We start from the raw sequence: 119,333 nt of genomic DNA, 5'->3' as shown, positions 1-119,333 counted from the left end.
GCAATATGTATGTACCTCTAATTCAGGGAAGAATTCAGACATCAATGAAAATCGTGTTTTCCTGATGTCAAAAAACTATTAATTTGTATAAACTCTGCTGTGGTTTTGCACCCTGAACTGGATGACAAAGCCACTCTGTTATCCCTCACAATATGAATAAATCTTTGCTCACAATAAAGTTTCTCCCCAGAGCAATAAAAGGCAGTACCTGTGTGGTGTGTGTGGCGGCAGGCGGGAGGTACCAGGGCTGGAGGTCCGGTGATCCTGGCGGTGCTGCTGGGACCCGGCTGCTGCGGTGCCATGGGTGAGCAGGGCTGGCTCACAGGGGACAGGGACAGGCGCTGCTGGACACGGGTCCTGTCTCTCTCTGCACGAACAGCCGCCGGGTGCGGAGCGGGCAGCGGTGTTCCCAGGAGTCCTCCTGAGGAGCTCACACCATGCTGTGACTGACACGAGGGCACCCATGGGCCCCACATGGCAGCAGTGTCCTTACTCACCCTGAAGGGTGGCAGCTCCTGCCAGCCTGGCCCTGTCCATGGCACCAAGCACAGAAACAGACCCATGGGGCCCCCAGAAGCCACTGTCCATAACCTGCTTCCCAACGATGCCTCATGACCCAACCACCCGTATCAGCATAAAAAAATCGAGGCTTTTAGTGGCGATTTTCTCCTCTACAGAAACATTCCTTAAACAAATGCAGGGGGCTGCACTCAGCCATAACGATGACTCTGAAAAGACAAAGGAAATCTCCCTTCCTTTGCTGAACAGTGAAGTCCTCTCCTGAATTGCTTTCAGGTGCTCCAACCAGAAATGGAGAGTTAATCCAGCTAGCTCCAGACAGAGCTCCCTTTGCACAAGTGCACACACTAAGGAGCTGTTGGGAACCTGCTTCCACCTCCCTTTCCCGTGGAGGATCCTGTCCCAGGAGCGGGTGCTCAGTGCACTGGGGGTCACCGCTGGCAGCGCTCTGAGCCGGCGGTGCCCCTCACCAGGGGCTGTGTGTGCCGCTGCCCCGGCCGGGGGGCACACGGCTCCTGCGCAGCTCAGGGCGCGGCACGGCCTGGCACTGCCACTGGGACACAGAGGGACACAGCCCCCAGCCAAGGGGCTGCAGCAGCTCTGGCAGAGCCAGCCCAGCACAGGGCAGGAACGTGGGCCCATGGCACCCCCAGCCCTGCACCTGTGGCAGCAGGCACAAAAATGGCATTACAAATCATTTACTGAACTAAATGACACGTGGACTAGTTTATACTCGCCCAGAATGGATTGTGTTGGAAAGGAACTTAAAGCTCATCTCATTCCACCTTCCACTATCCCCCGGTTGCTCCAAGCCCCATCCAGCCTGGCCTTGGAACCTTCCAGGGATCCAGGGGCAGGCACAGCTTCTCTGGGTACCCTGTGCCAGAGCCTCCCCACCCTCACAGCCAAGAATTTCCTCTCAGTATCCCCTTTAATTATACCGTCCTTCATCTTTAGAAGGGTGCCTAACATTTTTATCAATATTTGTATAGGTATTATCTTATTCCTATGCCTCTTATTATGCTCTCTGTAACTACAGAAAATATATTAGGGATCTCGTGTTCTATATATTCTACAGTATTTCAAATTATATATCTAGTATTTGATGTTATGTGTGTCTGTATATTTCTATTAGCTAGAGTATATGTTAGAGATATTAAATACACATAGATACAATATGTATATATTACATTAAGGAAAAGATATGCAATCTGTGATCTATAATCTAGGTATAAAACAAAGTATTTAATGTGACATGCATTATATATTATATCATATAGGCACTATATATTTTATCTTATTAATACCTGGTTTTGAATACCAAATATTGACTGTAAAGGTAATAATTTTATCCAAGAATTGGTTATAGGTTAAATAAATATAACATATTATCTTTACATTATACTTGTAGGCACACATCCCTGGTATATATTTTACCCATATGTACGTATCATGACATAAACTGTAACATTACCTTGCTAACTGTAACACTCTGTGCATTCATATGCAGTATACTTTTATTTTAAATGTATATAAGAAAATTATATAAATCATACCAGCAATGTCTCAATTCCGTATAAAATGATATAATGAACATGTAATATCTGGCACATACACAGTGTGCACCTGGAATATTCTGTGCACTCTACAGATACAATTGACAGTATTTCAGACCATGGGTGACGTGTGTGCACAGTGGATATGCCAGGTGTGCACACATATGAGCACCTACGCTCTGCCCTCCACAGCACACAGATCCTGGCTGCAGAGCTGACAAAACCTCCTGTCACACAGGAATGTTCCATTACATCAACGCTGGTAATGTATCAGTAATTATATATAATGCACAGATTATATTATATACTGTAGATAATATATTTCATATGCATTGTCTAAGTGGCAATATATAACAGACATATATTAGTACTTATTGTATAATATAATATGCTTTGATATAATACATATATTATACACTACCTACGTATTCTGAAGTCTACTCATATAGATCAGCTATATAGAATATAATGCTATAAAAAGAATGCATTTTTTACATTTATTTTATCACAGAATCCTAGAATAGTTTGGGTTGGAAGGGAACAGTAAAGCTCATCCCATTCCAACCCCCTGCCATGGGCAGGGACACCTTCCATTATCTCAGGCTGCTCCAAGCCCCGTCCAACCTGGCCTTGGACACTTCCAGAGATCCAGGGGAAAATGCAAAATATAGTTTACTGTATGTAAAAAATTCTGATTTTATTTTGTGTGTGTTTAACTAAACCAAGACCTCCTAACTCAGACACCCCCAACTGTAACATCATTTTCCTCAAATTTGTCATTGCACTGGTGTTGCACTACAGGCAATTTCCCTCTAAAAAACTGTAAAATTAGCCAATAAAAACACCATGGTCCCATACCCTAAGAAAGCAGAACCCGTTTTAACCTGCAGCTGAGCCATGCTCCTTCTCTCCCCAGGCAGAGCCTTTGCTCTGGTGAAATCCTCCCCATCCCTCACCTTCTCCATTCCCTAAGAAAGGCTGAGAAGCCTCAGCAGAGCACAAGAACCAGGCAGGAACAGGCTGGGCTGTGCATGCCCTCGCCTTCAGAGCTGCGAGGGGGCTTTATTAGAGCTTACAAAGAGTGCTTCTGTTCTAAGAGGAATAGGTCTTTAAGTGCACCTGGCTGCTGCAAATGCTGTCCCAATTACCGTGCAGGGAGGATGTGCTCCTAGGAGGGTCCCTGTGCCGGTGTGGGATTCCAGCTCTGCCCAGCTCTGGCCCCTGGCTGCCTGCTGAGGAGAAAACAGCACAGTCAGAGTAGCACTGGGGCGGCCCAGCGCCTGGATCCAATGGCACAGACTAGAACCAAGCCTGGCAGTGTCTGGTGTGGAACTGGTACCACAGGACAGCCCGTGCTTGGCATGTCCCACCTCAATGATTAATGCATCAAATGTTGCCAGAGGCAGCCTTTGTTAAGTGGACTGTAAATGACATTTTATTAAAACCATTTATAGCCCCGATGAGGCTTCTTACCTGCGAAAGGATCTGAGGTGTTTAATGGCACGTGCAGGATGGTATGTGCACACCCAGATCCTTCACCAAGGGGAGCTGCCTGAGTGCTTCAGGGACCTGCTGCTCCACCCAACCTAGAACACCACAACCCAGCACTCCTGACCCTGCAGGCCCCAGAGAAATACCTGTGAGTCCATGAGCCATTTCCCAGCTCATCAACAGCAATGCCTCTTTTTAAACAGGCTTGTGTTCTGTGAGGAAGAATCTGAAATCCAAGGCAAAAGCCTGTCATAGTCATCGTCCTGTTTCCAGGCTTGGCCCAATCCCATGGATACCTCCTAGCTGCCCACCCCAGAAACAGACCAGGAGGTGCTGAGCAGGGCCCCCCAAAACCTTGAGCTGTGGCCAGCCGTTTCCCAGTGAGCCCATCCAGCAAGGCAGCTGACAGCTGCCTTACTGCACTGATGGCTGCAAGGGACTGTGGTGTTGGTACCAAAACTTGTGAAAACCTTCCCTGGGGACAAGCAGCCTCCAGAGAGTCTTCTGTGGGCAGGAGCAGCTTGCCCCAGCTCCAGACCAGCTCTTAGGCCACGGGGCAGGGATGGTGTCCCTGCTGCATTTCTCAGGACCCTGAAGGTTCCTCTATCTAATCTCCCAGCAACTTTCCCTGTGCTCACAACTCTCGGTCCCAGACCACGCATTTGGCTCTCGGTGTGCTCAGATAGGAAGTAGGCTCTGGCACAGCAAACCCCTCTGCCCAAATACATGGAGCGTGAGCAACCTCTGCACCAGCTACCTCCACTGTGTCACGTCTGGGGCAGGATCTGTGTTCTCCACAGTGCCCAAACCTGTTCCGGATGGATGCACCGAGAGCCAGCAGCAGCTGATTTGTTAGCTGACATCAGGAGGCTTTGGGTGCTGCCAGCTGGCCAGGACGTAGCACCCACCAGGCAACACCTGCATTCCCAGGGCTGCCACTGAGAGCACTCCGGGTTCAGCTGTGCTGATCGGCCCCGGAACAGCCACTGAGCTACACGTGGGCTGGCACTTTACAGATACAGAGCAGGAGACCGAACCCAGCAGAGACCCAGCGCTGGGGGCCTGGGCGGTAGGACAGTGCCAGGAACTGGTGAGGGGCAGTTTTCATCCCCAAAATACTGTCCAAAGGATGCTGGTGTAAATGGGTGGCTTTGTGACCTGTCAGGCAATGCTCTTCACTGCCAGGTGGCAAGAGATGCAAAAGCATTGGGGGTGATGCTAATGGCTCCCTGCAAAACCCCTCGGGCAGTCGGGGCTCACCCTCACAAGGAACCTCTCCAGAAATCCCTCGGGCAGTTGGGGCTCACCCTCACAAGGAACCTCTCCAGAAATCCCTCGGGCAGTCGGGGCTCACCCTCACAAGGAACCTCTCCAGAAATCCCTCGGGCAGTTGGGGCTCACCCTCACAAGGAACCTCTCCAGAAATCCCTCGGGCAGTCGGGGCTCACCCTCACAAGGGCCCTGCTGTGCAGGCCAGGGGAGAAAGGCAGCAGACACACAAGGCACAGCAGCTCTGCCCAGCTGCTGCAGCCCAGGGATGCCAAAAGAAAATTATGCCCCTTTGACAGGATGTTTGTGAAACAGAGCCATTTCCAGCGTACTCCACTGCCACCTCTCCTTACTCCTCCCAACACAGGTCTCCACTAATCACCCTTTCTACTCAGCAGATGGAATACATCCATGCTGATGGTTACCCAGACAGTTAAAAAAAAAAACTGGGGAATTCTGGCCCTCAGCAATTCCAACTGATTCTTAGCAAGACAGACATGGATTTACTTGACTATTAGGAAAGGGACAGCATGTGAAGCTGTTGTTTTGTTTTGTGGCCTATTAGCCACAGGCTTTGAGCATGGATTTCAGCAGGGACACGTCTGGGACAGTATAGATGGAGCCATTAGGCTTCTCTGGAGTATGTGCCGGGCATTGCTCTGGAAATGGTGGCCAGAGAGGATGGCCACATGTGTTGGCAAAGTCCCCTCTGGGAGCAGAGAGCCCGCTCCATGGACAGCTGCGACACCGTCTGTGACAGCCCCAGATCTGGGGCTTTCCAAGGCCAAGGAAGCCAGGAAAGGCAAAACTGCACCTCTTGCCAGGCAGGGTTTGCTGCCTGTGTCTCTCGGGCTATGCTCTTTTGCAGTGCATTGATTTACAGCTAAAATCACAGCTTTGCCTAGGCCTGAAGTCAGCCCTGGCACTACCAAGTTGGTTTCCTAGGAATCAAGAGAGCAAGACCATACCCACGCATTGGTAGTGTTCAACCTGACTGAACAAGGGGAAAAAAAAAACAAAAACAAAAAAAACAAACAAATCTTTCTCTAGAAAGATGCGCCTTATCTACAAGCTTTGCTTTATCATAAAATACTCAGCCAGTTCCTAGGAAACTACCCTCCAGGAAGCTCCACCACCTGCCTTTCCCACAGTGAATCAGGCTTAGGAGCCTTTAGGTGAGAAGATGGCAGAAACAAGCTGGAAATCTCTTCCAGAGAGCCAAAGCCTCAAACGCATTGCTACCCCAAGACATTGCTATGCCCACACCAAGCCCTTGCAGCCCCTGGCCCTTCATACACCAGTTTGGGAGCAGGGATATGCTCTTGGAGCTGCCAAGCAGATTTGCATGCCATGAAGTTGGCTCCATACCTGCTCCTGCTGGCAAAGGGGGAGATTGTACAGGTGCGTACAACACCTGTCTGTGAGACAGGTTTCACAAACCCAGCACACACCTCCCCCATTTACACAGATTTTTACAACAGTTCCGACCAATCCCGTCAGATTCCCACGTACAAACACAAGCCCTGGAGACTGACCTATCTACATAGATATGTATATATCTATAGATACAGTTATTGAAGAATGCTGCAGAAACCCCACTTCAGGGCACAAGGAGCAGACAGGAGCTGGCTCCAGCCCTGCCAGGAAGCTGCAAAACACCCGGCCTTCCTTGCGTCAGGTACCACTACTCACAGCCAAAGCAGGATGCCGCTGCTCTACCGAGCCCCCAGACCCCACGCCTCACATGCAGCAGCCACCCAGCAAACAGCACAGTCCTCCCAGGCGGGGATTTCTACAAGTTCTCCACTTACAGTGCTGCCTTCTCCTCGAGCTTCCCCTGCAACACCTTGCAGGGAAGGGCCCCGGCAGCTCTCCCCAGCAGCAGAGCACAAGGCAGGCTGTGCCCGGTGTCGGCTGGGCTCCAGCCCACGGCCAGGGTACCCCTCTGCTCAGGGGGCAGCCTTCCCCTGGAGCAGCCACGCCGCATCCCGCTCTTCTCCTCCCCTTAATTCCTTTTTAATTAATCTCATCAAACGGCGCAGAGCAGGCTGGTGCCTATGGAGGCACCCTGCCAGCTGCAGTGCGGAGCCGGGTGCCAACCCCCCCCCCCCGCCAGCCCCCAAGGCCAGCCCGGCAGGGAGAAGAAGCAGGAGGGCTGGGGGCACGCTTGAATTTGAAAATACTTTATTTGAATAGTAAATAATTATACAGTTGAAACAGTTCTATCGAAGCACTCTATAAATAGCTAACAGTTAAGAAAATAATGTGTGTAGAAAAAGAGATTGCATCTAAAAGTAAGAGCTGTTGGTTGCACGGGATAAAATGGTTAAGATCATGTGTTATTCTAGGTATAAAAGTTAAAACCTTTTTAGCAGATCCCTTAAGAAAAAAAGATCTTCTAAAACGCACAGTGAAATGGCAGGCGGGGAGACAAAAAAAGCACATTAGAATATCTGCAATCAAATAATATCAATCTTCATAATTAATATAAATAAATAACGAATAAATAACATAATTACTCAAAACAACATATACAGATAGACAACTCATGAACTACCTTAGTAAGGGCAAAACGAACAGAAACAGAAAGTTGGCATGTCACAGTTAAGGCAGTTTCTACAGCATTTTCTGGAGACCATCAACAGCAGAGTCAAGGCATTTGTGGCTACACTAAAGGAAACGCTTGTTTCTCTCGAGCAGTTTGATCTGTTCACATCGATAAAAACCAGAGCAAAGGAACAAAATGTTTAAAAAATTAAAAAATAAAAAAAAAAGATAAAAGAAGAGAGAGACCCCGGGAAGGTAAGTGTAAAGCCAGATTCCAGCAGGTCACAAGCCGTATTAAAGCTAATCGTGTGGCGGCCCCGGGGGAGCAGCGCGGGGCGGCGGGGAAGGCACGGGCGGCTCAGCAGGCGGGGCGCAGCGGCACCTGGAGCAGGATGACCTGCCGGTTCTCCGAGGGGTGGCACTTGTTGATGTGCCGGGTGAGGCCGGGAGAGCTGTAGAAGGTGGCCGGGCAGTACTTGCAGGGGAAGACCTGGGCGGCGTGCAGAAGGCGCAGGTGCCGCTCCTGGCTGCTCTTGCTGGGGAAGGTCTCCCCGCAGACGGGGCAGAGGCGGCACTCGGCGGCAGGCAGCTCCTCGGTGCTGGGCTCCGGGGCCGGTGCGGGTGCCGGGGCTGGCGTGGGTGCGGGTGCGGCATGCCCCAGCAGGTGCTTGCGCAGGTAGGCTTGCCGGCGGAACCGCTTGGCGCAGCGGGGACACTCGAAGAGCCCCTCCTCGGAGCCCGCCTCCGAGGCTCCGCCAGGGCTCGGCGTGTCCCGGTCGCTGCCGCTGCCGCCGCTCGCCTCCTTCGGCGTCTCCTCCGTCGGGGCCGGGCTCGGGCCCGCGGCCGGTGCTCGGCCCGCCTCGGGGCCGCTCTTGGTGGCGGGCGGACGCGGTTTGTGCCAGCGGCGGTGGGAGGCGAGGTTGGCGGGGCAGGAGAAGACCTTGTCGCACTCGGGGCAGCGGTACTCCACCCGGACGATGCGGGAGCAGCGGTGCTGAGCCAGCGCGAAGGGGTCCCCGTACTCCTCCTTGCAGAGCTGGCAGATGAACTCGCCGAGCGGACGGGCGCAGCCGCTCCGCGCCTTGGCCGGCGCCTCTACCGGGCCCTCCTTGATGCGCAGCCCCAGCACGGGCGAGGTGGTCACTTCGTCCTCGAAGGTCAGCTTGCGGATCGCCTTCGTCTTCTTGCCCGACGAAGCCTTCTGCCGCCCGGGTTCGGACGCGCCCGGCGGGCGCTTGGCGGGCAGCGGGCGGCCCGAAGCGGGCGGCGCGGGAGGCACGGGGGCTCCACCGGGGCCGGGGTGGGCGGCGGGCGGTTCGGCGTGGCCAGCAGCGGCCCATAGCTTGAGGTCAGCCGGGGCGAAGAGGATCGGGTCCATGGTGCCGGGCACGGCCGGTGCGGGGAAGGACTCGGCCGAGACGGGAGAGCCCAGGCTGAAGCCGCGCTCCAGGTACTTGTCCCTGCTGACGGGCCGCGTGGGGCTGTACAGCGCCTGCACGGCGGCATCGGGGGTCCCGAACGGCACCGGCGGCGGCGAGTCCCGCGGCGGGGGCGGCGGCGCGGCGGGGCAGGTAGGCGGCGGGGCGGCGCCGGCGGGGAGCGGCGGGCCGGCGGCGGCCTCGCGGCAGCAGCGCGGCCGGTACGACACAGGGGTGGGCCGCCGGCTGCGCTTCACCAGGAAGCCCCGGGGCATCTTCGCGCCGGCTCCGGGCCGGCGGCGGCCGCGGCAGAGGCTCCTCGCTCTGCCCGCGGCGCGGCCGCCGCCGCCTTTAAGCGGGCCGGGGCCATTGTTCGGGCCGGCGGCGGCGGGACGGGCCAATCAGCGGCGGCGGCGGCGGCGCGGCCGCACCTGAGCCCGGACCGGCACACGCCCGGCCCCGCCCCCGCCCGCCCCGCGCCGCCCGCCCGGCACGCGCGGCCTTTGTGTGCCGCCCCCCGCTCGGCGGCGGGGCCGGCACCGAGCGCTGTTCTCAGGCCGGCCGCGGCCGCGCCGCCGGGGAGCTCGGTACGGAGCACCGTCCGCTCTGGGCGGGCGGACTGCGCGTGCGGAGGCGGCCGGCACCGGGGTGCCGGGAGAGGGGGAGCTCGTCGCAGGTGGCGGCACAGAGGGGAGCGGGGCTGCCCGCCGGCGGCAGCAGGTGGCCAACGACGGGTCAGCCCGAGCGGGAGGAATATCGAACGGGTCATCGGGGCCCGGCCGAGGCCGGCAACCCCTGCGAACGGAACAACTCCGCGCTGCTGCGGGGCCGGGGCAGGCGGAGCCACAGCCCCGGCGCGGTGCTAACGGAACCTGTTACTCTAACCCTAACGGCTACGGCCCGATTCCCGGAACAGGCAGGGACGGCGACGATAACCCTCGGTTTCAGAGCCCGAAACGCTGCGCGGCGGGGGACGGGCAGAGGGTCCCCGTTCCCCGCGCTCCCGCACCGCCGTGGACGCGGCAGGTGCGGGCCGACGGGGAGAGCCGCGGCCCCGCTCCCGCAGCCCTTTGTCCGCGGCGGCGCGCGGGGCCGCCCGCAGGTGGCGGGACCGGGGGCGCGTGCGGGCGGCGCCCTCCCCGCCCCCCGCCGGGCCCTTTGTGGGGGGCGCGGGGCACGCGGGCGGCACGCGAGCGAGCGGCCCCCCCGCACGCGCCTTTGTGCGCGCCATTAGCATAAAGCTGCGCGACCCTCGGCACAAAGGGCGGCGGGCGGGGGGCCCCGCTCCCCCGGACACCCCCCCGCCAGGCCGGCCCGGGCGGCGGGGGGGGGTCGGGGGGCCGCCCCGCCCGCCCGGTGGGACAGGCGTGCGGCGGGGCGGGGCGGGCGGCCCGCGGCGCATTAGCATACAGCTGCGGGCACGCGCCGCGGCCCCCCCGCCGCGGCTGCGCACCGAGACCCCCAGTCACTGCCGGGGCTGCACACCGAGACCTCCAGTCACTGCCAGGTTTCACACCGAGACCCCCAGTCACTGCCGGGGCTGCACACCGAGACCTCCAGTCACTGCCAGGTTTCACACCGAGACCCCCAGTCACTGCCGGGGCTGCACACCGAGACCTCCAGTCACTGCCAGGTTTCACACCGAGACCCCCAGTCACTGCCGGGGCTGCACACCGAGACCTCCAGTCACTGCCAGGTTTCACACCGAGACCCCCAGTCACTGCCGGGGCTGCACACCGAGACCTCCAGTCACTGCCAGGTTTCACACCGAGACCCCCAGTCACTGCCGGGGCTGCGCACCCAGACCCCCAATCACTGCCAGGTTTCACACCGAGACCCCCAGTCACTGACGGGGCTGCACACCCAGACCCCAGTCACTGCCAGGTTTCACACCCAGACCCCAGTCACTGCCGGGGCTGCACGCCCAGAACCCAAATCACTGCCGGGGCTGCACATCGAGACCCCCAGTCATTGCCAGGTTTCACACCGAGACCCCCAATCACTGCCGGGGCTGCACATCGAGACCCCCCAGTCACTGCCAGGTTTCACACCCAGACCCCCAGTCACTGCCGGGGCTGCACATCGAGACGCCCACCACTGATCACTGCCGGGGCTGCACACTGAGATCCCCCCCTCAGGGCTGCACGGCCCCAGACCCCGTTGCCGTGTCTGTCTCACCTGCAGCCGGCGGTCTGTAGGGGTCGGTCTCAGCGTACATGGGCAGCTGGGCGCGGTGGTGGCGCAGGTAGCGCAGCACGGGCTCCCAAAGCGACGGCGGGCCGGGTTTGCGCTCCGGGCGCTGCTCGGTGGCCGGGGACTGGCCGGGCACCTGCGGGACAGAACTGTCAGACGCACACAGCACGGGACTCGGGGCACACCCCGCAGACACGGAGAGCCCAGCAGGGCCCCAAAACGCCCTGAAAAGGTGTCGGGGCTGGGACCCGGGGGGCAGTGCGTCACGGAGGGGGGCTCACACTGGTGGCACCGAGTGCACCCTGGGGCCGGTGGTGCTCGACTGCTTGTTCACCTCTCCCTCACAAGCGAGCGGCCACAGGTGCAAGGGTCGTGCGGAACAAACCCGTGTGGAACCCCCGGCTGTCCCCACACGGCCTGTCGGGGGGGGGGGGGGGGGGGGGGGGGGGGGTTTGCCAGAGGAATTCCGCACTTCGCCCCCCTCCGTGTCCTATATTTACTGTGGCTTTGAACCGAGTCTCGGCACAGCCCAGCTGCAGCCGGAGCACCAGGCCATTATTCCTGCCGGACGACAAGTTCTGTTCCGGAAGGTCTGGCGCGGCACGTGTGCCCCCGGCGTGCGGCAGCATCCAGCAGCTGATGGAGGTGCAGCCCCCAGCCCTGCCATCTGCATGTTTGCACAAACACATGGCTGCGATCCCCGAGGGGTAAACACACCCCATGCTGCCAGGGCAGCCTCGGGTGACAATTTCAACACAGGCTAAACGCAGGGCCCCTGTCCCCAGAACAGAACTGGCTTTTCTGTGCACTTAGCACTTCTATTAGCAAACATTTCTGTAAATATTACCCCTATTTCAGGACACTGATTGCCACTTTCTCTGGAAACCAACCAGAAATAAGCCCAAAGCTCTTAAACATCTTTCCCTCATTTCTACACTTAATTAGTGATTTTTCTGCATGCTGAAACGAGCTAGAATATGAGCAACAGGAGGCAAAGATAGTAGGTCTCACACTTCACATAGAAATACAACTAGTCCTGAGGCACTAAAGAGATATTCCATGAGCACATGGTACCTACTCTGGATCTGGCAATGTGCCCAGAAGGAACACCCAGTGAAAACATAAATGGTGACATTTAGTAAATATAGTTAAAATCACTTTTAGTGAATACAGTTAAAATCAGGCGGGGGGGGGAACACCCCAAAATGCCAAATCTTCAGTGAGATGTAGATACCATCACTTATGCCCATTGAAGCAATCCTGACTCACACAGAACTGTTTCCAGTCCATGCAGGGAGACTCTCTGTGTCAGGACTGCTGCCACAAAGACAGGGTAAGGCAAGTGAGTCCTTCATTTGTAGGGCACAAATTTCTTTCTCTCTCAAGTTGTGCACACTTGCAGCGTAAGAAATACATTTGAATGATGGCAAGAAAAACACATCAGGCCCCTCATTCTGCACAGAATTTAATTTTGCAGTCTTTTATAGAGGTCTTCCAAGAGAACCCAAATTAAACTGCACCAAGGCCCTTTCCGAGTCAGGACAACAGGAGGCAAATTGTTCTGAGCCCTTCGGGGAGGAGGCAGGTCTGAGCACATGTGGCTGCAGCTGGGACATGGCAGCACTGGGTCCTGGAGATGGGTGGGTCATGGACACCACAACCTCCCTTCCTCCTGCCACTCTGCCTCCGTTTACACCCAATTCTGTTCATTTCCCACACAGCTAAAATCTCTGTAAGCACATGTTTAAAGCCCAGTGCCACTATCTGGAGTGGATGGGGTTAAAGAAAGGCAGAAGCACTGTGAGCAGAGGCAGGGTGAACTGGTCTCAGCTAGTGGGTTGGAAGCATCGAGATCCGACCACAAACTCTGACTGGGATCAGCCAGAGGTTTCTCAGGAGGTGGGGAAGGCAGCTCTGGGGGCTGCTGGACACCTGCTGTTGTTATTCACTCTCCCCACAGAGCACAGTGACTTTGGATTTTGGGCAGGCACTTTGAGGCTGCTGATGCTTTACGCCTCTGTCTATGGTGCTAGCGCCAAAGCTGCAAACAGCATTAGCAAACATTTCAATTTCACCCTTATTCAGGAAATCCACTTATCACTGAAAAAGCCAGTTGCTTTCACCCTTTGGACTACAAAAGCCATTTTCCGTGGGTTAAGTGTTGAAAAACCTATCCACAGGCTCAGCTGAGACAGGTGTAGGATGGCCCATAGCATGTTCCTATTAGGGAACAATCCTAAACTCAAGGGGATACTTGGACAAGCCAGGCTCCAGATTCCACTGGGCACTTGTACTAAACTGCAGCTATAATGCAAAAATGCAGCGAAGGACAACAAAGCGAGTTCAAGTTGTACAGGCAGATTTGAGAATATGCCCAAACAAGAAAACTGAACACTGTGCTGTGCTCAGGCTTCCCCAAAGAGAGAGGCAAACAGAAACATATAGCTTCAGGATAAAGATGGGAGAAGAAACCGAAGTGAACAACACTAACAAATTACCTAAATAATAAAATGCACTCACCAGTTGTTTTTCTTACCTGTTCTGACATCAGGGTTTGGCGCAGTTCCTTCTGCAGATCAATAAACCGATCGTGATAGATGGCCATGGACCAAGGTTCCCTGAAGTAGCTGGGTAAAAAAGAAGAAATTTAGTTATCTTGTGAACCTCTCATTAACCACTAATAAAGTATTTACCTGCTTTTTTGCCTTTATAAATTACAGTTCTGGACCCATCATGATCGTTTGTTCATAAAATGCCTCCTTGTAACAGCGTGGTCAATCAATTCTTTTAATGGATGTTCCTGATGTACAGCCAGCTTCAGTAATTACATTTAAAGTGGCTTAATTCAGAGCTGTGGCAAGACCCAGTGAAGAATCCTGATTTTATCAGAATTTAAAAGCCTGAAGACCTGTAAAGAACGGTGTCTCCATTATCTGTCCTCATTTGAGAAAAGCAGATTGCAGGATTAACTGAACTGCTGCATAAACAAATTAAATTTGTGTAGACAATGACACAAATGTTGTTCATCATTAAGGTTTCTGGATTAAAAAAAGCCAGAAAAACAGGCCACCACAGCGCTGCAATATGTTCCTTGCACTAGTGTGATGACGCTAAATTGAACTGACTCTAGGAGGAAGCTCTTGTAACTTTTTCTTTCAGTGACAGCATTCACAGCAGCATTCTTCCATGAAAAAGGAGGAAAAGGATGGAGAGGACTGCTCCCTACAGCACCTCATGGCTGTAAATATAACCGGGGCCAGCCAGATGACAAAGCTGTGATTTACTTCTCTTTATAATGGAAGATAATTTTTACAGCTCGGGTGAGATGCTCCAAGTGTAATTCTTGTTAATGCTTGCCACAGTCAGGAGGTGTCCCGTGCTTATCCCCATAATGACCGAGCAGATGTCGTCAGCAGGCTCACCCGGGAGCTTGGGACAGGGGGGCATTTGTGTGGCTGCCACCAGCACTCACGCCTTGGGAATGGCAGCAGGACCCTGGCACTGCCCTCAGGAGCACAGGAATCTTCTCACCTGGTTCAGCCGTGTGGCCTTTACGTGAGCACCTGCATAAGGCAACTTAAACACGCTACACAGATTTAACAATCCTGAGATACCCATCCACAGAAAACTAATGTGCTGTTTCCTCTCTGCAGATTTTACTTCCTCCATGAGAACGGCAGCATTTCCCCCCTCTTGCTCTGAAACACACCTCAGCTCTCCCTCACACCCATTAAAATGCTCTGTGCACCTGGCACAGCTTGGCTGGATGTCCATGTGCTTGACCCCTCTCTGCGCTAGTACCCCCACTGCCCTCTGTGTGCCAGGCCGGCTGGGGCTGCCTCTCAGAATCTGCACGGTCTCCAGCACAGCAGGACTCTCTTCCATAGACCTTTCCACAGTATAAATATTTATGGACACCATTCCAAGCACCAGATCCTTGCTGAAGCAAGTGCTGCCCAGCCCAGGAGTTACCGGGACTGACACTTGCCTGCTCATTTGGACATGCAGGTTAGAAAGGATGAGCTCAGCTTTAAGGATCCTTGTTTCAGTAACTGCACAGCCCAAAGATGTGCAGGGAGCTGGAGAAAAACACAATATTGCACAATATTTAAAAGCCCTTCAATTTCAGAAGAAAAACCCTACCCAACACAAACCTTTGATACAAACAACACAAACACTGTTGATAATAAACAGCAAAGAGAGAAAGGAAGGTGCTACACAAGAATACACTAAGGTAATTAAGGAGTCTGTTTTTACAGGTATGTTGTGGTAAAAGGCACGTTCCACTGGCCAAATGTTTTGTCTTCAAACTGGCATCTTAATTTTGACTATATAACCCTGAGCAGATGATTTCCTCTCTCAACTGATATGTAACCTTCCAAACTGCCTTACCTCAGTTTAGGGGCTCACCTGCCTCACTGAGGTGTTGCACTTAATGCTCTTTTTAAGTGTTTCAGGGGTGCTATATATTCCTGGTATTGTTACCAGCTCCATCTATTACCACAACTTTAACTTGTTAACTTGTTTTTAATTTGTCAATATCCACAGATTTGGAGCTCAAAACCTAAAATGTGACACCCAGTTTGGAATCTTTAATACAAATAAAACGCCAGTTTTTGGGGAGCAGAGAATGTCTTGTCCATATTTTCTAGACAGCCAGCCGGAAGGAGCTCCCAGTAACCTACATTTACTCCCAGACTTCCTTCCCTTCACCTAAAGAACACCAAGGGCCATTGGGAGATTCAGCTCACACAAACAATTCACTTTCTTTGCCAGCTCTGTACTTTCATCTATTTATCTTTTCAGTTTGAATCACCTTTCTCAGGGGGAACATGTGGGTTTTGACAGAACAGCTCTACATATGGTTGCTAAAGGGATGCTTAATGATGAAAAACCCGTTTGAAACCAACAAGTTGACTTTCTGAGGCTCATTCTGAATTTTATTACCACTTCAGCAGCAGTCCCTCAGGGCAAGCCGTGGAAGGCTTCAAAGTATAAAGCTCTTCAGCGTAGGAGATGGAGCTGGCACGCTCCCAACAGGGGCTCAGCAGCTCCTCCGCTATCACGAGAACGGCATCTGCCACATGTGTCTGCACCATTTAGCCTTTCAGAACCTGCCCGAGTGCTCAGGCTAAATCTGTACAAGATGAGAGTGTCTGCCAGGAGCAGAACGGATGTGCAAACTTGGTCACTGGCTAGCGGGGATCCCTGCTGGAAGCCTTTGTGGCGGCAGCAGCCATGGAGGGAAGCATTTGTGATGGGTGGGATGGAATGGGCTCCTGCAGAAGAAAATGAACATCATCCTTGGCGTTGCTAAGGAGCTGGTCTCACCTTTCAGAGACAAACATTTCAAGTCTGTTCTGCCTCATTTGTGAGGCGTAGCCTACATTAGATGAGAGGTGAGGAGGAAGGAAATATTTAGTGGTGTCCTGTACAGAAGGCACAGAATCCTTCCCTTTGCAAGAGATATAAATAAAATGGACAGAGCTGAGCACTGCTAGCAAGCAAAAATTAAGTGTACACATGGCTGTCCATCTGACAGCTGCTTAGATTTATTCTTCATGTCATTTGCAGGAATACACCACGTTTGGAAAAGAAGCCTCTGCCCCTGTGGAAGATGGTTCTGTGTCCTGGCACCAAGGACCCAACAGTGACCTGCCATCTGAGTCAGGTCTGGTGGCACAGGGTATAGCACTGGCAGCAAGGTGTGAAGCCAGAAAATCTCAAAAACTGAATGAAAAACCTTCAAAATAAGACTCTTGTTTTGTACAAGGATGAAACAAAAAGCAAGTCATAAAGATAAAATAAGAGATGAATAATTTCAGCTCTGTGGTATATCCCCTACCTGCAGGTGAGTTTGTCCATGCCAAATGTCCCGTGCTCTGGCCCAGGGTCTAGTTCCAGGGATCAATCCCTGACACCCGAGCTACGCCTGTGCTCCGGTGCCTCCTTGCTGCAAGGAGGCTGGGATGAGGAGGGGATTTTTCACTGCTCAAAGGGCAGGTGGCACCTTGTGATGATGCCCTTGAAAAACCCCTCTGCAGACTGGCATGTCAGTGGCTACAGGTTTGGAAGATGATGCGTCTGTGGCTGTTCTGTGCTACTCAGAACTTGCATGGAAACAACCCAAATTCGACTCCTCGCATCCCTCCTACCCCTGCTCTTCCACCAACACACACACACTCGAGGGAAGTTCAGAAACACTGACAGCCCATGTGGGTTGAATCTGCAGCTCTCAGTAAATGTCTCTAAGCAATCCTGAATACAGATCTCTTGAAGTCTCACTTGTTTCTTCCCAAAGCCATCCCGAGGCACCTGCTCACTGCCCTCTGCACCATTAAGCCTGGTGGCCCTCTAGTGCCTCTGAGCACCAGCACTGAGAGCACACACAGAGCAGCACCATGGCTTTCAGTAAACAATACAAGCAGAGTCACCGATCAACTTCATCTCCTGGTAATCTCTAAGGACTGGAGAGTCTCCTTTCCTTTCTGTACCTTCCCAACAACATGTACAACATGGGGAATTTTTGAGATAGACCTTCACTTTCCTACGTTGAAATTTATTTTCTAAGAAGAAATGTAATGCTTGAAATGCAAAATTCTCCAGTCTGTACCACCTTCATGTGGAAGATACTCTGTCCCTTCCCAAATCCTCAGAGCTCAGGACATACAAAGTCATTCTCCAGCACATGTGGGTGACTCTGGTGGACTGTGGAAGTTGAGTCTCTCGGTGGTGCCTTTGGCACACGATGGCCAAAGCCCCCCAGTGCAGGGATGCTTCTGCTGAGAGCCCAGCCAGGCAGAGAGAGGCTGCTGCTCACACATCCCAGGAACCACCCCAGGAGAACAAGCACAGAGGGGATGGAAGCCATTCAGCGGACACGGGCTCAGGTGGAACAGAATTATGCCAGGAATGCCTACACAGAGCAGGGACTTCCACTTCTTAGGAGTGGGAAGAGTAAAGTACTGTGGAGGGATGGGATGCAATTGAGATGCAATGCAATTTCAATTTTCAGGCCAAACTGACAATACTTCCCAACCACAGCTTTCAGCTGAACAAAAGTCTATTCTCCAACACAAGCACACAAGATGGAGCAGCCCATCTTGCCAGGAAAATACAACATGTTGCTTTGAGAACAATATATGCACGTCTTTGAGACTCTTAATTACAAAGATATGGTAATACCAGCACAAAAGGTACAAAATATTTCCTGATATACCTTGGCTAACTGGACCAGGAATCATAGTATGCTAATTTAAAAACAATATAAATAAATGCTCCACAGAGCATTTTCTGCATTCATCTGACCAATAATTTCAAGAGACAGCTTGTTTACATAGGTAAAAAGCAAGACCAATTTGTGTAAAATCCCCTAGAGCACCACCTGAGAGCATTGTTCTTCAGCACAAAGGACATAACATATTCCCTGACCTGCCATTTCTTAACATTCACCTACAACAGCTGAACAGCAAATGTGAACCAACAACCTGTTTGTAGCAAGAAGGGTCTTACTTCCTTGCTCTGCAGTTCTGCTCCCCGAACACCTGCTTGTCCAGGCGCCTGAATATCTCCTGTTAAATTCAGTGATCCAGGACTTCGTTGCTGCTTTGACCTGGCAATGAGTGAAACCAACAGCCTTATGGACAACAAATCTTTTTGTGAACAGGTTCACAGAGTAACAACAGTGCTCACCAATTCACAGGCTGACATTTCTTCTGTCCCTTTTGAGAAGCAAATCCTGATAAGGAAGCCTGTGCTTTTTTTACCTCTTCTCACAGAACCTGCAATGTCCTGTCTTTGGAAGACGATGGTTTAAAACTCATGGTTTACAATCCCCTTTTAAAGATAGCTGCAACGGCAAACCAGAGCAAAGGACAACCGCTCTTGCAATTCCTGTTCTGGAAAAATGGCCACCAACTCCAGACCTCACTGAGGGTGATACTGCTCCTGCTGCAGGGACCTGCTGACGTCAGGGGGTGACACTGCACCACTTGCCAGCATCCTCCCCTCGAATACGCTGGTGATCCATCATGACTGATAAATCAGCTCCGTTTGCTGCAGTTTTAATATCCTGGAAATGTTACAGCACTGTACCCAGAGGCACCATCAGAAAGCAGATCCTGGTATTGAGATAAGACAGCCCTTTCCTGTTCTCCTAAGTGTCTTCAGGAGAGACTCTGTTATTTCAGCACTGGCATTTGGTAAAGTTTAGACACCTTAGTAGATCGTGGCAGTTGTGGTGTACTGACTCCCACTGAACTGCTCTCTGAACTTTCTAACCTCTGTGCTCTTTAAAACTGACAGAGAAGCACTGTTGTCTGTGCTCTCTCTATGACCATTTTGTGGCTGACCCTGAAATCAGGCTTACTGCATTTTCTTCACACAGTACTATTTCACACATAATGTATTACGGAAAATGATTTAAAGGACATTAAACTCGAGGCACAAAATCATCAAACAGGCTGTGTGCAAGGGTATGAATGCTTTTCTGCAATTGTTTATGGATTCAGAGCTCAATCATTCATAATGGTTTGCATAATTACTAATATGAATCAGCAAGGTTCGGCTGCAAATTAATGTGGTATGGTTCAGCTGATGAGCTTTAACTTACTAATTTGAACGTGGGGTTTCTTAGTAACATGGCTCTTCACTGGCAAGTTAGCTGCTCCTTTAAAACTCCATTACTAACTGGAAGTCTCCAGCCATTTGTATTGATTTGCTCTTAGAGCAGCTGTACCAGTGCACCGCGGGGTTAGCGGTTAATTCCGGGAGCGAAAACGCCGTTAGTGCTTTGATATCCCTTCAACGTGTTCCTCCTTCCTTACCCTCTCTCTTCAGCAAAAGCACACCCATTTCCCTCTAATTAGACTGCAGAATGTACAGAGCAGCACTAGTCCCTCTCAGTTATGCTCACTACCTGCTACAGTTCCTTTCTGATCTTTTTTAACCCTGCAGAAAAAAAACGTCTCGATGAACAAAAGCCTAAGGTGGAATCCCTCATATGGAATCCCAGTGTGCTAATGGTGTGGGATCCAGCAGATTCCAGAAAGCAGCAGGGCATTCTAGTGTTTCTCTTAACAAACAACCACTCTTAATTTCAGAAAGCCTGGGTTAAAACCAGCTTTTTATGTATCATGCATTTCATCTTTAAATAATCACTGATTATCGAGCCTGTAAGTAATGATGTTCTCTCTACCTTTTAACAATAAAGCTGAAAACATCAGTGTTGTTCTTTTTCTTAATGCATTTGTTATATTGTGAGCTGTATTAGCGCTGAGTCAATAAACAGTCCAGTGTGGTGTTTCTGTTTAACAGTCTCACTGAATGACACTGCTTAAGAGATCACCTTCAGCCTCATGTTAACAGCACCAGGATGTGGGAATTGAACTTCGGTGGAAAAAGATAAATGGTTACTTCAAAATAAATGAATGCTGTTTATGCATCTCAAAGCACTTCTGAGCATTTAGCTTGGATAGCCAATATGAAAATGCAATGTGAAAATAAGAGACAGGGTTTGAAGAGAGCAGCCAAGGAAACATCCGGATCTGTTATCCATGTTTACAGTTTCTGGGTGGATTTTCCAAAGCCTTTCAGGGAAAGGGAGCATGACTCCCTTCAAATATTCCTGCTGCATGTTTGGCAACCTCATGTTCTACAGCCTGTCAGTAGCCTGATGCACTTGAAACTGTGCCACTTTTTGTGACTGTCCTCAGGGTGCCCAGATTCTGGATGGCAGCACGCAGGCCTGCCAAGAACCACCTGGGATGGATCTCCACAGATCCATGCATAGATTGCCTGTTCCCTTCCTTAGTGAAAACTGAATCCTACCTGCATTCTGGCAGTGGGAAAAAAACATTCCTTTGTGACTACAGCTCACCTAAATCCCCTGTGCTTGTTGTCCCATGCACAAGTACTGCCATAAAACCCTCTCTCCCAGCTCCTTCTTGCCAAAGAGCCCTGGTCACGTCTTCTGGGGGCTTCTCCCCCCTCATGGTGCCCAAGAACCCTGTGCAGAGCAAGCAAATTGTCCAGTTTGACGACTCCTTAAAATGCTGGAAACAAAGCTATTGAAAAAAAAAAAAATAAAGTGGTTTTGAGCTCTGCCTGGATGACCACGCCTGTGAGGTTTCTCTGCTCATGCCTCACTAAAACATGGGCTGCCTTGGTGCACTGCTCCCCAGGCCTGAGCCTGTGCCCCTGCCCTGTGCTGCCCTCACCTCACTGCCACTGTTAGTGCCACATGACTGAGACACAACCAGCATCTTCTGCAGGTCCTGCCTGACAACAAGTTCATTAACACACAATTACAAAATCCCAAGTAATAGCCACTCACACCTCATTTGCGAAATAAGCTCCTTAAGTATTTTAGAAACTATTGGGTAGATTTTTATGCATTTATGTTAGATTTGATTATCATTAATGCCAAATGAAGCTCACATGAAGCACTTCTATGTCATATTAAAGGTGTGATGCCAGTGAGCATCCGTTTGGTTGCCAAGTATCAGGAGACCACTCTAATTATCTGTTTTGTACTTAAGATGCAGCAGAGGGAGATTCCACTGCTCCATGGACATGTTCCATAACTTGGCAACTGCCTTGCAGCTGCCTTCAGCTCAGGAAAACACAAAAGGGGGTCACTGGCTGGTTGCATTCCTCCTCTGCGAAGCAGTGTGGAGGACTGATGACCAGTAAATCTATAAACTTGAAAAGAAAAAAGCTTCAGACATCTCTCCCCACCCCTCTCTTCTACCTGCTGCTAGGGCAATAATAATGGAAATAATCTGAAGGCCTTCCAGCAAGTGAGGGGAGGCAGGAACATGGCATACAGCATGGGATCCCTTTCAGGGCACACCACTGGAATTTGCTTTCTTTTTCCTTCAAGAGAACACTCCCCTCAAGAAAGAGCCTTGCTCTTGGGGACTCAGATTCTAGCTGACTTTTTGAGATGAAGCCTGATGGGAAATGAATAAAAATTGCAGAAACTCCTCCCTGAAGTGGATTCCAAATCCAGTGAGTAATGCCAATCAACTCAAAGCTGATGAGACTTTGGTTCCTACGTTTTTTCCTGCCCTGGCATAGAAGAACTGCACTGTCAGGCCCCTCTGCTCAGGAATGCACTGGCTGCACGCCCAGGTGCAAGAAGAGCACCCACTGCATGGCATGAGGCAACTGGGAGGGAGAGGGAGGGAGGGCAATGTGTGCCCACTGCTTCACCTCCTCCAAGAGCCCACGTACTGAGGCAGAGCAGAGACCAAGCTTTCCTTTGGTTGTGGGTCAAGTCCTGCAGCCTGTAATCCTGCTGAACTCATACCCAAATCAATGAACTTTTCTCCAGACAAAAGGAAATGCTGTTTCTCTCATTATTCTCATTAGCTGTGGCTCCAGCAAGGGGTGACTTTGTCAAGTTTGCTGGATCTCAGGGGCCTGTTGTTAAAGCTAATTTGAGAATGGAACTGGCACATTCTGGCCAGGAAATCCGGTACCATGGGGTTAACTTTCAGCTCTTACACCAAACGCAAATCAGTGAGGAAATTCACTGCTAGGTGCAGTCTCTAATTATTTAAAAGATAATTTGCATGCTACACAGAAATAAATTAGCTCCCAGGTGACAGCTGTTCCACTGTGTCCATTCCTGGAACGAGATGCCATGCTGGGAAATCTAAATGCAGACCAAAAGATTAAATCACTGCACTTTCTTGCCTCATAGGAAGGCTCTTCCCAAAAGAGAGGCTTAAAGAAGAGAGGAGGGGAACAGATGTTTCAAACCGTCAAGTTTACAAACTTAACTAGCACACAGCATTTTCACAGTCTACATTTTCTTCTCACTAAGGGTACTTCAAATCTTGCCAGTGGATGCAAGTGTAACATGTACTAGTTTAAAAGGAAGGTTCTGAAAGCCAAAGAGAGGAACTCAGTCCTAGCATCAGGTTTGTGTTCATGTGGGATCCTTACAGACCACGTGAACAAGGCCCAAAACAGTTGCTCTTTTATCACACACACAGAAATCAGTGAATGCATTTTCCTATTCTGCACCAAAAGCTAAAAAGGCACCACTGTTTCTCTACATAAAAGCCTCAGGATAACTCACAAGAGATGCCAAATCATTTTTCAGTATAATGGTTTTCTAACAAACAGTCTTCTCGTGCCTTGATTTTAACAGTGCCTGTTGCACACCTGCACACACATGTATGCACCTTTTATGTGACACTGTACTGTGGGGATGTTGATGTGTTGCACATGTGATATATTATGAGAGCACATTACACTGCCAGACTTCCTCCTTTGCTCTCTGCCCTCCTGAAAGCAGCAAATTCCTGTGCCAGCTTGTGTGCCAGGACTGCTCCGTGGGGATGCCGGGCAATTTACCTGTTACACCTGCTGGAGAATGCTCCCTCCTCACAGGATGGACACGTGCAACAGGAAAACCAAGCTGGGATGAGTGGGAGTGTGTGTGCGTGTAAGTTCCACAAGAACCACACGAGCAAGGATTAAAGAGCAGCATATGTTCACTGCTGCAGAGCAACATATGGGATTTCATTCATATGACCAAAGAGCAAGTAGAGAAGGAACAAACCTAGCTAAAGATAAGGTAGAAAGAAAACTGAAAATGACTGGAGGCAATAAAACAACCAGATAAGAAAAACCTGGCAACTGTAATTCAGGAATTCTGCCACAGGCTAATGAGAGGTGAGATAAAATAATGAGGCAAAAGGTCCCAAACAACATCACTGTCTAACGGCTGTAAAAGATAAGTCCAAAATTAGTTCATCATCACTAATGAAGGAGAGCTGAAGGGATGTGAATGAGGCCCTGATACATGGTGTTCCTCTGTGCAGCACACCAGTGATCCCCTGGTCAAGGTTAGGAAAATACTGCTACTTGTGCTGCAGGCTGAAATCCCAAAGCAGGACAATTTATTCTTCCAGATGTTGCTGCTGGTGTGGAACTTGCTGGTGCACCTAACAAGTGGCCCTGACCACACCTCAGCATGGTTCACAGAAAAGGTGAGCTCACAATGTGTGTGCACACTGTAATGCCCCAAAAGGAACTGATGGTACCTTACCAAAACCTAAGGAGTTCTTTCGGTGCTCCAAATGTACAACCAGCACAAGCCACGACAAGGACAGGAATCACCTGCCTTTAAGAGATGTCTTGGCCCATCTCTCATGCACTTGTGTCACCCTCCCTCAGCTCCTCCTTAACACTCACTGACAGTGTGAACTTGACTTCTGCTGTGCCCCATTCCTCTCTTGTGAAACAGTGCCAACGTTTGCTATAAATCATAATCAAGCCCTATGGCAGCAATCATTCACAAGCATCTTCTGGACCACAGTACACCCTTCACAGCAAGCTTTTACAAACTGCTACCTAAATAACAGTGTTTAATCTGAAAATTTTGCTACCATTTGTGCCTCTCTTTTAATCACTTGTAAATAGAACAAAATCAAACCTGGAAATGTTTCAGGCACCACTATCAGCTTTGTATCACAATAGAAATGGATCATTTGTTCCTGAGCCTGGCTTTCTGTCTCTACCCAGCTGACTTCAGGCAGTACTTCACTACTCTATCAGTGACAGTTTGTGTTGCAAAGCACCATTTGTGAGGGATTCCTTCAAATGAAAACCAAAAGCAGTGAAACATTCTCTCAGAGGATATGGCACATGACTAGAACTAACCAGGCTCTTCAGTCCCTCTCACCAGATAAAAACAGGCAAGCAGTTAAGCATGACTATCACTGTTAGTTAAAATCTCTCTACAAACCCTCAGCTTAAAATGTTGATTCAAAGCAACAAAAAAGGACTTGTTTAAAAGCGACTTTTGAACACGAGTCTTCAGTAATAAAGGATTACCCAGGTTCAGCTTAATGATTAACCTACTGAACACTCTAAACAAAAGTGATAAAGATGCTGAAATGCTCATTCAGATGAAAGATAGTCAAGTAAAACATTGCTCCTCCTCTAAGCAAATCTCAGACACAGAGCTCTTCCCAGGGAGGTCTTCAGGACTTGCATTTTTACTGACAATTTTATTAGATAATGGAAAATACTTTAAAATCTTTTTTTCTACCTTCTGTTCCAAGGGAAAACAGCCAAAAGACAAAGCATAATAAGACTAACCTTACATGCTGCCAGAAGGTAGATTCTGTGCACAACAAAGGGCTCCTCTCACCTGTAGAGGTCTGTGAGCTGCCCGGCCCTCCAGCGGTAGAACAGGTCATTGAGCAGGCGCTCGTGCTGTCCGTACAAGCACATGTAGTTGGACACAGGGATGGGCTCCTTGCAAAAGCAGGTGATGCTGTCCACCATGTTGTATCTGCTGAAGTGCATCCTGAAGTAATTCCCGTGAGCAGCCTCCCCGGTCACAATCTCCGTCCCCTGGATCAGAAAGCACAGGGAAGCTGTGGAGAAGGAACAACGCCTGACCTGGCACATGGGGTCAGCGAGGGCTTCCAGCCCCTAGCTCTCACTGCTTCACACCCACAACCCCTCTGCTGAAATCCAGAGACACAGCAGGCCATGGGCACGTTGCTGTGGCTTGGATACAGATTTTCTGTGTGCTTTGGGTAGGTTACTGTCCACCCCACTGTGCACACCAGCCGGGTGCCACTGCAGACACCTGAGGGAACCCCGGCCCTCCGGCTGCGCTGGAAGCGTGACATTGGATCCACGGGGACCTGTGACCTCCTGGAGCAGCAGCTGGAATCAGAAGGGATGCCCTGGGGCATCCCAAACAACACTGGAGAGCTCTGTTTGGGGAGCTCAATTGAACTCTGTTCAGCCTCCTTTATGACACAGAGCACACACCTGGCATATCACATTTGCTGTCAATAAAAGAACATCAGTGTTGGATATTCATGCTCAAACTGTAGCGTTTAGCTGCAGCTACTTAAATCAATCACTTAGACAAAAATGTAAAAATTTGCTTCAAATCTCTCATTGCATTGGGATGATCAGATAGCTTGAAGCTATTTTTTCCAGCTGTATTCCTGTCACAGTTTTTTACACTTCAACAACCTGTTGCTAGGCTACAGGAACCTTTAGTGTTTCCACATCTAAGCTAGTACCTTTCACTAGCTTCTCTTCTTTCTTAGAAAATTCTTTAGGATTTACACGAAGTTTCTGGAGTGGCTTTAAAAAATATGGCCCCTTTTCAGGTAATCAGCAGGTAATCAGAGTGGCAGCAAAAGAATTCCGATTATATTCTAGCAAACTGGAGTAACCAAACCAACTCCTCTCTCTGGTAGTCCTTTCTGCTCTCCACTACATGCTGCTCTGGATGGTTCATCCTGGATCTGAAAAGCAAGGTGAGCCACACTTTGATTCCTCTCCCTAAACCATTTTCTTTTTCAAAGGCTCACTTGTTTCATTGCCGTTCAGGTTTTAAAATCAACACTGAAGTAGCTTTTAAAGAGCTGCTTTTTAAATCAACTGCAAAAATGGGCTTGATGCAGAAATTCCCAAGGAAAAAGGGACAATCTCTGTGAAAGAGGATCTTGCCTAGGTGGAAAGTCATCTCTGGCTTTAAAAGACATTAATCTAGTCCTTTTCTTGCCTCAAGTCAGGTTCTCCAGTAAGAAAGACACCTCCTTGTTTGTATCCTGGAGACATGGAGCCCAGAATGGGGAGTGCTTCCCCATGCCCTGTTCCAAGACAACTCTCACAGCTGCAGGACTTGCTATTTCCTAGCAGCACAGAGCATCTCATCCACGATACTTCCTGCTCTTTTAAAAATCTGTTGAATTTCCCTGCCAGACTGGCATCATCTGTATGCACTCACAGCACCATACTGCAGGGAGCAGAGAGGCTCATCACAAAGACTGAAAGCATGAAATCCTGCTGATACTGTCCTGTGTCCTCTGCATGGAAACCAGGCATCTTTGGAGAAAGCCAAATACCAGGAAGAATGGAAATGAACACCCAAGAGGTTTGGCTGGTTTTGTGACTGCTCCTGGTTCTCTCTCCAGCTGTACCTGGTGTGTACAGTGCCTCCACACCCAGATGCCCTAAACAGGAACATCCTTTCAAACAAACAGGGGGGACAAAACAAGAAGGGTTCCATTATTTAACTTACAAGATCGCATGGGTCACGTTCTACATCCAAGGGCATGGGGATTCCAGGCTTGGAAATGTGCAAGTAGTTATAACCTCCAGGAAGAACACCAGCTGCCATAAATGAAAACACAAGATTTATTAAGTCATTAACAATGAAGAAAATAATGCATTTGTTTGTCCTTCTTCTGCCATCATCTTTTTCCAGTACATAGGGAGCCTTGAGTGCTGTACTGCCATGAGGTGGCACCTGAAGTGAGATGGGCCTGCCTGTACTAGAGAAGAGCAGAAACACCCAAGAGGGGCCAGAAGCGTGACAGAAATCCAGCTGGACATACCCTGAACTTTGCACTTTCTGTACACAGGGATGAGTCTGTCTGAGCCTTCTGGTGGCTCAGAACTGGGCTGAGGGGTTGGATCAAAGAGACTCAGCATGGAAGCAGCAAGCTCAAAGCCAATCTCCTTGGAGTTGAAGTTGCTGTGTGTCACATCATCCCTGAAGTATCTCCTGGAGAACTTTGTCAGAGGACCTGCAGCCCTGATGCTGGTGTCATTGGTGTGGAATCTGGCATCAATCACAACTCTTCCGTCAAAAACAAGGCACGCATCACTGATGGCCTTAAAGGTTTCATAATCCAGTGTCCTGTAGGCAAAGCTAAAAAATGCCTAAAAAGAGATGCAAATAAGTGAAGATAATTGTATATTACTTACTGGCTGATTTCGTAAATCAAACCCCAGACTTTATTCTGAATGTTATTTTTAAAAACGAGAATGTGAAATACAGTGTCATTTTAGCAACACTGTCACAGTAGAGAGATCCCTCTCATCCAGCATTACAACTACCAAAGATAAAACTAGGACAGCAGAAAGGAGAATTACTAAAGTAGACTCATCTGTTTCTGGTTATTAGATAGTTTAAAAATGGCAACATTTGCCACATCAAACAGCCTGAGTGTCTCTGCATACTTTCTGTGTTAGTCCAATCATGGAACATTGACCTGAACCTTCTGTGAAGTTTGTTTTCTTTCAAATGCTCGAGCCAACTTGAAACCTCAAGGAACAGAAAAACACAACGTATTTGGAAATTAGCAGGATAATTGTGCATTACAAGTGTTTTCCCAAATGTTGAGCCTGTTTACCAACACAGTTACTTTGGCTAACTGGCACAGAGACAGTCAATGAAATGGAAATATCAGAAATTAAACTTGTTCAGGGGAAATGTCCTCCTCATTCCAGCTGTAGCAATGGAATGTCAGTCAGCAGAAGTTGCAGAGGCCGAGGACCCCAAATCCATAAATTCCTGCTCTGAGTCTCAAAGGAAAAGTCCAGTGATAACACTCAGTGATTTGTCTTCTCTGTGCATGGGCACAGTCCCTCTCCTGGGGCACAAGGAAGCAGAGCTCCTGTCCCCCACAGAAGCTGGGCCAGCATGACCAGCACTACAAAGCAGGTGGTGCTGGGAGCAGGCAGCAGATTCAGGAGAAGCAACAACCACGAGCAGCACCCTTGAAGCTTTCTCTGGCAAAGGACAAACTGAGAGCTGGAAGAACACAGTCCCCGAATGAGTGCAAGACAAGAGTGCCCACTGGACTTGAGAAAGGAATAAGAATGACACGGCTGAAAGATGGTTTGAACAAGAGCACAGTCTGCAAAGGGCCAGGACTGACTGTCTCATCGCTCTGAGAGTTTGTGAAGCCCCAGAGCCCCCACAAACAGCTTTTCCCACCAGCACTGCCCTCAGCTTTTAAAACCATCAGACAACAAGTTGCTGCCCCTCCAGCAAGCAATACTCCTTTATAGGCTGAGGAAAGGGTGGAAGGATCTCAGATGAGCACATTTTCCCTTGCTGCCTTCAGTCCTGAACAGCCCAAGACTTAATTGTGCCAGGACACAGCAGCATCTGTAATCTGTCCTTCCCTTAGTGCCAGCTCAGGACAAATCTGTGACCAGGGTAAAGGTGTTAGCCAGTTGTACCCCCAAAGAGCTTTCTAGGGGCCGAAGGGCAAGTATCAGAGACTCGACTGGCTGAAAGAAGAGGCACGGAGAGCTGGAAATGTTAGCAGCACTGGCATAAGCAGAGATGCAGCAGTGGAGGAGCCAGAGCCCTTGGGCTTGTTCACAGATAAACTAAGTCATGAACTACGCACAGCTAAGGGAATTTTGGCCAGCTCAGAGAGCCAAAAATCAAGGAAGCTCTGCCCATGAGGGCAAGAGGACCACACAGCCCCACAGGCCACTGGCTGACAGGCAGGACAGTGTCACCAGAGGGGAGGGGACGGCTGCAACCTCCAGGCGGGAGCCATCTGTCAGCCCGGGCAGGAGGGAGGGAGGGAGGGAGGCTGCTGCTTTAGGGAAAGAAGAGATTTTCTCCTGTTGTTTTTATCCTGCAGGACTCAACAAATTAAGTCCCCAAGAACTGCCAATCAACAGTTGATACTGGCTGAAATCCCAAAAGGCCCAGAGCTGCTGCAGAGACTGTTCCTGCAGAGCCTGGTCTCTCATGAGTGCAGCTGCCTTCCTGGTGGAGCTGCTCTCCAGAGCCCACTCCTCTGAGTTCAGCCTCCCAGGCGGCTGGAGGCAGATACAGGAGCCCTGTGCAGCAGCTGAACTGGTTTTGGAGAGTACAAAGCCCTTGACATCACAAATAATTGCGGGTCTTTCATCTTAGAGGCTGTGAAAGAGCCTCCCTCCTTCCACAGGGAAGGATCATGGATGGAGGAAGCACGAGCATGGGGCAAGAATAGGCAGGAGAAAGAAAGCCCAAGGCAAGAGCATCTGAAGGAACAGTACAGGCTACACAGATAGAGTGGTGGGGAGAAGGGGGGGTGGGCTGAAGGGGAGCTGGTCAGTGGATACCAAGTTGCAAAAACAAGAACCACATTGAGATCCTTGTGGAAGGATAAAAACAGAGAGATTTCAAGGAAAAAGGAGAGAACTTAAAAAGCCGCATACAAGGAGAAAGTGGGAGGAACATCACTTCTGATATGGAAACCAAAGTCATGCTATTGAGAACAGTGCTGTGTGAGGTCGTCACCCCCATCATGAAGCCCTGTGTGAAAGAGAAAAGGGCCACAGAGCAGAGGGGCCAGCAGGGACCCCGACACATGGGGAGCTCTCTGGAAGAGGCACAGGGCTCACCCTCCCCACAGCTGACCCCCCCAGCTGCACAGAGGAGGGCACATACAGTGAGGAACGCAGTGGGACTTGGTGGCTCCCTACAGATACTGGTTTTGGAGGGACTCACTCCTGTGGATTACCCCAATAAAGGAAAACAGAACTATGCTGACCCTTAGGAAAGGCTAGAACCTGCCCCCATTCTCAGAGCAGAGCCACAGCTGTGAACATGCCTAGAGCTTCCATGAGATATTGGTACTGGAAACGAAAAAAAATTGCAATCCTTGATGCAGAGGGAAATAAAACATGTTTTCCTTAAGTTACATACTATCCCAGTGGCTGTGGCTTCTACTACGACAATCAAATGCACATAACTATAGACAGGAGTAAGTGCACATTTAAATAAGAAAAGGATTTCTGGAAGTACTTTGAAAATGAATTAAGAGTATTTGTCACTCAACAGTGAACAATTACTTGCGTGTCAGGCGACTTAAATACATTTTAATCCAAATCAGTCAGGGCATTAACAATAGATTTATTCGGATTTTTTAGAAACAGTCGCTGAGACTAAGAAGTGAATGTTCGATCTCCCAGGGACAACGAGGAAAGAAGGGGCCGGTAAACGTGACGGGCTTTTTACCCGCGAGGGGGCAGGTAAGCGGGATGGTTTTTGCGGAGCAGGGAGCGTGTACTCACGGAGCACTGCAGCCGGAGCGGCTCTGCGGCACCGGTGAAGGCAGCCCAGGTGATGCGGCCGTGCTCGTCCCGGCCCCACCGTGCCAGGACGCGCTCCGGGTGCACGGCCGCGCCCGCCTCTGCCAGCGCCTCCCGCACCCTGCGCTGCACCGCGGCGTCCCCGAGGCAGGCACCGGCAGAGCTGAGCGGAGCCTGCACCAGATGGATGCGGGAACCATCAATCCCGAGGGATAAGAGGGCTTCTACCGTGGTGTAAATGTCAATTGTATTCCCGTAGACAATGGCGTTCCCTAAGAGGGGAAAAAAAAGGGGGGGGGAAAAGATTTCTAAGACGTACAATGAAAACCTTATTAGTATAACTCAGATGATAATAACATGGAATTGCTCTCTTTGACCCTCTTATTTCTCTGATGCTATGAAGCAAACAATGTTACCTAGCAACAGCAGCTAAGATAATTTAGTGAAGAATCTGTACAAAACATCCCACAAAGTACGCAAGTACTTCACACAGAAGTATGATATTTCATCCTGACCCCATAATTTAAAATTATTCTGATTGAAAAGCCTCTAGGGGTAAATCAATCAATCAATCACCATTTTTATCTTGTTCTCCCCTCTCTCCATAATTTTGCTCATTCAAAGGACTGATGGAGGGGGGAGTGGACGGAATCAAATTCAATACACCATGCAGAAAACCCTCACAATCCATGGAAAGGTCAAGTTATAGAAAACAAGCCCTTGTGCCACATGGAGGTCACCAGTGCTGCCTCTCCCTTCTGCCAAAGCCTGATCTCCAGAGAATGGGGATGGCCCTGCAGAGGTCCCTGTCCCTGGTGGTGGGAAGAGCTCGGCACCACTCTGAAGGCAGCTGCACATGGCACAACACCAGCCCAGAGCCACTTCTGTCCCTGCTCACTGCTGGGAGCTCGCTCCATCGCTCCATCCATCCGCTGTGACAGCAGCGTGTGGGAACTGCTGCTCCTTCTGCAGAGCGTCAGCACCAGCACACAAACCACTCCTGAATCCAGCTCCATCCTCCTCTGCAGGGCAAAGGGAGCTCAGACCTGATCCACCCCTCCAGAGCTGCAGGGCAGGGCCCTGCTCATTCTCCTGAACTTCTCCTGTGCCACTTCAAACAGCACAGTCAGACCTGAGCAGGAACACAAGGAGGGGAGTGTCTGTTCTGTGTGAGTACAACAGGACCCTCCAGCCTAAGGGCTAAAGCCTTCCTGGCAATAAGAGAGGCAGAGCTGGGAGGCAGCAGAGCAGCTGTGTGTTTTATCTCAGGATGGTTTCATATAGAACACACCAACAATCCTCTGAGCAGGACTTCAACGTGCTCCTCTCCCCCCCATTCCCTCTGCCCCGCTGCTTGGAACAGGAAGCATTTGTCTGCTCTGTGATCCACCAAGCCTTTGAGCAGCCCCGGCAAAAGGGCACAGCTTGTAGGGAACTCCTCTGTGGGGCTAAGGAGTCTCAGCAAAGGGCCAGAGCTCAGCCCTGCCCTGCCAGCTCTCTGTGCCACAGCCAGCAGGGTTCAGACGAGGCAGAACACCTCCACCTGCCTGCCCATGCCCACATCAGCTCCCGTGGTTCAGATCTGACCCGTGAGCACAAGGATGCCTCAAAAGCACCTTCCCATGGCTCGTGTTCCTCACCTGGGCAGTGCTGGGCAATTCATCTCAGTGTGGCATTTCCTTCTTGTCACAAGTGGCAGCAGCCCCTAGGCCCTGAATTGTATTATTTCATGGGCTAAACTAATCTCACTGGACCATGTTTTACTGCATGAGATGCAGGGCAATACTAAACTGAGCATGCACACTGCCCCAGCTCCCAAGAGTATTAATGATAAAAATGTTAACAGATGTTCTACTATTCCCCTTTGACTACACAGTTATTTTATTTGTCCCTATCAGGTTGGCTACTTGTGGCTGCCAAAGAAACATCTCTCTTCATAGCTGCCAGAGAAAAGACCTGCCCCATGAGTACACTGCACATCAATGACACAAAACATGTTTTTACTGTTTGCAGCAATGAGCCAAGGGACGGAACCGTTTTACCTGCAAATGCATCAGTTGCAGTTTTACCTGTAAATGCATAAGAACAAAGAGACCTTACTACTTTCCTAAATATCACAGAGAATACAGGAATGCTCCAGTGTGTCCATCACTGACCCAACTTCCCAAGCCAGAAGAATCTGTCCCCTAGCTTGTGTCTGCCACGACACCTGTATGCAGCTGCACTGGGCTAAGGAGAGTGCCAAAAGAGAAGACAGATGTAAGCCTAATTGTTTTTTCCCTGCTGCAGCAGGGCATAATGTAAGAAGTATTACAATCTCCTGTTAAAGAGCAGCTTTGCTATACTGATTTTTATTAACACCATGTGCTGACAGTGCAGGCCAGGACGTGCTGGGCAGGTGCTGACAGCCTCATGCTACATTTACACATTTTCAATTTGCAAGGAGTGAAACGAATGAGGAGTGAAGAGGATGCCATGGCTGTGGCTGGAAAAGGAGGATGAGGAGGGCTTCCCTGAGGCACAGCCAAGCAAAGCTCCATTTTGACTGCAGGGCAAGGCTGGGCTGAGACCCTTCACCCTCAGGCAGCAAAGGACCCTCAGAGAGAAGCTCAGCTCCTGCATTAGACACTGGCATTTGGGGATGGACAAGATCAGATCAGAGTCCTACATTTCTCAAGGAAAATTAAAATTCTGTTTTATATGGTAATATTAAATACAACTGCATTAGATCAGGGAAAGCAATGCTCCTTTACTGACCTCTTGTAAATCAACAATTTACTGCTTCTGCTTATTACAATATTAGTGGCTTTTTAGATGACAGTGCTAGTAGTCTAGGAACTGCAGATATTCATTATGGACTGAAATTATGTCCACTGAACAGAGAGCAGTTCCTCAGGATGCTTTTATTATTTAACTACATGAAAATGTATGTATCTGTGAGTAAACATAATAACCTTCTACAGAAAAAACAGCCATAAATAAAGATCATTACAGTAGTTTTATCGTTTATTACCTGAATGTCAGCGTCCTGTTGCAGAGCAGACTCATTAATTTTCCACAAGTAGAAGCACAAGATTTCAATGACCCTAATGTGACCTGAATCTTTGCAGTTTGCAAAAGCTAAAGGAGAAATCCGGTATGAGCTAAAGCATTGGTGGCTCCACTCAGTGATTCATGCAGTAGAATTTTAATGCAAGAGTATTCCTACAAACACGCTTTTAATAAGGCAGTAAACTATGCTTAGGTGAAGAAAAAAAAATAATTGCTCCATTTTGGGCCATTAAAGCAGTTTTGTTCCTTACTTTACTTCCATCCTACTTTTATTTTCATGGAAAGTGCAGAGCTAATAGGAGATGAATTTCAATTAGTCCCAATTACAGCTGTAATAGGTTCCATGCATTAGGTGGCTGGGTTTCATCAGTGAAGCCACAGTGGCAGCCGTGGGGCCATGCTTGCCCTGCTCCCAGCCCCTCAGCAGCAGCAAGGCCTCCCAGAACCCTGGCACAAGTGTCAAGACTGAAAGAATGATGTTTGTAAGAAACACAACTGGAAAAAGAAGCAGGGTGAGGAAGAAGAGAAACTGAGATCAGCGGAGGAAGTCCTCTCCAGCTGGCACTCCGCACAGCAGTAGAGAATGTGATGGGAAGGGCAAGGAGAGGGAACTGAAGCCAGAGCAGGGGGAAAGGGCAAGGTGTCACATCTCTCCTAGACCACATCTCCACAAGTCCCTTCAGACCAGCCTCATGAGTGCTGCGAATTTCCCTTCCTTCTCTACGCATGAAGCCAGGCCAGGGCCTCATTAAGAGATGCAAAGCCAGCAGCAATAACAAAGTGAAGTTGAACACCCATGACTTCAGCACTGCTGCTGGAGAAGGTGCACTCGTGCCAAGGCAAATGAGACACCGTGGTTATGCCCTTTGCTGCAGAGTGACTGATCCTCCCTGGCACATCCCTGCGCAGGGGCACCGCAGCACATTCCCAGGACCGGGCACACGGGTAGTCCCATAAAGGACTAGCAGCAGCAAACAGGGGAAGCTAATACCTCATCTGTCCGTGCAAACCCAGCTGCTGTACCAGCTGGAGGACAGGTAGGGCCGTGTGGGCAGGGCTGGTACCAGCTGGAGGACAGGCGGAACAAGACGGCTCCAGAGGCCAGGAAGCTGGCTGAGAAACACTGCCATGTTTATGGACCCCTATGCTGATCACAGCAAGACCTGAGGGATGATAAAGGAATTTCCAATGTTTTTAGAACTTCCCTAAAGGACTGCCAAGCAGGTGTGAACCTTGCACCATACCAAATCACTGCCAATTCTCATTACACTCCACAAGGTAGGTAAAACACATCTTCAGGAAAGTCCTGCTCTTGCACTCTGCCAACAGGAACTCCCCCCGCCACACACACACACACACACACTAAGACAGCTTTCCTGCTCTGAACTGTCCTGACTTAGAGGCAGCAGGAACTGACATTTCATGAAACAATTGACCCTTTGGTCTCTGTTTCTCTAGTTCAAAGCTGACTCAGAAAGCTGGATGGTCCCAGGTATCTCCCACAGCGCACACACAGTGGATGAATTAGTGAACAGACAAACAGAGCACACATGACAAGGTCAAGGAAATGCAGGGATGGTGCACATTGGCATAAATGTCAGATTTTAAGGGTTAAAAAGCACCAGGAGTTTGCAGCTCTATGTGAAAATCTAACTGATGCAACTGAATACAATGCTGACAGACACATCCTAATTTAGACTTATTTTCTTTGTGCTATGCCACAAATCTAGATATTTTTCTATATAGTAGAAAACCACATCCACTAATTAAATTATTATTTCATTGGCTAATTAACAACTCTGGACAGATTTGCATTTGGGACTCATTTGTATATAATAACTGTAGATAATTAATCTATCTCAAACCTTTCTTTCCCAGCTAAATATGCTGGGTATCAAAAATAACAAAAAATTGTAAATTAATCTAGAAAACAAAGCATAGCAGATGAAAGACTTTGTCAGAATTCACAAGGCACCAATTATAGGAGGGAATAGAGGAAATAATAAGCCTGGGAGCCATCTCTGTGAGTGGGTGTGCTAACGAAGCACCTTACCTGTGGAGTTGCCAAGGTTCTCCTCCAGCCAGCGTGCTGCCTCCAAGCAGTCCTGAGCATCATTGAGAGTGAAGTGATTGGGAGGGACTGTCCCCAGGTATCTCTGTGGCCACTGACTCGTGATTTCGCTTCCGGCAGGAGCCATGGCCTGGAGACACGAGTGGGTGAGTGGATGCATGGCACAGACCTTGGAGATGTTAAATCACAACGACACTCTCACTCTGGCAACCCAAGGGCTGCTGCTCTGGCACATCCCAGCCTTTTATTACACTCAGCAGCAGCAAACACTCCCAAGGCCAGAGGGAACACGGACCCCACCGACCTGAGCGTCCACACGTGTGCAGGTGTTCCCTGCGAAGGGATGTGGGTGACCACTCCAAACAGCGCTGCCAGTGCAAGTGGAGGCACATGGCAAATGCCTAGATCTGCACAGCAAACAGCAGAAATGTCCCAACACACAGCAAGGGCTCTCAGCAGCTCTCTGAATAACAGATCACCTGAAATGAATGGCCCTTGGAAAGTCTTTGTGAAGCCAGACTGCCTCCACCTTTTGCCAGCAAAAATCAACCTTCTACAACGACAGATTTTGTCCCAGAGAAAGGGATCACAACCTGCCTGATGGTTCAAATTTGAAGATTCACTAACATGTTCAACTGTGTAATGCTGCTTTACAACAACAAACTCGGTCTGAGCTGTACGAAGGAAAAAGGGAATCTTGTCTCTGACCTCCTCAGCACCACCAAGCCACATACTGAACCATGCTCTCACTGCCAGCTGGATCAGCTGAAATACTGCTGGATCATATAAAACAAGGCACGACACCGCAAGATCTTACTCAGCAAGTAAATCTCTAAATCATAACATAAAACGTTTTGCTAAGCATTAATTTGACTGCTTACCAAACAAGGAACAATTTATAAAAAGGGTGGACCAGAGCTCCATGTAATAAAACAGAAGCAACTAATTTCTTCTTATCCTTTTGTATTTGAAATTGAGAAGCTTGAAAGTGAGAACAGATGATGATGGGATTTCTTCTCAAAGGCAGATAAAAACTACCTTTTTCCTTGCTGTCCTTATCTTTCTCCCCCACTGCCGTTACTTCCCATAAATTATTTTGCAAGTCAGAGTTACCTCCAAACACCTTTTCCCAGGAGCACTGTTCCAGCCCACACTTTAGTTTTTGTTCCATCCCTGCTGAGCAGTGCCCATGGGCTGCTGTTTAAGCATGGCTCTGCTCTGAGACGGGATCCCAGACTGCAGAGCAAGGTGCACACAGGCAGCCAGACACTGCTGTGGGACAAGGCACAGCACTGCAAAGCTGCAGACATTGCTCACATCTATCTCCTGATTTTAAAGGCAAAATGCCTTGCTCACAACTCCTACCCCAAACCACCCATGTAAGGCAAAGCCCTGCAGCAAGGGGGCTGGACCAAGCTGCCCATTTGGTTAGGTGACCTGATGGCCTCATAGGGATACAGGAGCCAGAACAGAAGCCACCCTGCCCAGGGAGTCTGAGTGGAAGCTGGCCCTGTAGGGCTGGAGCTCAGTTTGACTCCACATCTTACATGCAGCTAAGGGTCTGCTTCAATCTCACTGGAAACTCAGCTGCGTGCTACAACACCAAGCAGCACCACGGACGTGCCTAGGCACGGTCATCACATGAGATGAATAATTAATTTGATAAGGAACTCTCTCTGTTTCCAAAACTAGGTCAAATGGTGTTAGACCAGCTGGAGTTAAGTCTCCTGTGGCTGGGACCACATGTCAGTTGAGCCTGCTCCTTAGCAGGTGTAATAGTCGTGGTGGCAAAAACACAGGCAGCTTTGCCTCCTGCCCAAGTTAACCTGCTGGTGGGAAACTCTGCCTGACCCTCCTCTCCTCCAGCTTTGGCAGCAGCACCAACACGGCCCAACCTGCTGCACTCCAGGACTGCAAACTGCTGCTGCTGCTTCCCTGGCTGAGGCTGCTCTGCCTAACCTCAGGAACAGCCTTCACTGTAGGAAACCTGGGAACACTGTGCTGGCTCTCCCTGCACACAGCTCACCTGGTAGCTCTGTCCCATGCACAGAACCAGGTAGTCGTACGGCACTTCCCTCTCCTTGGAAACAACAACGTATTTGGCACTGCGGTTTATGCCTGTCATCTTACCAACCACGACGTTAACCCATGAACAAAGTGACATCTGTGCATAATCTTCATCGTTAAAACAGTGGCTGCAAAGAAAGAATATCTGTAAGTGACATTTCGGCAGCTGACAGCAGGCATTAATTAGACATCTGGTGAGCTCGGCCCAGGCCCCCAGTGGTCCCGCCTGTTCCCTTGCTGGGAGTTGACTGCAGCCCAAGGTGAAAGATGAGGCTTTAGGTAATACTCAGTTACAAACTGACAACTTTCTGCTGAAACCAAACAAGCTCTCCCAGCGCTGGGCCTTACAATCATGTAATTCAAGAACAAAGTCAAATTTACGCTTTAGTTTGCTTTTCCTTCGCAGGCTGATGTGAGATAGAAGCTTTTGAATCTACAAAGAAAATAATTCAACAGTCCAATCTTTTCTCCAAGACTTCCTTATTCAGCTTTTCCCCAGCTTTCCTTCCTTTTCGATTCAGCTTCACCAGTCATAGCTAAGGTGAGACAAACACAGGAAATTCACCCTACCATTTTAGCACCAGTACTCCAAAAAGGTTTAAAATAAATAGAAATCTAGGAAAACAGTTGTCAGAGCTAGAAGTAAAAGGCAGAGATGTCAAGTCTCCTATTGGTGGCCCTTTTCCAAAAGAACTTTTCACAATACAAGAATGACAAATACCAAAAGCACACTAAACTGGTCCTGAGCTGTTCAGCGCTCCAGGATGTTCAGGGTGTGCATGGAGCACCCATCACAAGCAGCATGCTCTGACAGTGTCAATTCCATATCACTACCCTAAAATCACGTGTTGGCTTTGACAGTCTCAGGCAAGGTTTGCTTTTCTCAGGTTTTAGGGGTGTTACAACCTGCTCCAAGCAAAAAGCATCAGATATCCCTACATGTGAGAGAAGTAATAAAGATGTAGAAGCTGCTATTTTAAAAGCCAATTTTAAAGCAAAACCCAAATGGAACAAAACCGCTTTTTAATGCCTCAGTAATGAAAATTACAATTATTTCCAAAGGTCTTTTAAGGCTCAGAGCCTGCCCATACCAAGTATGTCCAACCAAGTAAATACCAGGACACTTACTCATTACTGCATTTGTACCACCCTCCCCATTTAATAATAGCCTTCTACAAAGACAAATTTCTGAAGACATGCAACAGACACATCACTATAAAACGTGAGGAGAACCAGAGAGAGAACATTCCCAGCTAGGTCTATTGTGACCCCTGAACCTGGCAATGGCCCACCATAGAAATGCACAAGAGGCTGCTGGCCATTGTGCAGATCCAGTTGGGCTCAACTCCATCCCTCCCCAATCCTGAAAACCTGCACCAAGCAAAGCCTGTCCAGTCAGATTCTTTCAGTAGAACTGGACAAACCCGTTAATAGCTTTGTAGAGCAATGAACTCACAGGATCTAGTGAAAAAGAACGCAAAAGGTTTAAAACAAGCAAAAAAAAACCCAAATAGCTGGTGTCACACAGGTGTCTGGTTTGTGAGACCAAAGCAGCTCAGCAAGAAGAAACACTGAACAAACTACATGGAAGAAGCTGAGTCTCACCCCAGCCAGGGCCTCAGGAGGGGAATGGCCAGTACAGGGACCCTGGGCTTCACCCAGGCTGCCAGCTCAAGTCACCACAGAAAATACATTCCACCTACCAAACTAAGCTCACGGCCACTTAGAGGCCCCAAACCATGGCTTTCTATGTATACTTAGCGATGAAAAATATTCCACTTTCTCCCACAGGCCTCAAAGTGATGAAACAGAAGGGGCTGGCCCCATGCTCAAGCATTTGATGCTTTTCTGTGGCACCGGCAGCTACAGCAGGGAGTGCAGGTGGAACCAGCACTGACAGCTGCTGCTCTGCCCTTAATACCAGGACACATATCCCAACACAGAGCTCCATGTTAATCACTGCTACCAAACTCCCAAAACTGGCATTCAGGATGCCACAGGAACAAACACAGTTGATTTTACAATCTAGGGTATTGCCAGGCTTCCTGCAATGCTCTGCATCTTTTGTACTCACAGATACCAGAGGAAAATAAATAAGGGAAGAAAAACACTGACAATTCTAAGATGTAATAATGCAGGAATCTATAAATAAAATGGACATTAAGGCAGAAGAAGGTTTTCAAAAGCACCTCTATAATTGTGGTGCACAGCTCCCAACAGACTGACACTCCAAAATCACAGGGATGCTTTCAGAAATCACACCCTGCAGAGTTCAATTTTCACTCTTAATCTGCTTTCAGATTTTAACAGCTAAATCTGGTGAGGCAGCTCTGAACTGCAACTTTCTGTCAGGAAGGATACTTTATTAGTACAACTCTTTTCTACAGTGAGCTTCAGAAAAAGACTGCATGTATTTGTGTGAGAACGTAATTCCTTCATTTACTAGACTTGCACTTTAACACACCCCTTTCTACAGCACAAAAAGTAACACAGGCAACTAGTTATACAAAATTATTTGTCAGGGCAAAATTCCAAAGGTGATCAGATGGTTTTAAACAGGTTCCCAGTACACTATTTTCACATCTTTGTAAAGATTTCATTTGTAAGATTCAGCAAGCAGACATGGAGGTGTTTTGTAATTTAAAGGGCAGCCCTTTAGTGCACTGAAGCTCACTGAAGAAAAGATTTGGTAAAATACAATGTCAAGGAGTCATGTGCCAAATCTAAATACTTTACTGTAAATTCATTCCCCAACTACTCAGAATAACTGATTCATTTTAATCCTATGCTTCTCAATGCTCAAAACAATCATGTTCAGGTCCACAGTGATGATTTATTCCAAAATAAAACCCCAAAACACTGTATTTAAATGAGAATGACATATTGTGAATTTTAGAGAGTTAAGATTTTCATCTGACCAAATGGAAGCTATCATATTCATAATGACAGTCCCTAGACAAGGCTCTTCCACCGTTTCCCTTCAGCTGCACAGAGCCCTGGCCTGGGACAAGGGACAGACTGCCACAGCCCAGGGACTGGCACTCACAGCCCACGAGCAGCAGAACTGACACACAACAGTTCTGTCAAACTCATCAACAGCAACAACTGCCCCTGTACCCAGCAAAATCCTCACTGCCACTGCTGGGCTCTGCATCCACCACACACTGCTCTAAGTCAGCCCCTGTTGCATTACCCATATTAATTCCTGCACATTCTTTAGTTCAGCATTATTTAGAACAAAACTCATGGAAGCTAAAAACCAAACAAGATTTAAAAAGCGAGCATACATCTTGTGTCATTTGTCTTCAGCCTGGAAATTCAAACAACCTAAAAATCCTCAGAAAGCAGAGCCCACTGTCCAGGTACAACACAGTGGATTGCCATCCTGAAGTTACGGCTTTGGCACTATTTCCCAACTCACAGTTCTATCCAACTCCTCTTGTAGGTGAGTGCATTCTGGATAGACAGACTGAGCTATTTTGGGGCTCTCTACGGATGTATCTAAAATTTAGGACAAGTTCACAAGAATTATCAAGTGTTATGTTTTCTGCAGGAGCTATGGAAGTGTTTAGATGAGAAGTCAAACCTGTTAATTAAAAATCTTCTATACTTGGAGCTCTGAGGGTCTTTTCCTGGAAGTCCATGAGTGGAAATCAAGGTCAGGTTGTTGAATTTCAGACGGGGCCTGTGGAAAGAAAAACAAACAGATGCAGTTGGAAGAAATTTGGAGGGCACATCAAAGGAACAGCATAGTTCAGAATTCCATGTTCAGGAGGATACAGAAAGCAATTCCTTTACACAGGGAGGCAGTGTCTCTGGATACAAAGAGAAGAACAATTTCTACCGCAGTTTCAGTCATGCTGGGGCAAGGAGGGGGACAAGACTGACACTATGTTGAACTAAATGTGAACTGACATTTGAAAACAAATAAATATTATGAGTGATTAAGCCTTCTAATCTTCAAGGCTTTCTGTAAGTTAAGAATGGACTGATGCAAATGGTACAAAGGAATCAGAATGTTTTTTATCAACCAATGTTAATTTGTTATTCACACATTTAAAAAATATATTCAAACAAAGTTAAAGGTCATACTTAAACCAAGGAATTTCAAGGTTATGGCTGCCCCTCTCAAAATGCATATTAATAGTTTAATTCTGGATTATGGATTATCTGTGGTAAATCTCCATGCATACTCAGGCCAAGCACAAAGTAATAAATAACCTTAATGTAACAGAGTGCATATATTTATTCAGATTATGGGCCTGATTCTCATTTAAATTAAGGTCACTCTGCAGAGGTGGATGTAAATAGAATTTGCTTTTCATTTATGGCCACCTTATGCTGCCTGAGTGATACAAAATGGTCTTCACGTAAATGAGAGCGAGCCTGATGCACGAAGCTGAAGGCAGGGTGTAAGAGTGATGCCATCTGCACACGGGGAGCAAACAACAACTACAGGAACTTCACACACCGACAGAGCACGGCTCCTTGCCCTTTATTTACATGCGATTAATTACATAAACACCCGACATATCCTCCCATCCTCACAGCAAGATTTCCTTTCAGGGTGGAGCTGAAGGCATCTGTACATGCTGCGTGGCATCTTGCCAACAGGTGCCAAATCCAGGGGCTACGGTAACATTATGTTTAAATATTTAATATGTAATTTAATAATATTTAGGATGGAAACATTGTGAGCCCGCATCAGAAACATGGCAGAATCAAGGCTCCAGGCACCATTAATGTGCCTCTTTTGCATGACTGCACGATGATGCCCTTTATTGATCTGGCCACATAGCATTTTCCTCTGCAGATGCTCTACCTCTATTGAGTCCACACGCAGGCATCCAGGATTTCCCCAGTCATATGGTTCTTGTTCCCTTCTTCCCCACTGAGAGGGAGGCTTCAATCAGACCTTTCAGTCAGTACCATTTAGTAACTAATGACTTACTTCTACCTCAGCGCTCCCATGGCATCCCCATATGCCCCAAACATTAATTCATGTTTCTCACTCATTCATCTCGTAGGCATCAAAATGTTGATTAGCATCTCTTGGATGCAGCGAGATGAAACAAGTGGTACCTTTGATTTCCCCTTTACTCTGAGGAAAAGCCAGGCAGGCAGCGAGGTTGCTGGCAGCTCCCCAAGGGCAGGGTGGTGCAGGGGCAGAGCTGCAGAGACACAGCTCCAGGCACAGCTCCACAAAAACACCGCAACAGCCCTGCTTACACACACAGGCAGCCCCCTGCTGCTGCTAAGTGACAGAATTTGGTCAGTGTTTCAGCACAGGCTGGTGGTATTTGTACAAATCACCAGAATATTTAAATAAATAACAAATGTATCTTGTGTTACAAAAGCCTGGCTGCAGAAGCCTAGCTGGCGGGGTAACCCCAGGATTTAAAAGACATTCACACACACAGGCACTTAAAGACAAGCCTGAGCACTCGAGGGGAGCTGTGCTCCTGCCAGCACAGGTGGGGGCATTTTGAGCTTTATTATTTCTAGGCTAACAAAAGGATGGCTCCTTTACTACAGCTTTAATTCCTTACTGGTGCCTAAAAACTCTTAACGGAAGAACAACCAAGGCCCTGGACGCAGGCAGTGGTGTCAGAATAGGGACTGACAGAGATGCTGCTAATAAATATAACAGTGCCTGACACGAAACAGGGCAAAGCAGAGGTTCCCATCTGGTGAAAAAGTCTTCAAGTTCAGAGCCCTGAACCAGTGCAACGTTAAACAAGTGCACCTGCATTTCAGAAGCAAATAATTCCAGCAGGGATTCATGTTGCTGTGGATACAGAGGGAAGAACAGCTCAAAGATACTGGTAAAGCAGGGAGGGATTAGAGTATCTAGGGAAATAAGTAAAAGGTGTTGGGTTTCAGTGCACAGCTCTAGAGGATGGCTACAAAGAAAGTCTGAACACCCTTGTCCTCAAAGTAAAACAGGGTTACCAACTCACTGAGCACAATGAAAAGGTGCTCACTGAGCACAATGAAAAGCACAAAAGAAAAGTTTTAGTACAGTTTTTACATAGATCCTGGTGTTTGTGACTCTGTTAGAGTATTCCTTGTGTATTTCGCTGGATTTTTCTGCCTGATGTCTTGCTACCTTTTTTTTCCCCTTCTGCGTGTGGCATAATGATGGAAGCTTAGATGGTGGAAACTGCCTGAACAAATAATTTAATTAATTGCTTTCATTAAACCCCTCATTATCACAAGTCAAATCACTTCTGCTGCAAAAAACAAAGTGCAGCAAAGTAGCCTCTATGAACCCGAGCATTTCAATTTATTTGAAATCCTACCTTTTCAAAGATTATTTTCCCAGCCATCAATAAAAACCAAAACAAAGGAGTGACAGAAGATAATGCTTTATCTGCCTCCCAAAACTGGTAACTCTGTGGACTGTACTCCTGCGTACATCATCTTTAAACAATAATATCTGAAATTATAACCTATCCAAAAGCAAAGTCTTAATGACATTGGATCCTCAGCCTCACTGCAGCATAACCTTTATAAAAATGGTATCTCTGAAAATAGTAAAAAAAAAAAACAACAAAAAAAACAAACAAACAAACAAACAAAAAAAACCCACCAATTTCAGTGTTGAATAGCAAGATGTGAAAGTCTTGCATTCAACAAAACTTTGAAATCAGGAAGATCGCTGTCCTGAAAGAAAAAAAGGAACACTAGGATTTTTGCAGGGAGGAAGGAGCCCAGAAGCAGGGATGATAAGAGTCTCAACAGGCCATAACCTGTGTTCAAGGCACAGGAGCTCAGCATGTCCAGGTGTCACTCTGTCTGTACAAGGCAGATGGAGACAGTTCTCCTTTTGCCTGCAAATCTAACAATTCATCCAAAGCAGGATTTTTTTTTTTTTCAGGAAACATTTCAAGAACACAGCAATCAGGACTTGACTTGGACAAGAGATTTCTCCAAAAGGAAAAGGAATTCTAACAGATTTCCCAGCTCTACACCAAACTCCAGCTAGAAATGTCCAGCTTAACAAAGGCTGCCCATACAAATAACTGGAAAGAAACCCCACTCACCCAAGTTGTCCCTCCAGGATAAACGTGCTACCCAGCACTACAGCCTTGCTTGGAGCCCCTTTCCAAGCAATGTGTTCCCACTCTCTCTCCCCACTGAATTCCTATGCCAGCCCCAGTGTTTTCCTTTCCCTCTGCTGCCTCTGCCTCCCCACACAGCTGTACTGGGCTGCAGCTGCAGCAGCAGGGTTTGTTGTTTGTACCAACACCTACCAAAAGCACCTCTTCTCCAGAACCTTCTTCAGGGACATCAATTACAGCCCCTGGAGTAGGATTCCAGATTCACTGCTGACCAACAGATGTCCATCTCCAAGTTATCCCTCTACAATTACCAGTAAACAAAGATTAGCCAGTTCTCCCTTGGATCAACCTAAGGAAAAAGGGTTAAGACTGTGAATAAATTTGCTCAACAAAAGAAGGGATAACTGCACAGTGTTTACCGGGACACTTGTCAATGCAAGGGTCAAGGAGGGGCTTTCCATTACAACCTGGCCCATGATAACTCTTCCTCTCTCAGCAAAATATTTCATCATGCCCCAGTTGCTTCCTCCTGGCATTAAAATAACAGGGTCCCTTCAAAAACTCCTATTTTGATGAAACAGTGTTTTGTATATTTTTTTCCCCAGAAACTTCCTCCCAGATTTATTGGTAATTTTATCAGATGCTGTCATCCTAAGAAGAGCAACCTCTAAGTCCAGGCCATGAAAGCCATCACTGTCACCACTTTGGACAACTTAGCAAGAATCCATTAGAGAGCTAAAGAACATTTCCTTCACCCTTTGACTAGCACCCTACAAGGATGTGGGGAGTGTTTCTTTCTCCAGCAATGGTAGCTGGGTTCTCACCAAACTTTGAATTTGATGGTCTACTGCTGAGTAATAATTACATCAGTGAGTTATCAACATTATTCTCATATGAAATCCAAACACAGCTACTAGAACGAAAATTAACTTTATCCCTGCTAAACCCAGGGTAATCCTGTCTCAGAAGCTCTTCTTCTTCAGTTAAATTTGGATTCTCCTGCTAGGTTATATGAACTACTCCTCTCACTCTTACCCCTTCAAATGGTTAGTCCTAGATTTCCTTCTCAGCAATTATTTTACTGTGGTTATATTGCTTGCCTCATCCTCTGTGCTGATCCTTTTCCTAGACTATATGATCAAGCACACCAGAAGTTCTGACTGTGTTGCCTTCCAGTCCCTTTACTAATTTCTATTTTTTAGGTGGCTTTACATCAGTCCACAAGCTTGATTTCTCACTGAACATTACCAAACATGTCTTTTTCCAGTTTCTTCTTTTGAACACCCATCCACCTTACAACTCATTACTCTGAAACACCTCAGCCCCCTCCTGTGGCTTCAATGCTTATGTCCCTTCCAGTCACCTCTCACTTCCCAGCAACTGGTTTTGCTTACAAAAACTAGAGCATCCACTCAAGAGCATTTCCACAACCTAGGTTACTAAAATCCACATGGCAAAGTTCCTGCAGTATGAATTGCTCCATAACAGAGCAGGGAAATCTAAAGAGGACTTTTCCATGTCCACTCAAAACACACAGCTAAATCAAACCCATCCCTACCCTTCCACAGCTACAGCATTCACAAGGGCAGCTCTGCCATCCAAAATCTAAGTTAGCTTTGAGTCTGACCTAATCAAAGCACCATCTGACCATGGCTTCAGCGAGACCACTTCCTTCCTAAAATTCCAATTTCCATTCCACAAGTGTTATGGAATTATATTTCCTTCAAAAATGGCAATTCTTTTTGCAGACAGAAAATGAGGGCTATCTGATGATGGCCTTGGTAGTTAAGTCTCTTGCTGTTTAATCACCCTGCAGATTCCAAACCACAGATGAGAAACATCAACACCATTTTCCACAAATAAAGGTACCATAAATGGGGCAGTAAAACTAAAGTGTGGTAGAAACTTCACCGCTTCGCCCGCTGCTGTCTGAGTGCTACAGTAACACAGAGTGCAGAATCCAGCCTGCTCATAGGACATTCTCAATGTTATTGGCCAATTACCCATGTTTAAACTAAGGTGGTGGGGTTTTTATGGCTGTATACTAGACTGCAATTTTCCAAACTATTGCAGAGGAGGTAAGTATCCTGACTCTATGATGTAGCCTGGTGCAAGCCTGGCAATGCTGCCTTCAGAGGGACACGTTCCCAGATGCCACCAGGCAGACCACCTTTAAACCTGGAAGGCTTGAGGTTTAACCCCTTGTACTCCTCCTGCCAGCAGAACACAAAACTCATCAAAGTTGCACATTCTGATTCCCCCCCCCCCCCCAGTGCCAGGTCCTCACAACATGCGGCTGGCAGCTCTGCAAGGACAGGGACTGAGCTGGGCCAAAACCCCTCATCTCAAACATCATCCTTCAGTTAGTGACCTTCACATGCCAGCACCCTCACTCGGGCCATCAGAGCACACACACAAACAGGAATCAAATCCACAGTAATCACTGGTGGGAAGAAACACAGCTTAGCCAGACAAGTCATTTTTTCTCCACTGCAGCAACCTGCACAGTCTGCTGTGCTTCCAAGCCAACCCTCAGGCAGCCTCAGACTGCTCTGGAGGGCTCAGCACTGCACCTCCTCCACAGCTCTGGGAACAAACTTCAAACCAAGCAACGTATGAACAGAAGAGAAAGTGGTACCATCTCTTCCATGGCTTCAGCAGAGAGCTGGAGAGCCTCGGTGCAGTGCTCGCACTGAGAATGCTGCTGTGTTTGAACTGCATTGATCAGAGGTACCAGGTTACCAGGCTCAGAGCTGTGTATGTCCTGCTGAGTCACCAGGAGGGGATGATGGATGCAGCCCAGCATTCTATAAAAACCCTTGTGACTCACTCCAATTCCGAGCAGGCTTTTTATGAGAAAACTGCTATTTCCAAGATCAGCTTTAACACTCACCAGAAAGTATTCAAATACAAAAAGTAACAAGAGAAAATCTACGAATACTTACAAATTTCAAGTGTGAAATAAGAGTTTGGGCTCGGAGAAGTGTTTGCATACGTTCAAAGGGCAAGTATTTCAGGTTGAAATAATCTTATTTAAAACTGCGGACTCAAAAGCAGGACTGTAGCTATAAAATAAGGCCATATTGATGCTAATAGAGTCTCATTCTCTGGCAGAGGCTGTCAGGAAGGCTGATGCTGACCCACATCCTCTCCCCTGTTTGTGCCTGGTATCAGTCCCTGCCGGAGCTCGTTGTGATGCCAACTGTGCAACACGGCCAGCTCTGACCCACGGGATTTATCTCTGTCACAGCCTGAGCTCCACTCACCACAAGCCATGGAAGGCAACAAGGACTGAGGGATGGAGGCTGGTGACACTGAGCACACGGCCTGGGCTTGCCTGGCTCTGAAGGGAAGGCACAGGGAAGCACACGTGTGTCAGCTCATGTGGCAAAGACAAATAGGACAAAACAATGGGCATCACTAACCCATTCATTGCATGTTAGCTCTGTGATCAGCAAGTAAGCACTAACTATTTAATTAGTCAACTAATTAGTGACAGGCAACATGGAAGGCTTCAGATGTTCCCAGACAAATGCAAAGATAAAAAGCCTAATTAACCAGCAAGCATTATGCTAACTACAGCCAAACAGGCCAGATGTGCAGGATATTGTGTGCCCCTTGCTGTGCTGCCAGATAACGGGCTCACAGGGACCCTGTTCAAACCCTGCCACCTCGGAGCTGATCCTGGCTACCCTGAGCCACTCCTCAGGACCCTGTTCAAACCCTGCCACCTCGGAGCTGATCCTGGCTACCCTGAGCCACTCCTCAGGACCCTGTTCAAACCCTGCCACCTCGGAGCTGATCCTGGGCAACTGCAGCTCCCAGTGGGAGACACCATCCTGCAGCAAACAACACAGTCTTATTGTGCTGGATTCCAATTCTACTCTAAATAAAAACTCAGGGCTTTGACAAAAATGTACTTTAATCAAACTGGTTTTTAAATGCAATAATTACTTTAATGCACCCACAGGGAGAAGGAAATAGATTTCATAACAATCTCACATTAAAATACTGTGATTTTAGGCACCATTCAGTTATCATATATCATGTTATGTACATTCCAACATCCTCAGAGAATAAGTCATTGTTTACATCAGGGTTTGGATTAAGGAGGTTTTCAAAACCATGGACTGAAAACAGTTTTCCCTATAATAAAATACCAGTAGTGATTTCCACAGCTATATACAAAGAGGAGGACAAAAGCCAATAGGTTCCCTGCACTGGAACCAGTGACAAGACACTGCTGGGAGTAAGCTCCACAATCCTTAAACCAAGCTTCCATCCCTGCTACCTGGGTTTGCATTCTGCTCCCGGAACAGCCCCTAGGATTAAGTGGAAACACTGGGGTTTGTAATCCCATGTCATTCTGGTCTAACCCTGCTGCCCTGACCATCCCTTTGAAACTAGCAAAGGCATGTAGAAAAAAAAAAAAAAAATCTAAAACCAACCATCACACCTGCACCCCGGAGCCACTGTCACACCAACAGCAGGCAGGCACCAGGCTCTGCCCCTGCAGCGCTGCTGCCTCCACTGGTTACCCGGCCCTGCAGGAAAAAAAACAAAACATCCCTGTGCATCCTCGAGAAAAGCAGCTCTACAGCTGGAAACAGATACCTGCACACACTGCCCGAGCAGCATGGAAAAGCCTAAAGCTCCTTTAGGGTTAGGGTGGGTGAGCAGTGCTCCAGCAGCACTGTGCCCCAGAAGGTGCTGCCTGCCATGGGCCAGCAGGGCTCATTCTCAGGCCGTTTCTCTGCTTAATGAAAAATGTATTTCTTCAGTCTCAAAGAAGTTGGAAACACTTGCAAGATCGTGTTCTAATAATTGCCATATCAGTAAGTGAATTACATTTGTGTGTTTCTATGGTGACTGGTAATGTAAAATAATTAAGTATGAAGAATAATGATGAGAAAACTACTTCCTCTTTTTAAGGATTAGGACTCACAAATTGATTCAATCCAGCTATTTTTAGTGCATGTAACCTTTGCAGAGAATATGAGAAAATTATGAGTAAATTAAACTAAATTGTTTTAAAAGGCCCTCACATTGATCAGGAGGCTATTTGCTGCTGATGTGAAAATTAAAAACTAATCTTTCCCAAATTTATACCTCTATTAATATAAATTCTGTGAAACTGCACTAAGTGCTGCCTGCTGGCTCTGCAGCTCTCCGAGCAGCACCCCGTGTCTGAGGCTGGGTGCCAAGACAAGCTCAAGGAGGATGTCTCCTGTAGCAACCCTGACAGGGTTTAGTTCAAACTCAAGCCCTGGCTGCAAAGGCTCGGCCGAGGGAGTTCCAAGGGCAGCACCTGCAAAGGCTGCTCACTGCAGACAGCCTCAGCTGGAACACCTGGAGCACAAACACCCTTAGGCTTCCCTACAGTGCCCTGTAATGAAATGGCAGCGACAAACAGCACAGGGTGAGCAACAAGAAATGGGTTAGCAGCTCTAAAGGAGAGGTTTAACTGAATCTGGGTGGAACTGAAAGCCAAAAGGTATTGAAAAGAAGAGGGGAAGAGGAAACTATTTACCCTGAGATGGGATGCTTTTACAGGTTAGTCAAGAACTAAGAGAAGGGCAAGAAACAGAAATGTTCTTCTGCACTGCTCCAGCAATACAACAACTATAAAGCACTCCAACTTATTCTTCTCTTGATGTATTGAAAATATCATTTGTGATGTTATCAATGGTTGTTATGGAAATAGAAATTCCTGGCTTAACGGAAAAAAGAAAAAAAAGACAGAATTTTCTATTCTCCGCTCACCATAAAAGCACCAGACTCTCTCAGTTCTTGTTGCATCTTGTTTTAAGAATCATCTTCAGAGTTTGAATTGTATATTAATTTCTGTAAGTCTTTCGTGACATTTCTAGTGCGTGTGATTAAACTCTACATCCTCACAGTGTGACTCCCCAGTGAACCCCTGGGAAGTACAACAGTGAGACATCAGAGAGAGCACTCTGTCCTCATGCTGGGGAGGCTGCTCAACAGCAGAACTCATCCACAGGTTTCCCTGCCTCAGACTTGGGGAAGGGGGGATTCAGACAGGTTTGAGATCCCACCAGGGATCCCACCAGGCTTTAAAGGCCAATACTGCTTGGGAGCACATGCCAAGGGGCATTGACTACACCTCCCCCCACAGGATGGAGGTTTAAGAACAATGGCCAAAGCAACTTCAGGTATTTTCAATTCTCATTTTCAGTCTGCCTTCGCCTTAAGGATCCACGTGCAACTGGGAGTTGCTTGGAATCCTGTGAGCCCCAAGCATCCAGCATCCATCCTTCCATCCACAGGTGCTCAGACACTGAACATCCAGTACACTGAGACAGACTAAAGGAATGCTTTAAATGCAAGAAACAACCCCCTTCAAACAAAAGGGAGCACATGCTTTTCAGAAAAGGAAATAAAATTAAAAACTTACCAAAAAATCAACGTTTCCAGAAAAGAGATTCCAACGTCAGATGCACCAACCACCACAATTCTAGTGTTGATACACACTTTTGATTCCAGAACCAGCTTTCTATTTATGTGGTTCAAAGAATATTTCAGCTGTCAAAAAAACATGTAAGACACAGAGATGCATTTAGAAAATAGTCAAAGCCTGCTAGGAATCATTAAACTCTCAGCGATGCATTACCCTTGCATTCACACAAAACTGCTTCTGGCTCACTGACATGACTAATACCATTTTTCTGTGCATGGCACCAGGTAAATGGTACTAAAATATGTGGAATATGTGCATGTTTAATAGGTCACAGAAAATTACAACAGCTGAACGTTGTGGCTTCTCCTGAGCAAGATGCTCTGGAATCCTTGCAGGAGAGGACAAAACACTGCCTCTGCTTATCACTCACTGCCATTTATCAAACACCTCAAGAATTAGTATTTCCATATTGCTAAGGCCATTTTTATACCTCCTAGAGCAGCTTTTACTCTTGCTGGTTCATTTACGGAAATAGTTTTACCTGTAAATAATTAGGAACTTCTATTTTGAGTGGGTTTGTGTGTTTAATTGAAAAGTCCCTTTCCAAAATTATCCTTCTCTTTTCTTAAATGTAGAGTAGCTACCTGGAAAGCCAGGCTGCCACATGAGTAAAAGGGTACCTCAACACCACTTGGACCACTACTGCACTCACAAATCTTACTGCCATGTTGGTAGTTACTAATTTCAGCTTCCACACCACTTCATGCACATTCTGGCTAGGGGAATAATCTCCACGTGGGGTTTTTTTTTCATGTGTCTCCAGGTCTCACTACCTAACAGAGACTCAAGACAAACACGCAGCTAAGAGACAAGAGACACTACTAACTACTGTTAGATTTTTTTTCCCCCACCTTGACTATATTTAGCGCTCAAATTTCTGACAAAAGACAAGAAAATACTTTATTGCCAAGTACAATACACTGAATTTTTCCTACTGCCCTGGGTTGCCTACATTCTCATGTCACAGAATGGGTAACTGCAGGTTCATAACTGCACTGGGAAGACCAATACAAAATGGAGCCACTTTTGTTATTTGTCAGACACTTCCCCTATAAATTCCTGCTGTGGCACTTAGGAAGGAAGCAATCTAAGGCTTCTAACAGGTTTTCCTCTACTACAAATAGGAGACAGCACTAATAAAATTAAGTCCTCTAAATTCCTCCTCTGGAAGTACATTAGAAATATATTCTCTATATACCAGCTGACAGAGTAACTCAATAGATGAAGAGTAAGTACTTTCTTTGAAAGCTGTGGTAATTACATGGGCCTTCTCAATTAAGTACATGGCACATTGAGATCCCCAAGAGATCTTTTATGCCATGTGTTTGCACCGGTGGAGCTCCACAGCTGAGGTTTCAGCACAGCCCCACCACACTGTGGAACTCACTAGAGTGCTGTCCAGTCCCTTAAGGAAGCATTATGGATCAATTCCCTGCCCAATGGCATGACTACACAGCAAGTCATTCAGAATGCAGCAAAATTAAATGTCACCTTTGGTCAGGCAACGTTATTTTTTACTGCCAGATAAATGTTCTTTGAACTGCAGTTCACCACAGTGCAACGATGACATCCAGTGGTGAGCCAGATTCATCTCAGAGACTGGACTGCCCTGGGAGAATTCCAAAAGGTATCTCAAAAAGTGTGCCAGCCCAGGGTGGCTGCTTACCAGAGGTCAGCTGCGGGGCAACCAGCACATGCCCACAGTGAAGAATGCCTGGGCAAAGGACAGAACCGCCTGCTGCAAACCAGGGTTATGCAGGACACTGGCAAGTGCCTACAGAGAGCCTCCATAATCCCATTCAAAGCCAGTGCTCCTGAAATGCTTGAACACTCCTTACACAAGGATCTGCCAGCAAAAAGGGTTTTAACCATAAATTAAATCATACAGACTACATCTGCAACACTTCCACATTTCAGAAACTGACAAAGCCCTTTGTGTTTCCTTGAGAGTGTACATCTTTAGAGGAGATTTTAGGAAACGAGAAGAACCAGTGCCAAGTATTACGGACACCCCGCACTCCTTCAACTCAAACTCTGACTGCATTTCCTACAACACCCTAAATGGTTATGCCCCAGCCACAGGAGCTGATGCTCAGCCCATGCTGACACGTGTGGTGCTCTCCCAGTCCCACAGCAAGGCAAGGAGGACTCTGCACTCTCACCTTGGCACTCACATTCCTGGGATTGGCAGACAGCAATTCTGACAGGCTGGGTTTTGCTGCACACACAGACTTGTAACTTCCTACAAAAGCAATGACTTCTGGAGAAAAAATGATGAATTGATGTTTGTGTTGAAATCTAGTTCTTAATAAATTAATAAAATGGTAAAAAACATGATAACAAACTACTTGTAATGTACCTAATCAATGAAAACAGGCAGGAATGCCAGCAGCAAACAGCAGAAACCTAGAAGGCCTCAAGGCAATGCCAAGCTCAAACACCTCCTGCTGCTGTGCTGGTGGTTTATCTTAATGCACTGCAGCAATTAAAGTGGGAATACAATTTCCCTGGGAAGAGTTGTGTCTAATTTATGAAATGGCTTCTGTATCAGTGACACAAAGGCAACCTATGAGCAGAATATAACCCGTTTTGTTCCCCACACAATGGCCCCAGCACCAACAGCTGGCATGCTCTAGAAATCACCTTTCTACAGTTAAGTACACTAAAGGGCCCCAGGGAGTGAGGAATTAGGTGGATTGGTCCCAAAATACCACCTATTTTAACAAAACGTCAGGACAAACCACTACCTGTGTTCCCCAGAGGCACAATCAGACATCATAATTGATAGGTCAATAGCAAACTAGCACATTTATTTCGTATCCAATCTATTAAATAAACCAGCAATCATTAACTAATGCAAGGTAAAAAAGCATCATCTGCCACTGGTAGATGCATGCAAGGCAGACGTAAGCCTGGAAAGGAGGATTTTGTTTGGTTATCACGTGATTATCTGGGATACTGGCACCCCTTCTTCCCATGCCGGTCCTGTCTGGGGACAGAGGGAGAGCGGAGCTGGCAGGGGCGGCCACAGGCAGTGGTGGCCCTTTGGCATCCATCCTGCACATGGACAGGCAGTGCCACCACTCTGAGCCATCAAACCAGACCTGGCTAAAACGCTGCTGCAGCCCCCAGCCACAGACCACGCACACCCTGCATGGAACCACGGCTCTCACTCCTCATTTCACAGCACAACATGGGCCAGAGCAGCATCAACCTATGGCATCCACAGTTCACATATCCTTCTACCCCAAGCAACCAATGGAAAAAGAGTCATTAAATATTGATTAGGTTTCAGCAAACACACTTTTCTTTGCACTTTGCAACCATGTACAGCTTCACATCCAGCTTTCCTGTTTGCTTTGCACATGCCTTGGGAATGGACTCATGGTACATTGACCCACGACTTTAAATTATGTGTTGATGGTACAAACTCACATCCAGAATATTTTGAGGTTCCTTATAGTTCAGTTTTTCAACACTGGACCCTGGCTATAGCGGTAGGTTTTCTACACATATTTATAATAATTATTCTACAATAGGTCAGGGTTTATAGCAAACATTAGCTTCATTGTAACACCAAAAACGTAAAAACAAAAATTTGGACCAAGTACTTCAGCCCTGACAGGAAAAAAACAGCACTGTGTTCTGAACTGGGCACCGATAAGTCTACCCCAGCAACACTCAGTGGTGTGTCAGAGCTGCTGCAGTCCTCTCTGGGACTCCTCATATAAGGGCTCCCTAACGCTGCAGAATTTGCAGCATCACAGCATCTTTTAGCTTGGAAAAGACCTCTAAGGCCATCAAGTCTGACCGTTAAACTTAAACTTGACTTGATCAGACCCTGAGGACTTGGGCCTTGCCCAGCTAAAGGCACTCAAGTGCTGGCTGCAGCCCAAGGACCTTGCAGTGGTCCCCGTTCAGAAGGGCTGCTGAGAGCACTGCATGGCAAACACAGGGCAGCCTCGTTTGTTACCTTCTTGGTGTGTCTTTACTGGTCCCTCACTACTACGTGGAGGGCCCCCCCAGCCCTGGCATGTGGGATTCTACATCTGCCTGAAATGCTTTTTACTTCAACATTTGTTACTGAGAAGCCCCAGTGGCAGTTACTGCTCAAGAGGACCCACACGATCTGAGTTGTTACTGCAAAAGCCATCAGAAGCAGTGAGAGCAATTAGCAGACCTGTTATAGGAGAGAAGGAGTGCTGAGCTCAGCGACATTGGCAGGCAAACAAGAAGGTGAGCAAACAGAGCTATTTTAATTTCAAGCTCCATTTGAACCACAAGTTAAAAAAAGAAACATCAATGTTTACCAAGGCAATATGAACAAAACTGATTGGAAAATGCATGCTTTTTCAGCTTGCATTAGGAATTGTTTTCTAAATACTAGCTACATTCCAAAAAGCCTCATTAGAAATCTCTGCAAACATGTTTTCAAAAGCTGTTTCCAAGCATTAACAGATTTATACAAACACCAGAAACAGAAGGAAAAGAAAGCAGAAAAAGAAACAGTGATGAAGAGTGCAGCCTTAATTGTTCTGTCTTTGTCAAAGAACCCCTCTTTGGGAGCTGTCTTGGACAGATAATACCTCGCCTTTACAGAATATTTTCACCCACAGATCCCCAAGGCCTTCATGAATCAAGTCAGTATTACTACACCGTTATTATGCCTATGTGGGTGAATGCTGATCTTCAGCTTCTGGAAGAAGCCACCTCTATATCCATAAGCAATAGTCTGCTGGTGCCTATGGCTCCATACGGGACCAGGGATTTCCTGCTTAACTCCAACCAGCAGCAGAAGAGAACAGAGCACGGACCCATCTATTTGATTTCCTCACAGAACCACTGTTACCATGGTAAAAAGCTGTTCTTTTTCCCTCTGAGCACTAACATTTGGATCCCTAGCCCAGAAAGGGCTAGGCAGTTCACACTCCTGTAAGGACCTGACGATTGCTTGCTGCTCTGCTTCAAAAGCCAAAGAACCAAACTCAGGATGGTGCCACTTTTAGAGAGCTCAGTTCTCCCCCGTTTATCTGGGAAGAAAGGGAAGGACAGGAAGGCACAGGAACTCAATCAAAGCAGTCAAGCTGGCAAGGGGGTAAAGCACATGGCTGGCTCTAGTCCTCTGGCAGCAGTCATTGCTTCCCAAGTCATCTGTCTACAGCTTATTCTGCAAGGCGGGAGGAAAAAGAGAAGCAAATCCAAACTTGGGCTTCAGCCAAGGACTGACCCATAAGCTCCACAACCCTCTGAAAGAGGAGCATGCCTGGCAGTCCCTGGGGAAAGGAGCCCCACGGGAGGCCCTGGGCTAAGCATAGGAGCAGCAGCCAAAGGACAGCTCACAGCGGTCTGGGCACACTGAGCCAGCCTGCAGAGGCAGCTGCCCACACACACACACACACATTTGCACACACAAACACGCTCACCAGCGACAGAGCTAAACCAAAGCCAGAGCAGGCACAGGCACCTCACATACAGACTCAGGGCAACAACACAGGCAGCAGCTCATATATACTGAATTCACTGAAAAAATCTTAAGAGTTATAAAGCTAAAAGCTTGAAAAAATACAGTAAGAATCATAATGTTTCATACTGAAAATAATGAACACAAGGTAACAAATAATAGTCCAGGATGTGAGGGTCGATTGACTTGTAGGGTGAGACAATCATGTTTTAGAGAAAGAAGACATAGTTCTCCATTTTACAATGGCAAACGCTACCTTCCTGTGGCAAAAATATGTTTCCTCCTTACAAGCTGGAATTATCAAACAAACAGCTTTGAAAAAGCCTTAAGCCAAGTCTGACCTGTTTGTAAGCAGAAGTGCCTATTTCAGTCTACTGCAAATGTCATTAACACCTGTACAGCACTGACACCACGCTTTCAAAACAAAGATAGGTCATCTTACTTTTAATTTCACACATGCACATAGTGGTAAACATTCCTGTTAATGATGCCATCTGGTGCCTCCCACAACGCTGTGACACTCAGCCTTCCAAACAAAATGTAATGGCAGCACTGCACAAACCCCACTGACATTTACAGTGAGGAAATTTGTTATCAGCCTCACTTCGGAACGCCTGTTTGTGTGCCTACTGGTGCAATAAAACCATCACCTTCACCAGCCAAGGGGAAGAACAATAAATAATGGATTTTCATCCATGCACATACTACAAAAGCATTAAAAATTCATTACTCGAGCACATGAGCATCTTAAGCAACAGTTACGCTTTAAAAATTAATACTACTCCCCTGGTTAACTGAAGATGATCCACATCAAGCCTTTGCTTGCAACCCCACTGTCCACACACACTGTAGCATGAAGGAACACTGCCGTTCTAACTCTGAGCTTTGATATTTAAAATGCAGGGAATTCTCTTGCCATTCCTCCTTAGGCTCTCTGCTATATTTGCTCTTTATCTTACTGGAGGCCACATGATGAAAATAAACCCCAAACCCTGAAAAACCTTCCATATCCTAGCCATATTCAGTACATTCCAGTGCTTCAACTGCACACAAATAGAACTGAAACTGCCAGAATAAACCTTTAATTGCTACAAGTATTCTACCAAACCAGCACACTCTTAGCTCCAGGGCAGACAGGGAGAGGGTAAAGCAGCAGTGAGCTCTTCCCCTGAGTTACTTCAGGCACTGCTGTCCAAGAAGCACCTCCAGGAGCAGAGCTGGCTGTCCCTGCAGTCGTGCCTGCACACCAGGACAGAGAATGGCCAGTGCCCAGGAGGGGGACACACTCCAAAGCAGAGGCTCTGCTGCTTCACAGCACTTGTGCCTCTCCCTCTCCACCTTCTTGACATTTGACAAACCACACAGTTGGCACTCTCAGCTGCAGTCAGAAGCAAAGAGCTTTGTTTGTTCAGAACAAATTGTTCTGTGGCAGCCTCTGCGAGCAGCGTCTCCCCCATGTTTTAAATTTTGATTTTAAGTCCCCATTTTTATTACCTTTGAACTACAACTGAGCTAAAATTTTCAAGCTATACACTTTGGACTGGCTGGGACCAGACAGCAAGGTGCTGTTAACAGTGAATCAGTTCTGAGTCCTTTCTGCTCCTCTGCCTGCACAGGTCAAGGTAAAGGCTTGTGCTCAGTCTGGGTACCAGTGAAAAGTTCAGACAGCTGGTAATGAACTGGACTAAACACTAGAAACTAGAAGCCACAGAGAGTGAGTAAAGAAAGAGCCCAGGAGTTTGTTGGAGGGGACACCAGCATCAAGGGATGAGTTTTCTATACAAACACTCATACAGATCAGTTTAATTTCTGTTTTTTTAAGCAAGCTTCCCCACAAGATAAAGTTTGTCAAATTAAAAAATGTTTTAGATCATATTTTTCTGGTTTTACCTGACAACTAATTTCTCCTTTCCACAAAACATGGTAAATACATACTCTTAAAGTCCTGCAATTTTGTAATGGACATAAAAAGCTCACAGAATAGAGAATCATCCAGGATGGCTCCTACATTCACAAGTCATTTGAGTATGTAGTTGTGAACATACACTGCAACGGAACAAGTTCTTACATCAATCTGAAAGCAAGGATGCATTTTCGTCTCATGTTCTTGTTTTAATTACTATTTTAAACTACTCTCAGTCCATTTACTCATAGCATTTAGCATAAGCATGATAATGGAATCAGACAAACACACAAAAATACCTCCACATTGCACTGGAAACTGTTGAGTTTGCAGTCCTTTAGCCTCCATTTTCTACTTGAACTTCACACAAAACTAACTAAATTTATACAACACTTCATGGGCTTCTGCAACTGTTCTGTCTTTTTTATGAGCTGGAGCAGAAAAAAACAATTCTAAATTGTGCAATAAAGCCTGACAGATTGAATGCAACCATGAAATAAAAATATAAAAAACCAAATAGCATGAATAATAATAAAAGGGCAAAACCAAGGAAATAATTCAACAGATGTGTGACATTTTTGTTCTTCATTGTGGATCAGTTATTCTTGTTAATTATATCACCTATTCTTCCCTTACATTGATAATTACATGAAGCAGATGGAGAACAGAATGCTCCCAGATGGTGAGAAAGCAAACAAGTTTATAAATTGTTTATTTATGAAGAAATAATTAAAAATTATTTCATTATCTATAGCTTTCTACTCCACCAATAATGACATGCACCGTGAAGGCCAGCAGCACTTGGTAAGATATTCAGGATTCTGTTGTAACCGACTGTTTTTCATGTAACATGACTGCAGTGACTGACAGACCAAAATAATAATCTAATCTGTTTTAACGCTGAGGGAATTAAGAGTTTGGATCTTTGGATCTCATGCCAGTTGGCGCTTCAGCACCGGCTGCCGATCCAGAATACAAAAATTAGAGCTCTCCTTTTGCTTTGGCACAGCTGTACAAAGTGTTTGATCTCATGAGCAGCCAGAAGCTCTGTCAGGTCTGTGCCTTGAACCCCAGCATAACAGACGTGTGGCGAGTGCAATTCTGAGCCAAGATGTTGCACCTCTGCCACATTTGCTGCTCAACAGGTATCCCAAAGTCTGGACACCTCAGGACCAGATGCAAATTAGCAACTGTGTCATTCCAGAGGGCTGCAGTGGGACACTGGATGGGAGGCAAGCTTAACACCTCCTGCTTTGCGCCTTCTCAGTCCAGTCTTACCCAATTTACCCAAATCGTTTCATCAGAGCAATGGGAGACAGAGTGTGGTAGGAACAGACATACAAAATCAGCACCAAATTGTATTTCCAATCTTAATGCATAAGAAGTAGTAAGGAAGAATTTACAGCCCTTCAGGAAATTGAGCCAATGCTGGGGGGGGGGGGGGTGGTGGTGACAGGGTTTCTGAGGCAAAGATGAAGCAGCACAGAGCTGTGGTTTAAGAGAACAAGTGAAAAAACATGTGATATCCTTAAAACCTATGGCTAAGTGTGCACGAAAAGGATGGCAAATATGGGAGGAGCAGGGAGAGCTCCTAAGGGTATTTCAGTATTTCTCTCTAGTCATAGCCATTTTTAGCAATAAGTCACAACACACACCAAAAGCCTGTCTCAAACCAGAAACAAGACCAAACCAGGGGAAATGTCACAAGGGCCTGGAGAACTGCAGGTCAATGGGCACACATGTAACAGTTGGGTGTGGGGTTATAGGCAAAGTTCCAGGAGCTGAGGAGTACCTTTCTCCAGCTGACATCTAACTCAGCCAGAGAGCCCCCAGAGGAAGGACCTATGCTTCTTTTAAAACCACGAGACACAGTCACACTCCCTGCACAAAACAGGAGGAACAAAGTCAGGAATCCATGAGAGGGCTAAACATGGCACTTCCCCCTTGGTGACTTTTCCAGACACCACAGAAGCATAGAGGGAGTTAAGAGAGAGACAAGAACAACTTTCCACACATTGTGCTCATCTGTCTGAAACAACTGATCCAGACCTGCAGGAAAAGCACCTCTCCAGCACAGACAAGAATCCATCTGGACTGACAGTGCTCGGGAATTAGCTGAGAGCAAAGCTTCTGTGGTTTAGATTGCTGGCTTCTCTTCTGGCTTTGGAATTGGAAGAAAGCAGGAGGAAAATGCACGTGCATGCCCTGGGTCTGTATCTGTGAGTGAATTCCCTTTGTGCCCTGAGCAGTCTGGAATGTACTGGGGAGACACAGACTGAGGGAGCCCCAGGGCTCCTACCCACACTCACTGACAGCCCCAGAAATCCACACACAAACCAGAAGCTGTGCTGTGCCCCCCACATAGAACAGCTGAGCTGCTCAGCCCCACACTTACTGGGGAAAAAAGGCACTCTGCAGCTAGAAAAGGAGAGCAAGAGCTCGAGAAGGGCTGGAACAAGAGGAAGGCAGCTGAGAAAAGCAATAGATGAGAGGCAGATGTTGATTTGTTGATTACTAGATATCAAGGGGCATCTTGTGAGTATCAAAGCAAGAATATCACCACAATTATCTCCATTACAAGCAACAGATACTCAAGCAATCAATTAGGGCAGGCAATCAATGAAAATTTTGCATTTCTGAAATCAACTTTTATTTACAATCCTCATCTTGTAGTTCATGTGACAAATCCTGCCACTACCGCAGAGCACTCTAAAGCCACAATCACAGTGATAATCTGCCCTCAGCTCATGGGAACAAAGCAGGCACAGTTTCACCTCTGGAGGAGCTGCTTTCTAATTGGAGAGGGCAAAGCACCCTCGGTTTAAACCAGCATGCTAAGCTGGGATAGAGACGGGATCAAGAAATGAGGAGTGGTCTCAAATGCTTGGAATTACTCATCTTGTTTAAAACTGCTAAAAGACAACAGGAGACATTTTCTCCTTACTCCTGTGCGGGTGCTGGCCTCAGACATCTTCCCACTAATTCCCACTCCAGACTCTTGGTCTGCCTTTCACCTCTGTCCCTCTCTTCTCCACACTATCCTCACAACATTGTTCTCCCAGTCTTTCTTCCCTCACTTCCCAGCCCATTAGCATCTTGTACAACCAAAATGTATTTCACCTTGATTCACTGTATTTTATAAGGTGACTCTTCTCAGCCTTTCCATTCTGCAGAGCTAGCACATTTTTCTCCTTGGTGGGATAGGTCATTCTCTGCCTCACAGATTGCACCTTACTGTTTACAGTACGTCTGAGAAGCCTTCTAATCACTACCAAAAGGCAGAGAGATAATACTGAAAACGGAAACTTGGTTATATTAATTTATAAAATACACCTCTGTTTATGTGTAAATTCACTGTGGGATTTGGCAGGGTAGTGCAAGATGACCGATGGGAATCAATCTTCTTTTACGAGGCATCTGACCAGGGAGAGAGCATGTGCCTTGTGCCTTCTGCAACCCAAGGTCTAAAAGCAGCACCACCTCCTCACTCAGGAGCATGCTCAGCTCCCCGTGGCTCAGCTCCCTGCTCCTTATGTTACACAGCTTCCCAAAGTGTGGTGGCCAAAGGGCGTTTCATTCACTCGACACAAGCGTCAATTTAGCTTTACATGGTTTCAAGTTCTTGGTATTTCACAGAAGCCAGCAGCAGCAGACTACCTTTATCCTCAAGTTACCATGCAGCACTTAGCCCCAGACGTCCATTCTGATAGAGCACAGTCTGTCAAAAATCTATAATTCATGAAGAGGCAGATGCGTGGATACTTACACAGTGGCTGGCCTTGAGTTGGGGTTTTTCCAGTACAACTTCTTAGCAAAAATTTGACACATTCTATTAAACAGAAATTTGATTCTGAGATTTCCACCCATTATGCCACACTACCTACAGAGAAGCTCAGAAAACCTCAGGAAGAACATGAGCAGACAAATGATTTGCAAATCTTTCAAACACAGGAAGTCCGTGATTTTCCAGCTTCAATAAAAACGCCAAGATGAGCTCTTTTAGGAAGAGAGCAATCCCTTTAAAGACTAAGAAGCAGCTCAAAGAAAAGCACCAGAGTTCATTCTGCAGGGAAGAGAAAGGCAGGGATGTGCATGTGGAGGGAAGGTTGTTGAACAAAGCTGAACCCAGAACAGCCTCAGCCATGTTCTGGATATCGCTTTGCCAGCTGCTGCCTAATTAAGAGTTTTAGGTGCCAAAACCTACCGACTAACTGAGAAAAGGACAGCACTAAAAATATTATATGGAGGCCTATCTCAGCCAACTGGAAGTTAGTAGACAGACATAAAGCTCCCTAATTATGTTGCTCAATAAAATAACAACTACCTACTGAGAGAATCCATCACTAATGGTGTTTTTCCTAATATTTCAGCTTCACTAGTTACTCTTTTGAGGAATCACCTTCATGTCAAATTTTAGTTATTTCAAAAATGTAAGAGAATGGGGTTTAAGTTATTTTAAAAATGAAATTTCAAGAGACTTTTCATTTAGAACCCCCAGGCTGCACTAGTTCTTTGCAAGTAAAACCATTTGCCAGTGAAAACAATTTCCTTTGCTCTTTAGTCACTTGGTATTTTAAGAGTCTCTTGTGCATGGAAGAAACCCAGCTTTGGGATTGAAAAATCAAATGTACTTAAGCAATCTCTACAGAAAGTGATGTGCTGGTGACTCTGCCTTTTTTCTGCTTGTGGAGCATGACACCTAAACACAGCTGGCAGGAGCAAGGGCTCAGCAGCAGGCAGAGCACTGGGAAGGGAAGGGAAGGGAAGGGAAGGGAAGGGAAGGGAAGGGAAGGGAAGGGAAGGGAAGGGAAGGGAAGGGAAGGGAAGGGAAGGGAAGGGAAGGGAAGGGAAGGGAAGGGAAGGGAAGGGAAGGGAAGGGAAGGGAAGGGAAGGGAAGGGAAGGGAAGGGAAGGGAAGGGAAGGGAAGGGAAGGGAAGGGAAGGGAAGGGAAGGGAAGGGAAGGGAAGGGAAGGGAAGGGAAGGGAAGGGAAGGGAAGGGAAGGGAAGGGAAGGGAAGGGAAGGGCCGCACGGCTGCTGTAATTAAGGAGCAGCCCGTGAGCACCAGGAGGGTAATGCCAGCCCATCTGCCAGGCCCTGCACGAGCTGGCACCGTGCCTCCCGCCTGCTGCCGCTGCCGTCACCCACCTGATCCTTGGAGACTTGCTCCGACGGAGCGTTCACGCCAAGCTCTCGCAGAGGATAGACAATCTGTCGTCTCGGCCGCACGGGAGCCATGTAATGAAGGGCAGATGTCAGGGAATGGGCACAGGGACGCTGGAACTGAAAGACAGCAATCCATATTTCAGCAGAGAGAATGTCAGAGCAGTGCATCGCAGATGTCTGCTGCATGGCTTCGCAAACACACAATTCTTAGCTCTGTTGGCTAAATCCGAGACAAAAATCAGCAAATAAACAAACATACTCAGAGCAGAGGCATGAATTGCAGATAATTCCTGACACTAATGAAGATAATTATGAGAGTAATTACATTACTATCTCTGTGGGAATGACAGATAAACAAGTGGTTTGGTTTATGGGATTTTTCAGCACAAGTATTTTCCCCAGGAGGATATTTTTCTCCATAGTGATCATGAATCAGCTTGATTTGACCTCATTAAGTTGTGTTATCTGCTCACTGCTAACCTTTGCTCGCCTGGCAAGGAATGGAGATGAATTTATACAGAAATTCTATACCGACTGAAAATGTCTGGTTCATCCAAGTGATAAATGTTAATAAACTGGCAGAAATTTGAAATGAACAAAACCCTAAAGTTCATCTAAACAGCCTGGATCATTAGAAATAGCTGGATCTGTCTATTACAGCATGACTGGCTCTGGCATAACTTACAACATGAAAAGGAAGAGGAGAATTACAGGAAATACAGAATGAACATTCATGCAAACTAAATTACACTCCAGTGCCATCCCATGCACAAATATTAAAAACTTGAAGTTACTATGTTGAGAACTAAGTAAAATATCACACTCACACTGATTAGATAATGATATTAGATGAGCTAAAGTAACTTAGAGTAACTCTGTAGCCTGGTAGCCCGGAAACAGTCAGAACTGGAATCACTGGTACAATTTAGCTTCTCTTCCACCCAGTGCCATTAAACTGCACTTTTGTGAGTGTCTCTTCAGAACCTGAGAACTTAATGCTACACAGGAACATTGGTTCCTCACAGGAACACTTAAGAGCTCCACAAAAGTGCACAGGAAAACACATCCTTCTGCAAACGTACCCAAGGCTAACCTGTCAAGAGCACACACACAAAAGCTAGTGGTGGTTTCAAAAATACCCAAGTCACCAAGGACAGAACCCATCTCAGTCACCATCTAAACACCAGGTACCCAGTCCAGGCAGCCAGGCAGCAGCCAGAGCTGGAGGTCAGTCTCCAGGGGAAGATTCCATCTGTCTGGAGACAGGCAGGTACGACCGACGGATGAACTGCCCTCGGGATGCACTGTACGTTTCCATCAGTGGTGCCAGAAGCCTGGGTGATGGCCCAGGACAGACAGCAGCTTCAGATAGCTACACACGCTTGCAAATTTTACATTGTGTTCCCTTTTCTGACATGAGACTGACGACAAAACATACGCGTGAGCGTTTCTGAATTACGTGCCGCTCGGAAATGGATTTTCTCCATTGGAAGCTCAGTTCTTAGAGCTCTCCTGTGACACTTGCAGAAACACAAGTCCCCCTCCAAAAGCCAATGAGGTTGCCAAGTTCCACTTTTGGTGAAACAGTCTAGAGTACCTGAATCCCTTGGCAAGAGTTTTTATAAGCCACCTGGATGCGTTTAAGACGATGCCCTTGCATTTACTCAGGCTACATTACCCTTGTGCTGGGCAGCAAGCCAAGGCCAAGGCCATTTCCACTCTCTGCCCCGCGCCACACTTCCTTGAGGACACCATGGATCAGTCCTGCTACGCAAGAGCTGTGTCCATGGGTCCAGAATATGTCAGGCAGGAAGAAAAGGAAGTACAGTTTGCTGCAGATTGACAAGAAAATCCCTGGTTGCAGTCATTCATGGAAGCAAAGAAAAAAATAAAGTGAAAAAATGTGGCAATATTTAACACAAGAAATACCAATTACTTTGTCCTTACCTTGCCCTCCACATATTCTGGATAAATAGGGTAGTAAAGAGAGGATTTGTGACCCAAGCGAAGAATCTCTTTTAGAAAATATTTTGTATAGTGGTGAAATACAGGATTCAAGACAAAGTGGCAAAGATGTCCATGTTCCTCTTGCTGGTGGTGATTAAAATGAATGAAGTCCTCAATGTTGTAATGTGATCGAATATACTCAATATCCTGGAAAATCAGCAATTTGTGAGTCAGCAGTGATCAGCAGCTACCTTGCCAGGATTTTAGCAAATATCAACCAGGGAGTCACCTTCTATCGATCAAGAAACCACATTTGAGCACTGAAATCAAGTGTCTTTGAGAACTGTCCTCAATGGAAGCACACTGACTGAAGAGATTTTCCTCAAAAATCTTTTCATTGTATCATTGTTTCATTGTATCCTTGCAGATTGCCCTTATTTACAAGGAATGCACACCTGACCCTTTCCCCACAATGCCTGATACAGGTTAACAGACATCCTAGGAAGAGAAAAACCCTCCACCTCTTTTTCTGCAGTCAAGGCACAGAAGCCTAGGCTGTCCCTCTCAGCAAACTCCAGCTGAAAAAGGGAATTCCACAGAGCAGAGCACAGCTGTTTAAGAAATGCCCTCTGACAGTTCTTCCCTGTTGAAGTGATAAGTTGATCTTTTTACACATTTATTCACACAGTCTATCCTCTTAGCTCTAATATAATCAAGATAATTACTCTCAGAAACAGGAACGACTGCTCTATTGTAAAAATTAAGCATTGGAACTCCTGAATAACCTAAAATCCACCTTTTCAGTCCTAGCAGAATGTCAAGAGAATGTTTACTTTTCAATAATAACGTGCAATGTCTTTCTTTACTCCGTCAGAGAACAGGCTTTTGTTTTCAAGTGCATGATTCACAATCACTTAGACTCTACTGTTGGAGGGAAAAAAGTTATGAAAGCAAATCTAAAAGAAGAATTAGTGCTCCTTGCAGGATTGGCAGCAAAGCTGCTTACTGACTTGGGAAGTAGAAGGGAAAGAGGTGATTAAACACCTATTTAGAGGCAGAATGGCTTTGTGCTAAAGCACCAAAAAAAGCACAGGAGGAAAACATTCAGGACATAGCAGCAGCAGCAGCTTCTTGAAAGTAACAGGATCATTTATTTCCATCTGTGGGTCAATCATTATCTATGAGCAGAAAAATAATACAGTGGGCATAGGCTAGAGAGCAAGGGAGCTTCTACAAGCAGCACTTCTACAGACACTTGGTTAGGCACACGTACAGTGCCAAACACAAAACTCATGGAACACAAACTGAATTTACCCTTTCATCCCTAGTGACAGCAACACCAACGATTTGATCCAACACTTCTGCTACAAAAGCCTGTACTGGCATCCCGTCCTGCAAGGTAAAGGCAACAGATGTTTCAGGAGAATCTCTTTCTAATGGTAACTGTGTATTTCACCACAGAGTCCCAGATAAAACACTTTGCTCCCAGTGCAGCCCCCCAGCACCATCCCAGTTTAACCAGTGTGCTGCCCACAAGGGCCCTGTTTGAGCCAGGTGTGTGGCTGGACCCTGGACCACACAGACCCTTCCTAACTGACACTTCAGTTTGGATACAGCTGCTGTAGGAATGCTGCAAGCTCAGCCACTGCTTCATCTAGGGTCAAGTCCTGATCTCGGAACAGAATTGAACATATATTAGCAACAAATACTCACTGGCCCCCTGCGAGCCTCAGTGAAGATCTTTGAGTCATTCCATATCTTTTCATTCAAGCTAAGACTTTCAACGAGCATTTTTATACACTGTAGGTCACTGGTTGCTGCTTTTCTTACACTAAATGACCTGAAAAAGGACAAAAAAAAAAGAATTAAAGTTGACTCTGTGACAAAATAAGGACAACCTGCAGAGCTTAAGACAACACACCCCTCACAAGAACCAACCATACTGTTTAGAAATTTTAACTGATTGCTAAATGACACTTGTTCCAAAGGCAGATATGAACTTATTGCATGGCAATAGAAAAGATCAGAGCATCTACTTAAGACAACCCCAGAATCCTGCTTTATCTGCTATTAAACACTCAACCCAATCTATAACCCCAGGTATCACCTGTCTTCAAGTGAGTAAAAGTCAGCAATAAAGGGAGTCAAAGAACCATAAAATGAACGTGGAATCTGTAGCTGAACACTGTGGCACATGGGGAAAAGAGCAAAATAAAAGCAGGGAAAGGCAAGAAAAAATGAGAAAAGGAGAGAGAAAAATAAAACTGAGCTAGATGTCACGGTACAAAGTAAAGCAGGAACATCAAATGCTCCAAGAACAAATTTCTAAGTGTTGTGTTAGGCCTTGGTGCCTCCAACAGTAACACATGGGGACAAACTTTCACGACTGCAACACCTCTGCTAAGCGTGGAGCGCCAGTTAGTAACGACAAAGTGGTGACGTGGCATCAGAGTGCCTGTGCCATGCATGGAACACCTCACCTACAGACAGCAGCGACCTGGCACTTGGCTCATTCAAGGCTGTCAGCAAACATCTTCCCACCCACCAATCAGGAAGAAAATTCACTACACACTGACAGTCTACAGCAGCTGAGGAGCTCTCCCAGTGTCTCCCAAAGACAGCAACCTCTTCCTGGTTACACACAGTTCGTGGAGTGCTGCTCAAGGAGCTCAACTACAGCTTCAGTTCCAAGAAATAAGTTCTTTCACCCACAGACAAAAAGTTTCAATTCATGTAGCATGATCTTTTCATTCCTGTTCTTCTCGCTTTCAATTTAAAAGTGGATGTGCTGTTCTTCAGCCTCAGTCACATTGAGAGGCATCTCGTGGAATACGGGTTTAATGAATAGCACTGGTACCTTAAAAAACCATAAATTTACCAAGATTATCATATGTTATGAGAAATTTCACAGCTGAATTCACTGACCATTTTTGAGTGTTCAAAAGCTAAGCAGATTCACCAGCTCCACTGGGAGTATGGAGCAGGAGGAAGGACTATCCAAGGTCTGTACTCATTTCTCTCCCAGCAATGAATTAACTCATTCTAGATGCTCAAGTCCTTTGACTGCTCAGAGACAAGGACGCTATTATTATTATTATGCTTTTTAGTGAAAATTGAAGGAAAGTACCCATTAAGAACCTCAGCCTATGCCTTGCAATCTGTTTTTTTTTTCCTTCTTCACTGTTAAGTAGCAGACTCACAGTTCCATTTGCTGCACTCTTGCTTTTGGTGTACTTAACACTTTTTCTTATTCCTTTTACTACCTGTACTAATCAGAAGCTCATTTTGTGCCTGTGCCTCTTCTGACTTTGCCCTTTCATGTCTTCATATTCCCCTCTTCTCACCCTGTTTTTCTTTTAGTCCATTTTCTGTGACTTGCTTTTCACTCACTCACCTTTGAAAGCCATGGGTGCAAGTACAATCTGTTGATCTTTCACTTTTACAGATTTTGGTTATTTCCAAGAGAATATTTGCTGTTGCACCCTGTAGGTATTGTTCTGCAGAAACTTTGCAAAAGCCTACTCTGGTTTCCCCCAAAGCTTTTCTGATCCTGAACCTCAATGAGCAGCTATTTTTCCTTACTTTCCTGCAAGGCTGCAGGGGGATTTGGAAAATGTGACTGATGACCCTATTTTGTTTTCATGAAAGGACTGGTGTCATTTGGAATATGCACAATGTAATCAGGATGGTAACCGTTTTTTTAAATAGCCTTGATAACAGCTTGAATTTTGCCCACAATTGCAAGAGGACACAACTCCCAACCCTGCTGATGGATTATCAAGCAGCTGGGACTGAGATTACCAGGAATCACTCCAGCAGCTCTCTCTCCAGCCAGCTGGATTCTTACTCAGGACCCATGAGCAGAAGTTTCATCCCAGGGCCAAAAAACTTCTGCCTTGGTCCAAGAGTAACTGGCCAGTTCCTGCATGAAGTATTTGTGTACCACCAAAGGTGATAAGGAACACGATTAAACCTAGAAGTATTTTATGAAAACCACACAGTATTCAGGTACATTAGGACCAAAACCAAAAAATGAAAATCTCTTAACTATGCCACAGTTTAAGCTTGGTGTTTGGGCCTGAATAGGCTTGATATACAAGCAAAGCTTTGGAAAACTCATTCCACGTAACAGAAGCCACAGCAGGAAAGGTTTGGTGTCCCAGTTCACTGATACCTCAGCCTACATAAGTGTTCAGAGCATCACAGAAACTGAAAGCAAAACATAAACGATTCAACATCAAAAGGGAAAGAGCAATGATATAGGACAGATGCTCAACAACGTTCCTGCTGTCACCAGTATGTCCATGAACACATGACTACAGTTCTCTTAAGACAGCTACTGCATATTTCCAAGAATTAAACCTACACCAGGCTGTCAGGTGCCAGTGTCACACAACCTGACCCACACCCCCAACGCCAAACACAGCACCACGTTTCTCTGCTGGCTTTGGCCCACAACCAGGGACCTTGGAGCTGCTGGTCTGTACCAACGTCCATCTTCTCTTCCCTACACACCAATCCCAAAAAAGTCCTCTGACGGCGCTTGGGTTTCACTGGGAGGACAGTCCCTACAAGCTGGCAGGTGTGTCCCCCTGCGGCCCAGAGCACAGCAGGGCTGCCCGAGGCACGACTTACGTGAGCAATCCCGCGCGGTGGAACACGTACAGCTCCCGACCCAGGCGGGAAGTGCAGGACGGGACGGCCCGAACAAAGGTCCGCATCAGGGGGAACTCCGGGACACCATGTGGCACCAGCATCACACACAAGTCTCTGTCCTGAAAGACACTGGCAGGCAATACAAGTGTTCTCTATGCTTTACCCAAAGCCCTCTGAAGGGACAGACAGCCCCGAATGTGGGGCTTACCCTGCACACCTCCAAGCACGGCTCGGCCTGAGCAGCACCAAGGAACTGACAGCTCCAAAACAGCTTCGCTTTCGGCAAACTATGGCATGAACCTTCCTGACTACGTCTGATGATTCCATCATGACATTTTGTTTCAGAGACTGACACTGCTGGATGGATAAATTACCTAAATTTGAAATGTTTTCTGGGTTGGCTCTCTCTAGGAACTTTCTTTGGTGGTAAGCAATGTTTTTGAGTGTGCTGGTTCCTAGGGCCAAGTCAGTGTCTCTGGTACCCAGGGCCCGTCTCTAAGGCGCACTGCCATGCAGTCAATTGTAACATGACTTTACAGCACTCTGGTGTGCATTAAGAAAGTCTCAGAAAATGGACTTTGTTACCTCAGACAGTGATCACATAGGGCAAGAGTGGGAAATAGCTACCGCACTGTGAACCCACAGTGCCACTGTTCAGTCTAGAGGCAAATACTATAAATATGAGGCAAATATATGACAAATACTATGCTGATACGTTTTTAATTTAGGTATGATCTGTATCTGTACGTGGTTTTAAAGGAGTTTAAAGCATTTTCTAAGGCTGCATCTCAGAGAAGTCCCTATGGAACATAAAGCAGGGAGACTATTTACAAGAGCACATAGTGCCAGGGAAATGCCTTCACACTGACAGAGAACAGGTTTAGATTACCCAGTACAAAAATATTCTTCCCTGTGAGGGTGAGGAGGCCCTGGTACAGGTTGCTCAGAGATGTGGCTTCTCCATCACTGCAAGTGTCCAAGGCCAGGCTGGACAAGGCTTGGAGAGGAACCTGGTCTAGTGGAAGGTGTTCTGCCTATGGCAGGGGTGGAACTGGATGATCTTCAAGTTCCTTTTCAACCCAAACCATTCCAGCATTCTAGGATAAACAGAGGACTTAGGTATGCATTCCATGAAGTCCAGAAGCAGCCAAGGAAGGGAGCAGCTCAGCCCAGGGTAACCAGGGCCAGCACACTTGTGTGGGGCAGACTCACTGGAACAGCAGACCCATATTCCCTGGCTGCCAGCTGCACTGCTGTCCCACCACACACCACACAAAACCATTCCAACTTCCGTTATACTTACTGGGAAAACGCTGAAAGCATATTGCAAAAAATCCAGTGACCTGCAACCAAGAGCAAATATTGGCAAATAAACATCAGAATGATCTGATACACTGTGATCTTGACATCCCTGCGAGAGCAGGACCATTTATTCAGAGCCGATCAGACGATCCCGAAAGATCAATAACCAACTGCTGATGTTGCATGCTGCACAGCAATTTCTGATTCCTAGTGCTTAAAGCATCATTATTAACAAGAATAAGCAGAAGGTTTGACATAATACATGAGGCTGCTCACTAAAAGGGCAGAGAGGAGGAACAAATAAAACACGGCCTCTCATGTTGTTGACTCCAGCCCCTTCAGAAGCCATTCCTGGACTATCACAGCACCATTAGCATATAGCAAATATTACTTCAGGTTACAAACAGATGTTGCTATGTTCCCCGGTATTTTCAGCCAGCACTAAGGGCTTCGTGACTTTCCACTCAGGAAAACCTGCCTGATGTGCTCTGACAGACTAACAGGAACATCAATACTTAGAATTGGTTTTGAACACTCTTTCCACTTCTCACCCACTGACTTAGAGCTATCCCAATCTCTTTTCCATGGTGGCAGCAAAGTGACATTTCAGTTTAAAAAGACTTGAGAAATCTCAAAGCCCTGCTGTTTCTCCCATGTGTAAGGATATCTAAGAGCTCAAAACCCAGTTATGCTCAAATTTCATAAAACACTTTTCCACCACACAAGCGGTATCCTTTGAAGAAATTAATACATACATATGCCACCTATAAATATTGATAAATCCTCTCCCTCCTTTCAGAACTGTAATTAAGCTCCCCTTAATTACCTATTTGATAAAATTACTTAAAAGAGAAATAATTTCTAATTGCAGTATCTATGCTTCAATGTAAACTTAAAGCTGCAAGCACAGATCAGGATTGGGGTATTATATATTCACCTCTATAATACATAACTAAGACTAGTTAACAGATTAGCTAATCAGAGGTTAAGGAAAATGCCATTACAACTACATTGCATTGTAATTTTCTCTGGCATCCAAGACCTTGTTGGCAGCAAGGACCGCAAGAATTGAGGTGGGAGATTTTTCAGGGGTCTTAGAAAAGTAGCAAATACCAGCAGATAAACCAGCAGTTCAGTTCCTTCACATTTCACTCTCAATGCACTAACAAGCCACTAACAGCTCTGGGTTTAGGAGATGGAAACATTTAGCAGCTTTAGTAGGTAACAACTCCCAAGGAGCAAACTTCCCTCAGGGCTGAGATGCAATCACACCTACACTTCAAGCCAACTGCTATTTTTGGTCCACGCTGTGCAGGGCCAGCGGGAACTCCCTCAAGACAAGATTCCAGGCTGCAGCCAGCATCACCTCCTGTCCTCCTCTACATATATTTGCTTTGCTAATATTTCTTTTACAGGCGAGGTGGATGGAGCAAAGGCAAGCCAGAGAAGCATACAAGCAAAATGTTTGAAAACACCAAAATCTCCAGATTGCTCAGCTCTGCATGAGGTAATCTTAGGAGAAGTCTTCAGACATGAATGCTATCTCCTCCAGATACCCATCTTGGAATCCACACTGCTCCACAGATGTCTCCAGGGAAAAAAGACTGGGAGCACAACACTGAATGATAAACTCAGTGAGAAATGTCTTGAACAGAAACAGCAAACAAAGCACAGAGCTCAGAAGGGGGCAAAAAAGGGACAGATCCTTATCCTAAGCATGAAACTATGAGCAGAGAACTCAAGAAGTCTACAGTGAGATTATTTCCTGACATAAATCTCTACTACAGCTCTGAACTGCTGTTTCAGTATAATGGAGTCATTCCAGAGCAAGCCCCCCTGCCTCACTAATATTTTAAAATAATTACTGCAGAATAAGAAAGCTTTATCTTGCTTGAATTTTTTACACTAGACTGTCCTTCAATTAACTGTTCTGAATGGTCTCTTTCCAGTGCAGTTGTTCTCATCACACATTACTTGGCCAATGTTTCTAAGTACAACAGAGATCTTCGTGCTGACTTCCTGCATTTCACAAATTAAACTAGTTCTTCACAAGCTTCAGCTATGTTACGGGGTATGTCACTTGGGAAATATGTACCCAAAAGGCCATGTCATCGCTTTGTTTTGATAACTTTGGATATTTGCATTTGCAGCAGGTTCAGTGTTCGATCCCCTTGGGTAGGTGCCCTCCTTAATCAAAAAACAGCTCAATAAACAGTACCAGTTTTCAAGGAATCATCTTTTTTTTCTTCTCAATGAGGTTTACTCTTACACTTCCTTGAAGACAGAGAGATCAGAAGTTGCTACTCACCAATGACTACTACTACAAGTAGAGAGATGTTTTCTCAACCTGTACTACACATGCTCAACTCATCTATCAAGTCCTTACTCTTGATGCCTGCTGTCTGCAGACATATCATGAATTTGAAAGCAAGGATATTCCTGGGTGTGCTCAGCTGCTTCATCTGTTCTGTATCTTCCTTTCTACCATCAGATCGAAAAGGAAGAAGGTTCCTGGAGAAGTTTCCGCTGATGCGGTTGAATATAGGTTTGCTCTTCAAGTGTGGAGAGAAATCTAGGAAGAAAAGTCTAACCCCCATTTACATTCTAATCCACCAGGATCTAAGAGTTCAAGGTCAGCAGCAGCAATTGGGTTAAAAGAAAATCCCTTTGTTTCTCCCAGCTGTACAGGATTCTAGAATACAGAATCCTTTCTTTCAGTGGCTGGAGACAGTGTTTAGAATAGGAATATTTACCTGCAGAGCTAAGAACAGCTTTATTGCCCCATGCAGTGAGATGACAACTACTGTAACATGTAGCTTCTCTTGCAGCTAGCCAGCTTCAGAATGAGTGTCTCCACAGAAGGAAGAGGCAACCTTTTTCCACAGACTCAACTCACATTTTTTCCAACAAAAATGAATTCTTCACATTTTGCCCCCATAGACCTGTCAGAGCTAGGAATTGGCAAGTGGATGTTGAAATGTTACTACTGAACTGAAAACAAGTGGACAAGAAAGAAATCAGAAAAGATCCCACCTACCCACTGCAGGGGCTGTCACTTTCTGGTTTATCCTAAAAACATAAACTTGGAAATGGTTATTTATGGGAAAGCAGTGACTCATCCTCTGTACCTACCTACTTTCATACTTCTCATCGATACAGAACAGACGGATATGGAAAACATTTGAAGCTCCTCTGTACACGGGATGCAAATCCCCTTCCTCACCATTCTCCGGGGGAGGTGCTACTGAGCCTTCAGAGCCTGTGCTGCCGACATCACCTACTGGCAGTCCAGTCTGGCCAACAGCCATGGCTTTGTCTTTCTGTAGTAACAGAGAAGGCTCACTTATAACACTTCACAAGGTGTTTTCATTAGTTAAGCCCCATGCTTTCTCTCCTCTCTGTGACCCTTTCTTCCTTCCCTTGATGGCATCTTATGGGGAACTGGATGGGCAAGCTCACCCTGACCACTAATCCTGACCCCCTCCCTCCAGACCCTGCCAGAGCAGCTTCTGACCTGTGCCCCACAGCAGAGGTGCGCGTGGGCCAGAGCAGACAGGGCAGGAGGGGAATGCAACAGTATTTGCTTGTCCTCATCTCTGCCAGCCTTGCTCTGTATCAGCTCTGAGAGCTGCTGGCACTGCTGGGTGCAGCAGCATTACCTGCACAGTTGCATCTGCACCAGCAACATGTTCTGAGTTTTGAGAAGAAACAGGCTCTGGCTTTTCACTCGTGTGGTTGCTTTCATCTCGATCTGAGTTAAGCAAAAGAGAAAGTGCACAAAGTTTAATACACAGCAGTAGCTGGAGTGGGCCAGGCTACCTCTAGCAAAAGATTTCATTTTAACAACCACAGTTAAAACAGACCCTCCTACAGTTACTTGGCTAGAGCTTCATTAGACTCTTGTATTTCAAAGCAAAAAAAAAAAAAAAAAAAAAGAAATTCCAGGGAATTGGTTGTAAAATAAGACCTGAACAAGACAGTTTGGAAGCGATTCCTAACTTGTGTGTATCCCTGTGTCAACACATCAAGCAAGGACACCCTTGCATTTGGGAAGACCCGGTAACATTAAGAAAGTCAAGGTTTCTGAGCTCCAAGAACAAAACAAAATAAACTTCAGGAAATAACAGGATTCATCCCTTCTCCCTCTGAACTGCGCCTTGGGACATCCACATAAGCTACACTCACAGACAGAAGCATTTCTTCACACAGCAATGGGCAGGGTTTTTTTAAAAATACCTCAAAGGTTTAAAGTAATTTAACCAGAAATGTCAATAAAAGAGTGCAGATGCAACATGCAGGGCAGGGAGAAATGCGAGGGGTAGGAATCATGGGTTCTCTGGGGGTATCACAGATGTGAGCCTTCACAGAAATGATCAAATGTCGTCTTGATTAACCAGCTCCATTTCTCATTACCAACAGCCTTGCAGGTGTCAGAAGTTAATTAATACAAGTCTCGTGTTGTCATGTAAATATTGATATGTTGTTTCTGACTTTATACTAAAATGCAAACCCTTAATGGCTCCACCATCCACTCCTGTCAGACATGGCTGCATTGTTGTTTACAGACACGCTGTACACGAGTCATGGGAAGAGCTGCAATACTGTCACTAAGTCAAGTAAAAACCACAAACAAAGAAAATAAAAATAATTCCGTGATTACTGGGTTGTCAGCTGAGGTACAGTCAGCAGGATCAAGAAGCCAGTTCACCATGAGGCCTGATGAAAAGCCCTTGAATCATTCCTACTGCATCATGTTTTCTAGCAACTAATTCATGACACCATATAGAGCAACAACCAAATTACTGTAATTACCCTGAAACCTAAGTGGCATATCAGTACAGACTGTTGTATACTCTTTCATTATTATTCAGCATTACATTTTGAAAGGAAAAAAAAAAATCAACCTGTGGTCTGTACTTAAAAAGCTAAAGAGCTTGAAAAAATAACCTTTTTATATGTATGACTATAAAATTACTCTACGAAGGAATGCAGCTTGCATTTAAAATTTCCAGCCTTCAGACTGCATCAATCTCCTGTTGATATCAGGTGACTGAACCTACTCTGCCCTCGCAGAAGGGAACTGTCCAGCACTCAGTTTTCAATGCAGTCACTACTGCAGCCTTCATGGAATGGGCATGGCTTTGCAACAGCCACAGATGCAAACTAGATGGGATAAACACCACAGCAGAGCTCAAGGACACAGGCTGGTCCTTATGTTGGAAAGGCTTAACCATGGACTACTGGGATGCAACTCTTCTACTCTAAATTGTGCGAAGCTACAACAAAAAAATTTAACTACTATTCCGTGATAACAGAATTAACAAGCAGTGAATATTCCTGCGCAGGGAATAGACAACTTTGCTATTGGGTTTCCAGTGGCTCTCTCTCTAGGAATAGCAGCACAGTCAGGCTCTCATCTCATGATATTTAACTTTCTCCTCATGGGTCCAAGATCATCAATGATTTGCACTCAAGCTACCCCAAAGTCTATAAATTATTATTTTCCCCCAGAGCTGCCCTTGTCATTCCAAATAAAGGGATACCACTACTTTAAGAAGTCTTACCAAAAGGCAACCCACAGGACTGCAACTGCCATCAAAACTAAGAGAGTTTTTAAATGAAGAGAGAAAAGAAGGGAGATAGATTCACAGGACTGCTAACCATGCTGCTTAATACATTTCTAAAAAGCACTCAGATGCCAGATTCTCAAGAGACTGAACAGAACAGCTGTTCATGATAAGTTTTAATGTTTAGAACAAGTCCCCTAGATTACCTAAATGATAAAAAACATTAACAGCTCTATTGTCAAACCCTGTAACCACATACTCAGTGAACAGCTCAGCAGCACAGAACTTGCTTACGAAACACAGACCTACATCTTGCAGTCTCTGGGGAAGAAGAGGACACCAGAACCAGGAGCAGCCCTGAGATGGATAAGGCTGGGAAGGAGTCCAGGTGGTCAGTCACCTTGCCCAAGCCCCTGCTCAAGCAGGATCACCCAAAGCAGACAGCCCAGGACTGGGCTCCAGCTCCTGAGTGATCTCTCTCCCTCCTCAGTCCCATTCCTCCTCCTATCCATGTCTGTCACCTCTTCTGAACTAATACCCCAGGAGCTGCAGGAGCACAAGATCCAACAGGCAGCTTCCTCCATCTCCTATGTGCAAGATGCTCCCTTGCAGGGGAGGGGAATTCCACGGGAGCAGCTACAAAACCTGTTTCTCCCCCTTTTCTGTTCTGTGACTGCCAGCTTCGAGGTACCAGCTGGTGACAGCCCTGAAGCTCCCTGGTTGCCTTTTATGCCTACTGCTTTGTGTTCAGAAAAGCAGATACGCAAAAACCTAATGGTGGAGGGGTTTTATTCCACTACTGATAATTAGTAGATAGCAAAACGTTGCCCTTCTGCACAAAAAGCCCTTTGACATTGAAAAATGAAGACGACAACTGTAAATCATTTACATGACACTTCTGTTCTACAAACACGTGACATATTTGTGCTACTGGCTTTTATCACACACAGGAAGGTGGCTTGCACACGTGTTGCTGCATTGGGCCCAACAGAAAAGCAGAATAAAAAGACAGTCCCTGATCACCCAAAATCTTGTAACCCAGGAGACTGCAAACAGTAAGCAAAGAGCAGAAGCTGAACCACAAGGGAAAAAGATGACATGAGTCAACAAGACAACATAACAGGCACAGTTAGCCAGCTGCTCAGCCACTGACAGACCTCACCTCACCAGCAGATTTTATGATCACATCTTCCTTTAACAGTACACCTCTATCTGAGAGACAGTAAACCCCACATGACAGCTTTCTGAAACCTGAAGCTTACATTTATCCCACAGCTGGTACAGGCCAGCTCCCCACAAACAACAATGGCTTCTGAGCCACAGACCAGGGCTATCAAAATTGCCCTTCAGTTAAAAAACACCAGGCATCCTGCTTCAAAAACAGGGATGTTAATTTGTGCTTTCTTGCTAGTAAAGAGGTATATCCTTTTCCAGCCTCCTGCAGAACATACTCAGAAGCTAGACACAAACACACCTTGAATTCATTTAGCACTTTAGAACACAGATACCTCCTCGAATGCTTGGCTTCCTTGGCACTTTGAGAATATCCTCAGGATGTGGTTTACAGAGCCCATGGAAAGGCCCTAAGTCAAAACACTCTTGAAACAAGGAAATGTTCACGTGAGAACATAAGCTCATGAATCCTACTGCAGTGCCACCAACCTGGAAGACAAAAGTCACATCACATGAACCTGTCTAGGTTCTAGGTCAGGAACAAAAAAAAAAAAAAAAAACTGAACAAAAAAGTACTGAAACATCAACTTTTACATTCAAATCTCTCTCTGTGCATAATGGAAAACTATAAAGGAACTACTTCAGCAGAAGTTAAATATCCTCTTTTAGTTTTTGCTTTTAACGTATGTATTAAGACCTCTACATTAGATAGTCTAATTCTTTTTTTAGCTATGACTTGCAAGAGTGTTAGGTTTATATATATATATATATGGGCCACATAATGGCCTGGAGTATTAGTAAAACATTTCTTATGGCAAATACACAACATGCTTCCAAAAAAATGTATCATTTTGTTTAAAGTTACAGCGTAGGTGAGGTAGCACCTGCATTCAGACAGCTGTAATAGCTGACTCGTTACTGGGCACTGATTTGGACCCAAATTAGGCTCAAACTGAAGAGTGTGTTTCATTCTCATAATAAATTAAAAACTCAAGAAATAAATTATGTATAATATAAGGTGCACCTAATGCAGGATGCATTATTTGTAGCACATATAAGCCCCAAATATTTGTGTTCTGAAAAAAAAAAAACCAAGAGCTAGTCCAAAAACCCAAATGCCCTAGCAAACATGAAAGTGATAGGATTCCTGCAATGCTGGCACCCACGGTGCTCTGGATGCCAGATTGCTGCTGGATTTCTCAGCAAGACACACTGGGACCAGGGAGAACTGGCATGCTGGAAAGCTTCTGGTTTTAACCTTACACAAGTCCAGAAGAAGGAAGCTCTTAAATTTTTAGTAGCGTACGCAACTTTCTGGTGAAACACATTATCAAAACACATTTTCTTTCCTCCTCAACACACATAATGAAAGCCTTTATAAACCTAATGAAAATTCAAAGGCTGGATTTGTACAGCTGTTTTATCAGGCCATCAGCACTTCAATAAAGACTTTTTTAAAGTGTGACGTTTTAATTTTTCTGCCCTCAAACAACAAGTGATTGTTTGTTTGCCTTGTTTGCGTAACCAACAAAGCCAGGGCGCTGCAGTTGCCTGGCTGCTGTGTAATTTCAGGCCCAAGGCTCAGCAGAGGCTGATTAACCAATCCATCTACCATATGTGCAAAAAGAGGCTGCCAGCTTCCTTCTCCACAGGGAAAGTTGGCATCCATCAAGGTTTGCGTGGAGCTGCCTCCCCAGCCTGCCGTGGCAGCGGCAGCTTGGATCAGCTGGGGGGCTTGGAAGACCTTTAGGTGGTCTCACATGGACCTCTGAACGTGGAATGTATCATTTACAGCAGCAGCTCTCTGCAATGTATCCCTACACTAACACTGCATTTTTTCCCACTTGGCTCCCAATGGCAGTGACTACATGTCGCAATCTTACAAAACCATTTGCTGCAAAAAGCAGACTACAGGAATTAAGGAGGTTCTATTGCCTGTCAGCTCGCACTACCATGCACAATTAACAACACATGAAAGCCTTCACAGGAATTTTCAGCAGGGTAACTATTACCACTCCTTTCTTATTTAAATTAATTCCTGAGTCTGTCTTCATTACAGCAAAAATCCATTTGAGCCAAGAGAAAGAAAAATTATCTACAGGACTTTAAACTGTGAAAGGACCACTGGCTACTCATTTTTCATGCACAATATTAGCTTTCCCTGGGAATTAAGAGAGGTCACCTATAACACAAATGTCTAAAATGACAGCATGGCTTCATCAAGATGGTCTGTCCAAATTACTTGAAATTAATCTACACAAGAACTGGGAATAGCTGCTTCATTTATGAACTGGAAACATCACTCCTGAGGACAGAGACAAACTATATTGAGAAGGGCACTGTGTGATTATAGAGCAAGAATTCTACCTTCCACAGGTGGACTGCTGATTTTATTCCCTGGGATAGAGTGAGCTGTCACACAGGACATCACTAAGGCTATGATTAGACAAGACCAGAGCTCATGGCAGACTGACCTCACAAACAGCTGCCTGATTTTCTTCACCTTCACGTTCTATGAGATCAACAAGGACATATTCACCATAGATTTCCTTCAGAGTCTCACTTTGAGGTGTCCAGATTAGCATGAGATCATCATAATCTTCCATCCTACAAAAGAGAGATCAGGTAATGTCCTACAGCTCTGCCATTAATAGCCCCGATGCTGCTGTTCTACTCCATTAACATTTGGAAAAATATTACAAATACTCATTCCAAAGCATGCTCCCACAAATCACTTCCCCTAGGACACATCCCCAGTGCACACTAAAGCAGATGTCTCAGCACCAGAGAGACAGCCACACCCAAAAGCCAGTAGAACCCACCAAAATCTGCACTACCCAGTGGAGATGTTTCTCTTCCTCTAAGAAAAACATATGGGAATTCCAGTTCAAAATTCTCCTGCTCACTCTCCTACAACGGTGGTGAAGCACTCATACAGGTCCCAACCTACACGGGTTTTTATTTAAACAGTCAACAGGGACTCTTTCCTGCTAGACTGCTGTTTATAGCTAGGATCAACGTAACTCTGAATAAGGAAATCCAGCACTTTTACCAGAACGGTGATAGAATTCATCAGTCACCCATGCTGAGGCTATGGCATGAAGGCAGGTGGCAAACCAGCTCTAACACTCAACTGCTATCAATAACATGAAGCCATTTGTATTTATTTATCTCTTGGGAAAACGCCAGAATCGAGTGGCGCAACCAAAAGCAGCAGAGAGGAAACTGGGGCTGTGTCGGGCTGCCAGAAGGAACAACTGCAACAAACTGCAGGGGAAACCCTCCCTGCTCCAGGCCGGGAGCAGGCGGCTACCTCGGCTATCACACCAACCAACACCCCGGGAAGGCTCACGCTGGACCGTCCCGAGGAGCCGGTCCCGGCGGCGGGACCCGTGCGGCGACACCGGAGCTGGCCGAGCCCCGCGCGGTCTGTGCCGCCACCTGGCGGCCCCGCCGGGACCGGCCCGCGGCTCCTCCGCCTGCCTGGGATGCACAAACCTCCTCCCTCCTCCTCCTCCTCCTCCTGCATGGGAGTCGGGACCGGCCCGCAGGGCTTCCCTCGCTTGTCAGGGACACACAGACCTGCTTCTGCAGGGAGAACCAGGAACTTCAGAGCTTCCCTGGGTTTTGGGGAAAGCTCCCTTTTTGTTCCCACTGCTCAGGGTCCCACTGCTCAGGTAGGGAAGTACCTGTATGGGATACCCGTAAGTTGGAGATCATTGCTCTGCACAGGCAGGAGCCCAGAAAAAATAAAGAGATTCTCAGTGCCACTATGTGTTTCTGGATTTGGAAGGAGCCTTAAAGAAAACACAGCTGAGCAAAAGAGGTTCTGCTTCTCATTGTATCAAACACTGTCCGAATTCCCAAGCACTGCCTGACTACAGCACAGGAGAGGTGGTCAGGGGCTCTCTGGATGCTTTTGCTGCTCCTGCACACCAGAATGGATGTGACCTCTGGGTAAGACAGCCTTTGTAACCAAGGCTAGGGACCTCTTGGATTCTGACCTTGTTCCTGCTTTTTTTTTTTCTCCTCAACTAAAATCTGTCTCCAGCAACTACAAAAACTCTGTAAAAACTTATAGAGTAACTCATTCTATATGCCTCAAACCAAAATGGTTACCCTCACCTCCTTCACAGGAAGTATCCCAAGGGAAAATCTGCAGTGAGGTTTGCTATTATTAGAACATTACCACCTCAGCACAATTAATTAGTACTGCAAATCTGCTAATAAGCTATTGAACCTCAAACAAAGAGGGGTAACAGAATGAGACTGTATCCTAATTGACCCCTGTTATTTCGTGGGGTCCATAACAGACACACACCTCCAAATGGAATGCTGTGCCAAGTGCTTTGAGTGCCCTAGGTCATTCTGCTGGGACACAGGACAAGGCCACACACAAAGGTGCAGATGGCAGTTCCTGGAGACTGACTGACCCTGTGACAGTCAACGGGACTCTGCGCACACCCATTCATCTCCCTGCACACTACACTGTGGGAATACAACCATTTTAACTTTTTTATTGTGTTTTTCATATCTTCCACCAGTACCATAGCCTTTAAAAAAAGTAGAGAAACCCTCCAAACCTCAGTAAACTTCCCAGTGTAAAAAGGCCACAAAATCCCTCTACTGTGAGCACAAGCACAGAGCTGCAAATTTGACTCTTGCCTGCAGGGCACAAACTCAAGGATGGCAGGATCTAGACAAGACACCAGCAAGAACCTTAAACACCAAAGTGGGTTTAGTGGGCTGCATTCTGGCACACTGCTGACATCTCACATTGCAGAGGCCAAATGGAGAGTAACTTCCAAAGGGATAGTTAAACACAGTATCAATTCACAGCTGCTTTTCCCCCTCTGTAAGCAGGGGAAGAGGGGACAGATTACCCTAATCTCCTCTCCCTGCCCCAGAACACGTTGCTAGGCAGGTGGCTGCGGACCACATCCACAGGGGAGTCTCCAAGGGCTCCACTCACTGTTACTATGGATGCCAGTGAAGCACAGAGGTGAATGCAGACGGAAGGGAGAGGCAGAGCTCCTTCTGCAAACAGAAATTAGCCGCACTCGTTATCTCCTGATGGACAGCACTGAAGGATGAATTTTATATCACCACTAATTTCAGAGGAAAACCACTTTCCCAGTTAATTTTCTAATAATAACAAAGCTAAAGCAATTTTTACTTTTTAGAACTAACTACCAAAATCCCAGACAAGATGGTAGCTCTTATCAGGACTATTGCTAATGGCCTAAGTGTCATTCCCAGTCACGCAAAAGAACATTTCTATTGACAATATCCAATGGCCATCAAACAAAAAAAAAAAAAAAAAAAAACAAAAAAACAAAACAAAAACATAAAACCCCGAAACTAGTTTAAACTGAAAAAAAAAAGACAAACATTAAAGACAACTGGAAGTAGGGATTCTCTGGTCTTATTTACTTCTTTTAGGTAACAGGCCTTCCTATTCAAGCTTTACTTGACTCTTCAGCATGAGATAATGAGAAAATTAAAAACAAGCTGGAAGAGACTCCAAGAAACCTGGAAACCACATGCACACCCTAAAATACACAGTGGTCTAATTCAGCCAGCAGATCACAGAATAAACATCACTGACAAAAACCAGCCTCCCTACATAGCTAACCAGCATTCAAAAAAAATACATCTTGTGATGAAACAGAACAAAACCAGCGTAATCCTAGAACTACCAATTTTGGTTATCACAGAAAACCAGAGCAGTCAAGCTAAACTACTGATGTTGCAAACCAAAGAAGGAAAATGCTTCAGCTTCCCCCAGCCTGACGTGCTCAGGGAAGCAGAAGTGAGGAGCTGCGTTACCTTGCTTGGCGCACGTACAGCCGTGGGTGACACCGATGCCTGGGGCATGCCAGCAAGGTGAAACCTCTCTCCATGGGTGAGCCTGGAACAGGCAGCATCTTTTCAAAGACATTCCCCATGTCCAGCTCTGAATGACTAAAACCTGTCAGGGGCAACAGAGAAATTTCGTTACACAAGCTTTAAACTAGCAGCAAAACTTTCTGAGGAAAATGGAGTTTCAAACTTAAACCACAGACAGTAAAATGCTCCAAGTCTTTTAAGTTAGGCAACGAGGCTGAAAGGACAGCAGCATAAACATGTGAAAATAATCACCAAAGTCATCTAATTAATCCAGCATTCCAAATCTGAATCAACTTCAAAGCAATCAGAAACTGGTAGAATCCAATCCCTATAAAAAAAAATACAGCCTCTGTGCCTCTGGAGAAACTCTGTCAGGATTCACAAAGCTGAAAGAAAGCTGATGTTGGTTGCCAGAGTGGATTTGACAAAACTCCTCATTCAAGCCCTGTTTTCTGTAGTTGACACACCACTACAGTCTTTCAATGAGACTTGGAACCAATATGTCTAGAAGCCAGCAGTTCAGCAAAATCCCCCCTCCCTTCTCAGCTCCATTAAGTGCATTCTTGGTTTATTAGTCTGAATTCAGGACCAAAATTCCAAGTCTGGAGCTGTTCTCCGATTAACATGTGTATTCTCTACCTTTGTACCTCTGTTCTAAAAGAATTAATCAGAGTTTCTTTCCATGCCTCCAGCAGCCCCTCTGAGCCTCAGTGTCCTCTCCCAACCTGTGCTGGCTTGGCTAACTAAGAGAAAGCGCCCAGTTTCAAATCTCTTGACTCAATTCAAGCAGAAATTTTCACAAAACTTGTAGAGATTGATTTTTGAAAACCCTGTATCTGGCAAATTTAAAGACTGAAGGGCAAAGATAGACTGCTGAACTGCTGCTGGAGTGACCATGGAGCCACAGGTACCTCTTGCACATGGGCTCTTCAAAGATACTTTTAGATTATGTTTTCCACATGTCTAGAAACTGGTAACTGTTCTCAGTATCAATAAAAGAACACCACAATGAGCTCACAGTGCATATTAATTAGGTTGACAATTGCTCTCACTTCAAGAATAAAACAGTATTAAATTCTTACCTAACTTCTCCTCAGGTGGAATAAAGGAAAGTATAAACTGCAGTTCTGGTAGTAAGATGAAAGCACTCCTGGACAAATAACAAACATATTCAGTCTTTCATCATTATACCCATCAACGACAGATAACAGCTAGTTTTTTAATATATACATTTTTTTATTCTCCATTGTCTCTAACCTTCCTTCCTAAGTCCACAGAGCTCAACAATTACAACATTTCTGACAAACAATACCACATGAAATTTATCTGAGTAATTTTGACTGGTTTTTCATACCTCATTTCTTTCAGATATCCCAACGTTTGCTTTTCAAACATCCTCTTTTTAATAGCAGTTTCCCAATGGTGAAATATTTAAGACACCAGGCCTTTGCTGGCAGATCTCTGACATGGCATCTGGATGAGATGGCTTGATTTGACAAACGTCCCTTGACAGCAGGAGAGGGCACATGCTTCACTACCCAAGGCTACACAGGGACTCACCTAACAATTTCTTGGGAACATCCAGCTGCATAGTCTTCCTTTGCCACTAAGAGATGCATGAAGAGCGTGTTCAAAGGCTACAAAATGAGGAATAAAAGTCTACACACCATGCAGCTCATGTTTATTCCATCAGCCCAAGTATTAGTCCATAGACATTTCCCATATACACGATCTGCACTCATGGAGCACCAAAATATACATGACTTCAAAGCATGTGTGGGCAAAGCCATGTAACTAAAGTGCTCTATATAATTTTGTGCTTCTGCAACATTTTGTCTTTCTACTCAGTTTACTATTGTTTGGCTGCAATATACACTGTACACTTCATATTGAACAGTACTAACTCTTGACTAACAACATTGAACACATGTCTGACAAAGATATTCTTTTTAGGTATTAAAAAACCCCTCAAATCAAAAGCGCACCTGCTTCTTATAATCCTAAAGTGTTTTTTCTTTAAAGGTAGCAACAAAAACTACACATTTTAAGATAAGACACAGGAACACCAAGCAGAAACAGGGCAAACTAACAGACACCTTCACGTTATGCACCTCCAGTGAACACAGAAAACCCCTGTGCTGGAATGGCAAGGGCTATTAAATCTGCTGTTCCCTGGTATCTTAATTACAAGTGCAGGGACAGTGAAGGTCTGCCTGTAGATAAAAGTACTTGAAATGGAAAACCTGAGATCTACTGAATAGCATAATAGTCAATTGAAACACCATAGCTAGAGGCACCAATAAACTTCAGCAATTTAAGAGCAAGAATGATTTCAAGAGAAGCTGCAGTACATTGACCAGCATCAGGACAACAAGCTATTGTAGCAAACATCAAAAGACATCCCTAAAAACTGGGCTGTTTATTTTTTAGAAGCAAAGGGAAGAAATTAAAAAAAAAAAAAAAAGTTACTGCTGAGGTCCGAGAGGACACCAGCAAACCAGACTTGAACTGTTTCTGAATAGTGCTGGTAACCAGTCAGTCCAGTAAAGCATCTTCACTTACTCATTTCTGCACACTCATTTCCCACTCCAGACCCTGAAATTATTTCTGTGCTGTAGGAAAAAGTCAACTAGACTCACAGAAATCCTATGTTCCGATGATCTCAGTTTTGACAAGCCCACCTGTATGGATTTAACCTGCAGTTTACCAGTGACATCTCATCAAAGTGTACCCCAGAAAACCTTCAGAGCTTCTGCCAATGCAGAAGCATAAAACACTGAACCTTCTATACCTACTTCAGCAAATAAATCCCACTCTAGAAAAATAAGAGCTCTGTTGTCTGTTGCAAGGTATTTTTCACTGGTTCTGATAGAATTTTATTCTTCTTTTGTTTTCACTGCGGGTGCCTGGACCAGATCCTGCAGAGCCACCAGAGAGCCCAAGGGAGGTCGGAACCCAGCAGAAGCCCCGGAGCAGGCTGCAGCTGTACCCTAATGAAGTGGCTGTGCCTGCCCACAAAGTGCCACTCAAGGGACAAACAAAAGAAAATGACAGGTGCTTTTTGTACACTCCTTCGGCTGTACTGAGGGTGCTTTCTTTACAATCGCACATTTTCAAACACTGTTTTTGTCAGTTTAACTCCAAACCATTGCTTCACATGGCAGAAGACCCTGGAGAGCTGATGAACAAAACACCCAGAGATAACTGCAGCACCGCCTAGACTTTATTACAGTGCGTGCTGCTCACTCTATGAGTGTTTGGGGTTTACATTTTCTGTATTTCCCAACAATCCCACAGTCTAGTTCCCAGCTGGACTCAGTGATGGAGGAGCACTGGAGTGCTAAACTTGTTAGGGACTGTTTCTAGTCCATAGATCCTACCAGAAACTCACAAGATCACCCAAGGAGCCCGTGTGAAAGGGACCAGCATGCAAAGCAAAGAGCAGCAGTCTTTCCACCAGCAAAGATGCCCATGTAAGCACAGGGGTTTCAGAAGCAATCCATCACCTTCTGCATCCTGAATGCCTCAAATCTACCAGAAAAAGACTGTAGATGCCCACATCTGTGTCCCATACCTGGGCCTTGAATGAGAACACAACAAAAAAATCACACCATTTACTTACAGTGCATTTATTGTTAGTGTAGTTTTTATGCAGGAATGATTCCCACTCAGCCTGATCAGTGATATTCCAATTTGGATAGTCCAGAAAGGCAGCATGGGCTAAAACCTCATTCTTCTCATTGCAGAGCGTCAAAGCAAGATTTGATAATTCTCTATGGAAACAATTTAAGGGTTCCCAGCATCAGGCCTCAATAAAACGTCATCATCCACATGCTAACTTGATATTGTTGTTTCAGTCCCACATACATGTGTTCCAACACCATAAAAATTCAGGTGGATTTTCAAATCCTCTACCGTGCTAGTAAATTTGCAAGACTTAAACAGTCCCTTCCATTTGTTTCTCCACACCTCTCTTGTTTTTTCCCCAAACCACTGTTATCACAGATTTTTGCCATTAAGGGGAAAAAAACCTAAGTGACCCACCAGTATTTGTCTGTCACACAGTATGTCTGTCTGCTGACAGTTTTATCAGATGCTATTCAACAGCATTTCTTCTGAGCTTTTACAAAAAGAAGCTGGTACAGAATTAAACCTCATCCACCATGGCAGGGACCCAGGTTTGCAGTAACATATGTGACAGACATCAAAGTAAATTTTCTTTCATTTTTAAGAAACAGCACAAAAAGTCATTACCTCACACCATGTCAAGGCTCAGAATGTTTTCTGCCATTTTAAGTGCAGTTGCCTGAAAGGTGATAACCTAGAACACTATTACTTACAAAAGGTAGGTGACATCAATCCTTCCAAAGAGATCTTCTGTGTCAGGGCTGAAGAGGCCGATAATGTCTGGGACATCGTGTGGCTCTGTCCTTCTGGCAGTGACCAGCTCTGTGTTTCCCCTCCAGGAGGTTATTGTGGCCATCCCAGGCTACACTGAGAACCAAGGAAAACACTGCTGCTCCAGCCATGCCCCAGCCCAGCACAGCCGCGGCAGGTGGGTTTTTATAACAACTCCAAGTTGGGGCAGCTCCTATGGATTTGGGTGCCTGGCTCCTACATACCTCCACACAGACAGGCACTCTCTGTACAGTGCACACCTGAAATGCAGCAGGCAATCGCTCCTATTGGCTGGGTCCTACAGAGAAAATTAATTGTTTTAATAGGCTACAGCTGCTTTCCTATTTACTCATTTGCATGCTAACCAGCTCATCACCAAGAACTTCAAACTCAAAGCTTTCAGTGGCAGGCTCAGCTGTGGGCAGTCAGGGGAACCAGGCTGGAGGCTCAGCTGCAAACAACCAGGGCAACGAGATCCCGATTAAGCAGCAGCTTCAGGTGAATTAAATGTACTTTGTCCAAAACTGCTCCTCAAGGTCAACAACAAGGCTTAAATTTCAGAAGGAACTCAAAGTTCTGTGGCTATATAAAGTTGTACTTCTTTCCTACACAGGAAGGGGAAAAAAAAAACAACACCCCACAAACAAACAACAAACAGTGGGTTCTTTTGTGGTTCTGCATTGACAAAGCGTGCCAGGCACAGCTTCAGAACTCAGCTTCTCAGGCAGCAGCTCCTAAAAACACCTGTGCCCAGCCCCTCGGCTCTAAGACCTCCCAGCTGCGTGCCTCTGCTCACTGCTGCAGCCTCCGGTGACCCAGCCAACCAACAGGCACATGAAATAAAACGACAATTTCTTAAAGATATATGCAAAATACAGCAGTACTAAACAAACAAACAAAAAAAAAAGTCTAAACCAGCACGCCTAGAACAGCAGAGCCATTCCACCACTGCCAAACACAACCGTCCCTTCTGACAGTGACTCAACTTATGAGGCACCGCACTCCCCAGCTAAAAAGGAAAACCAAAAGAAATGCAGATTTTCGAACCTTTTAAATAGAGATAGAGTTACAGTGTTTATCTTTCACAGACAAACAAAACATTCCAGCGCCAGCGCGGGTGGTGAAATTAACCCGAATAACACATCCCCTACAAACACGCGTCAACTTCAAACGGGAGAACTAACAACAACTTGAAAGGGCCGTCCATCGGCTGAGGCTTAGCACTACGATGACTTCAGCTGGGGAAAAACGTTTGCCGCATTTTCACACCCAGTAAACGCAAAAAAAATATACTTCACCAGCTCCCCTAAACACTCCCGCAGTCTGCAGGGAGCGAAAAACAGCACTTACACGAAAACGGTACGTTTTTACTATGAGGAAATCCGCTGTCCCTGCAACAACTCCCGCATTCGCCCCACAGAGCAGCAGAACAAGCACAAGAAGGCGCTTCCTTCCCGAACTTGGAGCGGCTCCCTCCGGCTCTTCGTACAAACGCTCTATTGAAGGACAGCTAAGACTCCACGCGGGCTTTTGTTGGTGGTTGTGGTGGTGATGGCCCGAAACGCACCGAGCGCGTCCGTACCTAGACATGAGGGCTGCGAGGAGCTGCGGGCGGCTCCTGACGGCCACCCCAGGTGGGTTTGGGGCCGGGCTGGGCCGGGCCGGGCCGGGGGCGGTGCCGCGGCGTGGGGCGGAGGCTGGGCACAGGAGCTGGACACTGGGACTGGGCACAGGAGCTGGACACGGGAGCTGGGCACTGGGGCTGGGCACGGGAGCTGGACACTGGGACTGGGCACAGGAGCTGGACACGGGAGCTGGGCACCGGGGCTGGACACGGGAGCTGGACACAGGGGTTGGACACCGGAGCTGTCCGCGGACACCCCCGGGCGGCCTCACGGACCGCGGGAGCGAGCGGCCCCCACACGCGGACGGACCCAGACCGCCCGAGCCGCGCTCACCTGCCGCGTCCCCGGAGCGGAGCGGAGCGGTCGCGGGCCGTCCCAAGGACCGGACAGACGGGACAGATGGAACCGATGAGGCCACGGGCGGTCCCACCACCACCAGCACCGCCGGGGAGGGGGTGGGGGGAACGCGTCGCCGTTACCGCGGCAATGACGCCGGGGCGGGGCTGCGTGAGGTCAGGGGTGGCGGGGCGGGGCCTGCGCACACAGCGGCGGCAAGATGGCGTCTACGGCGGCCGGGAAGCAGCGCATCCCCAAAGTGGCGAAGGTGGGTGACGGGGAGCGCCGTGGGGACCCTTCGGGAACCTCCCCGGCACTCCTCGATCCCCCCTCGCCCCGGCCCGGCGGGTCCCGGCCCCGCCCGCGGCGGGCTCCGCGCGTAGCGAGGCGCCGGGGCGAAGGGAGCGTCCCGGTGCTGCGTTAGGAAAGGGGAACCGAGCCCCTCCTTGCGTTTGCCTTGCAGGTGAAGAACAAGGCACCCGCCGAAGTTCAGATCACAGCCGAGCAGCTGCTGAGAGAGGCAAAGGAGAGGGAGCTCGAGCTTCTCCCGCCGCCTCCGCAGCAGAAGATCACAGATGTTGAAGAGCTAAACGACTATAAACTTCGAAAGAGAAAGGTACGCTAAAAAAAAAAAAAGAAACAAAACCAGGTTTAGTCTCGAAACTCACGTAAAGTACTAAAATTTCAATGTTTTTAACTTCAACAAGATGTAGTCTGTGTTTTTTACGGACTTTCCAGGTGGCCATCAGTTCTTTAAAACCCCTTTTTCATGCTACCCTTTAGCAGAACCTGTAATTTACAGACGTGTTGCTTGACAAAATCTGGTAGTAAGCAACATCTCTCCTGTGCCCACGTTCACAACACTGCAAGGGTAATTATTTACTCAATTAATAGGTGTTTTCTCCATTACCACCATTATCTGGCCAGCCACTGTAAAAGACCACGAACAAAGAAAGTAAATAACATTACAGTAATGCTGAGTTATCAATCTTCTTTTAAAATAATTGCTTTGCTTGTGCAGATTTCCCCATGGTTTTGCTTGACTTTTTGCTTTGAAAATGCCTAAGCAAAGCAAGCATATTCCTAATGGTTATGTTATAATAATCCCCCCTTAAGCCATTTTTTATTTGAATGGTCTGCAGAATGATTTCTGACTTACAGATATAATTTTCTCCTCAGACTTTTGAAGATAACATAAGAAAGAACAGGACTGTTATCAGTAACTGGATAAAGTACGCACAATGGGAGGAAAGCCTGAAGGAAATCCAGAGGTAAGGATGATGAAGGCATCTCTTAGGAGCCTTTTTAGACACACCACGGTCTGGGGGGGGGCACATTTGACCCGGCCTGTACTTGTGTTTTCCAGAGCCCGTTCCATTTACGAGCGTGCCCTGGATGTGGACTACAGGAACGTCACCCTCTGGCTGAAGTATGCCGAGATGGAGATGAAGAACCGCCAGGTCAACCACGCCCGCAACATCTGGGACCGGGCCATCACCACGCTGCCCAGGGTCAACCAGTTCTGGTATGGTGGCAGAGCAGGGAGCCCCCCTGCTGGCCCCAAAGACCCCACAGCATTCGGCTGTTCTGGGGTTATGCAGATTATCCTGTTTCTCCAAGTCTTCAGGCTAGTCTGGGAAAAAAAAAAAAAAAAAAAAAAGAAGGCTGAAGTTTTGGAAAGGTTTTTACTTTTTAAGCAGCAAGAGCCTTGGGAGAGATAGATGTTTGTGTGCCTGGATGCTGCCGCTCACTTCTGTGCCTACAGGCTTTTCTGGGGTGGGAGGAAATAGGGGAGGGAAGCTCAGGGATGCCCTTCAGAAGAGCTGCAGAAATCCCTGAATGGACGTGTTCACCATGTGATTGCAGAAACTCAGTCTCCTCTCCCCAGGTACAAGTACACGTACATGGAGGAGATGCTGGGGAATGTTGCTGGGTCACGCCAAGTGTTTGAACGGTGGATGGAGTGGCAGCCAGAGGAGCAAGCCTGGCATTCCTACATCAACTTTGAGCTGAGATACAAGGAGGTGGACAGAGCACGAAGCATTTATGAGAGATATATCCTTTCTATTGTTTTGTGACTCCTGTCCGGGTTAAGGCCTCTGTTCTTTTATTTCCTTCCCAAGTATTCCATGTCCAGTAATGTCCCTGTGCTCCTTTTTGCTGTGGTGTGCTGGGAATGAGCCAGCAGAAGCATGTTTAGGGAAAGCCTCCAGATTCAGTGCAGTGGCTGCAGGTTCTGCAACAACAGTGCCTGTTTAACTGCAGTATTCATGCACCCAGCTCTTTTGCAGCCATCATTGGTTTCAGGTTTCTCCTCAGATTTTCCCTGACCCTTGTCCCTTTTTAAGTTCTCAGCAAGGCGCGAAGCCTTTGCACGCTTAGACCCGTCAGTGCCTCCTTCCCAGCTGCACTTACTGTTCCCCGTGTGTTCCATCCTGAGAGATGTTTGATGTTGTTGTCTCTTTAACAAGAGCTGCACTTGTGCTGGTTCACCCCGACGTGAAGAACTGGATCAAGTACGCACGCTTCGAGGAGAAGCACAGCTACTTTGCCCACGCCAGGAAGGTGTACGAGAGGGCGGTGGAGTTCTTCGGAGAGGAGCACATGGACGAGCACTTGTACGTGGCTTTTGCCAAGTTTGAGGAGAACCAGAAAGAGGTAGGATCTTCTCGAATGTGCGTCTGAGTCATGCCAAGACATCTTGAATATCAAAGCTTAATGCATTTAACCTGCAATATTTGTAGTTCCCAGCGCCTCTCTGATTTAGGGAGATGGTGTTTTGCTCACCTCTAGTTGCCTTTTGGTGACAGCACTAAAATGTGCTCTAAGGGAGACCTGCCAAGCCCAAGACCAGCAGCAATGGCTCAAACCTGTATCCTCAGACTGGAGAGTTTCTGAGAGGTTATAGGCCTGCATGATAGAAAACTGGATTGGTCCAGATGTTTTTCACAGTCTGTAAGGTTCCCAGGCTGTTAAGAAATTGAAGACATTCTGTGAACTCCAAATCACGACCTCTTAAATTGGTTTAAATATTCTAAACCTGTTGATGAATAAGAGATGCTGGGGGCTGGCATTTTCAGGTTTAATTTTTCCCTCTCAAAGTTTACTCTTCAGGGAGATCTGTGTTAGTCTTTTTCTAAAATAGTCACTTACATTGGGATGTCCCACAATTCTATATTCTATTAAATAGTGCCAAAATCTCATTGAAAAACTGCTTTGTAAGTATTTTAAAATTATATTTAATATTTTCAGTTTGAAAGAGTGAGAGTTATCTACAAGTATGCCTTGGATAGAATTCCAAAGCAGGATGCCCAGAATCTCTTCAAGAATTACACCATCTTTGAGAAGAAGTTTGGAGACAGGAGGGGAATCGAGGACATCATTGTCAGCAAGAGGAGATTCCAGTATGAGGAGGAGGTGAAGGTAGGTGGGACAGGTGCCCTCCAGGCTCACCATACAGCCAGCTGGTGCTTAAGGGACAGGAGTATTTTGTGATATCAAGGCTGATGAGTTTCACATTGCCCATGAAAGTCAGTCCAAAAAAACACCAAGGGAATGTTCATTTTGTTTCTGCTTTCTAATCCAGACTGTGCAGGTGACGGTTTTGGATTGAACTCAAGGCTTGGTACCTCTAGGGATAATGCAATTTAGCTTGTAGTTACTACTTCAGTTAGGGAATAGCCATTACAGGGCACCTCACCTGTGCATACATACCTTTTTGTGAGGAAGCAGCTGTGCCACACCTGTCTGCTGTTCAGTCCCCACTGCACACAAAGTCACTTCTAACCCAAAAGCTCCACCATAAGCATCCCTAAGACTGACAGTTCATGTTAATATTCCCGTGATCCATCTTAAAGGGGAAATTCTGCCTAAGTGGAGGGCGAGTCTGTGTTCATTCTAGTGACTGCAGTTTGTTTGCTGCTGCCCTGCCTCTGGCAGGCAAACCCCCACAACTACGACGCGTGGTTCGACTACCTGCGGCTGGTGGAGAGCGACACGGACGCCGAGACCGTGCGCGAGGTGTACGAGAGAGCCATCGCCAACGTGCCCCCCATCCAGGAGAAACGCCACTGGAAGAGGTACATCTACCTCTGGATTAACTATGCACTCTATGAGGAGCTGGAGGCAAAGGCAAGTGCTGACAATTCGGGGGGGCTTCTCTTTCCCTACAGTAAACAGCTGCTGGTGGTTAAAAGGGAAACCAATAACTGGGTGTTCTCTGTGTTACTAGTTTTGTGTAACATGCTCAAGGATTTGCTGTTTAAACGTAGAGAATTTTTCCTCTTCTGGTTTTCCCTCCCTGTGCATAAGGGAGGGGAAAAATCAAACTTGTTTTATTCCATTAATTCATTCAGAAATGCACTGGTAACAAAAGCAGGAGTAGGTATTCCTGGTGGCCCCGGCTGAACTGCCCATGGCAGACTGTTACCTGAACTTACAAAATAGTTCTGTAGGTAACAAAAATGGTTTGTGAAGCAGCCACGTTGCTGCTATGGAGGCCTTTGAGGCTGTGCAAGTACTTATTCTGTTTCCAGTCATGGAACATTAGAGCTGCTCTGAGTACAGAACACCTCTTCGTTGTCTGTTAAAGGAAGAGACATATTTTTAATCCCACAACCAGGACACTCCTTGTTTTATTATTGGCTTCCTAGTACTGAACCTTGCTTTGAAAAGGTGAGTCTTGCTGATTCAGAAGCTACCACCTTTGAATTGTGCACACTAAGTAGATAAGCATTCCTGATTCTAACCTGCTTGACTTAGATACTCTTCTGCAGTTTTGCAATCACTGCAGGATTCAAATTCAGCATAATCTCAGCAGTAAACAAAGTGTGTTTAATGCTGCCTGTTCTTGCAGGATGCAGAGCGAACCAGGCAGGTGTACCAGGCATGCCTTGAGCTCCTGCCCCACAAGAAGGTGAGGCTCCTCCAGCAGTTTGGCTTGAGTTTTGGATTAAAGTGCCATAGATAAGATCCTTTAGTTCTCTTCCCCCCCCCCCAACATTCAGGGGTGTAAGCAGCTGCTAACAGGTTTATGAAGGCTTTGCTTAAAACTTCCAAGTATCCCTTCCAGTTTCTCAAAACTGTCCACCTTCCAAAATGGATGAGGGAGGCTTTCAAACCACAGTGCAAGATGTCTATAATTTGCATCAGAGAGGGAAACTGCAGGGCAAGCATTGATGTCAGGATTCCCTCACACACACCAGACACAAGGGTTTTTCCAGTGTTTTCAAATTATTAAGTAGTTGCTAAGTAGACTGTAAGAAGATGAAATTACACATAGTCAGAAAATAGGGAAGGCCACTTAATTTTTGCTTGCTTGCATTCCTCCTGAGGCAGAATCCTTCCCAGCTGCTCACAGCTCAGTCTCTTGCAGTCTTTTTAGGCACTTGAGGCTCCTCTTATCTGGGTTAACACCTTTTATAGCATCCACTAGCCTCCATGGTCACCCCTGAGGCAGCTGCATTTTTTGAAACAGCTTTCCGGGAATGTCTTCCCCATTACAATTGGTCTTCAGGGCTGATTGATTGGGGTTTTGTGGGGGTTTTCTTTGCTTGTGAACTTTAACTAAAATATTCGTGGGGCCAAAGCCTTACAAATGCATTGCCTTGTAATGTCAGAAAATCCTTGTTCATGTTCTTCCTCTAGTTTGTCATTTATTGTGTCAGGTTAATCTCTAGTTATTAAGAGCTGATTAGCTATTAATTGATTCAGCAGTGGCTGATGTTTTTCTAATTGATGATTGGTTAAAAAACTATTTTCTCCGGTTTAAAAGAATTCTGTCCTGGCCATTTTTCCTTTCTCCCCAATATATTGTCCTATCATAGAGGTTATTTCAAACAATGAATTCTGAACCTTTCAGCAGGGAAATACTGAGATTAAATGAGATTAACTGCAGCAGCAGTCATATCTTGTATAGATAGAATGCTTTTTTTTTTTTTTGAGCAACGTGTACAGTATTATCTACTGACTTTCCCACCTAAACAGCACCTTTTCTTTTTCTTCCAGTTTACATTTGCCAAAATGTGGCTGCTATATGCACAGTTTGAAATTCGTCAGAAAAACCTCCCCCTTGCCAGAAGGGCTTTGGTAAGCTTTTGTCAGAGCCATAATTGACTTCACTAACTAATAGTAACACGGGAATAGCATTAAAAGATCTTAAATTGTCCTTTTTAAATTGCTGATTTAATCCACTTAAAATAAAGCATCAGAGAAGTCTGCAGGGGCCAGCATTTACTGTCACATATGATTTAAAAAGAAATGCAGCTTGTTCTGATGAATTAGCCCCGGGCAGAAACAGCAAAGCTCTCCTCTGAATGCAGGGCACCCACATCAGCTCAGTGCTCTTAAGAGTTCTTAGCTGCTGCTGATGGCTTACAGTGATACTTGTACTAACAATAGCATTTTAAAAAGCATTGGAGATGAATGGGAGGTTTGACTCTAGGATATTAGGACCTGCAAAACGGTGTGCTAGTCCCAGCTGCTGACAGAAGCAATCACAGGGACTTCAGGCAAGCTCAGGAGCTGCCCAGCAGGTTCACTCAGTGAATGTCGGCACCTAAAGGGACAGCAGGGTGTGATGGGGCAGCAAGAAATGGCATCTTTTGAAATTACAAACTTCCTTTCCTTTCAGTTCAGATATTCTTAGTAAGATCAGGAATAGCATCAGGCATTTTGAGAGAAAGCCAATGATGTTAGCAATTGAGGTGGTTTGACTTTCAAGAGCAAACTGATGGAATTTCCAGCCCAACGGTGATGGAGGGCACCTGGAGAAGAACTGAGCATATTCTGAAATAGCAGTGGCATCTGTAGAGCTGGAGCCATAGTGGTGATGAAGCTGATAATCCAAAGTGGTGGTTTCCTCTGTTTTTCATTAATTCCAAGATACTGAATGTGTAGGAACATTGTGCAGGAGAACTGTGGCAAGGGAATTCCATCTCAAATTGCCTCACACTGGTTTGAGGGAGCAGAAGCCACATTGCTTAGTAAACAATACTTGTCTATAGAAGTGACTCCAAGGCCAAGTTCTGTACAGCCTGCCTCAGGCATGCTCATTCTTAACTCTTGTTTTAAGAGATTACCAAACTAAGAATCCAGAATTGTCTCTCACAGCTTGGCTCAGGACAGTTTTTTACAGAGACTGAGGCATATCAGGAAGAAAATACTTTGTAAAGATATAATTCTCCACCTGTCCATTGCTGCCAGCCAGCAGGCAGGGGTGGGCAGCCCTTCTCTGTGCCAGGAGGAACAGTGTGGTTTGTTTGGCATCATATGTTCTATGAGATGATTGGGAACTGGTTACCTGGCAAGCTGGCCCAGACTGGTACTGTGCTTTCTTCAGGTGCTCAGCTGATGAGCCAGGCTAGTTTCCACTCACACTCCATGGGGAGACCACATTATGTAAAAGAATGACAAGTGAAGGATGTTTTCTGCTTCCCAGGCTCTTGGTGTTTATGGATTCACATTTGTTCCACAAACACGGGTTGAATTTATTGCTGGCCCTGAACAAGCTGAATAAACAGTGCAAAAAAATGAGTTGTGGTTCAAAAACTTAGAAAATCGAGTGGGGGTTTTGTTTTCCTGCATGATCACTAAGGGTTTGTTTGTTGTTGGATTTTTTATTTATTTATTTATTTTTTACTTAACAGGGGACTTCCATAGGTAAATGTCCAAAAAACAAACTGTTTAAAGGTTATATCGAGCTGGAGTTACAGCTGCGTGAATTTGACCGTTGCCGAAAGCTGTATGAAAAGTTCCTGGAGTTTGCACCAGAAAACTGCACGTCCTGGATCAAGTTTGCTGAGCTGGAGACCATCCTTGGGGACATAGACCGGGCCCGGGCCATCTACGAGCTGGCTATCGGCCAGCCCCGGCTGGACATGCCTGAGGTGAGGAGGGGGGGACTGGTTTCAAGGTGTTTATTGCCCAGTGTGGCTGATGAACATGCAGATAACCCACCAGATGAAACATGAGGTGAAAGCTGATGGGCACCAGCTTTGGTGCTGCTCAGCCCTAATCCCAGCCCGTGCTGCCAGTGAACACTCTGATCCCTGAACCTTTCCTCCGGGAAATTTCACCTCTGTCTGTTCCCTTCCTCTCCCGGTGTGCTCGGAATGAACATGGTGGGAGACTTCTCTGTTGCAGGTGCTTTGGAAATCCTACATTGACTTTGAGATTGAGCAAGAGGAGTATGAGAAGACCAGGAACCTTTACCGGCGGTTGCTGCAGCGCACCCAGCACGTCAAGGTGTGTGTGGGCACCTGGGACACAGAGCCCATGAGCAGGGAAAGCCTGGGCTGCCTTGGCTCAGTCTGCCCAGGTCCAGGCCCGTGCCTGACCTCTGAAGGGGGGAGGGAAGTTCCTGAATTGCAGGAGCATCCAGGGGTAGGACAGTTTGGATGGATGGAGATGAGAGATCTCTGAAGGCAGGTCTTGGAACCTGTGGTTTATTGCAAAGGGCGTGGGTGAAAGGGCCCTGCTTGGAGCTGCCACCCACAGCTTGGAGCAGGCACCAGAGAGCAAGGGAGTAAGAGTAAGAGCAATAGTGAAAGGAAGGGTAAGAGAGTAAAAAGTAAGAGGTAAGAGCTGAGAGATCGAGGTTCCCATTACAATACAATAAATCTTCTTCTGTGCTGAATATTCTAATTTTTGCTAACCAATCTAATACAAGGTACAAATCCTATAGCATTTACATACAGCCTATAGGAATCATTACATTACCATTCTCTGTTACACTTTAGACCCTAAAAACTCCTCTTTGGACCCCTTCTGCCAAGCTAGTAGGGTCTGCTCTGACCCTTGGAGCTGTCTGCAAGCAGAGGGAATTGTTCAGTCAAGAGGGGATTACTTTCAGCTGGCCATACTATTATTTTCAGTTGTTCAGTAACTAAGCTTTGGTATCTCAAAGATGGCTTTCATTTCAATCCCACTTACAGTTTCCATATTCTCAAAATCTTTTGCCAGGCAATCATATTTATAAGGTTTTCCTATTTCACCTTCCCCAACACTGAATTCCATACAGCAACAAACTATCTCGGGTAAAAGAATCTTTTGCGAGCAGCTTTGGGATCTTGGCTGCTAAAACACTGTGATTTTCCAGTGTCACTTGGTGCCGTCACTGACTAAATTCACACGGATTTGTCATGACTTGAAGCAACCCCAAGAAACCAATCCACGCGCCTTAGGTGCTGTCGCGTCCCGCCGTGTGAAACGAACGGATTTCCCGGGCACCCGCAGGCGTTTGCCGTGGTTTGGCCGCGTCGCTGTTGCTAACGAGTGCCCTGTCTCTGGTGCTCTGTGCCCGCAGGTGTGGATCAGCCTGGCACAGTTCGAGCTGTCTGCAGGCCGGGACGAGCGGCTGCCGCGCTGCCGCCAGGTCTACGAGGAGGCCAACAAGGCCATGCGTAGCTGCGAGGAGAAGGAGGAGAGGGTCATGCTGCTCGAGTCCTGGAGGAGCTTCGAGGAAGAGTTCGGCACCGACGCCACCAAGGAGAGGATAGACAAACTGATGCCTGAGAAAATAAAGAAGAGGAGGAAGCTGCAGGCCGAAGATGGGGTAAGGAAAAATGCTGGCGGTTGCGTTTTATGGAGGCGGCTGCTGGGCAGGGGATAGCAAAAACACGGGCTTTAATTTTCTATTATTTTTCTAATTTCCTTATTAGAGGCGCCTCCTAATAGCCAGCTTTAACATGCAAATCAAATTTGCTTTGTGGTGTTTTTCTCTCTAGTCTGATGCTGGATGGGAGGAGTACTATGATTATATTTTCCCAGAAGACACTGCCAATCAGCCCAACCTCAAACTCCTGGCTATGGCAAAGCTCTGGAAGAAGCAGCAGCAGGAGAGCGAAGCTGCAGCCATGGATCCTGACAAGGACATTGATGAAAGCCAGACTTAATACCTTGCCTTTTCCCTCCCCTTTCCTGGACCATTGTACAGTATTTTCATTATTGATAAATAAATGTGTTCAGAGAGTTTTGGTATTGCTGGCTTCAGATGGATTTTGTGTGGAAGACAAGCACTGTCGTGGGGTTGATTCCCTTTAGCAGTCCTGTGGGAGTCCATCAGCTAAAGGAGAGGTCCTGGGACCAGTGCAGGGGTCTGAAGCTGTCACCGGTGACAGGAGAACTGGGAAACCTGGGCAGTGACTTTGCTTTTAGCACGAGGCTCTGTCCAAGGCTCCCACAGCCTGTCCCAGCACTGCTCAAGGACATGAATGTGCCAGGGCAGCAGACCTTCCATCTTGAGTGAGAGAGAGGTCTCCAACCATCGTCCCTGATGAGTTTTCCAGTCATTCTGTTAAATGTAAGAAGGGTATTGTGAGAATAGCTGAAAAAAGACTCCTGTTGACCACAAGCTGACAACTTCCTATCCAAGGATGCTTTTATCCCGGAAAACTAAGGGGAGAAAATACTAGAAATTAAGTACACTGAAAGCAGGTCCTAGAGGACAAAGCTGTAGATATCAGTATCACACAGCCTGTGAAAATTTTCCATGTAGTGGCAGACACCAGCAGAGCTGTCACAGCTCTGGGCTGGGAACCACTGACCTGTCCACATCTGGCCTGTCCAGCTGTGGCCAGAACAGCCTTTTCCGGCCTGACCTGAGCCTCTGGTAGTATGTGCCTCTCCTCCCCTGCCCTCTCATCTCTGAGTGTTTCTGCTGACCCACACCTCATTGCATTGTAAATCTCATTTCTATTAGCCCTCTTTCAATCCTTCCTGCTGCCCTGTGCCCCACTGCTTTTCACACTTTCTTTTGATGTTTCCCTCTGTCCTATACTCCATTTCATTTAATTGAATTTGTTACGGAGTTTTCAGAGGTGGACAGATTGTTTTCTTGTGTATGTTTTGGTGAGGGGTTTTGGGTGGTTTTTATTTTGAGTGTGTTGAAAGAGGTTTGTTTGTCCCTTTGTTTTTGTATTGTTTCAGTGTCTGAGCACTGTGTTTTCCCAGGAATTCCTTCCTTTTTTGAAGATGGAACCTTGCCCCTTTTATTCCCAGCTTTGTTGTGTACTGTGTCAGTTGCTGGTATCATCTCTTTTAATAAGGCCAATAGTGAGGGTGTCAGCAGGGGCTCAGGTGAGCATCTTGTGTGTGTCTGCCCAGAGAGCTTCAGCAGCTCTCCAGAAAGCAACAGGCCCACAAGGCACAGGGGAAGAAGCACTCTTAGTTATTCCAAGTTTAAAAAAAAAAAAAAAAAAAAAAAGACTTTCGGATTTTCAAGCAGAGTTGATTATTGTGGGGTGGTCGGTTGTAAGAACAGGATTTGGATTTTTCTGCCTTTTCAAACCCTGGAACTTGTGTGAGAAGTGATCTGGACTGACATCCTGAAGGCAGCATTCCTCCAGGAGTAAAACTATTCCCCCTTTGGAGCACTGATGACACGGGGGGTGTGATAGATTTCTCGCCTTCCACAGCCCTGTTCCCACCTCATTTCTCTCTCTCCACCCTCCCATTACATGCCCATCTTGCAAAGGAGGTTTTTATTACATAACAAGCAAAGCAGGACATACCTGCTAATGCGATTTCTGGGCAGTGAGTGGTTCCATGGCTGAAGCCTTACTTCAGGAGTGATAACAGACACAGATTTCTGCCCTCTTTTCCCTTGGAATGTGTGAGGCACCCGTGAAGCAGCAGCAGCTTTGTGCCAGACATGCCACAGTCTCCAGGAGCACTTGCCCAGACTCATGCCTCTGCTACACCAAGCACAAACCTGAAGTGTTTTTTAAACAATTTCAGCATTAATCTTCTGCACGCTTCCAAAATGGGGAAGCCAAGCTCAACAGTGGGGCTCAGTTTTCCAGGGATCTACAGCATTAGTTTTCTCTCACTCAGACTTTACACTGCTGAACTGAAAATGAAGGAATTCTTCCCCAGGAGGGTGGGCAGGCCCTGGCACAGGGTGCCAAGAGCAGCTGTGGCTGCCCCTGGATCCCTGGCAGTGTCCAAGGCCAGGTTGGACACCGGAGTTGGAGCAGCCTGGGACAGTGGAAGGTGTCCCTGCCATGGCAGGGGTGGCACTGGGTGAGTTTTAAGGTCCCTCCCCACCCAAACCATTCTGGGGTTCTCTCAGTGCTTTGTGCCCTGCTGTTTGACTCCCAGTAGCCTCTGTCCTCTCCAAACTTGTGCTCTCTGTTGGTGCTGAGCTATTCCTGCCCATGTGATTTATGTCCTTTTCCCTCGCCCCTGCAGATCTGTGGGTTCTCACGTTTAAGTTATGAATCCCCAGTGCCCTCCTGGCTCGTGCCTGGCCTGCCTGGATTTATCACTAGGCTGGGTGGAAGAGAAACACTCCTGCTGGAAAGGCTTCTGGCAGCAGAGAGGAGAAGGGGGACACCCCACTGGAGAAACAGCCCCCGGGAGAAATGGCACCCCAAGGGTTCACCCCGGGGCAGGCTGATACCTGAGGGGCTTTGGGAGTATTGCATGCTTTTAGGTCTGGCAAAAACCTGCCTTTCATGGGGAAGAGGGAACAGGGAGTGTGGATTTGTGCAGTTGGAAAGGTGATAAGCTCGACTGCCACCTGGCAGAGGAAGGTCCACAGGGTGGGCAATGGGAAGGATTGGTTGGGGTTTAGGATGCATTTATTCTGGGACAGCTATTTCAAACCAGATTTGTTCATGGAATTGCTTGTTTAAGAGAGGGCTGACACCATCATTAAGTAAGGAGTAAACAGATTTTATGCTCCAGAGGTTGTGTGGCACAACTCAAACTGTCTGTCCCTGTCTCCCACCAACTGAGAGACAGCTGCTTCTGTATTGGGGTCTGGAAATCTGTGAGTTCGCAGGCTGCAGGCTGCCCTTGGGTTTTAGGGAGCATATTTTTTATTTCCTGACTCTGTTCTGCACAGTATCTTTTGTGAAGCTGCCTTTTCACCCGTTTTGGCAAAAATTACCCTTCCTCATGAAGGATTTACAGTGTTTGTGTTCGTTCCACTTCCGTAGATACCATCAGTCAATAAAATTATGCACTTGAAAGAAGATAAACGCTTGTCTGTGCTTGGAAGTTGTGTTGTATTAGCAGATGGTTTATCTGCTGCTACAATAGCTCAGAAGCGAGATAAATCCGAGGATCACATATGGAAAATATCCTTCCTCAGTGGGAGCTGAGCCCTGTGTGGGTGGGAGCCCAGGGTTTCTGTCCCTCTGGAGCCCTGCCTGGTGGCCAGAGGGCACTTGGACCTGTTTCCTCCTACCTGTGCCACAGGCACTAGGGTGGGCAAATCCCTGGTGGATATAAGGGTTCCAGGTGTCCAGGGAAAGAAGAGGGTACAGGAGTCACACCAGCTGTAATCTTCCCTTGAGCAGAAATGGGGAAAAATCTGAGCTGTTTCATGGGAATGTGAGTAAATTGGCTGAACCTGTAACATTTGAAGAGACAAATTCAGGGTAGCATGGGTTGGACTGGTGCCCTGGTTGTAGCTGGGGGACAATTCCCCAGAAGTCACCCTCCAGAGAGGGGTAGATGCGGGATCTCTGTTTGCTCCAGGCTGTGATACAGAAATTGTAACATCTGTATAATGGCCTGCAGCAGCTCTGCAGCTCCCAGCGTTCCTCTGAGCAGTGGGTTCAGAGAATGCCTTTGGGAGTTGGGTGTATCCACTTGGATGACGTTGGAAAATACTGATTTTCATGGAGAAATAAGGAGTTGTGGGATGGGATCCAGAGCCAGAGGCTGCAGCAAATGTCTCTGCTCTCTCTGTGAATGTCCATGTAGTGCTCAGCTAAGGTTAGCTCTGCTCAGGATGATTTTTGATTCTTCCCATTTGGGGGAGGCTGGGAGTGGTAGAATCCATCTGTTCTGTGAGGAATTTGTTCCCAGGGAGAAGCAGACAGTAAGAAAGGGAAGAGGGAGAGGTTTATGAGGTTTCTCAGGAAAGTGACATGGTGACATCTGAAAAGAATAGAAACCTTTGAGAGGATTATGGATAATTATGGGATTCAAATAGGGAATGTTCTGTGCATTTTTCATGTCCCTATCAGGAGGAGTATAGCAGCTCTAATGTTTAATGCATGTTCAGTAATAGGAGGCTGAACTTATCTCCATAGGCCCGTTTGTTCCATTACTGTCCATAAGGAAATAAATTGAATTCTATTAAAGTCTAAATTCTATTCTCTTCTATTTGGATCCAGATGCTGCAGAGGGAGAGATCAGAAGAAGGAAAGCTGGGTTTTAGAGGGTTGAGGTTTGGGTGACATCAACGTAACTCACCCAAGGTGTAGTTTAGTTAAAACCAACACCAGTGAGTGCTGCTTTCCTTTGGGAGAGTGCACAGGACCCTTAGGTTGAACTCAAAGTCTAAAGGTTCTCAAGAGGAGCCATTTTGTTCATAAGAGGATTTTGCATTTGGTTGGACTGATGTGCTGGGTGTCCAGCATGTTCCAAGTCCCAGAACTTGAACTATGGGAACATTTTGGAGATAAATGATTGTGCTGCTCAGTCTTTAGAGAGGCTGGTAGAACAAACCTGGGTTTTCTTGCTGGGTGTTATGACTGAGACAGTTGAGAAGAGTTTGCAGAGGTGTCTGTGGAGTTCTGATCTCAGAATGGGCATCAACTTGTACAAAGAAACCAGAGATTTTGTACAACTTGGAGTATTCTAAAGCATCAGCTTCTATGCCAGTCTCTGTGGCCAGACAGAGCATCTTGTCCAAGATAAGCAAATCACCCTTTTATACACGCTTGTCTGCCCCATTTTAATCTTTCTTTCCCAGTTATGTAAATAGCACCAGACTAATATTCCCTGTGTACCACTGGTAAGCTGATTCGCTCACTCCATGTTATCAGACACAAAAGCACTGCAGGGCTGGTTTGTAAATTGAGTTGGAATTTTTTTTTTTTTTACATCTGTGTTATTCCAAGCTCTTATGCAAACACTTGGAAAGCAATTTCTATATATACTGGGTTTGTTATGCAACTACCCTGTGCAGTGATGCCAAAGGGATTTAATTTTCTTATCAGTGATTTTTAGAAGAAGTGATCAAGCATTCTTTCTGTGGAAGGCTCAGGGAATCATAAAGTGAAAACCAATAATAAATGTCAGAAAACAAGGACAACTACAAAATTAAAAAGAGGGAAATAAATTAAAATGTTCCTGAGTTACAGAACTACTAAGAGGGGCTTTCACTGAGTGCCTGATTATTGCTCCAGTGTGAGTTGGCCACATTTGTTCTTTATGGAAATTATTGAATGGTTTTCAATCCATACATCTGTGCTTCAGCCTTGTGTGTGTGCTATTGATGAAATATCTTATTTAGACCAGATGTTGTTGGGCTATCCACTGATAGCCACTGCTGGTCACTGCTCTCCCAAAAACCTCTTGGAAACCAGAAAGCTCCTTCACATAAAAATAAATTTTTAACTGAAACTGATTAAATTTTGCCATGAATTAATGTCTTATATGTTGCAAGGGGAACACTGAGGGGAAAACAAAGGCTGAATCACCGAGTGCTGAGGCTGCTGTAGCTAAGCTCCCCAAACCCCAGAGGGCTTTCCTCCCATGTTACAGCCATCCCCCAAAAAAGCCACTGGAGAAATCCAGTCCTGCTTCCCACCAGGCTCCTCTGGACGTGCAGTGAGATCCCTCCGTGCATCCCGAGCCGCTGCTCATGTGCAGCTCCATGCATCCATGTGCAGCTCCCATGTGCAGCTCCATGCATCCATGTGCAGCTCCTATGTGCAGCTCCCTTGCAGCCATGTGCAGCTCCCATGTGCAGCTCCATGCGTCCATGTGCAGCTCCCATGTGCAGCTCCCATGTGCAGCTCCCTTGCAGCCATGTGCAGCTCCCATGTGCAGCTCCCTTGCAGCCATGTGCAGCTCCATGCATCCATGTGCAGCTCCCATGTGCAGCTCCCACTCAGCCATGTGCAGCTCCCATGTGCAGCTCCCATGTGCAGCTCCCATGTGCAGCTCCCATGTGCAGCTCCCTTGCAGCCAGCCCAGGCCATGGGATGTAGCTGGATTGGACCACCTGTCCCCAGTATCCCAGAGCCTGGCTGGGACAGGCTGGGGCTCCTGGAGCTGGCTCTGGGCCCCCTGGGAGCTTCAGGCTCAGTTCTGGGGCATTACTTCGGACCAGGGGGTGATGAGGAGATGTTTCCACCAGAAGCCGAGCTGTGGCCACCAGCTGATTCAGTTCATCATCCTCAGCTGGATTTGCACAGCTCTGGGAGCGCAAAGTCCAACACAGCATTTGCTTAATCCTTTAGGAGTCAAAGCAAACACATACAAAGTGGATTTTAGAAATTAATGTCCATAGTTTTATACGTTTCTCTTTTCAAAGCAACTGTGCAAGTCGGAGATTAAACTGCAGCATGATCCGGGTGTCTTTTGCCCCAGAAGGGATGGGAAGAGGACAGAACTGCATTTCTTGTTCTCTGGAGGGGCCCTGCCATTCCTGCCAGGGGTTCGTGGCTGCTGGGCCTTGCAAGAGCAGCAGAGCCCAGTGCAAGGGCTCTTGGGCATTAACCACAGAGCTTATCTGACAGCTGCCTCATCTGCACAGCCCGCATCACCGCTGGCAAGGATGCTGTGGTGCCGCGTCATCCAATTAGGCTTTTCCCTCTTTTCATTAGGGATGTGCCTCATCCAAACGCCGCCGCCGTGTACAAAGCTGGGGGGTGCTCGTGGGGTTAGTTTATGGCTGTGCAGAACCCAACCAGCTTGTTTCCTGGTTTACATAATGTTTCAGAGTCCCAGGACAATCTCTGCAAACTCAGATGTCAAAGTTGCCACAGGCTGTGAGCAGGAAATAAATTTGCTTGTTCCTTCTCGGGGCTTATGTGAGTTTCATTTAAAGGCAAACAAAAATGATTTATTTTTAACTTCATTGCTGGGTTAACAGTTGGACTCTGTGGTCTTAGATGTCTTTTCCAATTTAAATGGTTCCCTAACTCAATAGTTTTCTGTATTTGAAGAAGGAATACATTGCCCTTTTATCATTTAAAAATGCTGCTGCTTCTGCATTTTGCTCCATTTCAGTAATACAAATAATGGCATCGATTTAATTTTGTATTAATTTTCTCATGCATGTAATGAAATCCAGTTCCTTTGTTAATCCAGCAATCTAAGCAAACACAGTATAGCAGCATTACAGGAGAACACTTAATCCCCCCCTCTTGTTTCTCTCTAATGTGCTTTTGACTTTTTTAAGGGTGAAATGAGAGTGTTTCTGTGCAGACAAGGTCAGGTATTACCTTTCCACCTTTACTACCCAATTTAAGTTGTTAATGTGTTGCTGATACACAGGTGATCCAGGTGTTGGTGGCTTCTGGTTGTACAATTTCTGTTTAAGAAACCAAGCCGTTGCAAAGGGGCTGGCACATCAAAGTTTCAGACTGGGGAAAGAAACTACATAACTACATCCAGTTCCCAGATAATTCTTGTTGGGTTGGGCTTTGGTTTTTGTTTTTTTTTAAATTCTGAGTGTTTTTGCCAAAGACCAGCTGATGGTAGAGGTGATGTGACATCTTTGTCTCTGCAAAGAAAAGACTCCTTTCTGAGTGCAGCCAGGATTCCCACTGGCAGTGCTCGGCTCCCAGGGCTTGGTGTCTGTTGTGTGCCATTGAATTTTGTCAGGCTGGAATGTGGCAGAGGAGCCGGCCAGGCAGCGATGGCCGCACAGCCAGCACGTCCGTGGCTTTCACCTCGGGGCTGGCTGTTGTTCCAGGGGACAAGGAGCAGAGTTTGCTGCTTTTTGTCAGTCTGAAGTGATTTTTCCCAACGAGTTTCCAGGCACAGGTTCCTGCAGCTGGGATGCTCTGACACGCACACGCGTGGCTTGGTTCTTGGGGGCTGCCTGCTCCTGCCACACAAACAGAGCAGGTGGGCCTTGGTCTCCCTGCCTTGGGCAGGGGGGTCACAGCGGTGTGAGCTGGGGGTCCCCCCCCCCACTCTAACCACGCTGTGATTCTGATTTAAGGTCCTGTGCAGACACAGCTCAGCTCTGTGCTGCCCGTCCCCATCCACACCCACACCACAGGCGTTTGTTTAAATCAGAACCGAGTACAGAGACCCTGGAGCTGGCTGAGCTGAGGCTGAATTAAGGCTCTCTATCAAAGGTCTTTGCCACTTCTGTAACTCTGAAACCCTGAAATCCACGAGCCTCATTAGCTCTGCAGAAGCCAGTTTGATTCCAGGGAGACCTCCCCCCAAAGATGCCTGCTGAATTGATTTATGGCTGTGATGGATTTGGGGTGGCTGTGGTAGAAGCAGCTGAGAGATGCAGTAGGTCACAGAGACTGGCCAGGCTGATGAAGTGTCCCAGCAAAGCAACCAGGGTCACTTAAGGAGCTGTTGATCCATGGTGTCCCTGAGCCTGCAGCACTTCCATCTAATTTTGAACATTAAACTTGTTCCCACCTGCTCTCTAAAACCAGTGGAGATGCTGGAGTGCCTCTCCTCTGCTGACTCCAGAGCAAATCTCGAGGTGACTGCTCAGGACACCCCTGGCAGCAGGTGCCATGGCCTTGGGCAGTAAAGGAGAGCTGTGAATTTCAATCTCTTTCAAAAGTCTGTCATCTCCCCAGAGCGGGTGAAAACAGACCGTCTTCCTTTTTCCTTGTTCTTTTGCTAAGGATGCCCGTCTATTTTCACTTATTGGTTTCCTCATTTGGTTTCAGTTCTGCCAGATGACTCATGCCAAAAGCTCACAAAGCCTGCAGTAAACAGCCTACTCTTCATCAGAGCAATATTTGGGAGCTTCTTCTGGGAACACATTCATGTTCCAGCCCCGCGGGTGTTCCAGTACTGCTGCTTTCAAAACCACTGGTAATCCTTGGGTGCCCTGTATTTTTGTTCCTCAGGTGTCTAAGTGTGATGTTTGGAAATTGATAACTACACCCCTTTCCCTTCAAAAGCAATTCCTGCCCCTGAGTCTGGCATCCTTTGGACTTGAACTGTTTGTCATTAATGGAGGCGTCCATGGAATCAGGGCATGGTTTGGGTTGAAAGGGACCCCAAAGTCCACCCAGTTCCACCTCCCTGCACTTTCAGCACTTAGGTGTGGGCAGGTAACTTGTCCAGCTGTGTGTCCTTCCTGAGGATCCAACATGGAAACCACTGCACAGCTGCAGAGGCACCGCTTCCCATGCTGCTCCCGATGCCTCCCAGCTGCCTGTGGATGCCCCCTGGTCCCTTCCAGCCCCTCACCCTCTGCTAAAACAGCCCTGATTTCAGACTTTAAAACATAGAAATGGTGTTGGGTACTGAGGGACCAGCATTTCTCCCAGCTGGGTAATTCACCTCTCAGCTGGTCAGATCTGAGCTCCACTGGTCAAACCCTTCCTCACTTCCTCGGCCTGTGCTTTACACAGCCCAACATCAAACACTGCTCACAAAACTGCTGGGAATTTTATCCCTTATTCCATTTTAACACCCCCCACCCCCCTCCCCCGGCACTCAGAGATGGGTTTCCTGGTTTTATGCAGCAGGATTCCTGTTTTTTTTACACGGGGGTCATCTCCTCTCTGTGGCATCCATTGGAATGAATTTGCACAAGGTGTTGAGTTGACTTCTGGGAAGGCGAGAACTTGTTCAGGATAAAGCTTCAGAAGGAATCAGGACAAGTTCCAAGCCACTGCTCCCGTTTTCCCTGGGCTCAGGGAGCAGCCCTGGCCACATGGGAAGGGCTGTTTGTTCCCTGGGCTGGCTGTGACACTGCATTTGTGTGCTGCAGCAGCTGCATCACACAGGCTCCTGCTCCCATGGGCTCATGCTCTGACTCCAGCACGCTCATCCGTGAACAGGGCTGTGCTGAGAAGGAGAAGGTAACCTCGGAAAACAGAGGGAAAAGGCCCCTCTGCTCAGCAGTGCTGGGGCTTCCCTGCTGCTCCTGGGTGCCTGCTGGGAAAAGAACACTGCCATCGGTCTCTTCTCAGCAGCATTTAAAAACATGGAAGCTCGATGCTTTAGGAATGCTAAGTAACAGTTCAGCACTAGTTTTCATGCCATGACAATAAGATGCTTTTTTTTTTTTCAGCTGAAAGAATCCCATTTCCCCCTTTTTCTGTTTGTTTCTCTGCAGCTCTTCCTCGTGTAAAATCTCCAAAGGAACCTTGAGGGGCTGTCAGGAGGCCTGGACACTGCTCCCTTCAGGGCTGGCATTTGAGAAAAGGATGGAAAATTAGGAAGGAGCAGCAGGACCTGAGAAGGCCACATTTTCTAAGGATGCCAGAATGTCCCAAACCAGGCACTGGGCTCATGGCTCAGAGTAGCAGGGAGATGTCTGCAGGCAGTTGCTGCTGGGAGAAGGGCTCCTTCTGCACAGACAAAAAATCCCAGCTTTTCCTGACACTTCTATTCCAAGCACTGCCAAGCATGCTCCATGCATAGCCTGGCTCTGCAGAGCCACGTCCTGCCCGTGCCCCTGGTCATCTCTGGCTGCAGAGGGTTGTCCTCTGCCACATCTCACAGGGCACTCTGCTCTCTCCACAGAGGCATTTTGCTCTCCTAAATCCACCTGCTCGTCATATTCACATGGCTGCAGAGTTTGGGATAACTGGACATGGGGGATTGGCTTTCCCCTTGAAGCTTTTGGTTTACAAATTCCCTCATAAAAGGCCATTCATAGGAGGCAGGAGGGTTCACAACCACGCTGACTCCACTTTTTAATTTACTGAAATCCAGGTAAAGCTTTGGGAACCTGCAGTGAGTTTTGAAGGGTTTATTTAATCTTGCTTTTTACTACTGGCACCATTTTAAACCTGCCGGGTCACAGAAGTCACATCCCTGTTGCAGCCTGTGGTTTTTCACCTCCAGGTACAAGGGTTGTCTTTTGGGAAAGAAGGGAGCAGGGAATAGTCCTTGCTCTGGTGCCTGTAGGAGCATCCCTGCCTGGGAACCCAGCTGAGGACTGGGCTGGCACTGGGGCACTGTGTCCTGGGCACATCTCCTGTAATTGCCCACTCCCGGTGATCCAGTTTGTTTGGAATATTGTCTGTTTCCCAATGCTGCCCATGTTGCTGTCTAGAGAACAAGCAGGAGTGAGGGTTTGCTCGTGTGTTTATAAACTTTCAGGGAGGAAATTCAGAGGTGTTGACTCAGTTGCTGCTCCCTTAGCCCCTCTCCTATGGATTCACTCCAGCCAGGGCTTCTTGGTGCTGTCTGTGCTGTCCATGGCACTCACCTGTGCCAGGCAGCTTTCTTGCTGGAAATGCCCAGCAGCTATCAGCACAATGCCAATATGAATACAAACCTTTTTTAGGACTTCTGTAAAGTGTGGGCAAACAACAGAGTGGCTGCCAATTACTGCTGTTGAAATTCACATTCTGTGCGGGAGCAATTTACTGTACTTTTCTTTAAAAACAGCTTTTATTTTCTCAATAGAAAATTCCCCAATGAAATCTCCCTGGTAACTAGAGATTATGCTATGGGTCCTATGAAAATGTGCCGCTGGTTTTCATGGGCTCTTGGAAGAGAGAATAATCTTACCAGTTAAAAAATCCTGATCAGTCGGTATCTTACAAATGCTTTTTTGGTCCAGGTTCTGAATTGAAGGGCCATTTCACACCAAAAATCAGGATTTTAAGGGTGGAATAACATGGAGAAGTGATGCTGCTCTGACCGGCCAGAGGTACTGGTGAAAAGGATTGGAGGGGTTTAATTGGATGCGTAAACACCGATGAATTAAAAGGGAAATAACTTCTGGCTCTCAGTCAAAAAGACAAATCTCCACGTGCCATTATTTAAGGCATTTGGATGAGTTTGCAGACTTCAGTCCTGAAGGCAGCAAGGAATTTAAAACTGGTCTGATTTACAGAGGGTGTGGTCCATGCCGGATCCTTGCAGGGAGCATCATTTGTTCCTCTTCACCCCACACCTCTGGTTGTGTGACAAACAGGTTTGGGAGCTCACCTTCATTTGTGGCACTGCCCTAAAACCCACCTCCAGGAGCTTTCCTATGAACCAGGGCACTGTTAGTTTGCTTGACAGTGTGCTGTAATTCCCTGCTGGAATGAAGTGTTCCCTAGGCACACAGTGCAGAGAGAGCTCTGGCTGCTTTAGGACACTGGTCCTAAAGGAAAAAAAGAGGAGCTGCTGCCCCAGGGCAGGTTCAGCATCACCACCACCTCCTCTCAGGTCTCCGGGAGCTCCTTTCTTCTATTCCTTCCTTTAGAGCTGTCCCCCTGCTCTCCTGCTTATCCAGAGAGCTTGTTGGGGCTTCTCAATCACTTCCCTGCTGGGAATACAGGTCTGGGGGCAGCAGGACCCAAAGGGGCTGGAGATGGGCTTTGGTCAAGAGCATGGAGAGCCAGGACAAGGGGGAATGGCTCCGCACTGCCAGCAGGCAGGGTTAGATGGGACACTGGGGGGAAACTCGTCCCTGTGAGGGTGCTGAGTCCCTGGCACAGGGTGCCCAGAGCAGCTGTGGCTGCCTCTGGATCCCTGGAAGTGTCCAAGGCCAGGCTGGATGGGGCTTGGAGCAGCCTGGGATGGTGGAAGGGGTGGAACTGGATGAGCTTTGAGTTCTCTTTCAAACAAAACTAGTTTGGGATTCTGTGATTACTGTCAAAGCTCCTTCCCCTGACAATGGCTCAGCTGCTGGGAGTCGTTACTTTTGGGAATATTTGGCTGTCGGGAATCTCATCTCAGCTGGAAGTTACACAAAAGTGCTTCTCTGCACTGGCAGAAACATTTCCTGTCCTGATAACAGATGCCTTTGTGCTTCCAGACTGTTGTGCTTTGGTGAGAAAAGATCATCAAACACAGCCGTGCTGTGGCAGCTGCTGGTTCCAAAACACCCTGTCAGGAAAACTGTCCTATTCCTGTCACCAAACTTGGGGGAATTTTGGGGGAGGGCGGAGTTGGGCATTTAGGTGTGAGTGCTTGGTGTTTGTCCTCCCTGAAGCAGCCATAAAGAGAGGCTGAGATCCCAGCCTGGGGCAGCAGGACTGTCCAAAGCTGTTGATGGCTCTTAGCTCAGCCCCAAATGCTGCCAGTCCTTCTCTCTGTGGTCTCTGTTTTCAGAGCCCTGGGGTCGTTTTGAAGATGCTGTGACAACAAGGCTTAACTCTCCAAGTGCTGCTCAGGGCTTTTGTTGTTGTTGTTGTTCTGGTTAGGGTTCTGTTTTTCTTTTGTCCCCTCCTGCTTTGCTCTTTTCTTCAAACAGTTGTCTGAAATCAATGCTGCCAGTGGAACCTTTTTGGTTGGTCAGACCAGATTTAAAAGCAGCTTGGGGCCACAGCATCTTCCTAAGCAGCCTGGCATAGCTGTGCCTGGGGAGCAGGAAACCTCTGGGAGTGTGAGAACAAGGAATGCTGGCTGGAGATTTAGCAGGGAGTAGCTACCAGGGAAGATTTTCCTTCCTTTCTCTGCCTTTTGCTGGTATCAGGGAAGACCCAGGGCATCATCTCTGGTCTTTCCCTTGAGTTTGCTGTCAGGCTGAATCTGATCCAGGCCCTCCCTGTGGGCACTCCTGAGGTGAACAAACAGGAAACTCTACTGCCTTTATCCCGTGCCAGGAGGTAGCAGGGCAGCCTCTCCTCTCACCTGCTCTGCTCTCCCCACAAGCTTCTCCAGCCCTCTGAAGCATGAGATTTATTGCAGGCAAACCACAGAAGCTCTTTAAAGTGTTCCATGCCTTGTTCCCTTGTTAACACAAGGAACAGGCACCCCTGATGCCTCAGTTATTCCTCTTGCCAGACTCTGGAGGGGTCCAGCTCGTTGCCTTGCCAAATTCCAGGCTTGCTTCCTCCCTCCCTCCCTCGTCCCCACCACTTGTATCTTGTATTTTCCTGCCCTCAGAATAATGGCTGGTCCATGCAGTGAAATCAAATAAGATTGCAGCGAAATCAAGTTGGATTGCAGTTATTTGGAGTCGAAGGGCTTTTGGATGCCCGCTCCAATTGTTTTGTTTGCGAGGAGGGAACAATCCCCACCGATCAAACCGGGTGGTGGGAGCGAGGGCTGGCCAAGCAGAGCTCCATGGAAGCAGCCCTGGACAACAATCCATTATTACCCTGCATCCCAGGGATTTCTGCACTCATGGGCAGCTCCGGAGCTGTGACTCACTGGACCACCACTACTGGTGTCTAAAAATACCTCAGGAGAACGTTTCAGATGGATAGTGCAAGTGAGTCACTCTTCCCAAGAAAAGGGCTTCAGGGAAAGTTTGTGTACTGATGGAAATGACTCTCATGTCCAGAGCAGAGGTTTGCAGGGAGCACACAGGCCTTGGTGATCCCACTGCATCCATCTCAGCTGCTCCGGGCTGGCTGTTATCCAGGGCCTCTGTCCTAGAAGAACAAGAACCTGATTAACATCAAAGGAATCAACAGCCCATAGGGAACCCAACAGAAAGAACGGTGTAACCTGGGACCAGTGAACATTAAACCAATTAATTTCTCTGGGTTTAGGCTGTGTAAGTATGGGAAAGATCTAGTAAAAATTCTGTGTGATGGAATGATTTCCTCTCTACAACCAGGGCAATGTGCAGATGAACTGGTTTCTGTTGCACATCCTGGCCAGAACAAAGTAATTCTCTAGCTCTGAAGATTGTTGTTGGAGAGTTTTTGCTTTTGCTGCAGTTTCGGTGACATCCTTGGAGCAGGGCCACCAACACACCCGGTCCAGCAGAGGGATGCTCCTTGCAGTCCCAGGCTCTCCCACAGGCTGTTTCCCAAGGGGTTTCCAGCACAGCTGATGCCTCCAGGTGTGGGCAGATTGGAGATTCTGCTGCTCCCCAAGCAGGGAAGCTCCTGGGACACACAGTCCTGGATTTTGAGCTCCAGGAGCTCACACTGCTGCCCAGCCATGTGGCCACCTCCGCAGCCAAATGGGGGTTTAAAGTGGAGGTTTAAACCCTGTTTGTGGTGATAAAAACCCAGAGTGTCCAGTGATCCCAAGGGAGACTCCTTCCCAGTGCCAGAGAGGCTGTGCATATAAGTTGTCCAATTTCCTAAAACTCTTCCACAGGCTGTGAGGAGCAGCTTTGGAGGCAGGCAGGGAAATGCCTGCTGAATCCAGGCAGCCCCATTCCAGCCTGCTGCACTGCTGCCTCCTGCCCAGGAGCCCACACCTGAAAATCTGCGCTTGGAGTGCTAAAATCTGTTCTTGGAATGCCAAGATCAGCACTTGGAGTGCTAAAATCTGTTCTTGGAGTGTCAGCCACAGTTTTGGAAAGGGCAGTTTTCCTGTGTCACTGCTCCCAGGGACTTGTTGGAGCCCGGCGCTCAGCCTGGACAGTTCTGGAGCTCCAAGCTCGCTGTATGATGTTGTTTGGTCACTTTCTGCCATTACCCTGTTCCTTGGAGATTACATTCCTTTTCAGAATAGCTCCAGAATGAAACACTGCTGTTTTCTATGAGCTTTTATTGTGGGTAGGCAAAGAATGGGATGGGTTGGGATCTCGCCTGAGGCAGTTTTTTAAGCACAAGAAGGCTTATAAACAAAAGGACAGTGAGGGCCTGGAATAAGGCTCGTGACAGATTTAAGAGCAATTTCCCAAACACTGGGAGACCTTTTCCATCTCTACAGATACCTGAAAGGAGGTTGTGAGCCCGGGTGGGGCTCAGCCTCTTCTCCTGGGTAACAAGTGGCAGGAAAAGAGGAAATGGCCTCAAGTTGTGTCAAGGACACTGCCTGGAGAGATCACTACGGGTGAAATGAGGCACACACACACACTTTTGTGCAGAAGTCCCCTCGTGTGGCTGGCACCTGGACCCCTTCACTTATTTGGGCAGCTCCCCGTGCTCCCAAGCAGTGGAAATGTGTTTTTTTCCCTTGTGGCAGGGTATAAACATTCATCCTCTCCTTCCTGACTCCGTCACTTTGATCCACGTGCTTTTCCAGCCGTGGCTACTGGCCGTGGAAAAACACATCAGTTTTTCCTTTACAGACACGTGCATTTATTCTTGGGAAGTGAGACAGGGAAGGGGGATCATGGAGCTGCAGGGCAAACCAGCACAGCCCTGACAAGGCTTCAGGCGTGTTGGTTATTGCAGGCAGCGGAGATTTCGGGTCGTGGCACTTCTGCTTCTCAGAGAGATTTGCTGTTTCTTCCTTGGTGCCAAACAGGTTTTGCCACAAGGAAAACAAACTCTGAGGTGTGTAATGACTCTGCCCTTTCTGAGGGCTGCTTTGCTTGAGCAGAGAAGATTAATAGGAAAAGAGAAACTTAGGGAATTTCATCAGCATAATTCCCAGGGCCAGCCTGTGAGTGAGTAGGGATCAGGTGCTCCTTTTCTGGATCCATTCTGTTGCTTTTGAGCATTTATCTCCATCCCTTACCCCCCCGCTACAGCTTGCAGAACATGAGGAATGAGCCCTGCTTTGTGAATCTCACAGCCCTCAAGGCAGCCCCAGGATTTGGGGGGCTTGAGTCATAATTTCTGCATAGCTGGGGCTGGCAGCTCAGCATTTAGTAGCTGTGTGCCTGGAGGAGTGACTATAAAAAGTCATGTTTAGATTTCTGCAGCGTTCATCCTTTATTTGATAAAATACAGCAGCAAGCGTTTGGTCAGACCCAAATATGGCAATTGCTCCATCTTCTCTGTCCCAGACAAAGAATGATCCAGGTTCCAAAGACTCCTTCTCACCCTGCCCCACACTGGGCACCAGGGATACTTCTGCTCAGCAGCCACCATGAACTACTGAACTCACGGAAAAGCAGGCCCAGCAACTGGCAGGTTACTGCCTGGAGCTTGGGAATATTTTCTTGTTTTGTTTTGGTCTTTGTTTTGTTTTGGTTTTTTTGTCTATGTACATGGATTGCTTAAACTGAATTTAACATACACAGGGTCAGTCCTCTCTGATCGAAAGCCGCGTTAATATTATTTAAGTTTGGAAATGACTGGAGGTAAATCAAATTTAGGTCATTTTGCTTCTGAAGAAGAACTTGCATTGAGGGATTGAATGCATTTTAACTAATCCACTTAAAGCCAAGCAGTGACTTAATTTAGATTATTTTTCCTGAGCAAGTCTCAGGTAAGACCTTGCACTGCTTTCCAACCCACCCTGTGTGTGCCACCAGCAGAATGAAATCCACGTACACAATTCACAGTGCTGGGTTACAAAGTATGAAATTAAATACTAAATATGTATTTGGGAGTATGAGGTCATGGTCCGGATGAGGTTTTGTTTCTCTCCTTTCTAAGCAGCCAGTAGAAATACAGCACACGTCTATTTGGGGAAAATACAGAACATAGGACAAGAATTTGAGGCAAGTCCAGAGACTGTCTTTACTGTCCCTGAGGCAGTACCCAGTGCAGCAGCTGGGTGAGGGTCTCAGATGATTTCACTCTCCCACCTGCCTTCAAAACACTTCTCTATCTGTTTTTTACAGCATGCAGAGTCCTGATGAGTGTCAGCTCCTTGCACGTGGTGTTTGCATAGCAGGCTGTTCCAGGTCATCCAGAAGAACTTGGCCTAATTTGTCACTGAAACAAACGAGAGCACAGTGAGTGCTGTGGCCGCCTTTCTTCTTGGTGGTGAAACTGTTGTCCTTCAGGTAAGCAGAAGTTCTGTTTAGTAGTGCAAGCAAGTGGAATCCTGGATGCTTAATTAGGAGTTCAGCTCAAATCAACCCATTTCTCCCTCTTTGATGTAGGGATTGACTGTGCTGCTTTTCCAGCACAGCTTCTTGACACGGAATCACTTAGGCAGGAAAAACCCTCTAGGACCATCAAGTCCAACCATGCCCCCAGGAACTGTCAAGGCCACCACTGCTCCATGTCCCCAAGTGCCACATGGCTTCTAAATCCCTGCAGGGGTGGGGAATCCGGCACTGCAGCCTGTGCCAGGGCTGGACAGCCCTTTCCTTGAAGATGTTTTCCCTAATACCCACCCTAAACCTCCCCTGGCAGAACTTGAGGCCGTGTCCTTCAGTCAGGATTTTCCTGGCAGGTGCCAGCCCTGTGCCACAGCTCAGTGCCACACTGCTCCGAGGGAGCAGCCCAGCCTGTGAGAGGTGCTACATGAAACAGGCTCTGAGGAACCAGCCCGGGGCTCCTCTGCTTCCCTGGCTGGCAGCAGACCCCAGTTTGGGCTGGGTGTGCTGGCTGCTTCCTGCTGGCTGTGATAACATGCCGGGAATTGGGAAGGGTGGCTGGGAGCCAGCCTGGGATTATCAGCTCCTCGCAGGGCTGCTGCCCTCTTCCCTGGGGCTGGAAGTGCCAGAGGCTCATGCTCTGTGCTGAAAACGTGCTGGTAGCAGGCACTCTTGAAAACAGAGCTGAACTTCTGCACTTGGATTTTAATTCCTGGGAGATTTTGGAAATAGCATTTAATTTTACAACAAAGATTTTAAATAAATGTGGCTAAATTACAGACACATTCAAGTCTAGTTAAACAAAACAGGAATGTATGTCAAGAGT

At 46.9% G+C, this 119,333-nt stretch overlaps 3 protein-coding genes across 3 annotated transcripts; 1 reads left to right on the top strand and 2 right to left on the bottom strand.

The window, feature by feature from the left end:
* Positions 1-7,242: 7,242 nt before the first annotated feature.
* Positions 7,243-9,170, bottom strand: INSM1 (INSM transcriptional repressor 1). The gene is given in 2 exon segments (XM_062489517.1): positions 7,243-9,104; positions 9,107-9,170. Coding segments are annotated over 2 exon segments (1,428 nt in total). The 3' UTR covers positions 7,243-7,740.
* Positions 9,171-13,297: 4,127 nt separating this feature from the next.
* Positions 13,298-89,150, bottom strand: CFAP61 (cilia and flagella associated protein 61). The gene is given in 25 exon segments (XM_062489516.1): positions 13,298-13,397; positions 13,399-13,620; positions 25,164-25,369; positions 27,066-27,157; positions 27,382-27,709; positions 30,854-31,143; positions 35,976-36,123; positions 38,020-38,188; positions 41,647-41,745; positions 51,543-51,670; positions 64,116-64,250; positions 66,081-66,287; positions 67,395-67,472; positions 67,794-67,920; positions 70,716-70,855; positions 72,040-72,079; positions 75,171-75,358; positions 75,698-75,789; positions 79,114-79,267; positions 81,253-81,385; positions 84,608-84,749; positions 85,750-85,817; positions 86,228-86,304; positions 88,290-88,440; positions 89,008-89,150. Coding segments are annotated over 25 exon segments (3,657 nt in total).
* A 2,069-nt stretch (positions 89,151-91,219) lies between these two features.
* Positions 91,220-100,995, top strand: CRNKL1 (crooked neck pre-mRNA splicing factor 1). Its single transcript, XM_062490734.1, has 14 exons — positions 91,220-91,294; positions 91,490-91,642; positions 92,206-92,297; positions 92,393-92,551; positions 92,915-93,081; positions 93,506-93,684; positions 94,279-94,449; positions 94,966-95,157; positions 95,882-95,941; positions 97,033-97,113; positions 98,673-98,912; positions 99,169-99,270; positions 100,331-100,579; positions 100,752-100,995. The coding sequence occupies exons 1-14, from the start codon at positions 91,247-91,249 to the stop codon at positions 100,917-100,919; spliced, it is 2,061 nt and encodes a 686-aa protein (XP_062346718.1). The 5' UTR covers positions 91,220-91,246; the 3' UTR covers positions 100,920-100,995.
* The last annotated feature ends 18,338 nt before the right edge of the window (positions 100,996-119,333 follow it).

Source organism: Cinclus cinclus, chromosome 3 (genome assembly GCF_963662255.1).
Source record: "Cinclus cinclus chromosome 3, bCinCin1.1, whole genome shotgun sequence".
Taxonomy (NCBI): domain Eukaryota; kingdom Metazoa; phylum Chordata; class Aves; order Passeriformes; family Cinclidae; genus Cinclus; species Cinclus cinclus.
The sequence above is the reverse complement of the archived record's forward strand: the minus strand, read 5'-3'. Positions and strand labels throughout refer to the sequence as shown.

Bases quoted from the DNA above. Each gene is read 5' to 3' on its own strand.
- CRNKL1 (XM_062490734.1), top strand. From the start codon at position 91,247: ATGGCGTCTACGGCGGCCGGGAAGCAGCGCATCCCCAAAGTGGCGAAG. The intron at 91,643-92,205 runs GTACGCTAAAAA...TTTTCTCCTCAG, and splicing joins ATAAACTTCGAAAGAGAAAG to ACTTTTGAAGATAACATAAG. The intron at 95,158-95,881 runs GCAAGTGCTGAC...CTGTTCTTGCAG, and splicing joins ATGAGGAGCTGGAGGCAAAG to GATGCAGAGCGAACCAGGCA.